The following is a 144,179-nucleotide window of genomic DNA, read 5'->3' on the forward strand; positions in this document are numbered from 1 at the left end:
CAGGAAAAAGAAAAATACTATTATCAGACTTGGTGGATCTGATCAAATTATAAGATAGCTCTATAAGTTCCATTAACGGAAGAACAAGTTTACGTATTGCCAGATGAGGCTCCTGAATTTCCTAGACTTATTAGCCGCAGACCCAGGCTTCTCAATGTTATTGTTCAAATTCTTTTGTGGCTTTCAAACTTTTTTAAAGCAATAGACTGTTTAATTAAGCAAAAGCTCATTTTAAACACCTGCCTCAATTACCACCTTAGCTGTAGATAAAAGTAGAATCTTAGGATTACAGGCGTGTGCCACTGTGCCCTGCTTAAGTTTACTTTTTAAGTCATAATAAATAGGAACACGCATGTCAAGCAGGATTTGTGAATGATGGTTGGTGATGTCAACGTCAGCACCCTTTTCTTTGGTACCAGGGATTGACCCCCGGGGTGCTTAACCACTAAGCCACATCCATAGTCCTTTTATATACTTTATTTAGAGACAGGGTCTCACCAAGTTGCTCAGGGCCTCACTAAATTGCTGAGGCTGGCTTTGAACTTGTGATGCTCCTGCTTCAGCTTCCTGAACCTCTAGGATCACAGGCATATGCCACTGCGCCTGTCTAGGACCCTTTTCTATATCTTGGATTGTGCTTGGATTGTGGTCTTCAGAAATTTTAGATCACACATACAAGCTCTTTCAAATATTTTGATGTTATCATTTTGTTTTTGCAGTGCTGAGGATTGCCCCCAAGGTCTGGTGCATGCTAGCCAAGTACTCTACCCCTAAGCTATATCTCCAGGCCCCAAGTGTTTTGTTTTGTTTTTTTTTTAAATCAGAGCCCTTTGGAAAGTGAGTGTGCTCGTCAATTAAACTGACCCAGAAGCTTGAGAGGATTCTAACAAATGTGCACTTCTAAGTTAAATTACTAATGAAATCAAAGCTGATTTCATTCCTTATGAAATTTTTACTCCATGACAGGCACGTAGAGCAGACATACCTGTGTTTTGCCTGACATTTCACAACAAAGCAATTTATGTCGTAATGGTGTTTTTACTTGACAATTCTATGTGTCCAGACATGCAAAAACCTAAAATAATACTGAGAGAAGGAAAAAAAAATCTGAGTCAGAACAGAGTCAATAACCAATGAAGTAATATAAGAAGTCTAAGTATACTGATCCAGATGGCAGAAAAGTTGTGGTGGTCAGGATCTTTGAAGTGGTCCCTAAAATATCTATGGCTTTGTATAATCCCCTCCCTTTTGAGTGTGGGAAGAACTTTTAAATTACTTTTAGCTAATAGAATATGGCAAAGGTGATGAGCTGTCACTTTGATAATTATGATGTATGAGATGGTAAAGGTACAGATGTAATTAAGGTCCCTGATTAGTTGGCTTTAAATTAATCAAAAGGCAGATTATTATTGGTGAGCCAACCTTAACCAAATAAACCCTTTAAAAAAGGATCTCAAGAAATCCGAGAGCTGGGGATATAGCTCAGTTGGTAGAGTGCTTGCCTCACATGCACAAGGCCTTGGGTTCAATCCCCAGCACCACCAAAAAAAATGGGGCTGGAGTCCTGGTTCAGGGGTGGAGTGCTCTCCTACCATGTGTGAGGCACTGGGTTCAATCCTCAGCACCACATAAAAACAAAATAAAGATATTGTGTCCATCTATAACTAAAAAATAATAAGTAAAAAGAAATCCGAGACTCTTTGTATACATGTATGAATATGTAACAACAAATCCCACCATTATGGATAACCATAACACATCAATAAAAATATAGAAGAAAAGAAATCTGAGACTCTCTTGCCCTTCTTGAAGACACACACCACAAAGAGTTGTACAGATGCAAGCAATGAACACTGCAAACAATTATGTGAGCTTGGGAGAGGGCACTGGGCCTCTGTTAACACCTGGTATATACCCCAAAACAGAGGATCCAGAGCTCAGACCATTAGTGAAGGACCCAACTAAACCATGCTCACTTTCTTGACCAACCAAAATTGTGTGATAATAAATGTATGTTGCTTTCAGCTGCTAACTTTGTGACAGTTTGTTATTCCGCAACAAAAAACTAAACAGATGTTTTATTCCCAGGCAAATGAACACTGTGAGTAGTTCAGTGCTATCAGTCAGTGTTAAAATTTCTTTAAGCTCATAATTATAGCCAAAAGCCATCTCTGAAATTTGGGTCAACTAGAGGAAAGAACAATATTATGAACTATTCAACATTATCCACTAAGAACCCGAGCTTGTAAACCATTTGCTGAAACTCTCTGCAGATATTAGTTGAAGTGGCAATATAAAATGATTAAAAAGTTGATTTATACTATATTAGCATGTATTTTTATCATTTTAACTTTTAAAACTATAAGCTTAAATACTAATAAATTTCAAAGGTAATAAATATAACTTTACAGTGTGTGTTGGGGGAGGGAAGAGGGTCAGGCAGACATCACCTTGATAAGTTGATCAAAATTAACATCCCCAGTAGTGGAAAAAAAATTGAAATCCTTTGTCAATGAAAAAGATGGAATGAGAGGAACACATTACCACCTCTGCTTTGTTCCTGCCAAAGATGTAAAACTGAATATAATCATGAAGAAACATCAGACAATTTCAAATCAAAGGACATTCTGCAAAATAACTCACCTGTAATCTCTTGAACACTTCTAGGTTATCCAAGGCAAGGGAAAACTTAAAAACTGTTCCATAATTGAAGGAAACTGAAAAGACATAGCCAGATCCTTTTGCGGTAAAAGACAATGCTGGGACGGTTGGCAGAACTTGAGTGGGGGCTGAGGCTTGTAGCAATACATTAATGTTACTTTTTGGATTCTTATGGCTATGTTGAGCTGTTGAGGAGAAGAATGTCCTTGTTTGGAAGAATTACACACTGAAGATAGAATATCATACTGGGAATTTTTAGTTTAAAATGATGAGGGAAAAGATGCTATTGCAATCTTTCTGGAAGTTTGAGGTTGTTTTAAAATAAGAAGTAAACAGGGCAAGCACGGGGTGCATACCTATGATCCCAGGAATTCTGGAGACCAAGGCAGGAGTATTGCAAGTTTGAGGCCATCCTCAGCAATTTAGCAACTTAGACCCTGTCTCAAAATAAAAACAAAAAGGTCTTGGAATGTGGGTCAGTAAGTGCCTCTGGGTTCAATCCCCAGTAAGAATAAAAAAAAGAAAAAAGAAATCAAATAAAAACTAATATTTGGACTTTTAAAAAAATTTGTATTTGGGTAAACCCAGAAGTAATTCCCATGAAGCACTGTTATAAAAATATATTTTTCTTTTTCTCATAATATATGGCAGTGCTAGGAAAATTATTTACATGGCAACTGCACAATTTTTCTATTTATTTTAAAAACTAAAATTTATCATTTTTTAATTTGTGGTTTCACTAATCATTTTTTCTTTTGTAATTAATTGTGATTTGCACAGACTTTGAAAAGTACATAGAAGATATTGACTAGAATAAGTACAAATGTCTCTTTATTTTATTTTTTTTACAAATGTCTCTTTTTATACATTCATCTGTTCATTAATTCTACATTTCTCCCTAAAAATTAGTTTGAATTTTTCCTCATGCATCATTGAGTGCTATTGATTATTCAGGAAAAACTAATTACTGTATTCTACAAGTCATAATGGCTAACAGCAAATCCATCTTAGATGTACAAATGTTATTTAATATTTATTAGATATACAAATATCATTTATTTTCATTGTTACTAGATTCCAAAAAGTATTTTCTTCATACATATATCAATAACTCTAGACAAATTACATATTTGTAAATATTTATGTCTTTTGAAGAAAAGATATTTCCCATTAAACTTTTGGACATGAATCTTTTCATTACTTGCTATTCTCATGAAACTTCTACATTAGAATAATTAGCCCCTGATTAACAGATGAAGGGAAAGGACTAAGGGCATAGCTGTCACTCAAGGAGCAGGCTTTGTTCTCTCTCCTGGGACAGCAGCTGTAATCTTGGACACTTTGATCACTGACCCTACAGAAACTCTGATCTTTGTCAGTGCAAGTCACCTTTTTGTACTAGCACTTCTCCTTGCATAGTAGACTCTTGCAAGATTACCGGCTATCAGGGCTATCATTCAGGGTTTAAGTTTTTTTTTTTCCCCTGTAAGTTAAGAGTGACAGCTAAAAACAATTTCTCATAGTCCAGCTAAGAAAAAAAAATATATATATATATGAAGAGCCATTTCAGATTGTATTCTAGGAACCTTAGGAAAACAGCAAGCTAAATGCTGAAAATATCGATTTAAGGAACAACTGCCTAATAGACAAAACTGACCCAAACACACACACAATGTCCACACAGGGAATAATTAGTTAATATATGTCAACATTAAAATTACATATTAACAAAGGAAAAGCGCTATTTAACTTCAATGTGTAATCAAAAGAGTTCAGGTTTTAAAACCAGGTTTTAAAATCAGGTGGACATGGGGTACAATGGTGCAGACCTATAATCCCAGAAAATTGGAGGCTGAGGCAGGATGATTCCAAGTTCAAAGCCGGCTTCAGCGACTTAGTGAGGGTCTAACCAACTAAGTGAGACCCTGTCTCAAAATAAAGAGGGCTGAGGATGTGGCTCTGTGGGTACCCACCCCTTAGCCCCAGGTTCAAAAACCAGTACAAAAGAAACAAAACAAAACCACAAATAAATGAGATGAACCTAGGCTCAACTCCAGCTTTGTGTACCAATTGTGTAAATTGATGGGTAATTCAACCTCTCAATGCCTTACTATCCTTGTCTGTAAACTGACAATAATAATATTTATTTTGCAGGGCGTTATGACAATTAAATAGAATGCAGGGAAAGTGTCCAACACAAGAGATGGAATGTAGTAGTAACTTAGGGACAAAATAGTAACTATCCTTAACATCATGAGACTTTTGAGTGACAGTACCAAAAGGAAAGCCACATTATATTTTTTAAAAATTGAGATATTTTATTAAAATAATAAATGTACATGATTTAAAAAGTTAAATAATACTAAAAACTTTAAAGAAATTTTGTAACAGTTGGCCCATCTCTATTTCTCTGCCTTACTTCCTGGAGGCAATAAATTTCTGCTTCTTTAGCAACTTCCTCTAGTATAGATTCATCTTCCCAATTTTGGGTTAGATCACTCAATTATTAGTATATATTACAGAATATCACAATATTGTGACCATGATTATAGTTTCTTTTTTTTTTGCCCCCTGATGATTTCTTTAAAAAACTTTTTTTTATTTATTGTTCTATACAATTATCACTGATTTTTCCCAATACCCTCAAAGAGCTTTTAAGTATAATTTTCTGCATAACCATCAGACTGGATACTTAATCATTTTTTTCCCTAGAGATGTGCCTCTTATGTAGAATATTGCTCCTGGGCCTGTTGTTCAGGTAAGAGCTCCTTTTAGGTAGATCTGAAAAGATTAAATCGCATATATTCTAAAATGATATATCATTAGTGAAGAAAATTTCCACTTTCTCAAGATGATCCTAAGAGGTTCCCCCTTTGAAAGCATATTCAGAAATTATTCTCTTATTTCAAATGCTTTATGGTAAAGCAGAGTTGGGCAAAAACTAGGCTCAAATAAAATTATATTTCTTTTAAATCACATTACTGACTTTCCTTATGTTCCCCTAGACATTGAAATAGACATTGATAGCCACTTCTCTACTGAAATGTTATGGCAGTATCTTGTCCCTCTCTTTTTTGGGACCATTTAGACATTTTTTCTAGTTTAGTATTAACTTCTCTGTTTTCCAACCCCCCTCCTCTCTCTCTCTCTCTCTCTCTCTCTCTCTCTCACTCACACACACACACACACACACAGCCCTTTAACAGATGGTTTTGAAGCATGACATGTAAAGGGATAATCTTCAACACTCATAGTTTTGGTACTTTTAGAGGGGAATGTCTCTTTTCTTTTGTTTTCACACATTGAATTCTTTTTCCTTCTTCGTATTCCCAGTTAACTACTCCAACTCTGAAGCGTGCTCAATTTGGGAAAGAAAGAATCTTTGTAGCTCAGGCCCTTCTCTTCTTTTCCTGTCTGGAATTTTCCTGCTTGCCCAGCCATTTGTTTATGATTATTCTGACTACGTTTCAAAAAGTAAAGGTTGCCCTCCCCATCACCCTGGAGATGAATGGGGAGATCATAGACCGTCTAGTCCTAACCAGGTAGGTTAATCCATTAAATATTGCAATTCAATGACAAGCCCATTTAGCGCTCGCTGTGTGATAGCCCCTAACCTAGTCTTTCTCAATGATGGAGTTATTTGAATGTCATTTTTCTTATTCCTTTCTTTACTTAGATTCACTGCTCAGGAGGGAGAGAAGGGTACTAAACTTTGGACTCCCTCAAGACTTCAACAGTAGCCAATGAATGTGATTCTCTTCTTTATCTGGGACATCGATATAAGGTGCCTACAGAAGGATGATCTCACCAGTGCTGCCTAAGCCATGTTGTCACCAGAAGGCAGGAGTCAATTCCTGTGGCTGGATCTGGCGAGAAGGTGGCATTGCCAAGAGTGATTCTGTGGAATGAGAAGACCAGGCCCCTAAAGATACAGTTTGGAGGAGCATCATCATTTGAGGAAACACGCCAAAAAGAAAGTATAACAAAGACAACTGAAAAATAATTACGAGAGAGATGGGGGGGGGAATATGAATCAGAAGAGAATGAAAACATTTTGAGATGTAAGGACCACAATGTTCATTTCTCAAAATTCTCATTTCATACAAAGGAAGGATTTGACTACAAGAGTATAAATTAGGACACCGTGCCTTAAATTTGAGAAAGATACATTCTCCTTTTACAAGAAAAATAATTATCCAAGACCCCTCTCTCCCAGTGTTGAGTAAAATTATTATTCTGATGTTTCTTAAGTATGTGAAAGCATAAAACTAGTTTTGACCTCCTAATGTTGATGGCTGTTACATAATTATAAATACTAAACAAATTCAGAAGGTAAGTACAAGTGAAATTATCAAATATTAGTCACATTAAATAACTTTCTGTTATGGATGTTTTCTCCTCAAGAAACCAAATTATTGATCCCAAAATGAATATGGTCGAAATTGCCAGTAGTCAATTGGGTTTTAACCTAAAGGTTCCACTGTTTTCTATGGGTGACTAAGTTTTCCTGCCACTCTTCTCTACTTGAATACTTGTAAAACTTTTGTTCAATGTGCCCTAAATATATTTGAACTTTACACTGCATAACTTTATTATTAAATATTATATTGGCATCTGTTCTTTTACCATTTATTAGTCAATATCATTGAAAATAGCATGGCTTGTTACTAACTAGGTCAAGCTTGGGCACTGTAATAATGTGGCATGATTCAGATAGCAGGTGGTTATGCAGACAGTTCATTATGTTAGGACTTGTGAACCAAATAGCATTATTATTGTAATGAAAATTTCAGGTTAAAATTTTTGGTAGTGAATTGGCAAACTGAGTCCATATATCTCAACTGCAGAAACAATTTCCAAGGCTATCCTTCCTCATATTTGTTATTCAGAGAATAGAACAGCTGCTGTGAAATGATCAAGTACAAAGATAATTTATTGGACCATACTCTTTGGAACTGGAATTTTCAAGTCAAGCATAGGTGGTCTCTTGGAATGCTTTTCCTTCCATCAGGGTGTGAAAGGGAGACTCTCCTGGTTTGCAACCACCAAAGAAAAGCCTCCCCAACCACTCTACTTTGCTCTCTTTTAATTTCTCTTTGACTCCCTCTCAGGTCTTTTAAACAAGGGTCTCAAGCTAGAAAGCTGCCTGAATTCTAGCAAAATTTATACAGTTCAATGGGGTAAGGAATTGTATCTCAGCTAAGAATGCTTTCTGCTGCAAGTGTCCAAAAGACCAACGGTGATTTAATCCAAAATGGTCTGGTTTCCCATATAAGAAGTTTGGAGATGCATAGTTTTAAGATTCTGTTTAGCTGCTCAGTAATGTTAGGTTCTTCATCTGGTGGCTCTGCTCTTCTTAGAATGTTGGCCTTTTATCTTTGCTTCATAGTTGCAAGATGATTATCACAGTGTTAAAAAATCAGGTCCACTTCCATCAAGGACAAAGGAAAGAGAGTAGTGCCAATCATGTCTTTTTTAAATTAAAAGTAAATGCCTTCTTGGATCCATTCCCCCCTCTCCTCTGTCCTCACCTAAGCGCTTGCGCTCTCTCTCTTGCTCTCTCTCTCTATAGATAGATAGATAGATAGATAGATATACTTAACTTATATACTTAACTGTAATGTGGCACAAATACTTGGGCTGTTGGTGCAGGAGTGGAGGGGCTGGGATGTTAGGAAAGGTTTCTTGGATTAAGTAATGTTTAAGGTGAGATAGAAGAGATAAGTAAGAATTAGCCAAACTGAGGGCACTGGGATAAGGGTGGGGGTGAAAACAGACAAGCTTTTTTTTGGTTGTTGTTTTTCATTGTAGGTAGCAGAAAGTGTGAGGGTGAAGAAACCAAAGAAAGAAAGTAGGGCAGTTTCAAGCAGCCTAGTAGATAAAGTTCTGGACATGGGGTTAGGAGTTGTGCTCTGGACTTAGTTCTGCCCCTTGTGAGACACTGAGATGATGGGAACTTCACTTAGAGGCACAAGGACTCTGCTGAGATGTGTTTCCTGATTTATTGTGTTACTAAGCCTCCCAGTTTGTGCACAACAGCCATAGTCAGCCCATATTCTCCTGTATCATGTGTCCTAGCATTTTGGTGTTTTGCAGTCAGGATTATGGTTTAAAACCACTGTTTAGCATATGAAGAGGTACCTCAGGGCTCTGAAACCTAAAGACCTTTTTTTCCCCTTCTGGTAGAACTGTATTCTTTATTTTAAGGGGTCAAATTAAGTAAACATCTCTGTGTCTTTTTAACCTAAACATTTATTTATGACTAAACTAATACTACAACTAGCAGGAATTTGAAAAGCAACACTTCTTAAAAGATTCCCATTGGTTCAGAATTTATCTCTTCTTGTATTTGCTTGCTTTTCGGATAATTAACTCTTCTCTTTGGTTGGAGCTATTTAGTACAAGATTCCTCTGTAGTTATTCCAAGTAGAAGGTTATAATTTTTTTTAAAATTTATACTGCATATACTTGAAAGTGTCATTTGGCCCATTGACAGGCTGTGCCAGCATAATTTTGTTTTAGTTGGGAATTAGGTGAACAGTAGTTGGGCCAACAGTGAATCATAAAACCTGCTAATTAGAGCTGGAAAATGTTTTTTTTTTTTGGTGGTGTCCTCACTCCTATGTCATGTCTTGATAAATTCTGATCTGATTATTTGGACTCAGTAACAGGGATAGTGTTGCCCTTGTTATCACTTGATGCAAATATACTCATTGGAAAAAGTAAGAATTCCCACTGTTTAAATTCGTCTCCTGGTGGGTGTTTTATCACACTCAAAGATTCAAAGATAGCTTATGTATTTGTCAATAAAATGTGCACATCTCAAAAGCAGCCATTGCTTTCTAACAGTTCTTCCTAGTTTTATTTTCTGAATCTTTTCTATAGACCACAATAAAAACCCAAACTAACACCTATTTTTCTTGAAAAAACTTTTATTTAATAGTTTAAGCTTAGCTCTATGTGGTAAGCAATAAAGGGAAAAATATTTGAAAGAATGGATCATCTTTCAGGGGTGACAGTTGGTGTTTCAGCACCTGCCTTTACACCTGGGAGGCAGCGATCAGGTTAAATCTCCATTGTTTTGTTTAATGGGCAAGATTTCATACATAAGCGGGTCTTGCTTTTGTCTTTCACTTCATCTATACAATAAGCCAGCAAGACCTTTTCCATTGGAAGTGAGATAAGTTGAAAATTTGATCACAATTTTATAATGTTGGTATGCTTTGAGAAGTGATGAAAAATGCATTCACCTAGACTTAGGAAAGATTTATTATTTGTCCATTGTTTTAAGAAAAACAAAGGGGCCTGTCTCTTAGGCATTTAGAATCTGTTCTCAATGCTTTTAGGTAATCACTCTAGTTCCTAACTGGGATATCCTCTTCTTTTACGGGTGAACAAATTGTACCCCCCACCACCTTTTTGTACTTAGCTCTGTGATATTGCAGCAGAAAAATTCAAGTGTGACTTAACAGCTTTGAAATGCCTAAAATGAAATTTTTCATAATAGAAGTAACATTAAACTTTACTGGATTTATTAAATGGAATCTAGTTGTAGAAGTCAAAGTAATGACCTTAAATTTATGTGACTTATTCCTCCATATATGCTCTTATGTTGACTATATATTTGATACATAGCCTTGTCAGGTGCAACATAGATTGGTAAAATTCTCCGAAAGTGTCTTTTCCCATCTGTTGTCTCAATTATTGTTTCCACAAAGATTTTGCTCATGTTTAGTCTACAATATTCACTAGGTATGAAATCAGGGTGCTCTGCTTACAGTTTCATCCAAACTCATTTCATTTTTCTCCAACTTTTATCCCTTCACTGAGCCTTAAATGTTGCCATTCCTTAAGATTCAGTTTTTTATCTTCTATTATTATTATTACAATCTTTTCTTTCTTCCTTTTTTTTTTTTTTTTAAAGAATTTGACTCTTCTGATTAACAGAAGAGTTCACTCTCTTTCATTTTTTTTAAACTTTATCTTATGTATTTGTATGTGGTGCTGAGGAGGATCTAACCTAGGGCGAGTGCTCTACTGCTGAGCCACAACCCCAGCCCCAGGCAAGCTTTTTTACTTGCTTATTACTTGCAGGGTCTCCTTCAATTGTCACTTTCACAAATAACTCCTAAATGCACACATTTCCAGTTCTAACCTCTGTCCTGATAACTTGCCTTTAGCATCTAATTCTTTGTTGGCCACGTTTTGAGACAGATTGCCTGTAGGAAGCTCTTACTATACTTCTATTAAATGTACTTTTTTGCTGTATGCAGGTGTTGCTGGGACTCAAACCTTTGTCTTTGTGCACATCACTGAGCTATATCCCCAACCCAATTTCTTTCTAATCAAGGACACGAAAGAATGTCTTGCTCAAAGACAGGTTTGTGTGTAAGAGATGTTTGCGCATTGAGGCAAATCAGATTTCCATTTTCCATTACATGAGCCGATTATTTCTATACATTAAACTTGGTCTTCAACTTTTAGTGCCTAGCTTTAAAGAAACCCTTATCTGATTGTGCTTTACGCTTTTCAATCTTCCAAATATTTCATAACATCTTGAATTTCAATAGGATATTTCTACAGACATTAAATTTATAAAATTGTAAAAATTATGTAAATTTTAAATGTTTCCTTGATCTATTCGCCATTACCCTCTAATAACTGCTCCGGAATGATGAGTTAGCAAACCGTGATGAGTTCCACACAAGTTCCTAAAGGCTGGTGCTAAAGTTGGACTTTCAACACAAGGGAGTATTTGCCAAGTCAAACCCCATTGATTTTTGTGTTAAGACAAAAAAATTTAAATTAAGATCCCAGAATATTTGGTAAATTCTAGCTGGATTTGGAGATTCTGGTTATTCTAAGAAATTAGAATTAAACCGCTCAGGACTGAAGGGAATAGTCCAAATTATCTTTTTCCTTCCCGTAAACTCATAAAATCCTAGGCGAACTGGTCGATGGCCCTGAAGCCAGCTCCGGAGGACACTTCCTCATTCCTTTACCCTGAGCTCCCTGGGAAGCCGTGGCTTTCGGGGCGAAAGGGGTACCTAACTATCCCGCTAAGCGAACAGCGGGGCTAGTAAATATAAACCGTGGTCTGGTTTGCTTTTTAATCGGGAAGCAGACACGGGTAATATCAAACCACGGGGAAGTTAACCACTTTGGAAACACCGTAGCCGCAGTCGGCTAGACACCGTCCTGGCGACTCGGGCGACCCGCCTTCCGGGCCCAGCGCGCCTCGTGGGGACTGGGGGCCGGAAGGGCGCGGCCGGGGGCAAAGAGGGCGGGGACCGGGGGCGTGTCCCCGGGGAGGCGGAGACAACATGGCTGCCCCGAGCGCTTGGAGGACCTAAGAGGCGGCGGCCAGGGCCACGCCCCGGGCGGGAGGGCCGCTCTGTGCGCGCCCGCTCTATGATGCTTGCGCGCGTCCCCCGCGCGCCGCGCTGCGGGCGGGGCGGGTCTCCGGGATTCCAAGGGCTCGGTTACGGAAGAAGCGCAGCGCCGGCTGGGGAGGGGGCTGGATGCGCGCGCACCCGGGGGGAGGCCGCTGCTGCCCGGAGCAGGAGGAGGGGGAGAGCGCGGCGGGCGGCAGCGGCGCTGGCGGCGACTCCGCCATAGAGCAGGGGGGCCAGGGCAGCGCGCTCGCCCCGTCCCCGGTGAGCGGCGTGCGCAGGGAAGGCGCTCGGGGCGGCGGCCGTGGCCGGGGGCGGTGGAAGCAGGTGGGCCGGGGCGGCGGCGTCTGTGGCCGTGGCCGGGGCCGGGGCCGTGGCCGTGGACGGGGCCGGGGCCGGGGCCGGGGCCGCGGCCGTCCCCCGAGTGGCGGCAGCGGCCTTGGCGGCGACGGCGGCGGCAGCGGCGGCTGCGGCGTCGGCAGCGGTGGCGGCGGCGCCCCCCGGCGGGAGCCGGTCCCTTTCCCGTCGGGGAGCGCGGGGCCGGGGCCCAGGGGACCCCGGGCTACGGAGAGCGGGAAGAGGATGGACTGCCCGGCCCTCCCCCCCGGATGGAAGAAGGAGGAAGTGATCCGAAAATCTGGGCTCAGTGCCGGCAAGAGCGATGTCTACTACTTCAGGTACCTCCCTGGGGGCGGGGAGGGGTCCACGGGGTCAGGCCGAGGTCAAGGGTCAAGAGCTGGCCAGGTCCGGGGATGCAAGATGGGAGCAGGGGCCCCAAGGGTATATGGCAAGGACAGGCAGGCCTGGTAGTGGAAGGTGTCTGGAACCCTTGGGTGAGATTGACCCTAGCATAGCGAGAGGTGGAGTCTGAAAGGTAAGGGTGTCTTAGGTCCAGGCGTCAAGGAAGATAGTTTTGAAGAAAGGGTTACTCTAGCAGGGATAGTTAGTACACTGAAGGGTTAAAAAGAAGGTGTAATTCATCGAAACTATAAAACACAGTCACCGTTGGCTCTTGTCCCAGCCTGTCCTAGATTCATCATCACAAGAGTTGTTTAATCATGCACATGTAGAAGAATTAGCTGTCTACAGGAACAAGGTTTCAGTACTTGGTGGCATCCAGGAAAGTTTCATATGAAGTAGCCACTTAGAATGTCTGAAGTTTTTTGGAGCTCTTTGGTGTTGCAGAACGTGTTCTCTTTTGACATCGGAAACACTGTATTAAGTTGTTAGAAGCCTAGACCAGCATTTGCCCCCCAGGGAACATTTGGCAATGTCTGGAGACATTTACGCTTCTCACACCTGGGGAGGGATTGCTACTGGCATCTAGCGGATAGAGGCCAGAGATGCTATCCTATAATACATACGCCAGCCCCCGCAATAAAGAATTATCTGCCCCCAAATGTTACCAGGGTAAGGTTGAGAATTCTGGTTTAAATACTTAAGAGTTTTCCACCTTAATGTAGTCTTGCAATCCTGTGGTCATGATGTTCATGTCCTTAGTTTGTCTAATAGTAAACTCAGGAAACTGTGGTTATTGATACTATTGGAATTATAAACAAATTTGTGGAATTGTATTATAAATAAGTTTAAGGAATTTTCTTATAAGCCTTTCCATTTAGAGAAGAGTATAAACATGTTGTATCCAGTGGTTTGGAGGGCCGCGTTTATGGACTGAAGCATATTTCGGGAGCGTGTTTGAGTGTTGGAGCCAGTTAGCCATCTGAATAATGTTATGAAGGATTTCTCTTCTGTCATTCTACTGGGAAAATGTGTATATACCTATAATATAATGTTTATGAATTGCGAGTTCTCAAATAGATTTAAAATAGTTACACAAACGTCTGTACATAAGTACATACAAGAATGAGTTCTGTTGAGTTAGTGTTGATACTTTTTTTTTTTTTTTTTTTTTTTGGTGATTGCCGGGATCAAACCCAGGGCCTCTGGCATCTGTAGACAAGTGAACTGTCTGTTCAGTCCCTGAACATTTTCTTGATGGCTGTCAAATGTATGGATGAGTAGTTTCCATAAATTCATCTCACCCTTTTAAGTTAAAAAACTATAAAAAAGGTGATGCTGCACTACAATTTATATTTTAACTTGAGACCACACATCTTGAAATCTGAAATGATATAATGAAAAACTTACTTTTAAAAACATACAAGTGATTATTTTGAATTTCCCTATGATTAAATATTTGATTTAATGCTATAAAAGTTTTTGTAGTTAAAAAAAGTTTCTTTTTCCAAGTTCATTTGTTTCATGTAGTGCTATTCACAATTGTTCAATTTTATGTGTTCTTTCATTTATAGCACATTCTGTTTTCTGAGTAGGCAGTCTGTATAACCTTCTGTGAACTGTGGGCTGATGTAGGCAATTACATTTGACAAGAATATTCTGTGTCTGGGATTGAACTCCTTGAGGGTCTAGTTGCAGTTGAGCATCTTAAACTTTCAATTTCACATCCTGTGGCAGTTCTCTTGGGATATAGTTTGTTTGGTTTTGGGGGTGATGTATTTGTTCAAACTAACTTTTGGTTATTGCAAAGTGTTTCTCTCCTCTCTTCCCTCTCAGTGCCCTCTCTGGGGGCACCGTGACACATGCCTGTAGTTACAAATACTTGGGTGGCTGAGGCAGAAAATCTGTTGAGCCAAGGAGTTCAAGGCCATCCTGGGCAACATAGCCAGACCCTGTCTCTAAAATAACACAGCTAGAACTTTGGGCTAGGGGGATAGCTCCATGGTAGAGTGCTGCCTAGCATGGTCAAGGCCCTGGGCTTGATCCCCAGCGCTGCAAGAAAATAGAAAGGTTGTTGTGCACATTTCAAATGTGGTTAAAACATTTTCTTGAGCGTGTTGTCAATTTTTTTTGGGCGGGGGACAATGGGGATTGAACCCAGTATTTTGAACATGCTAGGCAAAGGCTCTACCACTAAGTTACACTGCCAGCCCTTTTTATTTTTCAGACAGCATCTTGCTAAGTTGACCAGGCTGGCCTTGAACTTATGATCTTCCTGCCTCAGTCTCCAGAGTAGCTGAGGATTACAGACATGTGTCATCGTGCTCGGCTGTTAAAATTTTTATACAAATGTGGTAAATATTTTATGGCAGAAAAATCTGATAGAATTGATTTAAAACAAACTTTCTAAGCAAATTCATCTTAAGGCAAATCAAAGACCATTTTAGTGATAATTACTGTACAGTCCTTTTTATGAGATGCTGCAGAATAATTTGCTTTTTACTTGTTTATGCAAAATGGAAAGGACACATTGAACAGAGTTCTGTTACTTGTGTTTTGTTCAGGTTTAGAAAGAGAGTTGTCTATAGTTTATTGACTGCCTACAAAGTCTTAGTCTCAGAATTGTTAATACCCTATCTTGATTTCCTTCTGAGAGGTTACTTTCTGAAACAGTAGAATAATATGTAGCATGGTGTGACAGCAATATAGTAATTACTTTTACTTGTGACTTTACTTTTACTTGTGACTTCAGCTTTCTGTGATGAATGATGGTGGTCACCTATTTATTTTAAAAGAGGACAAATTATTTTTCAACCCACAGTGTTGTGTTTTACACACTAGTGTCCCCATGTGCACCCCCCCTTGAAAAAAACCAATAGATCACAAAGCCTCTGTCATATTAAATAGATGGGTTTAAAAGTGAACTCTGTTGTTAATGAACACCTGCCCCCAGTTTTTCACACAGATTCTAATAATGCTATCCCCTGAATTAGCTTGCCCCTGGGGAAATTAATTTAAACTAATCTGTGCCTATTAACATACGGTGTGGCTGACACTTGTTAGTTGGACTGAATTTAAGCCCATGGAGAAAGCTTCATATTTTGGTAGAATATTTTTGGTTGCTTCTTGAAATTGCCAAGTTCTAATAGGAGGGCATGGCTCTGGTTCCAGTTAAGCAATATCATTATGCCTTTTATTAGGATTCTTGATAGTGTTATGGCAGTTCATATATCATCCAAAGCTTTTTAAAAGGATGTGGCTTGATAAAAAAATTATCAAGCCCATTGCTATAGTTTCTGAAAAAGTTCATTGCCATCATTTGAACCCATTATTTGAAGAGTAATTTTCTAACTGGTCTCCTAGATCGTATCATTTCTAGTTTTGGGTTCCCTATATAAGACTTGACCATTGGTAGTTTTGAAGTATTTTCCTCCTCATAGGATCCTTAAATAACTCTCGCTTGCCTTTTTTAAAGTCACATCTAAACTTGTGTTTTAGAGTCTAGGTTGTAACTGGGGGTCATGATAAACTGTTGCAGTTGCTGTCACAACATATCATCTGTTTGGATATTGAAAGCATAGTAGTAAACATTTTTGATTCTTAAAAAAGTTATGATGCGTTTGTATAGAACACTTCTCTGGGGGAAAAAAGGTCCAGTGGAACCAGAGAATTAAAGTAAATGCAGCGAGCATAGGCATAAGAAGAAAAATTAAAAAAGATTTCGCATTCTTGATCTGGAAAGAGGACTCAGATTCAATTGAGGTCTATAAAATCATGAGTGATCTTAATAAAAATAGGAGCATAGGGAAGGCAGCAGAGCCTAGGAATTGAGGGACATGGAGGTGGTATTCCAACTCCTCAGTAATGAGGGGTGCCACCTTAAACAGTTGTAAGATGGGTATGTTTGTTACCTGTACCTCATATAAATTTGTAGATCTCTTGAAGCTTTAGACATATTTAAGGACTAATTAAGAAAAAACAATTCTTAATAGCTAACCCCAGTTGCATGGATTGTACATATAAATAGGTTTAAAATTTGTAGAGGTATATTCCACTTGTTATTAAAGACTGGAATCATGCTTTGAAGGTCTGAGTTCTGAAACATCAAGGATGTCAAAGTCTAACCAAACTTCCATCATTTCTTTTGTGTTTAAAAACAAAAACAAAAACCCAAACAGTCTTCTGGGTAATATTTGTAGAAAACTGGTTGAATGGACCAGGGGAGTGAATGTGACCGTTGTTACAGTTCTTAAATATCTTTATTATTAAAGTCATGTTAGATTTCAGTAAAAAGACTTTCCCCATGTTACGTATTGAACATCTCTAATCCAAAAATCTGAATTTGAAATGCTTCAAAATCTGAAAATTGCAGACAAAGCAATATAAGTAGAACTTTCCATGCCTGGCTGCATATGATAGATCACAGTCAAAATGCACTAAAATTATTGCATAAAATCACCTTCAGGCTCTATGTATAAGGTGTTATGAAACAAATTAATTTTATGTTTAACCTTGGGTCCCATCCCGTAAGTTTGTCATCATTGTATGTGTAAATACTCTAAAACCTGAAAAAAAATCTGAAATTAGAAATACTTCTGGTCTCTGGCATTTTGGATAAGAGATGCTTAGCCTGTATATTCTTTTGTTTATTTATTTTTAGTTACTGGGGATTGAACCCAGGGGCACTGTACCATTGAGCTATATCCTCAGCCTTTTTTATTTTTGCTGGGGTAGGGCACTAAGTTGGTTGGGTTTCTCAAAACTGCTGAGGCTGGTTTCCAACTTGGTGATCCTCCTGCCTCAGCCTTCTGAGTCGCTGTGATGACAGGTGTGTGCCACCATGCCTGGCTAGCCAGTTTATTTTTCCTGGTTATTCCTTTATAGTTAAACCTGGCACTTACTGGATTGCTTTCATATTCATTACTGTGGAACCTGTGGTTTTCTCACATAGCTGTCTTCCTTCCCCCTAAACACGATACTGAACACAGAGATGCTAAATAAATGTTTATCTATTGATATTGCACCTCAAATTTTGTAAAAACAAGCCTTAAATGACTTCTTAGTTTTTGCTTTATTTATATTGCCTATGGTGTTGGGATGAAATTTGTAAGGTATTTTATTATGTCTTAAGATTTTTGAGTTTTTAATTTTCATCATTAATGTGAGGGTACAGTAGAAGGAATTTTTTTCTGGGATTTTGGATATTTGGGATATTGTAAAAATGGCGAATGGGATATTCATAGTACACAGATACAAAAAAAACAGTATGTGTATAGTATATTAGCATAGGGTCTTGTGTGCCTTAACTATGTATTGTGTGTCACACTTTCTGAATTTTGTCAGCTATTAGTACTTTTATTAGAATTATTTTACATGAATTATATTGGATTTTTATATTTCTAGGAGGCATGGGTACAATTACTTCCCTTTTACAGATGGGAAGTTTGCACAGGGCAGTGAAGTAATAAGCTGGAGGTTATACTGCAGGTAAATGCAGAGGTAGAATCCTGAAGTAGGTGTTTTAACTTCAGAACTCAGAACTCTTAACTACTTTTTTGTGCTGCCTAGAATAAAGTTCTCTACTCATATTCTCAAACATTGCAACACCTCATGTATAATCTATTTTATTGAGCTTGGTGTGCAACTAGAGTAATGTAATTTTTTACTATTATACTCACATTCTGAAGATGGCAAATGATAAATTTGATAGTGAAGCCATTGTACCAAAGGATAACCTTCCAGCTTTATGTAATACTGGAAGAAAACAATGAAAACTAGTAGTATATTAACATAATTAAAGAAATATTCTGGGTAATATAAATGATCAGTTTGTTCAGAAATATTTTGTCTCTGATTTATGTTAGGAGTAACGCTATTATTTCTCAGATATTCAGATAGGCAGCACATGCCCTAAGGAGCAAGCTGTAGGTTTTCATTTTAAAAGCTTTCATTTAAATTAGAAAAAAACAAATTGTTGCTTGTAGACTGAATTTAGCTTCATCTCATGATAGTTTTATATGGGTTGCTGAAGAAGTTAATTTACTGCTTTCACAGTTGAGATAAAGTTGAAATGTACCATAAAGATCTTTTTTTTTGGTACTGGGGATTGAATTCGGGGGCACTCAACCACTAAGCCACATCCTCAGCCCTATTTTTTATATTTAGAGACACGGTCTCACTGAGTTGTTAAGCACCTCACCATTGCTGAGGCTGGCTTTGAACTCATGATCCTCCTGTCTCAGCACCTGCACCCTCAGCTGCTGGGATTACAGGTGTGCACCACCACATTTGGTCCCTAAAGATCTTTTAAAGGGTGCTTAATAACTGAGCCATATCACCAGCCCCTTTTATTTTTTATTTTGAGACACTGTCTTACTAAGTTGCCTAGGGCCTCGACAAGTTGCCAGGGCTGACTTTGAACTTGTGATCCTCTGGCCTCAAGCTTTTAAGCCACTGGTATTACAGGTGTGCACCACCATACCTGGCCTAAAGACTAATTTTTAGACAAGTTCTGTAGTCGGAGAGAGGAAAGGAATCAAAATATTAGTTATGAGCTTGTTTAATTATACAAAATTTGGCATGCTTTTGTTTTATTCCTCTTGATATTGTATGTATGATTGAAGCTTGGGTCCAGAAATGAAAGATACCGGTGTGGTGTGAATACTTCTCCATTAGCTATACCAGCACATCTTTTTGTGATATGCTAGAGGAATTTTTGTTGAGGTGCAACATTGCCATCTGTCCTACATCTGATTTTTAGAATCTGACATGCAAAAATCTCACCTGCCACAATACCCGCAATACCTGTATTAGAGGAAATACATAGCTCAAAGGGAACTGATGTATATGCATTCTAAAAATAATCTCCAACTGAAATTGATAGATGATTTTTAAAAATTACTTTTAAAATTTTATTTGTAAGATATAGTCATTTTTAAAATAATTTAATTATTGGAACAAAAGCGGTTGTTTGCACAGTGAAACTGATTTCAAAAATTTTTTTAGTGGGGATAATAATTCATAATTTTAAAAATTATCTTTGGGATCTTCTAAAGACCTAATAAGCTGTCAACTCTTATTTCATGGACTTGTTGTTTGGCCTGAAATTAATACCCTTTGTAGCTTTTCCTTATTGTTCTTTTATTGCCCTGAGCCATTTCCACTGAGAATTGAGTAGGAAATTTGTAAAGGGAATTTTTATTTAATTTTATCAGAACTTCTCAAAATTAAATTTCCAATGAAGGAAAATAAGTATGGAATAGAATAAAATTTAAGTAATATCTGGGATCTCATCATTTGGCTGTCTTCATTTTCATTATAATATAAATTCAAACTCATTAGTTTGGGAAAGTGATATAACTTAACTCTATGTGGATATAATATAAAATTTAAAAATAAGATATAAAATATAAAAATCCGATTTTAAAATTGAATGCTTATTAGCACTTGTCAGGTTTATTTATTTTGGCACTGGGGATTTAACACAGGGATACTTTACCACTGAGCTCCATCCCTAGTTCTTTTTGGTTTTTATTTTGAGACAGGGTCTCACTAAGTTGCGGAAGGCCTCCCTAAATTGCTAAGGCTGATCTTGTACTCATGATCCTCCAGTCTCAACTTCCCGAGGCTGGGATTACAGGTATGCACCTAACATTTGTTAGGAAGTATTATGAGTAATTTACAAAAGTGAGATGATGAACAAATCCCCTTTTAAAGATTTTTTTTTTTCTCATTGAATGCCGTTTTTTGGTGTTCTTTTTCCATTGTTCTTTTTATGCTGCAAGTATTCACAGAGCAAGGAAGAATATCCTTAAAATTCTTTTTAATAAGGCTTTGTTGGTTTTAAAAAACCTTTCTCAGAGGCTGTTGGAGGACCCCCCTGCAACATGTCATTTTGAGTGTAATTCTGTTAATGCTAACATTTGCTGTAATAACTAGTTAGCACATCTTTGTCATCTACCAGATTCAGAACCTCCCTGGTTAGGGAGTTGGTTGGATTCAGTTTTGAATCTTCAGTATATAGTATGGTCCCTGGTATGTGGAAGTTTGGTATTATCTTGCTGAATGAAGCAAATAGTTAATATGTTTCTCTATTAAATCTGGAAGACTGGTGGGTTAATGCTGGCTGTAGATGGGCTGTGCTGTGTCCCCTTGCTCTACCCAGCGTCTGCCTTGTGCCAAATCAGCTATACAGATATTGAGTAGCTGAAGTAAATGTTATTTTACTTTAAATTTGTGTGTTTGTAGTATTTATTTGTATTATTAGTATTTATTTATATTGTATATATGTAGATTTTTAGACACGAAGGGAGCTATAGAATTTTTTATTTCCTTTTTAATATTAGAAACCATTCTTTTATTCTTTGCTTGAAAAGAATAAAATTCAAAAATTGCTTTTGAATTATTTTGGAGGATAATATTGCTTTTGCTGTAATTGTGAAGATGCTGGTTATATATAGTATGTTAAAAGCGGAGTGAGCTACAATAAAATGATATAAAAATGAAGTAGAAGTGGATACACAAAATACATGTTGCAATTTTTTATTATTAGATTCCATAGTCATATATTTACTTGTCAAGTTAACTGCAGTCTCTAAATGCTTCCCATGTACTTGTGAACTGATTTGAGGAATAGTAGCCCTGATTTAGAATAAAGAATAGGGACTTTGGATTCAGAAGAGTGGGACTTGAATTGTGCTTTACTGTTTTAATGTGAACACGTTTTTAATTTTCTATAAACCTCTGATTCCTTAAAATATAAATTAAGGGTAAGAATTCTGCATCATGGAGTTTTGAGATTAAGTGAATACATGTAGGGCATTTAGTATGAATAGATAGATGGTAGATAGTCAGGTCCATAAAATTTTAGTTCCTTTTTCCTCACTTAATTTAACCAATCAAGTAGAAGCATGTGCTTAGTAATTATGTGAAGACTTAACAGTACTTTATTATATTTTGAAGTGTGATTGTGATTAGAGCAAATTTTAGACTATAAACATTTTTCAGGGCTTTACAAAATAATACACTTTTTGTTATGAGCAATTTGTGCTCCATGTAGAAAATGTAGAATAGTATGGAGAAGAAAATGACAATCATTATAGTCCCCCAAAGAACTACTGTTAATATTTTAACAGTGTTTTTCAGTCTGTTTTTAGATACATTTGTCTGTGCATATATGTATATATTTTGTGTGTGTGTGTGGGGGGGTGCGTAGACACATGCTTTTTATTAAGGGAAAATTCATACATGTAAAAGTAGATAGGAAAGTATAATGAATTCCCCATACTTATTCAGTTTTAACAGTTATCGACTCCTGGCAAATCTTGTCTTATCTCAACTCACCCCCAACTATATTTTCACATAATTCTTAAACATTTAATTTCTTCTGACATTTCTATGGCAGTGTCTCATCCCTAATTTAAAATAAACAGTATTTTTCTTTTTTATTTTGAGAAAACAAGAGCCTTAAAGCAGTGGTATAAAATTAGTTAGTATCTGCATTTTTCATTTTCAGATTTTAGTCAACCTGGTCTTTTATTTTTTCCTATTAAACCAGATGTAGAGGTGTCATAATTAGCTACAGTAATATACTCTTTGTAATTTTTGTCACATTAAGTGCTACTTTATGGAATGAAATGATATTGGTACAGAATTTGGTTTATTTCTTTTATATCTTATAAAATTGTGACTTCCTTGAACATTAATGTTGAAGAAAAAGAGGAATGCTGTCCCATCTTATCAGCAGCCAAATAAAGAAATTTTTCCTAATTAATAATGTATAGTTCTCCACCTCCATCCCCACAGCCAAGGAAATTGTTTAATGATCAGATATACTTGGGCAAAATCTTGATATTTTTAAAAACCACTTTCCTGTTTTCAGGGAAAAGAGCTTGCATGATTTTTAGTTTACATTAAAATATTTTATTGTAGAATTTGTCAAACGTATATTTAAAAGTAGAACTGTACAAAACCATTGTCAACACATGGTCAATCTTACTGCATCCCGGTCACACACAATAAATCCACTACTCTAACCCACCCTTCACTATTTGAAGCAAATCTAACATCATACAATGTAATTCATAAAAAAGTACTTCAATAGCTATCTGTGAAGGTAAGGTTTAAACTTGTGGAAGTTTTATAACCATATGGAACTCTATTGCAGAACTAGAAGAGAAACCAACATTTACTTGCTGTAGGAAGAACTGACATTGCTTATTTCTGTGGAGAGTTTTTAGTAGAGATAGAATATTAGATGGAGATCTTGGATATTGGAGGCAAAATCATACCTTGTGGACCATGTAAAAGACCATTTCAAACCATTCAGCCTATACAGGATAGAGTGAATAAAAAATCAGTATGGCTGAAGCAAATGTTACTAGGTAGGAGAAGTGGAAAGTAGGGTTGAATGGTAAAAAGGATGCCAGATGGAAAAGGATCTCAGATGAATTGCTAAGATATTTGGCTTCCTTTTGCTAATGAGGTAAAGTTTGTTGAACATATTTAATTATTTGCAGTATTGGCGTTTGAACCCAGGGTTACTCTACCACTGAACTACATCCCCAGCTCTTTTAAAAAAATTTCTTACTTTGAGACAGGGGCTCCGTAAGTTGCTAAGGCTGGTTTTGAACTTAGGATCCCTCTGCCTCAGTTTCCCAAAATGCTGTGGTTGTAGGTGTGCAAGCTGTGCCTATTTTTAGAAATTTAATTTTTAAGCAATATATAAAAATTATACATATTTATGGGATTATTTTATTTTAAAATTAAATTTATTTTAACTGATAACATGAAAACTACAATACAGATTATACCTACATTTTTAAAATCAAATTTACATTGAAGGCTTTTAAAGAGGAACTGTGATCAAAGTGGTATTTTATGAAGAGCAGTATGGATAGCTAAGAATGGGAAGAGTCTAGCAAATATCAAATCAGTCTGTCATGGTTATTTAGATCTGAGATGATAAAGACATGTACCGGTCAGTGGCAATGGAAATAAAGGATGGGCCCAGGATGATTATTTAATAACTGATCTGACATGGGAGGTAGAAATGACATAAGGTAAATCATACAATATAAGAATAGATAGAAATATGTCAGAAACATAATAAAAAGGGGGCTTAGGATGGTCTATTTTAAAATGTACATTTAAAGGTCACGAGGAAAAGAGTTGTGAAGAGGGGAATGATGATATTTTAGGTTTTTTTTGTTGTGTGTGTTTTGATTTTGATTTCTGTTCTTTTATTGATTTGATGGTTTTTCTGATTATAGGTTTTATACTTTAGTACAAAAAGATTATTCTAATTTCATATTTTTCATGTCTACTAAAATTTGATTTCTGGAGCCAATTATTAGTTAAAAGTTAGGGAAATCTTTTATTTGAACAGTTAACTTGTAAGCTAACAAGTACAGTTTAACACATAAAAAGGTTAAAAAAATTAGAAAGTTGATGTTTCTTTAGTCTCAAATCTCCGTTGCTGTAGAATTTTTAGTATTGGAACTTTTATATTAAAGGGATAGTTGAAGACTGTCATTTCACACACACAAAGTAGGTCTTCTGAAGATATACTTTTTATGTCATACAACTGGCAACTTAGTTGTCTAGCTCAGGCAGTGATAAAGACAGGTAAGTCCACAGTGTGATAAAAAGTATGAATACCACTAAATTAAGCTGACTAGTTTAAGTATTCTGGTGTTTTGGTTGCATTTTTTTTTTAGATCTGAAAGTTTGACATCAGATAAAATTTCTTTTTGAGAATTTGTATTTATAAAGATACCCTAAGATGGAGTTGGGTTTAAGAATTGCTTTAAACTTAATTGAAATGAAGCAAGGTTCAGTGTTCTTATATGAACTGGAAAAATACAACTCAATTTTGATTTTCTATTAGTCCTTATCTTTAGGGTATTTTAATAATGGGTAGCAGAAATTAAAGGTGTGATCACAAAGGTGTTAGTTCAGGAATGGCATATCAAAAGGGCAGTTGACAGGGAATTTTTCTATGTGGTTGAAAGTGAAACAGTATTTTATTACTGGGATTAGAAGTAATCACTTTGGGCAGAGAAAGCTGAAAATGACTAATATCCTTCACCAAACTACTAGACTTAAAAAAATAATTTCCTCACATTATGAATTGATACTTTAAGAATAAGTAACAGTCACTTTTGTAAGTCCTGGTGTTTCTGAGATTGGGATCTAGAACAGTCATCTTAGAGGGCAGTTGGGTGGTAACTTAATCGTTCTGGGTCAGACCAGAGCTTATGTCCTCAGTTTTTGACTTCCAGGGTCAGTCTGCAGTTGTGCAGATGGTCTGTATCTCATGGGTAGATTTATTTTTGAACTATACCCTGAGACTTGCGTTCTATTGCTTGTCTTCATCTCCTTCAGAGCAAGGTCTCTGGTCTTAACATTTCTTGGGGAAGCTAGGCTGACTCTTCTTAAATAACTGAACAAAAGTTAGAGTAGTCATAGAAGAGAGGATGGCTAGTTCTGTTTTTTCTCCTCCTCTTTTTTTTTTTTTTTGGTACTGGGGATGATTGAGCCACAGGGGTGTTTCACTGCTGAACTACATTCCCAGTCCTTTTTATTTTTTTTGAGAGAGGTCTTGCTGAATTGGTGAGGCTGGCCTCAAACTTGGGATCCTTCTTCCTCAGCCTTCAGAGTTGCTGGGGTTATAGGCATGTGCCACCATGCCTGGCTTGTTCTGTATTTTTTTTTTTTTTTTTTTCCTGAAGACAGCATTTAATGCATGACAGATTACTATAGCTGTCCAAATACAAATGCTTCATAGAATTCTATTTTTTAGTCATAGGAGGTAGTAACAGAATGAGTAGGAATGTACTAGTTGTCAGTTGATAGTCCAATGCTTTTGGATATGCTAGTAGTTAAAACTTGACTTGAACCTTTTTTTTTTTCATTAATAATTTATTTGTGTAGTATGTCAGGCATTTTTTAAAAATAATGCCTTGATATTTTAAAAAATAATAAATATTGGAATGATTTTAAGCCAGGTTAAACTATTAATTTTGGTCTTTAATTTATGGAATCACATTTCATTAATACAGCCTTTGCTTGTCTTTTTGACTTTGAAGATCCAACCCAGGGCCATGCATGGTGCTAAGCTACAACTGAGCTGCAGCCCCAACCCAATATAGCTTGTGGAGTTCTTAGGTACCTATTTACATTTTCTTGGCTTGAGGGAGAGGTGTCGAAAATGGATATGTCTCACATGAATTTTGTTCCATAGAGCAGTGTAGTGGTGAGGCTTTAGTAGGGTTTCAGATGCAATAGGTACTTGACATTTCAGCTGTTACGTAAAAAAATTACTTATTACAACTACATGCCAAAATCAGTAGTGCTTATCTTTTTGGCAAAAGTTGCTGCCTGAATGTTTCCTTCTGGAAAATTTGTCAGTCAAATCAGGGTCTGCTCCTGAGCTCACCTTTTTATTGTACTACAGAGATCTTTTGAGGGAAACCTGATTGAGACTTGTCATTTTATTTTGTGGAGAGATTTTTTTGTTTTCATTTTTGAAGCACATTGAATAGTTTATCAGAATCCTCTTTACTAGTAACTTGAACATCTGATGATAAAGGCTACATGAGTATTCTAGCTTAATTAAAATAATAATTATATAAGTGACCTAAGAGCAGAGAAATTTTCACCAATTTTTCAAATTCGTTTGGATCTTTTATTACTATTCTATTTCTTTTGAAGTATAACATAATAACCATAAAAATATTTTCCAGTTTAATTTTCAAAATTTCATGCAAAATAATGTTTAAATAAGCATGGTGTTTATCATTTCATTGTGTCTGCAAATGAAAACCACATCCTTTCTTATTCAGTTGATGGTTTCTTGCTCTCAGAAAGTTACCTTGTTCAGTACTATCTTGTGTATGATGTTTGAGGGTTTTAAAAAGTGGCATCAGGGTCTGGGGTCATGGCTCAGGGGTAGAGCACTTGCCTAGCATGTGTGAAATGAGGCACAGGGTTCATTTCTCAGCACCACATATAAATAAATAAAAATCCATTGACAGCTAAGAAAATATTTTAAAAAATGTGGCATCATAATTTCTGGTTGTTGGACTCATTTAGGAAATGTATAGAAATTGTAATGAAATAGACTTGTGAGCTGGGTGTGGTGGTTTACACCTGTAATCCCAGTGGCTCAGGAGGCTGAGGCAGGAGGATTTTGAGTTAAAGCCAACCTCTGTAATTTAGTGAGGCCCAAATCAACTCATTGAGATCCTGTCTCTAAATAAAATGTAAAAAGGGATGTAGTTCAGTGGTTGAGCACCCCTGGGTTCAATCCCCAGTACCAATAAACAAACAAACAAATAAGTATTGCAGAGGATAGTAGAATTATTTTAAACTTGAATTGGAGAGTAATAGAAGGCTTATGAGGAGAGGTGACATGTTGGCATGATTGGAACAGCAAAGGTATATGACATATTTTGGTGACTTTGTTAGAATCACAGCACCAAGGCTTGTAGGAAAAGAATCTGGGAAGTAAATTAAAAACTTTTAAAAGTCTTATTAAGGATGTGAAACTATTTTGTCAGCACTGAGGAGACTCTGAACATTTAGAACTTGAATTTGGTACTGGTTATGTGGCTGATGGAGGGGAACAGTGAAGGATTGTGATGTGGCTGTCTAGATTGGAGGATTAGGTACTAGGTGGACATTGATGCTGCTGATAGATGGGAATGCAGAAGATGAGGTTTTGGGGTAGAAGTATGTGGTGGGCAGAGATGATTCAAGTTTTAGACAATATTGAAAGCTATTTGCTATTTTGTGTTACTGAACATTTTGGAAATTAATGTTAGAAATTTGCTATATATGATCCTGTATTCTGCCCCTTGGTGTATTTTGGTTGTTACTTCCTTTGTTTTATTCCATTATGTTCTGGTTTTTATTTCCATCTGCTTTTATTATTTTTATTTTGCAGTTCTGGGGATTGAACCTAGAGCCTTACACGTTAGGCAAGAGCTCTACTGCTGAGCTACACTCCCAGCCCTTGTTATCTTTTATCTGTTAACTGAATTCTATAGATCTTGAATTTGGTATCAGGAATACTTAGTCATGGGATTGTGGAAAAACAATGTTGATAAGATCTTCATTTGTCTTAAAGTTTGTGATGACAGAATACTGTAGAATGTGACAAGTGGTGTATACTGGTTTAAACTTGACCCAAAGAGTTGTTTTATTGTTTCAGGGGAATATTTTATTGTTGATTTCTCAGAGTTTTTTTGTTTTTGTCTTTCTGTTGACTTTATTTTATAGTGATTAGTTGGTACAAGGTTAGTTTTTAAATATGATATGCTGACTTCTTTTAGAGTTTTTCTGAAATTCTCACAATTTTTTTCTGGTGAGTTATCACAATGACTATACAATTGGTTCAGGAAATCTATTAGATAAGACTTTGAGGGCATTCTTTCTATAAAAACTTTCTTCCAGATTAATTTCTTACAAGAAAAACTTCAGGAATGATTAGTTTTGTTTTCCTCATAATTCTGACACTTCTATAGTTTTCCAGTTTTGGCAATATTTCTTACTCCCAAGATAGGAGTTTGGCTAGCAAAACTAATGTCAGCATTGCATAAACAGGTTCACAGATGTTGGCCTGAGATTTTTTTTGTCATTTTAATAATTATACTAGGAACATTTAAAATGTCAAAATTCAAGGGTTTCCTATTATAAATGTTATATGCTCAGATCAGACAATATGGAGTCTTTGAGGTTGTGAGTAGTGTTTAAAAAGGGTTATTGATTTCAGAATTTGATCAGAATTTTTTTCTGATTGCTCTTGGCACACACATATATATGTATACTGGTTTATACTTGTGTGTGTATAATGTGTGTGTGTGTGTGTGTGTGTGTGTGTGTGTGTGTATATATATAAATAAAATACTTTTGGAAAAAACCCCAGCATTTTCAGAAGTTGAAAAGTAAGTTTGTAATTTTGAAGACAATTTGCATTGTGCATGCTGTTCTATGTATGCAGCTTGTTTGGGTTCTCTGGCAGTTACTGGGTGAGTGACTAGTGGGATAATCTGTAGCAACATCTGTTGTATGCCCCAGTGGTGCATCTAAGAGAGTGTTATATTAGATGACACATTGTCTCCTTTCTAATGAAGTTAGAAAGTTTCTTAAAAAAAATTTTTTTTTAATGTAGCAACATTGGGGGCAGAAAGGAAAGTATGAAGGAAAGACTTATATAGATATCTATTACTACTGCTTTTGTACAATTAATTTTATCTTTCTTCTAGTCCAAGTGGGAAGAAGTTCAGAAGCAAACCTCAGTTGGCAAGGTACCTGGGAAATACGGTTGACCTCAGTAGTTTCGACTTCAGAACTGGAAAGATGATGCCTAGTAAATTACAGAAGAACAAACAGAGACTGCGGAATGATCCTCTTAATCAAAATAAGGTTGGTTAATTTATTATTGTACCTATATGCTATTTCAAATGCTCTCCAAAGAGTATTTTATGTTGTATTAACGACTGAAATATTGGCCATCTGAACCTCTGTCCCCTCCTCTCCCAGCAAAACTCTTTGACTTATAAATTGATTTTTTTTCCTGTTATTCGGCAGTACCTACACAGAGAGAACCTAAGTACATCATGCAAAGTAGAAAACATTTCAGTATTTCTCAAGGCCAGTATATATTACACCTTTTGATCCATTTGGATTCTATTTACAGAAGATTTCTTTGTTAGTATTAATTGTCCACTTTTTTTTAAAAAAAAAAACTGGGTGCAGTGGCCCACACCTATAATCCCAGCAACTCAGGAGGCTTAGATAAGAGGATTGAAAGTTCCAGGCAACTTAGTGAGACCTTGTTTCAAAAATAAACAGAAAAAGGTGAAGATGTAGCCTAATGGTAGAGTTCTCCTGGGCTTAATCCTTAGTACTACAAAAACAAACAAAACAAAACAAAAAACCACAAAAATGCCCAGCAAAATTCTTATTGCCTAAAAAGAGGAAAAATTTTAATGTGTGGAAATATCCTTACCACATACTTCATAATTGTAATTTTCAGGTTCAAAGTTTGAGGAAGGGCAATTTTATATTGACTTTTGATGTTGAAGATGTTGACTCTTGGGCATAATCTCATCCTAGTACTGTGATTGCAGTTTTTTTCCATTAGCTCTGAATTTTATTGAGCTGTTGGTTGATGGTTTATTGTACAGCAATGTAAACAGTGAAATTATATTCAAAAACCCAATATCTTTCTTTTCCTTCAAGAGCAACTATAAACATAAAACCCACAAGTGGCCCATTGACTTGTGTAGTACTTATGAGATTGTTTTTCTTGTTTTTATTTTTTCTGGTGCTGGGATTGAACCCAGGGTGTTGTTACACATGCTGGGGAAGCACTCTGCCACTGAGGATACCCCTAACCTTTTCTGAAATTGTTTAACCAGATTACTTCCATCAGTAAGCCAGGAGTTGAAGTTAAAGTCACCATTGTGGATGCCTAAGTGGACGATTTTAATACGTTGATTATCAGTTGTTAAATTGTTTTTCTATAACCACCATTGTGTCACACCACTGGTTTGAAAGAAATGGAGGGAGAAGTCAGGTTTTTCTTTCTTTGCATGTGACTGCTATAATTTTGCAGTCTTCGGAGTCCTGAATGGATTTTAGGAATCCAGAAGCAGTGTAATAGAGTAGAAAGGACTTAGGATTCTGAAGGCATGTTTTGGTGGACTGGCTCTATTCCTTATTAGTAGATACAGGCATAGGCAACTTTCTTAACTTTTGAGTGCTTTAGGCTTCTCATTTGTAAAATCAAGGTAAGAAAAATTTTCCTTTAGCATAATTGTGAGAAACACATGGACATTTGTGTAAAAACATTTAGCCAAGTATTTAACCTAAGTTAATTCTTTTCCTTTCCCCATTGACCCTTCTCTAAGCTGCCATCTACCTGAGCATTAAGCTACCTTGGCAAACAGTGTTACTTGGTGTCCAATGTAGTAAACTTTCTGACCTAAGCTGTCTTCTTCCCTGTGTTTTTAACTTTTTCTGAAGGGCATGGGGTCTCTGCTTCATACTTATTTTTATTAATAATTTAGCTTAATAGTTTGTTTTATGATAGTTGATTTCTAAAAATTGATATGGAGCGCAGAATACATTGTCTCACATGATGTCTTATATTGATTTCCATATGGCATTGGCATTTTTGTTTAGAGGGGCAGAATGGGAAGGGGAGATTAAACTGTTTCTGCATTGCTTAACTATGGGGTTAATTTGAGTTAATAGTTATGAAGATATTAAGAAGGATGAAAGATAGTGGTAGGAATATATGGAGCTCAAGTTAGCAAAAGTTGGGACCATGTATATGTGAAGGTGATACGCCTATAAGCTGTGATTTATTTTGCTTCTTAAATGTATAAAAGAAAATTAAGATTCATATTTCTGAAACTGCCTTTTGGAAATTCTAATCACAGTGCAGATTCTACCTATGGAAGGGGCTCAAATATTTACAAAATGAACAGAAAGCCTTCAAATTATCCTATTGTTTCCACAATCACAGTTTAGCTACACTTAGTATAATGTGAAGATTTACTTCCTTGACAGTTATAGTTTATTAAAAACCCAAAACTAATTCGTCTCTTTAGTTTGTGTGCACCTTTCTGCTCTAGCTGCGCTGGACCACTCATCATCCTGCACCATGGCATGCACTTTCAAGATTCTGCTTGCTCATATGCTGTTTCCTCTGCTTGGAATGTGCTTCCCCCTTCCCTTCCATCTGGGAACTCCTCCTCATCCAAGGCCCAGCTCCATTGTCTCCATCTCTGGGAAGCCTGCCCTGCATCCTCCAGGCAGAATAATTCCTTCTTCCATAATGCTTTCCTGATGCTTTGCCATTGTATTTATGACTTTGTCTGCTTCAATTAGGCTGTGAGCTCCATGAGGGCAGGGACCATATCTTTTTGTTTTTGTATATTTAGTCCAAAGCCTAGCACACGGTAGGTACTTAATAAATGTTGTTTGATGTTTATTTAATATCCACCTCATTCTAGAAATTTATAGTAGTAATAAAAGTGTATTAAATAAATTAATGTACCAGACATTATTTTGGCTTTCATTTTCATTGTTTTCTGAAACTTCCTATGTGAATTTTTTGAGGCATAGTCTTATTTTTGTGTGTGAATTTATTTTAGTTACGTAGTCATAAAGTGGAGTTTTTCATTTTTTTTTAAAGTAAGCTCTCTTTTTGTTACTCCAACACCAACATTAAACATCTCTAATAAGACAGAAAATATGTATAGCAAAATAAACTGAATTATGTCTTTTAAATTATGATAGTACAATATAAAGAAAGTTGTGAGATTTAAAATTATTAACAGAACTCTGAGGTAGTTATTTCCTATACAGTTATAAGCCTAGCCCAAGCACATCATTAATTGTGTTGTTTTTCAGGGTTTTTTTTTTTTTAAATTTTTTAAAGAATTAGAGATACAGTCAACAAATAAACTTTGAAACAGGCTAACTTACAGTTTAAGTTGACTAATTATAAGCCAGGATCTTAATGTGTCTTCCATTATCAAAGGTGAGTTTACTGGTGATTAGTAATATTTTCAAGCGTGATTGGAAAGATAACTTTTGAAGATCTTGCAGAGTGTGTTTTAATTATTTTAGCATGGGTGAGTGGGATGAAATGGGCATTGTTTTTTGGTTAATAGATATTACTGTTTTTCAGTATCCATTTCTACTTGTCTGAAACTCAATCTTAACTTTACCCTGAAAATCAATTCCGTTCTTGATTATGTTATGTCTTATTGATCTTGTTGCCAAGGCTATAATTATTTCTAGGTAACTCCTGTCTCACCAACTGACAAAGTGGGTTGAACTCTCAAGTAAGTTCCTGATGATATTACATTGGGTTAATAAAAAAACTACAGAAGGATTTCAAGGTCATCAACTCAGAGATGGTATTCAAAGTCACTAGCAGCTTTTTGAGAGCATATTCCAAGAAGAAGTTAGAGTATTATATCCAGTGGAATTTTCTGTGATGATGGAAATCTTATAGCCATAGCCACACATGACCTGTTGAGTAACACTGTTAGTGTGACTGAAAAACTGTATTTTTAGTGTTCTCTTTAAATTTAAATAGCCACATGTGCCTAATGGCAACAGTATTATAGAGCACACTTCTAGGGCTTTGCCTCTCAGTGTGAATAAAGCAATATACTCTTCTCTCCAAAAGCTAAATAATGTGTAGGCATTTATGCAGGTTTTGATTTTTCAAAGAGGAAATGTTTCAAGTTTTCAGAAATAAGATTTTTGATATTTTAGAAAGAAAATGGAGATAAGAAGCAAGGTGATAGTTTCTAAGAAAATTTAATTTGAAACACTGTAGGATTGTATAAAGAAGAGTACAGTGGTTCTGGATCAAGACATGTTTAGGGAACTTAAAGTAGTTTGGTTTTATTGTTAAAAATTCTTATTTTAATGTTTCAGATGTGTAAATATAGACCAAATTCCTTGTGTTTCCAGCTCTTGACAACATGAAAATTTTATAAATTAAAATGACAAAACTAATAATAATGAAGTTCTCTAACATTAGTGTGACCTATGATGTATTTTACAAATTGCTTATGATATGAATATGGTAGAGAACAATTTTGATTTTGGCTTGACAGTCCTACTAACAGCTTGCAATAACAAGCTTGGAAGACAGTTCTTTCATCACATGTATTTAGAAAAACAAAACAACATATTCTTTTGAATGGAATCAATTTTTTAAATCTCTCATTCATTTTTCATGAATTATCTTGGTGTGAGGTGGATTATATATGACTGTACCTTAAGTTCTCAACCATTTAAAAGATGCTTATTTTAATTATTTTCACAAACTAATAAAAGTAAAATTTTTTAGGGAGCTCAGATATATCTTGGGACAAACCTGTGCAGTTTGAAAAAAAAAAATACCAACTTAGTTGTTGGTGATAAAATCAGATTTGGATGATGGATATAGATTGGAATGAACTGTGGATACTGGATTTGAGAAGGGATGAAACTGGAAGTGGATTACTTGGACTGTTATAGTTCAGAAAAGTAATGATGGCTTGAATTAATGTTGTAGCAGGAGGAGTGGAAGTGGGAGACTCAAGGTACCTGATGACTAAGATTATAGAGAGAGGGAATTTTGCTGATATCTGCTAAAATTCTTACTTTGTTCATTGCCATGGTTTGAATGTGGTTTGCCTCATAGAGGTTCATGTGCTAGTTGCTTGGTCCCCACAATAAACGGTTTTGGAGTGGTGGAATCTTAAAAAAAGATGAGGCCTCCTGGAAGGCAATAAGATGATGGAGCTCTGTTCTCATGAAGGGATTAATCTGGTCTTGTGGAATGCATTGGGTCTTATCCCAATTCACAAGAGAACGGGTTGTTGTTACTTATTTTTGGTAACAGGGATTGAACCCAGGGGTGCTTAAGCACTGAGCCATATCCCCAGCCCCCCCACCTTTTTAAAAAAATTTTGAGACAGGGTCTCGCTTAGTTGCTCAGGGCCTTGCTAAATTGCTGAGGCTGCCTTTTTGAACTTGGCGATCCTTCCTGACTCAGCCTCCTGAGTAATCCCAGTAGGGATTACAGTTGTGCACCACCACCCTTGGCGAGAATGGGTTGGTATTAAAAGAATGAGCCTGGCCCATGCCTGGTGTCTGGCTTCCCTGTTTGCACAGTCCTTTTGCTTTTGGACTGCTGCTTTGTCATATTGTGACACAGGCAGAGTGCCTTCACCTGGCACCATGCTATTTGGACTCTCCAGCCAGTAGAATAAACTTCATTTAATAAGTTAGTCAGCTTTCAGTATTTTCACTATTTTGAAACTGATCAAGTTAGTCACTTGTTGGGCAGGGTTGGATAAGGGTAAAGGAAGAAGAACAAGTTTGGGGATAGAGGAGGAAGATTAAATTAAAATAATTTTGTATTTGTGTTTCCAAAGGGGTCTTGGGGGATCCCCAGGGATTTAGAATTCTTATCCTTTTGGTTTGTCATTGGTTTTCCAGTGTAGGTACAAAGAGAAGAAAGGTATTCACAAGATGAAATAATCTTGTGGGGAATGAGAAGTACCTTCCAGAATCAAGAGAATGTGGTATAACAAAATCCTAGAAAAGAGTTTTGGTAAATGCCATGGAGTGATCAAGGAGGATAATACTTTGTTTCAAAATTAGAAAGGAGGGGCTAGAATTGTGGTTCAGTGGTAGAGCACCCACCTAGCATGAGTGAGGCACTGGGTTTGATCCTTAGCACCACACAAAAGTAAATAAATAAAATAAATGTATTGTGTCCGTCTACAATTAAAGAAATGTTTAAAAAAAAATTAGAAGGGAACTGGTGACCTTTGTGTAACCCTCCTTCAATAGACTGAGGGATCAGAAATCATATTTTCGGTGCCAGAAAGTTACTGGGAGATGAGAAATTAGAAACGATATGTTCCTGATTTTATAAAAGTTTTAAAATTTTGATTTGTTTTTATTTAGTGAAGTAATGTACATAAATAGTGAAAAGGATTTTCAGTGGAAAATGTCTTTCTCTCTCTCCTATCTCTTAGTAACCTGTCCTGCTGCCTTAAGGAAACTATTGTTAATGAGTTTTTGGTTTCTTTGTTTTTAGAGCTTTGCAGCTGCAAATGTTATGTGCCTTTTTTTTAAAAACAAAACGAAACAAAAAACCCTTTTCCATAAAAATGGTTAGATTACTCTCTTAGGAAGCTTGAGCAACAGGTAGAACAGATAGGACAATATTCAGAAGAGAATGTACAATAAGTAACATGTTTATAATAAGGAACATATTCTTTTTCTTTTAAAGCTTGAAAGATCAGATTTTAAGGACCCAATAGAGAAGTGTGTGGTAGAAGTTCTAACCTGAGAGTCTGTGCTTCAGGAAGACCTCTAAGAATCTTTGAATTGCTGAGTGCCGTGGCACACACCTGTAATTCCAGTGGCTTGGGAGACTGAGGCAGGAGGATCTAAAGTTCAAAGCCAGCCTCAGAAAAAGGGAGGCACTAAGCAACTTACTGAGACCCTCTCTCTAAATAAAATACAAAATAGGGCTGGGTTCAATCCCCATCACAAAACAAACAAACAAAAAAACCCCAAAAACCTTTGAATTGTGTGCAGTATTTTTTTTTGTTTGCATTTTTCTAGGGGAGTTTATCTTCATCAGAATCTTAAAGGAATGAAGTTGAAAAACGTTAATAACCACTGACTTTAAAGTAGAAGGAGCAAGGCCTTGACAGATGATGTGAGTGAATAGGCAAGGGACCAAGTCACTTGCTGTAAATCAAATTAGGCCTTTGACTATGTATTTTTTTGGTGATTACTTTTTTTTTGGTAGAGGTGTTGAACTTAGGGCCTTGCGTACTCTAGGCAAGCCCTCTACCACTGAGTTATAGCCTTTTTAGTTATTGGACTGACGTATCTATCTGGGGGATACCATGACCAATTAGCCACCACTAAAAAGCCTTATGCTAGGAACATTCTGATTGGTAGGGCATATTGTGGTAAGAACTGCCTGTTGGCTTCTACCAAATAATAAACATCATTCCTTCTACCAACATTTCTGGCCAATGGAGAAAGTAGTTGAAATCTCTTCCAAAGATATTTTCCAAAGATACGTGGGCTATATTTGTCAGTTTATTAAGGCCTTGCTGAATGGAGTGCCTTCTAGTCTCTCCCGGGAAGTGAATACATCATGGTGAAAAATTTAACATTGATAGACCTTGAAATTCTTCCAAGGGGACTGGGGTTGTGGCTCAGTGGTAGTGCACTCGTCCGGCATGTGTGAGGTACTGGGTTCGATCCTCAGCACCACATAAAAATAAATAAATAAATAAACAAAATAAAGGAATTGTGTCCATCTACAACTAAAAAACGTATATTTTTTTTTTTTAAAAGAAGTTCTTCCAAGGGATTACTGGCATTTGATAAGCGTGGGCCACTATTGAGTATAGGTTTCTGTTAATTTGATATGAAATGGACACAATAGAAGTGAAGAGGAAGTTGCTCTTGTCTAGTGAGGAATAATAATGGTCTAGACACACGTGGTGCCCATGGAGATAGAACTGGACAGATTCTAGATCTCTTTTGCAAAGAGAATTAATAGGGTTTGCTAATGAATTATGTGTGGAACATTACAAAAAGATTCAAAGGTGAGCTCTTGATTTTCACATTGGATGGATTAGGGTTTCATTTCTGAGATCATTGTAGGAAAAGACTATATGGGTTGATAAAAATCATTTTGAATGTGCAAAGTTGAGGTGCCTAGTAAATATCCAAGGGGAGGTGTCATGTATGCAGTTGGGTATACTGTATTAGAACTGAGAGTCTGAGCTGGAAAGTCATTAGGGCATAGATAGTATTCTGAGCAATGGGTTAGAGAAAAGCACTCACCTATAGAAAAGGAACCAGGACCAAGCCCTGAAGAAAATCTAAGGATTTGGTTAAATAAATCAGCAAAGTGGATTGAGGGATTGAGAAGAGGAGAGACTTCCGAGAGGAGAGTGTTAAAAAAAAAAAAAAAAAAAAAGTTATTGCTGTTGAAAGTTTAAGTAGAGGAAGACTGAAATTTCCATTGAGTTTGAGAACATGAAATTTGCTAATTACCTCAAGAACAGTTTTGGTGGGAACAAAGGGCAGATTGGATTGGGTGGTAAAGTAAATCGGAGATAAAATTGGTTAATGTAGACAATTATTTTAATAAATTTTCTTCAGTAGTGGGAAAATTACTAGATGGTAGACAAAAGAGATGCTGCTTTGGTTAATCTCTGGGTAAATGGATAGAATCAGTGAAAAAACCATGGAAGTCAAGAAAGCCAAACATATTTGCAGTGTAATGATCGTGATGGGAACATGCAACCTGTGCTAGGTAGGGAAAAACGTGAAAGGGGTAAACAGCAGTGAGAAAATAGGATGGCCAATGGACAACAGTTGTAGATGGGGGTCAAAAAATGAAAAAAGTACCAAGTGAGCTGCAAGGGAAGGTAGTGGAAATCAGAGAATTGGTGCTTCATTAGAGGAGATGGTGCAGTTATTAGCATTGACAAGCCTGTGTCTATATTAGGTAAGCAAGATAGAGAAGGTCAAAAGACTCATGATGTTGGGTAAGTTGTCTACATGAGTATTTAGGTTCCTGAGGACAAATATTGGGATTGAATGGATGACTGGAAAAAAAAAAAAAGGTCTTAACAAATGACGGAGAAAACAGGAGGGGCAGAGGGTAGCTAAATGCTACGGGCTTTAAAAAAGCTGGTGTTCTTGAAGGAGCAAAAATGGGAAATGATTTGAAAGTAGTAATGGAGAGAAAGGAGGGAAACCTTTTCCACTTCCTGCCCCTTAGATGTGTGGTCGGAATGGATCAAGAGAGAAAGGGAGTGCAGAGAGTACGATCAGTGGTGGGACACTTGCCTATACAGTAGGCCCTGGGTTGGAGCTATATCACATGGAAGCAGGGAGGGGAAATTTGAGAGCCATGGAAGTCTGAGGTAGATGTACAGAAAATATGGATGAGTGGTGGGTGATGATGTATGTGATCTGAGAAATGAGGAAGTGAGGCCATTTCATTATTACTTGGGCAGGCAGAAATGTAAGGTGTGATGGGATTAGTTTTGGTTATTCTGAGAGTGGCGTTCGCGAATCTTCTTCGTGTACTTAGGACCTGTCTGGAACACTGAGCTCTGTGAACACTGGCTTTGTGGCTTTGCTCTTGCCCTCATTCTTAGCTTTTTATATGGTGATCTGTAATAAAACTACACAGTGACGCATGGGCTCCTTTAACTTTTTGCTAAATCTCTAAAGGAGAGTAGGTCACCATTTTGGGCAAGTTTGATTCTCTTTAAAGTTTATTAGTATCCAAGGTTGGTTGGCTCTTATTTATCTCCAAGTTGATATTATCTTTACCAGTTAAACTTTCTGTTCACCTCTAAAGGGTAATCTGTTTTGTCTTTATGACTTAACTCGTCATCCTGTTGGTTGACCTTACACTTTGTACTTTTCACCAAGGTGTTAACCATCATACTAGTTCCCTTTGTGTAGAACCAGTGTGCTAGATTATTTTCTTAGCTATACAGCAGTCAGTTACTATGATTTGTTACCTACAATGAAAGTTTTTGGATTCAGAATTGAGGAACATATTTTTTATGAACCTTGGCTCTCCAGGGAGCAATGCAGTGTGCCTCATGCAATGTACAGTGCTTGTTTTGATGTCTTAATCTCTTGTCAATGTGCTGAGCTTTAGATTCTTTGTATTCTTTATTTCCTATTATTTCATAATATAATAGCACTATGGTTGACAGTGACTGCCAAAAAAACACCATCTGGAGACTGGATTATTTTCCCACGGGACACTTGTGTAGGGCTGGTTGCGTGATTCAGAAGAATATGCTGGTCATGTTTATCTATAAGCATAACTTTGAATGTTAAATAGTAATAGATGGAGCAAATCTTGATATTATTTCTTTTACATTATTAAATTTGAGTCAGATAATACAGATTACTCCATTCTTGGCTTAATAAGTCTTTACTGAAAGGCTACATTTAATTATATCTACTACTTACTTAACATCTGTAAGTTTAAGACAAAATGAGACTAATGGGAAGGGCTGGATGGCAGAGCACCTAACATGTAATAACACTTTTTAAAAATATTTTCTTTTTTAAAAAATCAATTTATTTATTCTAATTAGGTATACATGACTTTTTGTGCCTCAAACATATCCAAGTGTAATAAATCCTTTTGAGAGGGCCTGGGCTTGACTGTCAAATAAATATATACAGCTAGTGTTAAATTAGGTGTGAATGAGACAATTCCATACAATAGCAACCTTAGTTTGGGTAGGGCTGTTATATCTGGTTGAAATTCTTTGGCATCTTTTGAAATAAATCCTTTGATGGCTTTATAATTAAATCTCTTTAAGAATTTTTTTTCAAGCAGAACTCTTCAAGAAATGTTTTTGACAGTGGATTTCAGCCTTCCACTCTTGTGTTAGCTGTAAATATAGGCCTTTTAAAATGAGCTCAAAGTGTAGTCTACCCATTATTAATTTTTTTAAGTATGATGCTATTGATCTTCTTAAATGTTGTTCCTCACTTAGTATATTAGACCAAGTGGATTTTCCATACAAAATAATAGATGCCTGATACACTTTGCTTTTTGCAAAAACTATGAAGGTTGCTGCCGGGTTTCTGTTCTCGTGACTAAAAGGCTCAGGGGTCACTCCAGTTAAACTGGGCTAACTGGGCTGCACGAAATAACCACACAAGAGACACAAATACCTTTTTCTTTGGGGTCTCTGTGACAGCTCCTCTGACCTTAAGGGTCCCCAGGAAGAGAGAGCGAGATGCCCTGACCCTTTTTATTGAGGAAAAGCTATTCAAATGAGGCAAGGGGTCAGGTTTCAGGGGGCTGAGTTTATCTTCATGATGTCCACTATCAGCAGGTTGACTGACACCTGGGTAGGCCACACCCAAGGGCACAGTAAGAGAAGGGGACACACACAAGGCACTTCCATGGAAGATTCTATCCTAAACAGAGCAAGGGGTTATATTACAAAGGAACAGGTGAGCATAGCTTCACCCATGGGGCTGTAGCGAGACACTGACCCTCGAACCCAAGAAGGGTGGGGAAAGCTCTGCCACATTTCTGTGACTGAGTGCCTCAGCCCCCAGCAGGGGAGTGTGAGCCAGTCACGTGCAAGGTTGGTCTCCCACCAGGTTGTATAACCCTGTGCATACAGGAAAAACTGCTGAATTGTCTATTTTAAAATGGTAAGTTTTATGGTATGTGAACATTGTTGACATTTGGTTTTATGGAATAGCATTCACTATTGGCTATTGTATGTATTCTGGAGCAAATCTGGAATTGCTTTTTGAGAATAGTCTTAATTTGATCTAAAAATACTACTCAGGCACATCTGTCTGTGTGTGAGCCAAGGGATGACTTTGCTTCTGGGAAAGCTCAACAGGTTAATTTTCTAAATTTCAAAGGTATGCTCAGTATCGAATTAATGTGAAAGAGATAAAGAATTTGTGTGCCAAGATAACTATAAACTTCTTTTGCTTATTGTTATCTTCTCCTTACCCCCAGAATTAAAAGTTATGAGGCAGGGATTTTATTGTTGGGTTTTGTTGTTGATTTTTCTTTTCATGACTGTGTATTCAGTGTCTGGCATATGGTAGGCACTCAATATTGGTTCAGTGACTAACTGGAAACTGCATTAGCAGCAGCAGCAACGACAACTACAACAGTACATATGCATTACTTCATTGAATCCTTATAAGAATCTTTGCAATAGTTGTTATCCTCCTATCAGATAAGGAAATTGAAGTTAGAGATACAGTCTTTACTTCTCAAACTGGGGCATGAATATCTCTATGTTGTGTATACAAAAGCACAGAATTAAATAATGCTTGAATGATATTTGGAACTATCAGTTTTATTTGAACACTTTGGATAGGTAGAACAACATTTTAACCTTAAGGCTAATTATTAAAGTGAAATGCAAAATTTGCATGAATTTTAAGGATAAAATGAGCCAGTCATGGAATATGTGCAATGTTGAACTTTCTCATGCAGCTTTTTTCAAAGCCAGTCTGAAAAAAGCAGTATTTAGAATATACAGCAAGTCTCTGGTGTTCAGAACATGTTATGTGAAAGTTTGACCCAGATCATTTTAAGGAATTCATTTCATATATCTTTAAGTTCTGTATATAGTATACTGTTTCCTTCAATTGTTCTGCAAACATACCTACTGTAAACAAAGGCACCTGTTATTCCCTGTATTCTTCATTATCAATCTTTCGTCTTACAGGCCCCCTCCTCTTATTGTCAGCAATATTATTATGGTACAAAACATTTGATTACCAATTAGTTTGAAATATTGGTTTGAGAAAATGAATAACAGTGATTTTTTTCCCCTTAAGTACAATTCATTGCTTTCAAAAAAATTTAGAGGACTTTATGTAGTTATCAACTGATTATTAACATCTTTTTGATGGTTCACTGTGTGATATTGTAACATACAACTCAAAAGGAGTTCAGAGATTTGAATGGCAGTAAAATTCATTCTGCTTATTTATGTGATCAAGGTTTTTTAGTGCTACATCTATACAAAATTAAGAATAGGAATAGAATTGACACCAATTTTTGTCCTATTCTTGAAGTTAAAAGTATTTATCTAGACTGTAAAGTTATTTAAAAAAAAAATTTTTTTTTTTTCTTGGCCAGGGACAGTGGGCCTTGTAGTTTCAGCTGTTCTGGATGCTGAGGCAGGAGGGTTACTTGAGACCAGGAGTTCATGATCAGCCTGGGCAACATAGACTTTGACTCAAGATAGAACAAAAATAATTAAGAAAGATTATATGTGTGTGTGTGTGTTTTCTAAATCCAAAAATTTGTATGTAATACATTATTCTTAGTGGTTTATATGCTGTAGAAGAAATTTTATCACTAAGAGTTTTATGGTTACAAAGTTTAAAAAATATTCATGTATACAAAAATTTTCAAGTTAAAATAGGAAGTAATTGTGAGAATGGAATTATTATTATGTTTGATACTGGGGATTGAACCAGGGGTGCTTTACCATTAAGCTATATCCATCACCCCTTTTAAAATTTTTTATTTTGAGACAGGATCTTGTTAAGTTGCTTAGGGCCTCACCAAGTTGTTGAGGCTGGTCTCGAATATGATCCTTCCCAGTCGCTGGGATTATAGGCACGTGCCATCGTGCCTGGCAGGAATGGAATCATTAATTCAAAGAGAAAAAAGTTTTTTGTTTTTTTTTGTGTGTGTATGTATAGATGGTAATATTGGGTATATTGACTTCTGTTACATACATCATAAAGTGATATAATAGTTTATTATTAAAGTGTTAGTATTTCAAATACTTCTGGTAAGTGTATCATTTGTAATTATTTACATTAAATAAAATATGAAATATTCTTGTTATCAACTTTAAAATATGAGTGAGGTGTGTATATTTTTAAAATTCTCTGTGTAAGAATACAAAAAATACTGGACAACCACTGGTTTATGAAACATAACCCTTATCCACCTCTTAAGTTATTCTGTAATTAAGTTAGATCACTGGAAGATTATACAATAATGAGATCCCACTGCTTTAGCCCTTTTTAGAATTATCTTCACTGAATTGTCCTTAAAGTCTTATGTTCTTTTATGAAAGATTACTAAAAAAAAAAAAAAAAAAGGAAAAAAGTTAACCCATTTGAAGTCTGTTTAATAGTTCTTGTAATGTTGAGTGTCTTTATTTCTTCTATATTTAGCACCAGGACATTTGTTTTCTTCATTAAGTGGTATATTTCCTCCTTTCTGACTGTGATAACTAAATGATTTAATGTTCCTTTTTGCCTCAGCCTGTGGAAAATTCAGATCTACATTTGATGCTCAGCTCTAGTATAACTTTCAACTTTGTCAAAAGGAATTTTTTTTCTCTGCATCCTTGATTGTGTTTTTAAAAATTAAATTTTTTAAATGAAAATTTTATTGCATATCTGTCCTTTGTGAGTATACAAAGAACCACCTCACATACTTCATGGAAAGAGAAGAAATTTCTTTCAAAATAAAAATTTATTTTCCCCTCAGCAATGAGGATAGAATAGGTCCTCAAAAAAATTAAATACTTGGGACTGGGACTGGGACTGGGACTGGGGCTGGGGCTGGGGCTCAGTGGGGGAGTGCCTGTTTCACACGTGTGAGGCACTGGGTTCAAGTCTTGGCACCACAAAAAAAGATATTATGTCCATATACAACTAAAAAAAATTTAAAAATAAGTCTAGTGTATATTATAAAATTCATTAAATTTTCATTCAAGGACCTGCCTACATACTGAGAATAGTTGACAAAGTTTGCAAACCTTTAGTTCTAATGTTACAATGTGCTTGTTTGCCAGTTTCATTTTGTAATATAAATAACTGCTTTACTTTTTTTGAATATTGAAAGAGATTTCAAATATATGGGCAGCTCTAATCTTGTCCCTTGTGACTGTTTGCTTTTTAACTCCTAAGTTAAAAGGAGTTTATGGCCTGTTGGTTATTGTTTAGAAGAATTCTGCAATGTGGCTGGGTGTCAATTAGTGGTGACTCTTCAAGTCCTTAGGGGAGAGGGATAATACAATTTACTGTTTTTGTAACAGCCTCTGGGAAAACCAGTTAGTCCAGCTTTATGGATGACTCAACTTGATACGTTTTTGGAATATAATATTAATTAGTAAAAACTTATTTCTGTCAAATCGGTAGGCCAGTTAAAGAGAAGCAGTAGTAAAAACCCAAATGAAATTAAGAGAGGAATGATGTAGCATGCTTGAATAAGGTCCCCTGTTCTGTGCTACCAGGGGATTAACTGCCTCATTGAACAATAGAGGTTAATTGTATGTCTTGAATCTTTTAGCTGGTTTCCCAATTTTTCTTTAGTGCTCCCAAAGCACAAGTTAATGCAAAAACATCAGCCTTACTCATCAATAATTTCATGTGGCCCATGCTTCCAGTCTGTGTTGAATCTAGAGTCATGGTTTAGAACAGTTTCGAAGGGTCCCTGCTGCCTCCAGTTATCCTTTGTAACAATCGTAATTTCAGGCTCCAATATGTTTGCTCCTACAAATAGCTGCCACTTTTTTTTTTTTTTTAGCACCAGCAGAATATATTGTTCTTTTATTAAAAAACAAAAAATTTAAAAACCAAACAAGGTATTTGTTTAATGAAACAATTATCTGATTATACCCAATTAGCAACAGAAACAGTTTTCCATAAGTATTTGTATGTTAAGCTTTTTTAAGATTGAATGTTGACAATTTTGTAGGTTGTATGACTTCGTTAAGGACTTCAGAACGTTTTAGATGCATGAATCAGAGATGTCCAAACTTTTTGTGGAATACAGAATTAGCAGGGACCTTTTTAAAAATTCACACTCGTGGGCGTCGTATTTTTTAAAGATGGTATCCCAAGGTAGTGGTTTTGTAGCCTGTCAGTCACATTTGCAGATGATTTATTTTTTAAAGTCATCAAGATAAAGCTGTATATCAGAGAAATAATATGTTAGAATCATTTGAGATGAATATAAACATACCTTTGGAGAAAACTGAGATAAAGGAATGACAGAAATGTTCAGTACGTACAGAGGAGGTAGGTGTATTGTGGGTAAAGGGGAAGAGGTGAGGGCACATTTATTAGTGGATCCAAATGTTGTAGTAATTACCATACTTACCTTCCTAGATGCTAATACTCATTAAGCAGTGGTCACAAACTCCATGCCTTTAGAACTTGGTAGGTAATGTAAGTTATTGAGAAATGTTGCAAAACGAGAACCTGACATCCCTGGTGGATAGCTGTTGTCAGTCAGGGCCTGTTGTTGCCAAACCAAGTCTAGCATTTCTCCTATATCTTTCCTGTGTGAGGAGCTGGGATTCCGGACTTTATGTGAAAACACCAGGTTTTTAGATGCTGGTTTAATGTACTGAAGGTACCAAAAAGTGAACAACAGATACCCATCTGTTAGCTTTGGTGTTCCTACCACAAATCAGCAGTCTTTGTTTTAGAGCATTGCCTCTTCAAGTGTGGTTCCTGCATCAGCAGCATCAGCATAATGGTGACCTTCCTAGACATGCGATTATTAGATCCCACCTCAGCTCTACTAAATCAGAATCTTTGGGGATGAGGCCCATCCACGTTGTTTTAACAAGCCCGATGGGTGGTTCTGATGTATGCTTGGGTTTGAGAATTATTGAGAAGATGAAGATATTTTGCAAATAAAGGCAAAAACTAAAGGCAAAAACTCATCAAATATCCTATAAATTTGTCAAGTATATTTCTGTTTAAAAAATACATAGGGTATATTTTTTAATATAAATGACTGTATTATGTGTGTACATATGTATGTGTGTGTATGTGTATGAAAAACAATTTTTTTTTTTTTGCCAGAATCAGCACAATCATTAAATTGGATTTTCTCCCCCATACTTTTTTTTCTTGTTTTTTTGTTGGGGTATTGCAAGAAAATTTAATAACAACTCTGTGCCACATTTTGACCTCATTAGAGTATATCTCACATTTTTATTTTCTGCTTGGTTAAAACTTGATAAGTGTGTTACATAGCTTTCTGAAGCTCAATTTAAAATCTCTTCTGTAAAAAGATTAAATGTGAACATATTAAAATTTAGGAATACTGGTTGAAAAACCCTTATGCAAAATTCTTGAGACCAGATGTGTTTTCGATTGGGTTCTTTTCAGATTTTGGAATATTTGCATACATGCATGAGATAGCTCACTTGGGATTGAGACCCAAGTCTACACACGAAATTTGTTTTTTTATGTATACTTACTGCACATAGCCTGACTGTAATTTTATAAGTATTTTTAGTGAACCCGAGTTCCAACTGTGACGTGTTGCACAGGTATGGAATTTTCCACTTGTGATGACATTGGTGCCCCCAAAATTTCAAATTAGGCATGCTTAACTTGTATATCCTTATTTTATCACATTTTTCTTAATTGAGATTTTTAAGAATTATTTCATTTTTATATAAAAAGGAAAGTTAATTTATGTTATTTCATGTAGTGTGGCTTTCTAATTGCTGATCAGGTTGTTTATGTTTTAATACCCACGTATATTTAGTACCAATATTTTTCTCTATTCTCAAAATGTAGAGATGATTGCTATGCCAGTGATTGTTGTCCTTAAACTTCTCCTTCCTTTTGTATAACCCAAACAGATTTGGCAATTTAAAATTCTTAATACTTTAAAGACCAAATTAATTATGAATTTTATATAGAGAATTTTCTTACATTTAAAAGTATATAAGATGTGGTGGTGCATGCCTATAATCCCAGCACCTGGGGAGATGAGGAATACTAAGTTACCTACTTGAGGCAGGAAGATCACAAGTTTGAGACTTCAGCAATTTAGTGAGGCCCTAAGTAACTTTGCAAGACCCTGTCTCAAAATAAAAAGGGCTGGGGATATAGCTCAGTGGTAAAGCACCCCTGGGTTCAATGCCCAGTACCAAACAAACAAACAACAAAACAACAACAAATCCCTGAAGTATACACAAGATTTTCATTTGTTATGAGAAAAATTCATATTTGTCTTAAAAGTACTTAAAATGTACTTTCAGAGTATTTAAAATGCTGAGTTAGACTGAGAATTTTGGAATAATCTGATTTAAAGTAATAAACATTGAATTAGAAAAAAATCATCGTGTTTATATATGATATTTATTAATGAAAACACACTTATATTCATTCACAGGGTAAACCAGACTTGAATACAACATTGCCGATTAGACAAACTGCATCAATTTTCAAACAACCAGTAACCAAAGTCACAAATCATCCTAATAATAAAGTGAAATCAGACCCACAACGAATGAACGAACAGCCACGCCAGGTAAGAACCTGATTTGTCCTCTAGTCTCATTTTCCAGAAAATTCTAGTATTTTTGCCAGACAGTTCAAGAAAATTCTGGTTGAAATGGAATGTATATGGAAACAAAATTATTTTATGCTCTAGGAATATTACATGAATGCTGGAGAATCACTATTATAAGATTTAGGTTAAGTATCTTGAGGAAAAAGTTTAGAAGTTCATTAAAAATGAATCTAATGACATGGACTATAGTTTTATGCTTTTTGTGTGGTAATATATCAGACTTGGTTCTGCTAATCTTAGTTTTTAAAGATTATCTTTCTAGGAGTAACATGGCACAGAAGGACGAAGCATGCAGTCTGTGTTAAAAAATATTTCTGTTACTTGGAAACTACTTTTTAGGGGGGGACTTCTGATTTCTTATTTCATGAAAACCATCCCACCCCTTTTGAAAAACAGATACACTTTGTAAACATGGTATATTGTCTTGTGAGTTTCATATTTGTATAAATTCAATTTATTTTTCTCTTTCTTATTGCTTCAAGCTGTATTCCACCAGAATCTTTTCTTAGAAAAATGGTATTATCTGAAAGGCCTCCCTGCTGCATAGTAATGCCATATAGTCAGAGAGGGAGACTTGACAAAATGCCAAACCTTCTACATAATGTTGCTTATTCACTCCCCTAATTGTGGTCAAAAGCTCAGCTATTTCTATGAAGTTCCAGTAACAGTGGGTGAGGGAGTGGAGGGAGAAGCATCTGTGTATTGTTTTCCTCTCCTTTCTCTGCCTTCTCCCACCTGAGGATGAGGAACACTGAGTTACCTACAACAATGGTCTTTTGCTCTCATACTCCCTTTTTAGATGTCTCACTCCACCCTTTCATTTGAATTTTGTTTTTCACTAGTCCTTCAAGTGTCTCATCTCCAGACTTCACAAAAGACTGGGTCAAAACTTTCAGACAGTTACTCTAGAAGAATCTACTTAAAGAAATTCGGTTCCCACATCCTCTGTAGTGTTTTTTCCTCTTCAGGTGAGCCAGGAAAACAGAAGATATTTGGAGCCACATTGGATCAGCATCTTGCTATAGATGTCTCAAGATTTGAAGTTCTAAACTTGCTTTACTGTTGGTCCCCAAGAGATTCAACAGGGGCCATGTAAGTGTATCACATCCAATATCAAAGATGCGTACCTGCATGTGCCTTTAGGTTCTTGTCATCACTTAGGTTTTCTTTGGACCATTCAGCTTTCTGTGTGAGGCTTTTCCCTTCTGTTTTACTACTGTACCCAGGATAGTCACCAAACACTGGTAGTTTCAGAATATTCATTGCAACATGGAAGGAATTCTGCCATTCTGAACTTTACCCACCTAGGTAAAGCCATTCCCTAGTTGTATTCTTTCTCAGGTACTGTCTGAAGTCTTAAACATCTTGTTCTTTCGCTTTTTGGTGATTTAAAAATCACTTACTCACAGAGATTTTTATTAACTGAAATTTTTGAAAGTGCATAATTGGGTAAAAGAGTAAGTTGCTTCAAAAATCCCAAAAGGTAAAGGTAGAATATATATAATCTTTGATAACAGTGTTCTACATTGGAAATTTGGGTTTTCATAGGTAGCATTTAATAGATTTTTATCCTCATCTTTTCTTTGCCTAAACATTCTCAATGTAGTCTATAATGAACAAATATTTTGTTTACAGACCAGTCAGTTAGCAACTTCTGGTCATTCTGACAGTAATTTGTTTTCTGAACCTAATTTCATTCACAGATTTAAAAAACTATAGCAGTTATATTTACTGAATATGTTGCTGTCTATAAAGATATTGGTAACTTAGAATTTTAAAGCTGAAGAGTCCAGAATAATTGCTCCTTATTCTTTCGTATGTTGAATAGTTTTGAGTTTTCCTTCTTTTATTATGGTTTATGAGATTACTATCTAATGAAAAGTATGTGTCACAAAAGCTAAATTCTTTCCCTTTCCTCTCTCAGCAAAAAAAGAATGTCATTTTAATGCAGGTCTTTTGAAGGTTAGTCTTCCTTTTAGCTTACATAGACAGGAAGGCAGATTACTTTTCCAAAAGCTTGGGATGTTTTTCACTTTATCTTCATGTTATTGGATGATATTTACAGAATGGTTTGATTATACTAAGACATTGGTTGTCTTTTGCCTTCATTATCTTCAACATAAAAATTGAGGTAATATGTGACTACTGTGTCTCCAATAGGATTCCAAAATATCTAGGAAAGCAGAGGAGAGACAATTAATGCTTTTAACATCATGATCTGTCATCTTGATTGTCATCTTGATATTCCAGTTTAGAGTCAGGTTTGTTAGTAAAGGAAAGATGTTGATTTCAATTATATTTTGAAATGTATAGCAGATGACAGCTACTCAATCATTATTGAGTAGATAGCAAAATATACATAGGCAAAAATGATTCTTCCAATTTTACTACCCATTAATTAATTAAACTTTAAGTTTCCTGTTTCATTTGAAGTTATTTTTATCATATAGTAAATGAATTAGACAATGAGGTTTCTATTCTTGAAGTTCCTGTAGATATTTTTATTCTATAACCACATCACATTCTGGGTGTGGTGTCACCCCCCCCTGTAATCTCACTGTTTTAGGAGGCTATAGCAGGAGGATTGCAAGTTTGAGGCCAGTCTAAGAAAGTTAGTGAGACAGCTGTCAATCAATCAATCAGTCAATAAAGGGCTTAGGATAGAGCTCAGTGGTAGAGTGGCCCTGAATTCAGTCCCTAGGACCACACTCACAGGTATGTTGAATTTTGAAGCCCAGAACGGGGATTAGGTTTCTGCATCTTAATCTACATTTTACTTTCAATAGGTTTCAAGTGATTAATTTAAATAATAAGCAATTATAAAAGTAATTCTGTCTTATAGGCACATACGTCCAGGTCATTATATGCAGTCTAATGTAAATTATACACATTATCAGTTTTTAATATATTGATTCCTTATAAATGTCTTAACTCTAAAAATGTAAATTAGTGTATGTAAAAAGAAAAGTACACTAAACAGAATTCTGTACAGAATTCAGTAGTGATTTCTGCTTATAATTAAAATTGTGAAGTATAAATGGTATTTTAACTCCTGCTTATCATAGAGTAAGTAGTCAATAATTTTTATATAAAGTTTTAGCATATTTGATATTATCTTTTCATTAGATTGAAAAGAAACCTGAAATGAAGTGAATTTTTCCAACTATCAGATTGTTATTCCCAACAGTAGGATCACTAAAATCTCTGTATTGATTCAGATACTTAAACATGTCCTAGGATTTTAGTGTGCTTGAATTGTGATTTTATTGTATCTTTCCTGGCTTATGTCTTTAAATATGTGAAAAACTCACATTTTGGATTTTATTTCTTTGATGCTGTCATCTTTAATGCCTTCCAGACTTTGTTTGCTTCTTTTTTTAACTCTTATCCTCAAAGAAATTTCATCTTTGAATTATAACTTCTTCCTTTTAATTATTAAATTATAAGGTGCTAATAGGCTTTTGATGTTATTGATAATCTATGAATATTAATTATATTTCTTAAAGAATATTCACTTTTTTTGTAGGAGTAAATATTTAAAGCCAGTGAAAAACGTTTATTTGAGTCTTCCACTTGATCTTAGATTTTTTTTCCATTTATTTTGTTTTCTAATCCTCCTTCCAGAGGATATAAAATATCTCTTTACCCCCTCCCAGAAGTCAGCCTTATCTTTTAGAAAGAATGGTTTAAAATATATTAGAAGAAACATTGCAGATGAAAGATAAATTTAAAAACCATGTGCAACTTTAAACACATTGTGTGTGAAAAGTTTGTGAAGTATTTCAGTATGTAGTTGTTATAACTGAGACAATTATTATTCATCAAGGCTTTCTAGCTAGCACCTTTACTTCTTTCTAACTTTTGACAGAGATATCCAGTATAGTCTTATCCTAATGTTTTATGATTGAGAAATAGATCAGCTCAAGTACAGAATCCCATGAAAGGTATTATAGTCCTTTTTCTTGACAGAAAAATTGGCTGCTTCGGGCATAGAAAATGCATGACATGTCCTATGCTTCTTAAAAGCATTACTGTGGGGAATGTTGGGAACCTGCCTTGTACACATTGACAAATAAATAGTGTAGGCAAGTGGGGTTGGGGATGTAACTCAGTTGGTAGAGTGCTTGCCTCATATGCACAAGGTCCTGAGTTAGATCCCCAGGACCACACACACATACACAAAAGGTATAGGCAAGTGCTGTGGTGTTGAAGAAGGGTGAGGTGACTGTGGCTAGGAGGTTTGGGATAAGACATGTGCTGGCTAGGAGGTTTGGATGAGATGTATGCTGGACTTGGAAGATTGAGAGGAGTTTGGAAAAGCACTTGAGAGGGAGAGAACATTCCAATTTGGGAGAGTAGATTTCAGAAATCTGTTACTAGGGAATGGGCAAAGAAGGAGGAACAAGCTGAATGGAAAAAAGTTTTTATGGGAAATTGCGGGAGTTGAGGGTGGTTCATGTTGAAGTTTCTTTAAATGCCAGTCTTTAGAAGTTTTTAAAATGTTATTTGCTTTCTTTATTTTATTTTTTGGTATTGCTTTCTTTATAAGAGAAATATTTGGAATAGTCAAAAGAAAAAATTACTCATTTTCATTTTTATAATAAAATCTTAATATTTTCTTTTACTGTTTAAATGTTTTCTTTAAATATTTTAATATATTTTTAGACAACAATTTTTTTCAATTTTTTATTCTAATTAGTTATACATGACAGTAGAATGCATTTTGACATATCATATATGGAGTATACCTTCTCATTCTTCTAGTTGTATGTGATGTAGAATTAAACTGGTTGCCTAGTTATATATGCACATCGGGTAATAATGTCCGATTCATTCTACTATCCTTCCTACTACCCTCATACCCCTCCCCTCCCTTTACTCTCCTCTGTCTAATCCAGAGTGCATCTGTTCTTCCCTAGCTGCCCCCCATCCCACCCCTAATTGTGAATTAGCATCTGCATACTAGAGAAGACATTTGGTCTTTGGTTCTTTGGGATTGGCTTATTTCGCTTAGCATGTTAGTCTCTAGCTGTGTCCATTTCTGGCAAATGCCATAATTTCATTCTTCTTTAAGGCTGAGTAATATTCTATTTTGTATATATGCCATATTTTCTTTATTCTTTTATCTGTTGAAGGGTACCTAGATGGTTCCATAGTTTAGCTATTGTGAATTGATCTGCTATAAACATTGATGTGGCTAAGTGACTGTATTATGCTTTGGTTATCACCTGTATGTTAGTGATCCCTAATCTGTGTCTTTATCCTGAGTTTGAGTTATTGCTATTAGTCCACCTGCCAAGATTGCTGTCAAATGTTTTCTCTGGTATGCAGATGCTAATTCACAATAAGGGGTGGGATGGGGGGCAGCTAGGGAAGAACAGACGTACTTTGGAAGTATCACCATACCTCTAATTCATCTTCCTAAACTCCTTCGGCATCTTATCAAACCTTTGTGCTTTATTCCAGTAAAAGTACTCTGTTCACTACTTTGTTCTGGCCCTACCCAGAAACCTGAGTGTGATCCTTGATTCTTTGCATCTTTTCATGCTAATTTCTGTGAGTCCTATTGATCCTTCCTCCTGAATGTTCCTTCGTTCCATCCCTATACCAGGTAACTAACATTTTATCCTCTTTTCTTCCTGTCTTCCTTCATTCTTCATATTGCAGCCAGTTGCTTTTCTGACACGATGCTCTAATAGTAATGTTCTGTTGAAAACCCTTGATGTTTCCTGTTAGATTTTAGGGTAAAGTCAGAACATTTTACATGACTAAGCTCTTCTTGATTTGGCTTTTGTTTACCTGTCTGACTTCACTTTCTTCTCTGGTTCAGCTTTTTGAATGTGTTATTCATCCCCACCTCTCGTCCTTACATAACAGGATTATATTTCATGCTGTTCTATTTTCCATCTTCAACTGGTTGTTTCCTACTCATTTCTGAGCCTGAATTTAAATGCCATTTCTGTTTAGAAAACTTTTGTTGTCAAGTCTGATTTGGAGACCTTCCTCAGTTTTTCTTCTTTTTCCTTTTCTGATTATAGTTGTATTATAGTTATTCATTTCTTTGTGCACAGTCTCTTCATTATATCAGTGTTCATATGTATTTCTTGAATTAATTGAATTGAATTAATGAATGAATTTATTTATTTACCCAATCATTGGTCACTGTGCCTTCCACTTGTGTCAGGCACTTTTCTAAGCAATGGGGATACTGTAGTGAACAAAACAAAGTCCCTGCTCTCATGGAACTTGACATTTATTGTAATAGAAAGAGAGAGAGACAAACAAACAAATGCATTTATAGTATATCATGTTGTGATATATGCAGAGGAAAATGGAAGAATGAGAGAGTGTATGATATTCAAAAGCAGAAGTGTGGGGAGAGCCTTCTAGACAAAAGTCTTATTTTGGCTATTGTATGTATGAGGCCTTACTTAGGGGCTAGAAGATCATTAAAAAAACCCCTCTTCTAGGAAGTTAAATTAAAGCATAAATTATAAGGCTTGTTTCATGGTGGTGAGATTGACAAAATACGTTAGTTGATTAACTGTTTCTCTATGAAGGATCTTAGATAGCTGACTGGGCCAGATGAAGAGTTGACTGCAAGAACAATCGATGTTATTGTTTTTGACAGGAACATGCAGATATGTCAGGGTCACTCAGTTTTTGTTTTGTTTTGGTACTGGGGATTGAACCCAGAGGCACTTTATCACTGACACATGTGTCCATTCTTTTTTATTTTTTTGAGAAGAGTCTCACTGATTTGGTTAGGGCCTTGCTAAGTTGCTGAGTCTTGCCTCAAACTTGTGATCCTCCTGCCTCAAGAATATTTTTAAAATATAATAAAATAAGAATTTCAGTATTAAAAAATTTATACTCTTAAACTAATTGTTGGATATCCAATTATAAGAGATGGAGTTCTCAAGTTCCCTGGAGTCCAAGGGGGGGGGGTGTTTTGAAATATAATCTAATGCTTTATGAAGGTAAGCATTGAAATGGAAGCATTATATGTGTATTTTTAAAAATTAAGGCATCCATAGTATATTCATTCATTGTCACCTCTAATCATCATGTATTTTTCTAATCCATTTAAAAAATGATGACTATCATGTGGAAGAATGCATGAATTTTTAAAAATTTGTATTTCTCTGAGCAAAAGTAATATAGTGAAAAAATTAAGTAGTATTGAAAAACTTTTATTTCTCACAGCAGTAGTATACTATTTTAATTTTTTATGTCTTTTTAGTCCTTCCTCAAATCATTTATTCTTAGTTATTATATGCCTGAGCAGTTACCTCTAATTCTAAATGATACATTTATTAGGCTATATCTGTTAATTTTTAAATTCTAGGCATTATTTCTTGACATCCTGCAATGATAGATTTGTATCTGGTTTTCTCTCTCTGCTGTCATGCTCCTCACATAGTTATATCTCAGTTTTAGATCTTGGTTAAATAATCAGGGCTTATATTCTAGTAACTGAGAATATTCGTGGGTAGGGAAAGTGAAGCCCTGTCATCACCACTCCTTTCACTCATGATTCTTTGTTGTTGTTTGTAATCTTAATTCTATGCTAGGTTTTCTATATAATTACAGTAAATCTTTCCTGGTGCTTTAAAATTTCTGCCACCTGCCATCAATGATATATTCTATATGCTGAAGTCCGTGAGATTCCTCCTTATACTTTTTCTGGGGTCATCTTAGCTCCAACTCCAGTCTGGATTCCTTCTCTGGTCTTGTTATACAGCTGTAGCTCTGGATTTTCGTTTGCTGAGCTTCTGTGTTGGAGTTTTCTGGATTTCTGTCTTCCTCCCTCTTGGTCTATTTCCTAAATCAGTATTATACCTTCCAGTACCTTACTAATAAAATGTGATAGGAGGCAAAGTTTTGAGAATGTGCACATTAAAATGATTTTATTTTACTTGGACAGTCAAGTTTGTCTAGAGATGGGAGTAAAGTGGAAAATCATTTTCCCTGGAGTTCTCAAGGCCTTGCTTCATTGTCCTGTACCTTCAGGGTTGCTGAAGGGAAATACATTGCCATGCCAAATCTTTTTTCTCCTATGGCCTGTTTTCCCTCTCTCAGATTGGTTAGTATATTTATGATTTAAAAAAATTCGGTGGTGTGTGTACTGTAGGTCTTCTTTCATTCCGTGTTTTAGTGGGTAATATGGATGACTCCTGTCCTTTGTTTGGGCAATATTCTTGTCTTCCATAATTCCCTTCTCCCTTGAACTCCTCAACTTTCCATTCTTTTTTTGTGTAATTGGGTAGTAATCATTTTAGAATTTTCTCTAATTTGCCTGTCTGCTTTTGTATTTTTCCATCTTGTTTTACTTTCTGGAATATTATCTTGATTTTTAATTTCTAGTTATTCATATTTTTTTATTTTAGTGATTTATATTTTAAATTTCAGATGACTTTTTCATGGTCTTTATGTGTAAAATTATGCTATGTTGTTCTTTCTTCATGAATGCAACATGAACTCTTTTTTAAAAAAAATATTTATTTTTTAGTTGTAGTTGGACACAATACCTTTATTTATTTATTTATTTTTACATGGTGCCAAGGATCGAACCCAGGGCCTTGCATATGCTAGGCGCACACTCTACCTCTGAGCCACACCCCAGCCTTCAACATGAACTCTTAACTCTTTTTTATATTAATTGTAGAGATGTTTTATTCGATGTTAGGTTTATTTCCTGCTCCCTCCATTGACTGTTTGTTTTGGTTTCTGTCTGTCTTGTTGGCTGTTAGGACATTGCTTCAGTAAAAAACCCATTGTTTTGGATTTACACCTGGAATTAGAATTGTTATGTTCAATTATGTTAGATACTACCAGTTTTTCAAGTGATTATGTGAATTTATACTTCTACCAGCAGTATACATTTGCTTCAGATTTTTGTCAGTCTTACTATTGTCTGTTGTCATCAATCTTTGTGTTAGCCTTTTGTCATTGTGACAAACACCTGAGAAAAACAACTTTCAGGAGGAAAGATTTATTTTGGCTCACAGTTTCAGTCCAAGGTCGGGTGGCTCCATTGCTTTGGGCCTGAGGTGAAGTAGAGCATCATGCCAAAAGGGCATAGCAGGAAAGCTGCTCAGCTCATGGCAGCCAGGAAACAGAGAGAGAGAAAACGGTCAAGCACATGAGAGAGCCTTCCAGGGCATGACCTACTAATGGTCTACTTCCTCCAACTTGGCCCCACCTCTTCATATTTTCAGTACTTCCCATAATGCCATCAATCCATTAGTAGATTAATCTATTGAAGGGTCAGAGCCTTCATGATCCAATCATTTCCCTAAAATCCCACCTCTGAACATTGCTTGCATTGAGGACAAGCCTTCAGCAGATGAGTCTTTGGGGAATGCTTCATGTCCAAACTCTCGCTCTTTAAAATTTTAAATATTCTAATATGTGTTTTGGGATATTTCTTTGTTGTTTTAGCTTGCAGTTTCTTGGTAACTAATGCTACTAATAACTAATTATACGTGTAATTGATCATCTAGAGATCCCTTTTTTTATGAAATCCTGTTCGAGTCTTTCATGCATTGTTCTATTAGATTATTTGTCTTTTTTCTCATTGATTGTGGGAGTTCTCTGTATAGTTTGGCTATGAGTCATAATGCTTGCTCCCAATTTGCAGATTATCTTTTTACTTAATGCTCTTTTTTTTTGTAAATATGACATCATAATTTGAAGTAAGTTGAGAGGTGGGACAGAGACTGGGAGGGTGTGGGCACTTCTGGGCGCAGCTGAGATTCTATTTTCTGATTTGGGTGGTAGTTACACAGGCATGTTTATTTGTGAAACTTCAGTGAGCTGTTTCTTTTTTTTTTTTTTTTTTAACACATTTTTGTATGCAGTGTTGTGATGAGGATTTGCAAAAAGTAAAGAACATACTTTATCAATCTCTTGTTTTTCTGTGACACATTTAAGAAATGTGTGATTATTCCAAGATTATCAATATATTCCCTTATGTTATCTTCTGACACTTGTTTTACATTTAGATCCACAGTCCAACTGGAATTGACCTTTGGTTTTGATGTAAGGTAGACTTATTTATTTTTTCTGTAAGGGTATCTAACAGACAGACCCAGAACTATTTATTGAATCCTTTGCTTTATATTGTTAACTTTGTCATAGATGGAGTGTTTATATATGTGAAAGTCAATTTTTAGACTCCATGTTCTTTTCTTTTAATCTATTTGTACATGTTAATCTCTTTCGCTTCTCTTCTGCTGTATTCTATTAGTTTGTTATTTTTTTTAATAATTTACCATCGTACTCTAGCTTTACAAAAAAGTGTAAATATATGGTACCATAAGTTTTGAAGCTTTGCTGTTCTGATTCAAGATTATCTTGATTATACTAGTCTGTCTGCATTTCACATAAATTTTAGACTCAGTTCATTCACTTTTCTACAAAACCTGCTAGGATTTAAATCTAGACTAATTGGGGAGAGATAATATTTTTTATAGCATAAAGTCTTGTACTTACCAATCTACAAATTTTGGTCTATTAAGATTTTATACTTTGCAGTGTAGTGATCTTAGACATTTTAATTGACTCCTAGATATTTGATGTTTTTGGTGTTACTATAAATGGTAAAGTTATACAATTTTTATTTTCTAATTATCTTCTGCTAATTAGAAATAATTTTTCTTTCCATATCTTATAGGTGAGTTATAGTTGTACACATTGATGGGATTAGTTGTTACATGTTTGTGCATGCACACAATATAACAAGAATATTTGGCCAATATCATTCCCCAGTATTTCCTCTTCCTCCTTCCTTCTGTCCCTTTGTTTTACTCTACTGATCTTCCTTCCTGATGTGCTCCCCCACTTTCTTTTCCTTTTTCCTCCCTAGTGTCTACATATTAGAGAAAACTTACAATCCTTGACCTTCTGAGTCTGTCTTGTTTTGCCATAATGTTCTCCTACAAATGAAATAAACTACATGAAACTATTAATCATTTTCTTTATGGCTGAATAAATTCCATTGTGTATATGTACCATGTTTTCTCTATCCGTTCGTTTGTTGTAGACACCTAGGCTAGTTCTATAGTTTAACTGTTATGAAATATGCTGCTGTAATAATCTGTGTGCATGTATCACTGTAGTATGATGACTTTAATGCTATAGGATAAATACCAAGGAGTGGTTGGTATAGCTGGGTCATATGGGGGTTTCATTCCTGCTCTTTTCATATTGCTTGTGTTTCTTCCTTTCTAGCTCTGTGGATCTGAGGTTTTACTGTTTTTACCCTATCGGCTTTTAGTGCCCCCATAGGGTTCTAATACCTCATCTTTGAGGGGAAGGACAATGTTAACAGATCCCAATATAAACAAAATACCACCTAAAACCACATAGTTATTATTAAGACTATTTGGACTATTTGCAGTTTGGTCACAGTGTACAGAAATGGTGAACTTAATTATTGTCTACAATATAATCAGTAGGTTTGTAAAAAGGTTTACAGTTTCGGTTGGTGGACAAAGAACCGGGGGTGAGGTGTAGGAAGATATGCTGAGGAGGTAGGAGGTGAGGAAAACCTCACAACTAGAAAGTGTGAAAGAGAAATGTAAAAAAGAGGGATAGTAGCAGGAGAATAGAGAGGTTGTAATTTGAGTAGACAAGTAAAAGGGAAGACTACTAGTAGAGTACATAGGACAAATACACATTTATTAAGAAAAATAAAAAATGTAGATCTCAGAGGAAGAAACAAGGATTGTTTGGTCGGAGATCACTATCTTTCCTGCTTCCCTTCTCATCCAATAGATGGGGTTGTCTGTTCTTAGTTGGTATCTCCACCCTCAGATGGTGGGGCTTACCAGGATGTGAGGGTTGGTCTTGGGTGCAGGGCATCTGGAAGTGGGGTATGGCACCCGCTGGTCCCATTGCGAGATTGCACCTCAAGGATAGGATCTCCTTTTGGGGTCTGGTCCTGTATGTGGGCACCGAGTCTTATTTCCTCGTCTTGCCTGTAGACCTCACAGTTCCTGCCCTCTAAGTTAATCTCTAAAGTGTATCTCCCTCACTCTCCCTTTCCATTTCCTAATCAGGGAAACCTTTCTCCCTGGGGGGTCATGTGTGTTGCACTCTGGTGGCTGTACACCTGTCGCGGAGGGCTATTTGGAATTGGGCAGTCACTCTGCTGAGTTAGCAGCTGCTGGGGATTGGGGTGAATTATTAAATATGGGTACCTGGCTCTCTGGTGTTCCAAGCTGGTAGTTGCCCTGACTTAAGATGGTGATTGAGGTGACCCAAGATGGAAGCAGTTGCTTTCACTGATGGGGGGTCGGGTTGAGTAGGGGGAGCCAAGCGATGGCGTTGTGTGATGTGTTCAAAGATGAGCTCTGTGGTCTGCAGTGTTTGGCTGTGATATCCCCAGGTGCAGGCAGGCTACCATGAGTAGGGGTCTCTGGCAGTAGCTGCCAAGTCCCAAGATGGAGGCAACCAGAGGAGCCCCATGTTAGTAGATGGGGGTCCACACAGGACTGGTGGTTGGAGTTTCTGTGTGGGTAGCAGTTGAGTGTCCTTCATGGGAGCAGCATCTGGAAATTTTGTGCCAGTGCTGATGCCGGTGGTCCCCTAAGGCACCTGCAAGACCTGCCTGGGCAAGTAGTCAGGAGTCCTTTCCTAACCCTGAGGTCCCGCCCCCTCGCCCCCCACTCAGCACGGAGGCCGTGATTCCTGCGTAGGATCGGTGTTGGAGGGGGTCCTCTACTGCTCTCAGTAAAGCAGTATTCCAACTAGTTGAGACCTGGGTCACAGAGTGACACAGAATGCTACCTCCCTTTGGCCTGCCGTCTTGAATCTGCCTCATTCCTACTGTTTTGAGGAACCTCTGCACGGATTTCCATAGTAGTTGTACTAATTTACAATCCCACCAACAGTGTAAAAGTGTTCCTTTTTATCCATATCCCCTCCAGCTTGTGTTACTGTCTGTATTTTGATGTCTGCCATTCTGACTGGAGTGAGATGAAATCTCAGTGTAGTTTCGATTTGCATGTTCCTAATTCTGTTGATTTTCAACCTTTTTTCATATATTTGTTGAAATATATGAACTTAATAACTAGGTTGTTTGGATTTTTGTAGTAAGTTTTTTGAATTCTTTGTATATTTTGGATATTAATCCTTTGTCAAAAGAATAACTCACAAAGATTTTCTCCCATTCTGTAGGTTCTCTCTTCACATTCTGTTTTCTTTGCTATGCAGAAACTTTGTATTTTGATGCCATCCCATTTGTTTACTTTGGCAATATTTCCTGCTTTAGGAGTTCTATTGAGAAAGTCTTTGCCTCTGTCTATAGATTGGAGTGTTGACCTTCATTTTCTTGTAAGGTTGCATAGGTTCTGATTTAATTCCTAGGTCTTTGATACATTTTGAGTTGATTTTTGTGCAGTGTGAGAGATAATGTTCTAATTTCATTTTTCTACATGTGGATAACCAGTTTCCCCAGCACCATTTGTTTAAAAGACTATCTTTTCTCCAATGTTTGTTTTTAGCACTCTTGTCCCTTGACAAGATGATGTGTCTGAGTGGGTTTGTCTCTGTGTCTTCTATTCTGTACCATTAGTCTGTGTATCTGTTTTTATGCCAATATTGTGCAGTTTTTGTTGCCATAGCTATATTACAGTTTGAAGCCAGATACTGTGATGCCTCTAGCATTGCTTTTTTGGCTTAGAATTCTTCCAAATGAATTTTAGGACTGTTTTTTTCTAGTTCTGTGAAAAATGTCATTGGTATTTTGACAGAGATTGCATTGAATCTATATATTGCTTTTGGTAGTATGGCCATTTTAACAATGTTCATTCTGCCTATCCACGAACCTCTGTCCTTTCATCTTGTGTCTTTTTCAATTTCTTTCTTAAACGTTCTGTAGTTTTCATTGTAGAAGTCTTTCATCTCCTGGGTTAAATTTATTCCTAGGTATTTTATTTTTCTGAGGTTATTGTGAATGAAACTTTTTAAAAATTTCTTTCTTGAAGATTCATTATTGGTATATAGAAAAGCTATGATTTTTGTATATTGATTTCATAACCTGCTACTTTGTTGAGTTTGTTTATTACCTAAATAGTGATAATTTGACTTATTCTTTTCCTATTTTTTTTTTTATCCCTTTTACTTCCTTCTTTGGCTTAATTGCTCTGACTGGAATTTCTAGCACTATGCTAAATAGGAATGCTGAGAGTGGACTTCCTTGTCTTGTTCTGGATTTTAAAGGAAATGCTTTCAGTTTTTCCCCATTCACTATGTTTTTTGAAGTTCCTGAAGATGAGTGGGTTTTGAAATAAATCAACAGCATACATTGCTGATTATATTACAGATCCTATATAAACAGAGAAGTCAGACCTGCACCCTACCCTCACAAAACTTTGAATCTAATAAAGAAAACATGCACTGAACAAATAGTTCCAAGTATGCTGGCAAGTTACAAGTAAATGAAAAGACAGATGACACATACTTACCTCCTGATGTAACTTATATGTTAAAAAAAAAAGTTATTGAAATATTTCGTATGGGAGTAGCACATGATAAATTTAGGGACTGTGAATTATATATACCATGGGCATCTTAGGATAATTGTACCTTTTCAGGCATTTGACTCTTATGCCACTACGTGTAAGTTACAGAGTGTTCATGGTGAAATTTAGACAAATAGCTATAGCAGGTGGTTACTGCTCCTTCATCTTCATCAACCCTGACTTTTGCCTTTTGCTTTGTTCCTCCATCTCTTTAGTTTAAATTGTTATCTTTTGTCTTAATAAGAGATCACGTTGTAATTTGCACAGCCACATGAATCAAGCTTTGCTTTGGTTTACATGATAATTTTCTTGTCATTATCTAGCCCTTTCTTTCTAGGACACAAACACAAAATAAAGGGTTGCTCATGTTTGACCTTGATGTTTGCAGTCCATGGTATTTGAGTTGGTTTTACTGACCATAACTAGACGGCTAAAATATTATTTGAGGTTGATCTGAAATAGAGCAGTTTATAAAGTGGACAGTGAATTCCCTCTGGGCAGAAACAACATTCATTTACATAACCCTAACCTAATGTCTTACATATTTAACTTTTTCAAGAGTCAGTGAATGTAAAATGTACATTTTCTGGATTTTGCTTTTGTCTACAAGAATGTGACAGTATCTTTTATTCTTTTTTTCTCCTATATAGCTGGGGATGAAACTCAAGTCCTTGTGTATGCTAAGACAAGTGTTCTACTATGGAGTTATATCTGTGGGCCCAAGATCCTTTATTGTTTGATTAGATCTAGTAATTACCTTATGAAAATGAAAAAGACATTCATTGAATTTATATAATACTAGTATTAGAAAATATTCCTAGCATCTTAATAAAATTTGTATTTTCAAACAACTTCCTCATATTTTATCAGTGTTTTGATAATTTTCAGTGATAGATGCAATATTTACTAGTATTTCTAGTTTACTAGTGGAAATATATCCATACAGATTAGATGACTTGCCTAAGACAACAAAGCTATTTAATGGTTGCGCCAGGACCAAAGTATTTTAACTGCCAAACTAGTGCTCTTTCTATCATACTGTACTTACTCTATTGAATCACAAACATATCCCACTAATATTTGAAAGCAAACTATGTTAGCATCTATGCTATGTGTAGTTGCTGTGCTAGCAACTGCGTTGGCATCTTTGTGTATCTTGACACAAACATAGAGACTATGCAGAGTAAAACTCCTAATGAGATTTTAAAAAAAAAATTAAATTTAAAAAATTTTGTTCTTTTTCTTATTCTAATTAGTATTCCAGTCTTGTGGTTATACATGATGTGGAGATTCACTATGGTGTATTCATACATGTGCATAGGAAAGTTATGTCACAATCATTCCACTGTCTTTCCTATTTCTGTCCCCACTCCTTAATGAGATTTTTAAAGCTACTTTTGTTTTACAAAGTTTTAACACTTTTTTCTTACATATATTATGCATTTTAGGTATTTTTTATTAGAAAAGTAAAAATGTTTATAGTCTTATTTCTCTGATAATTATTATGCTATGTTCAACTTTGTGGCTTAACAGTAGCAGAGACTAGTGAAATATAAAAAGAACCACCTGAGAGGCAGAATTTCATTAAGTTTCTTCATAGCAGGTGAATGCAGAAGTGAAGTAGGACAGAGGAGGCTTGACTCAGGAATTAGAGTTGATAATGAGAAGGTTACTGGGACCTTGAGCAAGGTTAATGTTAATTTAATAGTAGGGGCAGAACTGGGTTGGAAGGAAGAGAATGAATGGAAGGTGGGGAAGTAAGATAGAATTTTTACTAGTAATTAAAGGCTAGAGGTGGACTGAAAGAGAAGCAGTGCAATTAAGGACATGTTTTAGGTGGTCAGTGTTCAAGTGTTTTTAGCTCTTTAACGGGAGAATCCCAAGGAGAAGAAGGAGGAAGATGGAAATTGTGAGAAGAGAAGTTGGGTGAATTAATAAAAGCAATCCCAGGAGGAGGAAGGAGACATTAAGAGCATGGATATGGAGAAAATCTTAGCAAAACAGCAGAATACTTATTTCCCTGCAATAGGAAGACAGTTGAGGAGTGGGGAGGATATTTGTACAGGTTCAGGACCTTTAGGCATAGCATCTGGTGTTTTTAGTTAGCAATAGAGTCAGTTATAGGCTGTTGGCTTACCTAATATTCAGTTTATGTTATTTAAAATGAACAAAAAGAAATAGAAGTTTAGATATATATGAGTTTTAAATGAATTTTACTTAGCTTCATTGTGGAACTTCAGTGTGTTCTATGTGGTCAGTTTATTTTTGTTCTAATGGAGATTATGGTTTCAAAGGGAAAAATGCATCTTAAGGTGATTTATGAAGGCTGAATTATGTTTTACTTTTTCATATGGCTATTTGGCAAGTTGCTTTTTCTCTGGGATTTTTGTTTGGAAATAGCTAGGCCTCCTGATAGCTACATACTAAGAATTTATGGAAATTGGCATGTTCAAGATCAGCTGGTCAGTTCCACTTTGTTGGTATGCCTGCGTTTGAACACTGATAGCCATTCTACATAGGGCTATGCTTTTTTCAATAGTCAAAAACAGACTGGCACATGTGTATAATCTCCAAACCTATGGTAAATATAGACTCTTTCTAAATCTGTACATATAGACAAATATATACATGTACATAAAGACATTTTCTAACTTATGGGTTGTGATGTACAATTTTACATTTCAGATATTGGGAACTTTACATCTTCTAATAGGAACAATATGGTTCTAGCATCTTAGGCCAGCTCATTTAAAGTATGTCTGAATTTTACAAATAATTATTGTTTTATCAGGAAATGCATTGAATTTCAACTTAAGGTGAAAAAATGTTTCTCCCAATTCTGTGTATCTTAGTGACGAGTTGGCTGGGTTCCCCAGCAGTCCCTGTTTGTCTGGCAGTGAAAAAAGGCACTGAGTTCAGGCTACTGAGGGGGCTCTCAGAGACCAAAAAAGGAAGAGCTGGGACGGGGCTGTCTGCAGAGTAGGGAGCACAGCTGGTTGTAGTGCTGGCAAATGCCATTGGAGGACTCTCCTTCCTATTTCTGCTGTGAGGTCTGGCCTCTGACATTATGCATGTCTAACCCTCCTGTCTTCTTTGTTACTCTCCAGCCCAGCAGTTCCCAAGCAGACCTACTTTCACCTCTCCTGCTTCCTAACATCCAGGAATATTAGGCAGTGTGCAGACACTTTTTTGGTTGTTACAATTGGGATTGTGCTATTAGCATCTAATGTGAGCAAACCAAAGAGGCTGCTAAGCATACTTCCCGAATGTCAGTATGCCAAGACTAAGAAACCCTGCTTTAAACCATTGGGACTGGTTAGGGTTTTTTTTTTTTTTTTTTTTTCCTTCTTGATGCACAGCAGCAGCTCTGAAGTACAGTCTGTTTCCCTGATTCTCTCCTGTCATCTGCTCTTGAAACAAGCTCAGAGCCCTTTTGAGGTTTTTCTAAGGGCTTTACTATCATCACAACATGGAAATAGATAGACTAAAAATAACAAGAAAATTATAGCTTTGGGAAATCTTAATTAAAAGCTGTTCATGTTAGCCACTGAACTTGAAATAGAACAAATTCTGATCTTTTCTAGGCTTCAATTCATTATTCCCCAGGATGATTTTTCCATCCCCTGGGCTTCCCTCCTTCCTTATTAGTACTGTGGAGCTTAGGCAGTGATCCTTTTTCCCTGTATTACAACATTTCCCTAAGCGCTGCTGCACAGCATAGGGGCCTCCTTTCTCTGTTCTTTCCTCATTTCCATGTTGCCCTGTACCACTGACACCAGCCTCACAGGCATGTGAACTGTGCAGTTGCAGAGGGCCTGTACTTAGAAGTAAGGACCCTGTGCCTGGTTTAATCCTCTGCTGTTGTCCTTTTAAATTTCTTAATCCTTTTTAAAAAAGGGTTCTCACATATTTATTTTCTACTGGTCTTGCAAATTATGTAGCTGGTACTGCTACCAAAGTACTCCCAACCAACTTTGAGCCCAATTGTGAGGCAGTCTGCTTGGATGAGAGGGAGAAGAGGAAGAGTTATAAAATACTTAAGAGTAGCAAGAAACCCTAGCAGAAAATCTGGGAGAGAAGGACAGATTCATGTGCATGTGCTCAAATTCTTCATTTGCTGATACCGTTCAGAGTCAATTATTTATACATTGTTTGTTCTTACTAATTTTAACTAATTCAGTGTTATTGTATGATCCATGATGTGCTATCAGCCATAGGTGAAATAAAAGAGTACTCTGATTGGGCATGTACAAGGATTTATAAAACTTCCTCATTTAGTTTCCATAACTCTTTGAGATTGTTTTTATTTTCCCATTCCATTGGATAGGAAACTGGTATTGATATAGAGGTTAAGTTAGCTGTTCAAGTTTATAAACTAGTGACACAATAAAGATTTGAACATAGTTTGTTCTAAGTCTAAGGCCAGTCCCATTCACTCTGCTACTCATATATGTCTGTCTTTGGAGATGACTGTCAAGTTGAGGTCATTAGTAAACATGGAAGGTCAATATTTTTATCTCTAGTAAATTGTTTTTTAACACTGTGCAGATACATCAGTGCTTTTTGAATTGAATTGTAATGGTAGATGAAAATAATACTGATGTATTGATGTATATTCTTTTCAATGTGGCCATGACAAGTAGCTGTTAGTATAACCCTTAATCTATCACACTATTCTTATAGAGCAAAAATTCAGAAGTTCTCAGTTAAATATTTAGTAAGCCACTCCCTCTTTTTCCACTTTATGAAATACTTGCTTGCAATATTGTTAGTGTCACTTATCTGGAAGTGTTTTCTTAAAAGAGGGGGTCCAAATCTTTAGTTTCTATCTGCTGAATAAAAATTTGGAGTTTTGTGTGGTTGGCATTTGCGGTGGAGTCTAAGAAAGCTTTCAGAGAATACATACAACACCATTTAGAGACAGGGTCTCACTGAGTTGCTTCGTGCCTCGCCATTGTTGAGGCTGGCTTTGAACTCATGATCCTCCCATCTCAGCCTCCCAGGCTGCTGGGATTATAGGTGTGTGCCACTGTGCCCAGCCATATAACACGAATTTTTTGCTTTTTGTCATATGAACTATCCCAAATCAGTTTAGTATCTCCTTAAAAATCTACTTCTGTTTTAGCTGGGCTTCTTGATTCTGTGTGAGAAGAAGGCAGGCATCTGGCACAGATTGTCTACAATTGACAATTTACATGATATTTTTTACTTAGTGACAAAGCAAGGATTTGAACATAGGTTCCTTAAACAGATCCTTATTCTTAAAAGGATTAAGAATAACTTGATAGTTTTCTTAGCATTTATTGCTCTATTGTCAGCCTTTGATGTCATAAAAAGAGGGGTCTGAGGCCTGTACCATAAGATCTAACAGAGCCAAACATGTAAATGCTCTTTTGGTTTTTGCTGTTAAGCCAGGAGTGTTTAATCATTCTGACTTGATTTTAATTCCACCTATGCTACTGACTAGTTGTGATAAATTATTTAACTTTTCTAAACTTCATTACCTATAAACAGGAGTGATATTCCAGAAAGTTATAGGTAAGAGTAACTGAATTCTCACACAGTGCAGGCTCATGAAAAAGCCCTGATGGCCAAGTGGTAGCCGCCCTTCTTATTCTCCTCCTCCTCCCCCTCCCCTCCCCACAGAACTTTGGGTAAGCCCTTTCTTCACACCTAAACAATTAGGTAGACTTTTAAACTTTTTAACACATGTCCTCCTGCAGAGAAATAATAGGAAGGCAAATGTCATGCTCCAGTATTCCACAAGGAAGATGATAGAATAATATATATACATATATACATATATATATACACACACACACACATGTATAAATTATTTATATTATATTATATTATATTATATTATATTACATTCTCTCATAATTAGGATTAAAACTTGGAGATTTGGTGATCACTGATACCACTTCTCTGTGTGCACTATTTTTCATTCTCCCCAAACTAGGCCAGTCTTACTCAAACTGGGATCCTTGTATCTGCATCAGAATCTCCTAAAATACTTGTTAAAAGAAAAAAAGTGAAATGAAACTAATTAATCCCAGACACAGGGCAAGGCTTCAGACATGCAGTTAAGTAAGCCATCTTGGTTACTATTTTGTATGAAATAATTTAGAAACACTGGTCTTTGCTTACGTAATAGGAATAGTCTTTCATTTTCTGCATGCTTACAGAATATTACGTATTTTTCAAGAGCTACCTCTTTCCAGAGGCTTTAGTTTTCCAAATTTTTGCAAGTCAAGGTTAATTTGTCTTCCTGATTGCAGTTGTTGCAGTCTGCCTTGAAGAGTTTTGCTTGTTTTCCAGCCACTTGAAAGCTCCTGGAGGGCAGCAGTGTCCTAACAGCAGCCACCTCCAGTGTCCAGCAAAATACTTTGCATATAAAGGGCACACACAAAAATATTTATTGAATTTGATTTGATCTTTTAATTACTTTTTCCTTATAAACATCCTCTAATTTTGAAAAAAAAAAAAAAAAGTCTGTTCAGATTCAATTCATAGCATCAGCATAAGAGTAGGTGTTGGTGAGGAGTTTTCCTGTGATTCTTGGTTCTTTTTTATCATGTTCTTGAATATCCTTTTCAAAAAAAACAAGTAAACAAATCCGCCAAAACTGGAGTTAAATAAAAAGCAATTAAAAGGCAAAAATGCTACAATTATAGTTCTGTGTTAGCTGTACTTCCAGTAAACATATTTGCTCACTTATCTCACTAAAGAAGCAACTTTTGTGACACACCTCCTGCTTATCTTCAGGGAGGCTAAGTACATGTATTGTGCTCCCACTGATATCTTAGTGTACTTACCAAGTAAGGAGAGCTGTGAGAGAAAAAAGATACAGAGAGGAGCTCATGTTTTCTTCAAAGTTATATTGCACCCTTGCTGACCATTGAGGCACTTTGGTGGTATTAATCCCATCCTGTGCTTCTCCCTTAATCAACTGGGTTCTTGGATAGAGGGTTGCCCAAGCCATAAAGGTAATTAATTCAGGGCTGGGGGTGTAGCTCAGTGGTAGGATGCTTGTCTAGCATATGTGAGGTCCTGGATTCAATTTCCAACACTACATTAAAAAAATAATAATAAAATGTGATGCACATGTGGGTGCTATCCAATTTTCTGATAGGCTGGAGGGTAACAGTATGTTAGAGTAAGTTAAGGGATCTGGTTGTGGGGATTAGAGAGGCATGGAATAATGGAGGATGATTGCTTGTGTAGGGGCTTTCTCCAAATATTGAATCACTTTGAAGCGTTATAGTTAGTGATTATTTGGCGTCACATCTCACAGCAAGACTAAGCTGAGAAAACCATGGGATTAGGCAGGTAAAATCAGCTTTTCAGCAGATAGGTCTGGATTTGATGACAGCAGTGGTGTTTATAAAGTGTGCGGGAATAGACTAGGTAGCCTGGTAAACAGGACCTGTCCAGATTTGGAGATTTGTCTTTGAATATGATTGTCTTTGGACTTTGGATGGTTAGGAAGGAACTCCAGGTGAACACCTAGTAAATACCTGGAGTTCATAAATATATAGGCTGAGAAATTTTAAACTCAAGGCAGAGGATATCCTTTTCCTTCCCCTGCTCCCTCCAGAGCATTGAAGGCTATGAAGTGGCTAAAGATAATAAAAAAGGATTATAGAATGTGGGGAGAGGACCTGACTAGCTTTTAGAGTAGGTTCAGTGGAAACTGGATAGAAAGGGGGTTGGGGTGATAGAGTGAAGTAGGCCTGGTGTAAGGGAGGTGGTATTAGCCAGATGAAGTTTGTGTTTACTAAAAACCAAAGAGTAATTCCAGTACTCCAAAGAAGTACCTGTGCTGACCTTTGTTGCCAGACTCTCCTCCACCCCAAACCCTAGACCCTGGTACCCCATAGCTTTGTCTTTTTGTTATCAATTGAATCACATGGTATGGAAAAAACTAGCCTTTCCCACTCAGCATAATGCCTGCTGTGTGTACATTTAAAGTGTATTTTAAAATGCCCAAATTCCCTCACCCCCACCCCCACCCTGAAAACAACAAAGCAGGGAAGCATCTGAGAAGATGGATGATGGAGAAGAGGTGAGTTAGGAACGTACTGAGATGTAAACAGACATTTACTTCATGAGGGCTCTGTTCTCAGTGAAATGAGTGGGTGGATGGTGGGAAGATAGGGAGGAAATGACCTTGACCACTCACTATGTTCTCTCAAACTAGCCTCTTTCCCTTCTCTAACCTTTCCCACTACCCTCTGTCCTGGGTGGTAAACAATACATGCACACACACAAACACACACATATCCATTTTCATGGTATACACATTTAACGTATTTTTCTGCTTTTGAATTCTGGAGATGATAACTTTTACCATTGAAAGAACATGTACAGAACTTGTCCATGCATATCAGATTCTGATTTCAGCCATAGTTGAAGACTCTCAGATGACATGTGGTATAACCAGGGCTTGATGTAATCGAGGTCCATACACCCATGTGTCAATCCAAGGTTTATTTCCTTTCTAACTTTTTGTATTGTTTTCCTTCTTATGGATAGAAATTTAAAAGTTATCATTTTTAATTATCTACTAATATATGGAATTAGAATTTTTAGATAAAATATTAGCAATCAAATTTGTCCATAATTCTTATGCTTTTATTTTTCTGGTAGTTTTAACTTATTTTTGCAAATCAAAAAATTTATACACAGGCAGAGAGGGAGGGAGGGAGGAAGAGAGATAGAGAGAAAGAGAGAGAGAGAGAAACAGAAAGATGTCCCTTAGTGATTCTAAGATCCTCTTCTGATACCAAAATTCATAGATGCTCAAGTCTTCTTTATAAAATAGTACAATATTGCATATAATCTATGCACATCCTTCTTTATGTTTAAAATCACATCTAGGCTACTTATAAATACCAATGCTATATAAATTGTTCTTAAACTATTTTATTTAGGGAACAATGGCAAAAAAAAAAGTTGTACATATTTAGTACAGACACTTTTTTTTTTCTGAATATTTTGATCTCTAGTTGGTTGGATCAGTGTGTGCAGAAACCAGAGATACAAAGAGCTGATTTTATGTATGTAGGTGTATATGTACACACTCATACATATCTGTGGATTCTGCATACACTGATTAGAAATTTAACTGAGTTTTGTTTTCTTTGCTTTTTACTATAACTTTGATATTCAAAACAAACACAATATTTTTCTGCCACAAAGTAAATAGAAATCAAGCAGGGTTTCTTGGGACATTTATACTCACCAGTTATTAACCTCATCTAATTACTTGATATCCATGATTATGAATTATTATAATTGTTGATTTGTTCATATTGGCCACGTATTTTACTAATGATATGATTTGTAGGAAACATCAGGAGTTGTTACCAAGTGCCAAGAAGGTCTTCAGAAGAGAGAGGCATTCTGTTACATTTCTGTCATAAATAGAGTTGTACTACCTTATATTCTGCTGTGTCTGGAGGGCGGTCATCTGATACTTTACCTGTACGCAGAATTCAGAATATAGCCCCCAAAGCTCTGAGAGTGGGCACAATTTGTTTAATGTAAATACACTGAGCCTTATGCCTCTTTTAGGACAGGTGCTTCATATATATATATATGTATTGCCATATTTAATCAACACACTAATTGGATGTAGCAACCATTGCTCCCACATTTGCAGAGGAGGAAATTGAAGCTTCTGAAAATGTTATAGAATACATTTAAGGTCATATATTTTGTGGTTGAAACTTGGATTTCGACATCGCTTTGTGTCCTTCACATCTTCAGTCTGAGTCCAGTTGTTCCCATTTTCAGTCATTAACCCAAATATTTTTTCAGTACCAACTATGTGGAAAGCCCTGGTATCCAAGATTAAAGGTGGAGAGTTCTATTGACTTTTTTTCTTTGCTATAAATACGAAAATTATGAAGCAGACTAGAAAAGAAATAAGGCTCAAAGACGAGGCCAAAATCTGTCTTACTAACTATGCATCCACAGGACAAGCACAGTACATAGTAGGAACTCAATAAATACATGCTGAATAGATGAATGACATGGGTGAGAAATAATAGCTAACAGGGAAAATACTAAAATATAAAAAGGATATAAATAAAAGAGCATGACTGTCAGGGATCAATTAATCTTTGAATAAGCAGTGCATATCTCAGTCGCCCACTGATGCAGGAATAGCCTTTCAGTATGCTTCCCGCTGCTCAGACTGATGGCCTGGGGCCACTGAGGGACTGTAGTGACTCAGGCCCTGTGCAGCAGGGAGAAAGTGACTCCCAAATGTGATATCCATTGTAAAACCAAGGTGGTACCTAGACATTTTAGCCATAAAAAAGTGTCTTTTTTTCTGTTAAATATGCTAAAGGGCTAAATAAACATCAGGTCTTAGGAAAATTATCTATGTGCAATAGCTCTTCCCCTAATGGTATTGGATAAAGGGGCTAATACATAATATTATTTGTGTTTTTTTTTCCCTGATAAGTTTTAACATAAAAATTTCATGCCAAATGAGTTTTTAAAATTGAAATTATATTCTTTGGAAAATACCTTATAAAGAAATATACATAGTATACAGGGTATAATGATCTATTTAATTTAACAAATAAATAGGTTGCATGAAATAACAAAACATTTTTTGAGTAATATTGATCTGAAAGAGTTATGATGTGTTGAAATAATTCATGTTTAGAGTATTATTTAGCTTGTTGTAAGGAAAAAATGAGAAAATTATAGGAAACTATTGACATGATTTAAATTTCATTATCCAACAGCATCGATGCGCTACTTTCTTGTCTCAAGAATGTATCTATTAACAGTGATATTTTGCCTTACAGCTTTTCTGGGAGAAGAGGCTACAAGGACTTAGTGCATCCGATGTAACAGAACAAATTATAAAAACCATGGAACTACCTAAAGGTCTTCAAGGTATTATCTAAGTTTAGTTGAGCAGATATTTATTAAGTACCTACTGTGTGCCAGGCACTGTGTTAGATGCTTTGGATTCAGAATTGAACAATTTCGCCAGGCATGGTGACGCAGGCCTGTAATCCCAGCGGCTTGGGAGGCTGAGGCAGGAGGATCTCAAGTTTAAAGCCAGCCTCAGCAAAAGCGAGGTGCTAAGTAACTCAGTGAAACCCTGTCATTAAATAAAATACAAAACAGGGCCGAGGATGTGGCTCAGTGGTCAAGTACCCCTGAATTCAGTCCCTGGTACCAAAAAAAAAAAAAAAGAATTGAATGATACCAGGTCTTTGTTTTGAGGGATCATGTGTGTCTAGCTGGATGGCATACCCCTTGTGTGGTAGTAAACCCAGGGAGGACATACATAAGAGACTTGTACCTTGTAGGGATGCCTCTATGGAGTATATTACTTTAGATTTTTTTTCTGTATAAAAGCTTTGGCTCTAGGTTGGGTTTGTCATCTAATTTAATGCATGTGCTGTGTGTGTTTAGTGCTGAGTGCAAATGAACAATAGGATTTCCCAAACTTCCAGCTTCTAGCAGCATTGGGCCCAACATTTGTTCTTTCTCTCTTCCTCTTATCAATAGAAAAACTAAGCTCTTTTTCTGCCCCTCCCTCTACAAGCTGTTGCTGTAAGTAGCAGTGGGAGAATGTGCACTCTGGTTCAGTTTTGGCAGCTAGTGGAATGTGGGGTGGAGAACTCAGTTGCCAATCTACCCGTCATATCATATGGCAACTCTGTGTTCTAGAGAATCTTTATCCCTCCAGTATTAGAATTTCAGCATCTGAGTCTTGATTGTGGATTACTCAGAAATTCTCATAATTTATAGTTTGACTTTTGTCTCTTTGTGTTCTTGGGAATTATTGTTTTAACTAGTTGAACTATTTTAGAACTTTAAGCAATTCATTTTAATTTTGCTGTGTGCAGTCATTCATTCTATTAATCTGGATAGTTAGGCATTTGAAAAAGATGTTAAAGCTGCAAGTACAGCATGCTTGCTTTGACTTTTCCTTCAAAGTCCTGAAACAAGGAAGATAAATTTTGGGATATTACTAGAAATTAATTTTAAAAGCTAAAAGGAGGGACTATTCCAGGGTACATTAATTGGGATACTTGAGCATAATCTAATGCCTTTATAAAGGATTTAGATTATTCAAATAATTGACTTTACTTGAGGAAATGTAAGTTTAAAACCTGAGAAAATGTATTTTAAAAGTTTTATTGAAATGCTATACTTTTTTGTTACTATGTCTTTTATGTTAGTTGCTTGTGATATCATCTTTTGCTGTTTTGGTTCATGTTGACTTTAAACATATGACCCTACATGAACACAAAAATGTTGATTGTTTCAGGTCACATAAGGTTTGCTTGTCACATTGAAATTTTTAAGTATTGCTTCTTTCTGATTGCAGGAGTTGGTCCGGGTAGTAATGATGAGACCCTTTTATCTGCTGTTGCTAGTGCTTTGCACACAAGCTCCGCACCAATCACGGGACAAGTCTCTGCTGCTGTGGAAAAGAACCCCGCTGTTTGGCTTAACACATCTCAGCCCCTCTGCAAAGCTTTCATTGTCACAGATGAAGACATTAGGTAATTCAGTTTATCATAACCCATAAAAGCTTTCATTGTCACAGATGAAGACATTAGGTAATTCAGTTTATCATAACCCATAAAGCTTGATTTTTGCCTGTGGATAAATTTTATATTGCCCATTAGGTTCAGTGTCACACATAGTACAGGTTGAGCATCCCTAATCCAAAAATCTAAAATCTAAAGTACTTCAAAGTCTGAAACTTTCTGAGCTCCACTATGAGGCCACATTGAAAAATTCCATACCAGGAAACCTTATTTTATGCACAAGGTTATTAAAAAATATTGTATAAAATTACTTTCAGATTGTGTATTTAAGTTAATACATAAAACACAAATGAATTTTGTGTTCAGGCGTGGGTTCCACCCCCAAGATATCTCAATATGCATATTCAAATACTCTAAAGTCAAACAAAAGTCTGAAATACTTCTGGTCCCAAGCATTTCAGAAAAAGGATCCTCAAACTGCAAGTGAATTCACTCACTAGAAAATCCTTCATCTGTCCTTCCCTCCCTCCTTCCCTCCCTTCCTTTCTTCCTTCCTTCCCAGAGCTTTTCTGAAAGTAATGGAAGATGATGATAAAGTACTGTTATAATAAATACATGCTTGTAAAAGGTGGAAGGGGGACCATCATGACCATGTCCAAAGGACAGCTTCCAGGACAATTATTTTCTTTACACATCATCTTTACAGTTTTACAATTTGGGCTTCTGAATTTTAGTTCCCTGTTCTCTCAGTTTATTCATTCAGTAATACCTTTTATGATTGCTTCCTGCGTTGGTTTATTTGCAAACAAAAGATCTCTCTAAAGCAAATGATAGCCATATTGCCCTAAGTTTTCTTTTCAAAGTATGATTTAGTTATCTTGATTGTGTTTACCTCACTTATGCTCAATTTAGAGATTTATTTACTTATTTCACTTTGTTTCAGTAAATACTTAAGGTGCCTCCAAAGACAGACACCATAAACACACAAACACACAATAGAGCAAGAAGAGAAGCACATAAGAAAGCTGAGCAATGGGTAAAGAATAAGAGCCAGGAATAAGGGGACACAGTTGCCTCTGTTAACATCTTTTACTGTTTCTAAGACTGGACCACAAATTAGGTTTTTAGTAGCAAATAGTAAAAGGGGAAAGCATCTAACTTAGATTGATAGTATGAGCAAACCATTGTTCAGGAGAAACAAAACTATTTTGGGTAGTAAAACCTCAAAGAAATTCTTGTCTAGTATTTAGGAACTTCAGTATCATTAATTAAGGATACCTAATGATATCATTGATACCAATGATGCTATAGTATATTTGCTTCAGAAATATGACAATATGTATGCTTCACTGTTCCCATCTTCCGAATGTAAATCAAAATTTTACTGGAGTATTATTCCTAGACAAAACCAGCAGATGGCACTTTTGAATCACAAAATATAAAAATATGTTTTCTATTTGTATTTTGTTTTTTTCTAAATCTATAAAAAGTTGACATAAAAATATTTCTAAATGCATGAGTCTAGCTAGATTTATATTGGAAAGCTCTTGGGTTTTAAAGTAATTCCCTTTGCAAGGGTATAAAACAGCTCAGAGTTCTAGTCATATGACTTGATTGCTTGGAATTTATTCATTCATTCATATGCAGTGTTGAGAATCGAACCCAGTGTCTCACATGTTAGAGAAGTGCTCTACCACTGAGCCACAACCCCAGTGCATTTGCATAGAGTTTATTATCAACTTTATTTCTGAAGAAATTAAAATAGGGAGCTTGGGCTCTGGCTTAGTGGTAGCACACTTGCCTGGTATGTGTGAGGCACTAGGTTCGATTCTCAGCACCACATATAAATAAATAAATATCTATAAACATTAAAAAGAAAATAGCAAAATGTAAAATTGAGTTGAGGAATTAACATGCCTTTTGCACTGTTTACCATTGAGGAAGACAGCTACTCAAGGAAAAGCTCTTTTCCATCTTGGAATGAGGACCAAGTTAGTCATCAGGGATTCCACCAGATCATCATGGGTGTGGACTGAGGTTCTCTAAGTGGTATCATGAGAATGCCAACAGCTTCCATATCACATCATCTGGTAGTAGAAGAAACTGTCTCCAAGCCAGGTCTAGATGATTTTCTTTTCAGACAAATTTATCTATCAAATTACTCATTTGATTTAATTGTCATAACAATAATTAAGCAGAACTTATTAAGCAAACGTTTTTTGTTGAATTCCTATAGGTTCAAAATAAATGACAGTAAGTGGGATTGTTACTTTTCCTTGATTTGTGTGGCCAATATTCTGTTTATATTAAACCTCCAGCTAAAGATCTCAATATTAAGTATATATCTTTTCAGTTTATTTGATAATATTTTCATCCACCTGTGTACTTGCTTTCTAATATTTGATAACAAATTCTTATGAATTTTGCACCTTAAAGCAAGACCCATTTATTATTAGCTCATGATTCTGTGGTTCAGCAGCCTGGATTCTCTGCGTGGTTTCACAAAGCTAAAATCAAAGTGTTGGCTGGACTGCTTTACCTTCTGGAGCTTAAGATTCTCTTTAAACTCAATTATCACAGTGTTAATTCTCGGTGGCTGAAGGGCTGACTCTTGTTGCCTTTGTTGGCCAAGAGATGGGGCTGCTCTCAGCACCTAAAGGTGGGCCTGAAATTCCTTGCCATATAGCCCCCTTCATGTATCCTTAAACACATCTGTCAGAAAGACTCAGCCTCACTAAGGGCTCTTCTTATTAGGAGAACCACTGTATAAATCTTTGTTTTGATTAATTCAAGATCATTCGATTAGTAACCCCATTATACTTACAAGTTCTGTTCATTTTCAGGGAAAAAATTATGTAAGGAGGGTAAAAGGAGTGGAGTGAGGAGGGCTTGGGGAGCATCTTAGAACTCTGCCTGCCACCGTGGGCACTTTAGTTTCAACATTTATCATAAAGTTGAGAAGTACTGCTTAAAGTAAAAGTCTTCGTTAGCTGTTAAGATAGAGTTCTTCATCCAAAAGCACAGTTTGCTCCATTTTCCCTGTCTTCCTGATGGGATTACTCCAGGGTAGTGGTATATATTCTTGTAGTCTGTTACGAAAAGTGAGACACTTCCCATGAGACTGATGTGCCATTTAGCATAAACTTTGAGTCAGTGGGCAAGCAGGGAGACAGATTATTTAAGAAATAAACAGATGTGTTATGTTGATCCTGCCCCACTACATAAAAATCTGTCATCTCCAGTGTCTTCTTATATGACAGAAGCTATAGAGTTCAGGCTGACCCAGTAACCACCCTGTCTGCCCCTGAAAATTTATTTAAAGAGTAGAAGTCATTGCTGTTTTGGAGTTTAATAAAGATCTGAAGTTTTTGTGGCTATATAGTATATGTGCCTCATTACCTCCTACCTTGGACATGTCTCATTGAGCCTAGAGACACGTGCTCTGGAGGAGAGCATGTGTGAATGCAGCTGGCTGAGCCCCCAGGAAGTGATTACTCCATGACGAGGATGACGTCCTCAGTGACATGGTGCTTCTACCTTTCTGCTGTCCTAGATTTGGGCAGTGCTGCAAATTGTCTTCCTTCAGTTATTGTTTGGAAGATCACTTTTCCAGTAGAGCCCTGCGTTTTCCTTGTTGTGTCTTCCTTGTGTTCCATCTCCCACTCTGCATCCATCCTGACCATCTTTCCTCTGCTCTCAACACAACACTTGACCTGTTCTCTGTTGGTAGTTAACCCACCTCCCTCTGCTTTCACCTCTCTTCATTTTTTATTTTCACCAGGGCCTTTACCTGCCAGGCCTTACTATTCCCTTGTGTTTCTTCAACTTTGGCCTTTCTACTTAGTTCTCGATGTAAATTCCTCTTTTGCCCTCTCAGAATTTTTAAGACAAAGTGTCTATCAACAGCATTTTCTCCTGGGCTTTGTTCTCTGTCCGATGGTTCAGAGCCTTATTAACTCACTTTTGAGGACTCCTTGCAGTCACCAAGACATAGAAAAACCCATGGCATGTTCTTGCTGTGCTCAGCTTCTCTCGGTTGAAGTGGAGATTTTTGGTCTCTGTTCTTGGTATGCAGGCTTATGTGCCTGGCTTTTCCATGCTGTCCCATTGCCTGCAGACCTGGGAGCCCAGGAGAGCACTCTCTCCCAATGTAGCCATGGAATGCCAGGCCAAGTCCCAGCCCACCGACTCTCTGCTTCACGTCTTTCTTAGTGCTTCATTTAGGAAGGCACTTTTCTTTATTCTTCATGTTGCCTCCTCCTTCTATCCCTGCCTCCAAATTATTTCTAATTATTTTTCGTAGGAATATACCTATATCTTCACACATTTGAGATTCTTGGAGTTGAGGAAGAGGTCACTAAAGTAAAGTGACTCTTTTGAGAATTCTCTATGAGACAAAAGATAACTGTATGTGACCATCCCTCTTTTAGTCAAGGGTACCAGTGTATTTGGTTTGTGAGTTTATAAACAATCTTTGCAAAGTCAAAGGAGAGGAAAGTGTATTTTTCCTGGGGAATTTAGTGACTTTGAAGTAGGGATGGACTTTTGTAGCAGCTTCATATTTTCAGTCCATGCCAGATTTTTAGTGTCTTTTTCTGTTTTTGAAAAGGAAACAGGAAGAGCGAGTACAACAAGTACGGAAAAAATTGGAAGAAGCACTGATGGCAGACATCCTTTCCCGGGCTGCTGACACAGAAGAGATGGATGTTGAAATGGACAGTGGAGATGAAGCCTAAGAATATGATCAGGTAAACTGACACCAGACATAGACACACTTGGAACTCACATGTTTATTTTCTTGTCTGCAGCCTCCTCAGCACTGAGTGAAAAAGCTGCTGCTTTACGTAGGTTATGCATATGCTGCTGTCTGGCCCCCCCTTTGTATCTAATGACCATATAAGTTATTATACCTGTTTGTTCTCATTTATTAAATCAGGTGGGAAATCTCCAAGTTGTCATTTAAGAAAAGCAGAGAAAAAAGAAAAGGACTGTGTCAGGGAGGGAGGAGTGGTTATAGGAGAGGAAGGTAGCTGTCATCTTCACCCCATTAGCCTTCTGGGGTATGTTGATCCCTCTTTAGAATTATGTTAGCAATATAGACGAAATTCTTCACTTTTTCCAGGCTTTCTTTACTGTAGACTCAATGCTGAGAGAACAAGAAGGACATTGACAATATAGTACATAATTTACAATACAATTTTGATCTTACCCTTAAACCCACCATATGAAGTTCATAGTCTCTGTTTCCTGGGTATATATTTTCTTTAGATGATTATACTCAGATTTCTAAGGCTTCAGTGTAGCATTTTTTTAAAAAATATTTTTTAGCTGTAGTTGACACAATACCTTTCTTTTATTTATTTATTTATATGTGGTGTTCAGGATTGAACCCAGGGCCTCGCATGTGCTAGGTGAGCGTTCTACCACTGAGCCGTAACCCTAGCCTTTAGTGTAGCATCTTGTTTCCCAACTTCTATCCTGTATCTTGGCATCCCTTGTTCTAATTTCTGCCACCCATTAGCCAGTTATTTGTTTCCTTTGAAGCCCAAATTGAGGAGAGATGGGTTAGTTAACATGGTGTGAAAGGTCAGAAAAGCCTCTCTGGGGAAGTGACATTTACATTGGGCCTGAAGTGTGTAGGACTATGTCGGGAGATTTTCAGGGGTCCCGTTAGAAGGGACAGCAAAGGGAAGCTTGGTTTCTTTAAGGAACAAAGAAAAATCAACATGATCTGAACATGGTATGTCTGGAGAGGGAGGGCCAATGTGTAGGCAATGTACCTGATCACACAGAGCCCGTGGGTCATGTTAAGGACTTTGAGCTTTATCATTAACACCAGTGGGAGTCCACTGAAGCTGAATAGCATAATCAGATTTGCTTATTTATAAAATCCCTACAGCTGCTGCAGGAAAACATGGATTGTAGTAGGGACAACTTGAAGCAGGGAGACTGGCTGGGATGCTATTGTGGTAGTCCAGCAAGAGACGGTGGTGGCTTCTCCAGGGTGTTGGCAGTGAACAGGGAGGAGAGGAGGAAAGGGCAGTGAGCAGGGAGGAGAGGAGGAAAGGGCAGATCTGAGATATATTTGGAGATAGAATCAGCTTGAGCAAGTGATTGATCAGTAGTGAGCTTGAGAGAGTGGCAAGATGAATATTTCCCCCTCCCTCTGTCTGGAAGAGAGGGAGGGATTCCTGTGTGGTAGAGGAGCAGAGAGAGGCAGTGAGCATGAGTGTCACTGTTGACACCATCTTCCCTTTCCATGAGTGCCTTTCCTTAATTCAGGAATGACTCATGCCACAACGATACCTAAACCAAATAAGAGATATAGTGTCTTACATCTGCAAGTCCAGTGACTGCAGCACCAGCACCAACCCTATTTAATTTCCTGATGAGGACAGGAAGACACTGTATTTACACTTGGTATTTTGTTTTCCAAACTAGCAAGGATGTGTTATTTGGGCTCTCATGGGTGGGTGTACATAGTATATATAAAGTTTGCCAAAGAGAAGTCTGAGCATGTTTCTTTTGTCTGCGGCTCTGGGGTGCAGTGAGGGACTCTGCACTGTTGCACCTGCACCAGGTTCTGTGCCATTGTGTCAGAACAGACTCTGGGAAGGCCTTCTGCTTTTAGCTTTGGTTTTTCCTCAGCCTTTTCTCCCAACAACAGTTTGGGGTAAACAAAGGCCATGTAGTCTAGGCTTTATCAAACCTGTGCTTCCAAGATCAGATGAAAATAGGCACATTGAGTCAGGGTGGTATGGCTGTAGACTAAACCTGTGCTTTCTTTGCAGAGAACTTGGCAGGTTGAGATCAAGGCAGAGCTCAATCTGTGTAAGAAAGCATGTGTTTTAGGCACTTTCCACTTATAGAAGCTGGCACCTGCTCATTGCCTTGTACAAATGTGTAGTAGCAATAATAAACTAATTTTTAAATGATTAGAGGTTTGATAATTTCTTAAAAAGTGGCAAGTATTTTGGTATGTTAGGTAGGCAGAGATTTTCATGTTATGTTATATTCTAAACTTGAGAATGGTATTATTAGATCAGGCCATTAGACTTGTAGATTGTGAAAGATTTAGAGGTACTTCTTAGTTATCAAAATTACATTTACCTAACGTATCCATTTAGCCCCATGTACGCCTAAATGCTTGAGAAACTGGAGCATCAGCCACATGACTTAATTGGATGCCCATAATAACATGTGGAATAGGTAGAACTTAGTTTGGCACAGGATGGAACATGGCCAACTTCACATGGTTCATTGGTCATAAGAGGTGGACCCTGTGGTTAAAAGTAACCTGTGGTTCCCTTCAGGCCTGTCAACATCATGCCACAGCTCTTTATAATGCTCCTTGTTGGCAAGGTGGACCTGCATTTCTTTATTTATTTTCATATTTTGTAGTATCAGGGATTAAACCGGGATGCTATACCCCTGAGCTGAAACTAAAACCCCAGCCCTTTTTATTTCATTTTGAGACAGGATCTCCCTAAGTTGCCAAGACTGGCCTCAAACTTATAATATAATCCTCCTACCTTAGTTTCTTGGGTAGCTGGGATCATAGGGGTACACTACGATACCTGGCTTTAGTTATTTTTATTTAGCTTATTAGCTAAATGATAGGTTTAGATTTACTGTTACTTAAATTTTACAATCATAGAGAAGTGTCTAAATTATCAAACATTTTAGGAATGATTGCAAGAAGATAACTATAAAACAAAAGAGTTAAAATATCTAGCTATGAATGAGATATCATATCAAAGACATAAATAGTTCACTTTGCAGTTGCACAGGACCATCTCATGATAAAAGGATAAGCAATAAAAAGACTGCATATAGAGAGAGAAGAGGGGAGGGGAGGGGAGGGGAGCGGAGGGGGGATAGTAGAGGATAGGAAAGACAGCAGAATACAACAGACACTAGTATGGCAATATGTAAATCAATGGATGTGTAACTGATGTGATTCTGCAATCTGTATATGGGGTAAAAATGGGAGCTCATAACCCACTTGAATCAAATTGTGAAATATGATATATCAAGAACTATGTAATGTTTTGAACAGCCAACAATAAAAAAAAAAAAAGAGAAAAAAAAAAAAAAAAAAAAAAAAGACTGCATATCTATCATCTATAAATGCCCTAAAGTAAAATCAATCATTGTGAAGTAGAATAAATCATTGTAAGAAATTTTCTCAGAATATGCTTAGATTTGGCTGCTATCTATTATGAACTCTTTCAATTCCTTTTTTATGCTGATTTAGCTAATGGTAGATAGAGAATATTTGTATAAGTATGAAAAGGGGTACATATACTTTCTTTGAAAATGAAATGGGTATTAAAAAGTATCATCAAAATAAAACATCTGAAATAATGAAGGAATATGTTGAATACTTTGTATTTATAATGTACTGTAACTAAATGTTTAATTGAGACTTCTGATTCTAAGTGAAATTTAGGCTCTGATTACTTCAAGTTTCTTCTCACCTGATAAATCACTGAATTACTTAAGTTTGTTTGTTTTTCCTTACAGGTAACTTTCGACTGACTTTCCCCAAGAGCAAATTCCTAGAAATTGAATAAAACGTTTCCACTGGGTTTTGCCTGTAAGAAAAAAATGTACCCGAGCACATAGAGCTTTTTAATAGCACTAACCAATGCCTTTTTAGATGTATTTTTGATGTATATATCTATTATTCAAAAATGATGTTTATTTTGAGTCCTAGGACTTAAAATTAGTCTTTTGTAATATCAAGCAGGACCCTTAAGATGAAGCTGAGCTTTTGATGCCAGGTGCAATCTACTGGAAATGTAGCACTTACGTGAAATATTTGTTTCCCCACAGTTTTAATATAAACAGATCAGGAGTACCAAATAAATTTCCCAATTAAAGATTATTGTGACTTCACTGTATATAAACAGATTTTTATACTTTATTGAAAGAGGACAACTGTACATTCTTCCATCATCACTGTAAAGACAAATAAATGATTATATTCACAGACTGATTGGAAGTTTTTCTGTTAAAGAACACACATAATGAATAGCCCCTCATTAGCATTCCTGATGGACATGCAGCGTTGATCCCTGGGCCTGGGTTTGATGGAGGTGGTAGAAAGTAGCTTGTGCATGGGCAGTGAGCCTGCCCCCAGGAGGTGCTTCGACCAACAGCGTTGCACTGTTGGTAGCACGCGCAGTGTTTTTCTTGTCTTTCACTAGTACTTTTGATAGTTCCATAAAAGCCATGCTATTTCTTTCTTTTTGGCTTGCTTTAGGTATGCAGGTGCCCTGTAGGTGTTAGTTGAAGTCCGTGTTTGTTGTTTTTGCTAGAATATTTGGCTGTTTCTGACGCCCATTAGCTTACTGAGTGAACAGGTGCAGGTCAGAAGCTTTGCCATAGTGAGAAGTAGTTTCTAGGCAGAGTTGCGTTATAAAGCAGATTGTGATACTTTACCCGTCATTTATCTGGCCCCCAAAGTACTAACAATTTTTTTTGTTGATGCTTATAAGCCAAATCTTTATTACCACTTAAATTTCTTGATATCTGGTTACTAAAACTGGCATTATATTATTGAGTGAGTTTTAAAATCAGAACATATTTAAATTAATTTGATGCCAAGAAAGGAAGGGAGTGGTTATAAGCAAACTAAAGCAAATTTTGAGAAGTAGAGCAAAAATAATGTCATTGTGTATTAACAATTTATATACTTCTTAACTCTTGAGTTCATTTAAAAGTAGTCCTGATAGAGCACTTGCCTGGGTTTGGTCTCTTGCATCACAAAATAGGTAAATAAATAAATTCAATAAAAATTAAAATTAGACCCAAAATGATGTGTTCAAATATATGACCAGCAGCTCTGCATCTGTCACCTGCACATTTTATCACCAGTACCTCTAGTTCCCTTTCATTCTCAAGGGAGGGATAGAGGGGGTGATTTCTTGAAATTCCTGATTTATATTTGAGTTTGATGCCTAGGCCACCGATTTCCTTGGAACAGTGTTGCTAGTAGACATTCAGAGAGACTGAGGTTCTCTGGAAGGACTGTTGGCAGAGGATCCTTTCTCTGGGCGATCTGAGTGTCCCAAGTGGGTTGAGGGTGGGGAATTAATATGAATTTATTTTTAAGAGCCAGTAATACACTAGTTAGGATGGCTATCCAAAGGTTTTTCTCCTTCTCTTCCAACCCTGTGACTTCATTTGCTATCAGGCATTGTAGTGTTTTCACCTTGATGAGCATATATTCTTTTTGTAGTACTTCAATCAAGGTAAACGTGCTTTCTAAGCAGATTTGTGCAAATGAAAATATAATGTACAATACTACAAAACTTTGCTTTTCTTCTGCTCAGGTAGAGAATGAGATATGAAAGCCATTACATGGTGTTCTACTGGGGACCATCCCTGAAGCCTGGGATGTTCCCCATGTACCCACAGGGCATGTCCAAAGTTAAACTCATCATCTCATCCCCACAAACCTGCCACCAACTTGCATTCTCCAGCTTGGGTAAAAAGCAGACTATCTCAGTTGCCTAAGGCAGAAGTCCAGGAGTGATCTCAGATGTTGTTCTTTCCTTGTTTGAGATATCTGTTGATCCTGTTAGAACTGTGAGTTTCACCATACCTCTCACAGGTATGCCCCTCTCCATCCCAGGACCACTGCCTACCTGTGAGCCTTCCTCTCTTTCAGGAGCTTCCTCTATTGTACTTGTACCTTGTACTGCTCCTTTCTACCCCCTTCCCTCTCGACTTTTGTTTCCTCCATATAGTCATCAGAGTGATCCTCAGAACAATCAAATGTGATTCTATCCCCTTCTCTGCTCAAGATTCCTCAATTTGTGTGCAGTTTAGAGAAATTTTGAAGATCAGGCACTTTGAAATTAGGAACTTGTGTCGGAATCCTGGTTTTGCCATTTGTGTGATTTGGCAGGTTAGTTAATCTCTTTGAACCTGTTCTTCCTCGGGTGAACTAGGAATAATACCTACCTCAGAGAGTTGTGAGGACTCAGTGAGATACTGTGTATAAACTGTCTAGCACAGTGTGCGGCGCACAGTGGTTTCACACATTGGAGAATGCTATTGTTATTTGTCCCTGCAGGTATTAGAAGCTTGATAACCCTTACAACCCCGACACTCATACTACTTTATTTTCAGTACCTTGTTTATTTCCTCTTTAGGAAAGTTCTAAATCTGTATTTTATTTATTTGTTGACTTTTTGTCTATTTCTCTACTAGAATGTAAGCTCCGTGAGAGCAAGGATGTGTCTGTCCCGTTCAGAGCTCCTGGCACATAGTAAGCCCTCAATTTCTGCTCTTAGTGGAAGAATGGGCAAGAGGTTCTTCAAGGTCTGATAAATACCTGTCTAGCCCCATCCTGCTACTATCCCTGTTGTACTTTGGGCTCAAGAAGAACCATATCACTTGCACTTTGAAGTTCCCTTTGGGCCTCTCTTTCTTTGTACCTGTTGTTCCCTTTGCCTAAAACAACCTTTGCCTGCCCATCCCCGGCAAATTCCTGATCATTGGTCGAGTCTCAGCTCAATGGCTACCTCCTCTGTGATGTTGTCTCTAACTTCTCCAAGGCAGATTTTCTTTTTCCCTCTTCCAAGTTCCCACTGCACTTTGTAAATACCTCTGTGGAAGCACTTTATTGTATTGTATTGTAAATTTTTTGCATGTCTGTGTTTTCTATGATACTGTAAGCACCATGAAAGCAGAGATTTGATCTTTACATCCTAATGTCCCCAGGACCTTGCACAGTGCCTGGCACACGATAGCTTGTCAATAAGTGTTTGTTGAATGAATTTGTGATTGAACAAAGAGTGATGCAGTTGGAAAACTGTTGGAAGATATATGTATTATTAAGAAAGGGGAGTGCCCGGTGGCTTCCAGGGTATTTTTTTCTTTCTTTTTCCTCAAGAAAGGAGATTTAGAGAGCATTATGTAATCTCTTTGAATATAAAATTACTTGTGTAGATTTTAAAAATAATATGAGTTGAATAATATAGATCTTCATCAATGATTGCAAAAGATATCAAAAGCTTTGTGATCTCAAATGCTACGAAATCCAAAATAAATATTTGCACTATTAATATTTCCATAGTAAATGCTATGAGAAAATGTACAGCAATAAATTTTGAAGCTTTAAAAATGTTTGTGTAAGTCATCTTCAGTGACTTAATTCATGATTGACATCTTTGGCCTGTGTTTCCTAGAACCAAGAGACTTCAGACTGGAGTGCAGGGCCTTTCAGAGCATACTGATTGACACTACTTTCATAGATCCAGAGACAGTGGCTCAGTCGTTCTTCTGGCAAGCTTAAGGAACAGAAGGGACTGAAAGGGTCCTCCACAGAACCAGGGGAAGGCTTCCCTAGGGCCCTTGTCTCCAGCGTGGCTGTCCTAACTTTCTGCTCACATTCACTTCAGGGATGCATATGGCTAAGTTGCCTCTGAAGAGTCCAGGTGGGGCAGGTTACATCAGTTACATCAGGATTGGCTAGAAACCACTGTGGGATGGGGCTGGGGCTTGGAGCCACATGTGGGTGATCAATCTACGTGTCTCAAAGGGTCTGGAGTGCACTATAGTTCGTACATGGATTCCTCCACAAGATCATATGTATTTTTTGTAGTAAGAGTTACTTTTTTAATTATTGACCTTTATTTTTATGAGAGGAGTACAAAGGCTTTCATTTCCTCTTATGTGTATTTTATAATTTACAGGATATTTTTACCTCCATTAGTGTCATCTTTGAATTTTCCATGCAATATGTAGACATTCTTATTACCCTCATTTCAGAACACTTTTACCATTAGTGTCATCATGAATTTTAACCATGCAATAAGTACATATTATCCTCACAGGTTAAGGAACCAAATATTCAGACAAGTGAAACGCCTTACCCAAGGTACAGAGAGGGGAATCTGAATGCAGAGGTCTCCTGTTTGTGGAAAGTCACACTCTCCAACATTCCCCCATTCAGGCTTCCGCTGCTTTTCTGTACAGAGAAAGAGAACAACAGAGTTTGGTTGATCAAGTACATTATGGCTGTGGTCTAAAACCCTAGATAGGGCAGAGTGATTCTTCAAAGGACAACTGGCCTTTCATGTATGAGTAGTCAAAACTTTTTCCAGCCAACTCTTCTGTTTAGAAATCCTTTACAAGGATTGTTTTATGTAGGAGGTGGGAACATGTGTACTTTCTTAATCACAGAATGTTGGGAATTGTTTGAGGGGCCGTTTAAGCATACTGTTTCCATTGTAGTACTTTTAGCTTTGTGTCCCTGAACCTGGTAGCAAGATACAACTGGACCAGAGGCCCTGGGAAAAGAATATTCAAAATAAGGTACATATTTGTAGGGGATGCATACAGCCATGCACTGGAAGTAGGAAAATACTTAACCTAACATTTGTCTTCATCTCATCTGTGTTGGTTAGGTCGTGTTACCACGACCAGAGCTGGGGATATAGCTCAGGTTGTAGAGTGCTTGCCTCACATGCACAAGGTCCTGGGATCAATCCCCAGCACCACCAAAAAAAAGAAAAAAAAGCAAGCCCTTCCTGGTAGTGCACACCTTAGTGCCCTCCTCCTGTTACATCCCACTACCCACTTAAATTATTAATCTCTCAAATGGATTGACCTATTGATTCAGTTACAGCTCTCATAATCAATACATCAACTCTAAACATTTCCGCATTGTTGCAAACATGAGCTTTTGGGGGACACTTTTTATCCAAACCATAACATTAATTTTATTTTGCACATATTTAATTTATTTTGCACATACCCTACTAATATGTGCATAATTTTATTATGCACATATTAGTAGGGTACTCTACATATCTAATTTATAGAAAAATATCCAAAAGTTTAGGACCTATATTTTTGTTTTTGAAAGGGTTTATTACTAAAAGAGTTTTAAGACCATTGTTTCCATGTAGGACTCCTCATCTAGGGTCCTTATGCTCCTGAAATCAAGGAACCTTCCAACTTCTTGCCATCATATACGAAATATTCTGATCATGTGTCCTTCTCCAGGGTAGTATCCACAGCTTCTATAAAACTTTAAATGGAGAGTGTGTATCAAGGAAGAACGAGTCACTGAGGTGGCTTATGCTGCCACATACAAATCAAGATCATCTGTAGCTTAACTTTCCATTTTGATTTAATGAATCAATGATAACAAGGTATATGAGTGTTCCCCCATATGATAACACATTTCATAAATGGTATTAACCTCTTTATTAAAAATGTTTTTAGTTGTACATGGATGCAATATCTCTTTTTTAAAAAAATGTGTTTTAGTTGTAGTTGGATACAATACATTTATTTATTTTTATGTGGTGCTGAGGATCGAACCCAGTGCCTCACACGTGGGAGGCAAATGTTCTACCACTGAGCTATGGTCCCAGCCCAATAACCTTTTTCTTAAAAAAAAAAAAAACCCAGACCAAAGAAGAAAACAAAACAACCCTGATGAATTTTAGGAATTAGAATATGCTTTGGGGGGTGTTACCTTTATTTTTCTGACTGAATGGATATTCCTTGGACTAAAAATGAAAGTGGGAGTTGCACTTATGCGTTGGGGAGGCTGATGGGAAGCTCTCAATGTGACTTTGTGACACGGTATGGTCTATACAAAACCCTTAGACCTAACAACTTCTAGGTGTGTGAAAATAGTAACATGGAAACTTGAGAGGGAGGCTCCATAACAACATGGTAGAATGTGCTGTCTTTGATGGACATTCACACCTTTAAAAACTCCTCTTTCCTTTCTCTGTCTTCCTAAAACAGAGCCACTTACTATAATGTCACAAATGAAGGAACCACAACCTTGCAGCTATGACTGTCATTTTAAAAAACGATTGTGGCTTTTGGGGGAAAAAAAACCATTTTGATTTATCAGAAGCCCCAGCAAGAAGGGCTGAATTAGTCATCTAAGACTGAAAACACTTAAGTGGAGGGAAAATACATTGTTAACTAGTGAGTTAAAAACACACTCAACTCTCCTGAACTTTATCCAGGGAATTGTCACTGGGACATCTTTCTGTCACTGTGACAGAATACCTGAGATAATCAATTTATAAGGAGCAAAGATTTATTTTGGCTTAGTTTTGGAAGTTTCAGTCCATGAATGGTTGGCTCATTGCTTTTGGGCCTGTGGCAAGGCAGACCATGGAATGTGTGGCCCGGGAAGTTGCTCACCTTATGGTGTCAGGCAAGCCAAGAGACAGGGATGAGCTGGGGGTTCAATATCCCCTTCAAAAACATGCTTCTCCCCACAGTGACCTCACTTCCTCCCTGTAGGCCTCACCTAAAGGTTCCACTACCTCCTAATGGAGTCAAAGGTGAGCGTTTTGGGACACTTATCCAAAACAGGGGTCATAATGTCTGTTCTTCTGATAAAAAAAAAAAAGTTCCACAATATTGCCATATTCTTTAAGAATATATTTAAATATTTAAGAATATTACTATATTCTTAAAGATCAGTAGAGGAGCAAGAGTTAAAGAAGGAAGATAATTCAAACTTCTCTGATATAGTTTGTCACGGGAGATTTGAGAAAGAAGTAAATATAACAGTGAAGGACTTTATACTCTCATAAACATGCCTACCTAATGCCCTCTTGTTAATTAAATGTCCCAAGCTAAAAACTCATATCTTCAAATAAAATTTGAAACTTATGTTTCTCATTTTTTTTTTTCCTATGGTGATGGGGGTGGGGATGGACCCAGGGTCTTACACACATTGGGCAGGGACCCTACCTCTGAGTTACATCCTGGCCTTCCGTTTGTTTATTTAACCATCTGGCACATGGCAGACATAAAAGGTAGGTTAGCCCAACAGCCATGCACGATGCACTGCTGCCATCTTGATGCTCCCAGTTAATGCCTGATGTTTGGATCTTCAAAAGTCATGGTGTGACATCAAAGAGAAAACTTGAGGCTCAAAAGCCAGTGTTGCAATGCCAGTGGACGAGAAAGCCAGAAATAATCCAGTCTCAATGACTTTCTTAAATTCTTGAACTAATCCTAGGAATATTTCTCTGCTGCTAGCTTAATAAACAATATGTGCATGCGTGTCTCTTTTCTTTAAATTTAAGCTAATGCTAATGGGTGCATACTCAAAACTTTAGACTCAGCTTTGAACAATAATATTCAGTTATTCTCCGGAAGCTCTGTTAAGATTTTTTCCTCATTATCAAGACTTCTTGTGTTACTACTCATGTGAGGTCTTTGAAGACCCTGCCTGGATAACTAAGGTGATTTCTATCTGTTCTCACTGTTTCTAATTTTCTCAGGCTTCATTCCATTTTGTATAGTGCCACGAGATCGTCTTCATATATTCTACATTATCTGACCTTCCGGGTTACACTTATGGTGGGGATTTTCCCTTTTGTCCCCAGGCCTGAATTCCTCAAATGATGTTCTGGCCAATGGTTTACACACCCTTCCTGCCGGAAGCACTCTCCCTCAGGCTTCATTGGCTATTGGGTAACAGGCTCATTCCTAAGCCAGACACAGAGAAAGGGGATTGGAATAACCCGGATGGTGCAGATGAAACACAGGAGTGGCGTGTGCCACAGGGAGGATACCTGCTTCCATCTTAACGCTTTTGTGTTACACTTTCCCAACCTTTATGCTTCTGGTTTCCTTTCCTTTTCTTTCCTTCCTTCCTTTTCTTTTGTAAAAGTAGTTTATTTTTCTCATAATAAATCCAAATCCTATATTTTCTTTAAGGCCAAGAGCACCATTTTTTTTTTTCCTAAGGGCTCATAAAATGCATTCCTGCTTCCAGTCTGTCTCTTCTTGGTGGCATGAATCAGTCTGAAACGTTGTATATGGCTATATAACGATGGTTCTTCAAATGTTCTTCATCTCGACCAAGTGCTAAGTTCCTCTGGGACATGAACAATGACTTTTTTTTTTTTAAGAGAGAGAGAGAATCTTAATATTTATTTTTTAGTTTTCGGCAGACACAACATCTTTGTTTGTATGTGGTGCTGAGGATGGAACCCGGGCCGCACGCATGCCAGGCGAGCGCGCTACTGCTTGAGCCACATCCCCAGCCCCATGAATAATGACTTTTAAAATGAATGAATTTGGGGGTTAATTAATCCATTTAGTACTTGGCATTAGTCAAAGTTTGAGGGCACAGGCCTGCACAAGACCACCCTTACTTTGACCCCGATTTCAAGTTTAGTGAGTTCTCAAAACCATCCTTAGATTTGATAATTTAGTACAAGGACTCAAAGAATTCATTAAAAAATATTCATGGTTACAGAGGGAAAGATTATAGATTAGCATCCACTAAAGAAACACATGGGGGGAAAGTCTTGGAGAGTCTGGAAACACCCACTGTTCTCTCTGTTGAATGGGAATGCACTCCCCTCCTGGCGCCATGTGTGCCCCATGTAGGTATTGTGAACCAGGAAAGCTCTCCCGAGCTTCATGGTCCAGAGATTTGTTTGTTTTCTTACTGGAGCTTCACTGTGTAGGTATGATGGATTGATTGCCCGTGTGGTTGAACTCAGTCTCCTGTTTGAAATATCACATAACCCCAAACCCTCAACCTAAACCAGGGGGCTGGGCTTTATGGAGCAGACAGCCACTACCCTATTACTTTCAGATATGGTTGGCCCCTCTCTAAAATTCACTGTGACCAGACCTCACCCTAAAAAGAACTGTGTTATGAGATATGACCTAGAATACCCGGCAAGAGGCCAAGGGCAAAGGCCAGACCTTTTTTTTTGGGCCAAATTCTCTAATATGCACGTCATGATAAGTCTTTTGGTAGCTGATATAAACTTGGCTATTACTAGGGCCTTCAGAAAAATTCTGTTGATGATCAAATTAATATTTAGGTATTCTAGAATAATGAAACTAAAAGAGCAATTAGCATTTAATGTCATCCAACTGAAACTTTCTTCAACTCTACTCTTACTATGAAGGAGTACTTCCTTGCAATCATCACACAAAATAATCAAGAGAATCTATCTCTTGCTCTTTTACCACAAATTAAATAAGATAATTAAGACATAATTGCTCTCTTTTTTCTTAATCCGGAGCAGATAAATGGCTTAAGAATAAACTACAAGGACATAGACTGTGTAATTTTGCAAACACTTTACCTCCTGGTAAGAAAAACAATGATTTCCATTTAACCTTAGCAATAACACTTAATTATTGCAGCAATTACAAAACCATAGGTCTTCCCTATCTTTAATACTTTTTAGGCCTTTGAAATCCATCCATCTCCTATATTGCATTAGAACTTTCTTGGTTCTGATCTTATGTCTCATAAAGGGACAAACCAATTTAATGGGGCTGCAAGACAGGGGAATGAGTCTTTACACTTAAGGAGTCATCATGTCTTGGGAGTCCTGAGGTTTCAACGTCAACATTGAAGTGAAAAAATCCCTTTACCTCTCTCTGTCTCTGTTCAACATTATTCTAGAAAACTCTCTTGATCTACTATAATGTACACCATAAATAGTTTGGCATATATAACTCTACAAACTAATTCTAAAATTAGTCTAAATTAGTGACTCTCAATCTAGGGCAACATTCCCTCCCCTCTGGGGGAAACATGGCAATATTGAATCAATTGTCACTACTGGGGAGAGAAGTGGAGTTGCTACTGACATCAAGTAGGTAGAGGCCAGGGATGCTGCTAAGATCCAACAATGCATGTCAATATTGCCAAACTCCTGTTCTAAAGAAAGAGTTTTTTTTTCTTTTGTTTATTTAAGGCCACATGGAAATTTCTGAGGATTTTATTTTCTTTGTAAGTGTCAATCACTATAGGTGAATGGGGGAGGATGGGTAGAAAGCTCTAAAGTGCTCTTGCATGCCTGAAGGCCAACATGCCATTCTTTTTTTTTTTTAAATTGTGTATTTAAAAAATTATATACACTAAAATCCAGTGTTTTTGATGTACTGTTGTAAGTGTTGACAAATGAGTATGGTCACGTATCTACCATCATAAATATACAGAACAGTTAGCCCACTCTCCAAATTTCCTTTGTGATCAGCCTCTTCCTTATTGTCAACCACTGACATGTTCTCTGTCCCTTTTCTGTCACATTGAGTGAATAGAGCTATGTAGTATATAGCTTTATGTATTTTGCTTCTTGCATTTAGCATAATGTGTTTGAGAATCAGTTCATTCTTTCACTGCTATGACTGTTTATTCATTGTTATCCATTCATGTGTTAAAGGATGTTGCTGTGTTTTGTTTTACTATTGAAGCTCTGTAACCATAACACATCTTAAAAGATTTGTTTATTGTTAACAGGACCAAATAAAAGAGTAGCCTCATATTCTCTATAATGTGAGGCCCCCAAATTCAGTCCAATACACATGCAAAGCAATTTAACCATTCTCTATTTTGCTTTAGAGAACCTCATTCATTCACCTTTGTAGAGGCTCATGATCATGCTAGATCTCATCACGAAAATACAAAATACCCTGTAAGAGCAACACACACCTCAGCATAACACTGAGGGCCCGGCAGGAAATTGATGTGACATTCACAATGTTGTGCATTATGGGATTAAGTGAAAGTTACCCGATGAATGGACTGTTTGCAGAGATATAGACAGTTTTAAAACCAAATGCTGGTTGAACACTGAGGCCAGCAACACCAGGAAGGTGTTGCAATGCAGAGAGCAAGTGTGATTCAGTCTATAGAGTCATGGTCCTGGGGCACAGGGCAGGGCAGGGACAGAGGGGTAGGAGCACAGGGTACACTGAGTAATCTGCACCCCTCCATTTCTGTTAGGTTCCTTTTTTCTCCCTCTTGCCTTTACATCTGCATTGGTTTTCCCCAAGTCCTTGTCCCCAGTTCTCTCCACTTTGTTTCTACTGAATACTAACCCACTCTCTAGGGCCCTTTCTCCATGAATTGCTAACACTTTAACCAGTCAACTCTGATCATTTCTTACCTCTACTATTCATGATGCTAGTGGCTTAGATTCTGGCTGTTGATTGCAATCACTTGGGGTTGTTATTCTATGCAGTCTTGTTCCTATTATAACTCCTAGCACTTTGATTCATTTTCGTGACCAGATTGTAGTGACCAAACAACATATTTTTATTTACATAGTTCTTGGCATCGAGGAAACTAATTTTTTTTTAATGAATAGTAAGCAGATATTATCTGTTGTGGTTTAGATATTAGGTGTCTCTTAAAAGCTAATGTGTGAGACAATGCAAGAACATTCAGTAGTCAAATGATTGTGTTATGAGAGCTTTGACCCAATCAGTGAATTAATCCCTTGAGAGGGATTAACTGAAGGCAGGTAGGATGTGCTTGGAAGAAGTGGGTCATTGTGGGGCTGTTCTCTCCACTGCACTCTTGCACTATGATGTTCTGCCTCACCTCGAGTCCTGTGGAATGGAGCCAGCTTTCTATGGTTGAGACCTCTGAAACCATGAGCCCTCAAATAAACTCTTCCTCCTTAAAATTGTTCTTGTCAGGTCTTTTATTCACAGCAGTGAAAAAGCTGACTAGAAAATTACCAAAAAGCTCTTATTTCTAACTTTTAAGTGGCACTTTAAGTGTTGTTAGATGGAATAAGACAGTCACAAAAATACAAATACTGTATGATTCCACTTTCTTTTTTGGGTCTCTTGAGTAATCAATTTCATGTAGACAGACAGAAGAATGCAGGATTGCCAGCAGCTGAGGGGGAAGGGCTCACAGGGAGTTAGTGTTCAGTGAGTTTCAGTTTGGGATGATCACGGTAGTGATGGTTGCTGCTGTAGTGTGGATCTGCAATGACCCCTAAGGCCCACCTGTTAACGACTGAGCCTAGGTTGGCACTATTCAGGGACGCTGTGAGCTTTAAGAGCTGGGGGCTGGTGGGAGGGCTTAGGCCATTGGGGGTGTGTCCTTGAAGGGATAGTGGGACCCTGCCCCTTCATCTCTCTCTCTCTCTCTGCTTCTTGGCTCCCAAGTAGTGAGGCCCTTGCTTCACCACACTCCCTGCCATGATGTGCTTCTACCTCATAAACCCAACAGCAACAGGGCCAAGTGATCATGGCTGAAGTCTCAGAAATCGTGAGCCCAAATAAACCTTTACTCCTTACAAGTTGATTTATCTTTTTATCTCTGGTATCAGTTATGGTAACAGAAAGCTGATTAACAGTTGCACAACATTGTGAATGTACTCAATGCCACTGAAGTAAGTGTGTGTGTGTGGTGTGTGTGTGTTTGTGTGTGTGTACATGTAAAATTATTAATATAATGAATTTTGTATTATGTATATTTTACCATAATTTTTTAAAATTAAAAAAAAAAAGGTAGTTAGGGAAACATCATCTCTTTCCTCTGGCCTAATCCAACATAATACAGGAACGCGATTTGCTTAGTGATCACAATCTTTGTGGGGTTAAAGAGAGAACAACAGTATAATCTTAATGATACTCTTATGGAGCTAGAACTTAATTCTGATATTTGTTTTCACATTTTCTTATCATGTGTTTTTGAATGACTCTTTTGTCTTAGTGACTCTATCATTTGAGATCAGAATTTCTCAGGCTATTTTAGGATTAAGCAAATGTGGGTAGGAGGGCCTTCTGGTTGCACCAGCTGCTGTGTGTTAATGCATAGAGATGCATCTGACCTGGCCATTTTCTGAGTGAGCTGGGAAAACATGTCTTGCCTTTCTCATTTTTGGTCTGCAATGCTCCTGAAACTCTGTGGAACTGGAAAGTGGGGACTTTCCGCCTAGATCTTGCTCATGGCAGTCAAAGGTGGAACTTATAAGTCATAAGCCATCTTGCTCACATCATGCATTTCAGTTTTGATTTCTTTTCTTCCTTGATGGCCGAGTAGTTTCTTTGTCTTCTTAGATGGGTTTGAGGACAGTTTTTGGTTAATTATTGAAGGAAAAAAATGATTGGATTTAAAACAGCTCTCAGTTTGATCCCGAGGTGTGTTTTCAAAAGATACAACTCCTTTTAGAACTTTGTGTGATGGTACAAATGAGAAGGGAGAGGATGCCTATGCTCAGAGTCACCTTCGTGATCACAGGAAGGTACCACATTGGAAGAGGGAAGTGATTCCTGCAGGTTCAGGGCCTCCCACCTGGGAGGTGACACAGATCGAACACATGCGGGTCCACATTACTGTCTTCTGTTTCCTGCTCCCTTTCCTGTTTCTTTCCATGGAAAAGGCTCTTCAGTTCTCACTGAGCTGGAGAATTTCCAAAGGCCGACGTGTGATACGATGGCGGACAGATACATAATCTCAACTGAGACTCCTGATAACCAGACATGGGAGGTTCTTCTGTCCCCTTGGCAGATGAGGACACTGAGTTCTAGTGCACCCTCACCAGACCCACTCAGCTGGTGGGCAGCAGAGCAAGGCCTTGACCCCAGGCAGCATCATGCCAGGGTCCATGCAAGACCCATCTTCACCTTCTAGTCTCTCCACTTGGGTCAGGTTAGTACATTCAGAGAAATACTGCATGAGGGGACGAGTGTCGCCCTACAGAGGGACAAACTGTTAGTGAGAATGACCTTTGTGGCAATCTTCTTCTGAACCCCTCAGAACTGAGAGAAAGAATATACTCTCTAGCCAATAGCAAATGGAGGAGAAAGAATGAGAAAAGGGAGAAAAATGCAACTTGGGATAAAAAAAAATGTTTCTTTTTAATGGCAAAATGTAAGAAAAAAAGCTTGTGTCAATGTTGGAAAGAAAATAGGGACAGTAGTCCCATGGCACAAGAAGCTATTTAGATCATTTAGAAAACACTGCTTCTTCGGCACTTTGTGTCTTCGCTTAGATGGCCTGCTCTGTGCCCTGGCGCTTCACTTCTCCTAGCCTTTGGTTGGAGGGGCAGCCTCATTACCTTCATTTTTTACCAGCTGTCTGGGTAGCTCAGGTTCAGATGGGCCGAGCTGAGGTAATGACCCAGGCAGGCCAAATGGGAAACTTTTTTCTACTCTTGAGAATAAGTCATCAATTTCATATCTTCCCGGAATGCTACATTCTTCCTAAAAATAATATAAAAAAATGTATGCAAGCTAGTTTCCCCATTGTTTTTTATTCAAGAAAATTTAAGATGGGCATTGCCAGCTCATTCATCAACATCCGGGAAATGCTTAAAAATGAAATGTGCTCCACGAAGCAGCCATTAAAAAGTCATTGCCGAGTTTCTAACAGAACTCTTCTGGGGCTCCATTGGAATTCACCCCAGTCTTCCAGACTTGATGCTTTTTCAGACCTGGGATGTGATTATTGCCCAGGCAGGATCAAAGGGCAGCTCCTACGTGGTGGGGAGGCTCTTCCTCTCCTCTCTTCCCCTCCCTTGCTCTCCCCTTTCCTCCTCCTTTTCTCCTCTCCTGTCTTTTCTCTCGTCCATCACCATGATGGCAGCATCGCTTCCTTTCAGAACCTGTTCCAAGAGAGGTGTGGCAGTCAGTGTCGGCTCACAGAATCAGGTTATGATTTTCTTTGAACCCACATGTGGTGTTAACATTCATGTGCTGTGTGCCTGAGGGTGCAGCCTGCCTTTCCCCTCCACCACATGTGGTGATAGAAAAGAAAACGTTGTACAGGGAAATGCAATCTCTGCTTTCTGGTCAAACCTGACTAGTATTTTTAACAAAAGGGCAGCCACCAATGTGAGTACCTCCATCATGGTTCATGCTGTGAGGACTTGACTATGAAGTTGTTCACGTGACTGAATGTATCTAGTGCTGGAAAAGGCTTTGTATTTATGGCTGGCTTACTGGGACGTTCTCACAGGTATCTATCTCATTTTAATAAATTAGGAATCTTAAAGGATGTAGTGTTTTAAAACAAAGTTCCAGCCGAATGTGTATTAGCAGTTTCAGTAGAATGTTACTGTTTATCTTTCCCCCCAATATCTACACTTCAAAGTGCAAAGGAACAGCATCCATCCTCACTTTTGGTACCCTTCCAGGCCTTCGGCACAGTACTTTGTCACCCCCACCGTTTCTCTAGGAGCTATTTTGCTAGGGCTGCCATGGTGGCTTAGACAACAGTCATTTATTTCCTCATAGTTCTGGAGGCTCCAAGTTCAGGATCAAGGTGTCAGCGGGGTTGGTTTGTTCTGAGGACTCCTTCCACGGCCTCTTCTTGGGATTTCCCAGGTTTCCTGGTACCTATCTGTGTCCTAATCTCTTCTTCTAAGGCCAGTCATGTTAGATTAGAGCTGCCCAGTGATCTCATTTTCACTTAATTACCTTTTTAAAGAGCTTAATGCTGGGTTGGGGGTGGGTGGGTTGCTCAGTGGTAGAGCATTTGCCTAGCAGGTGCAAGGCCCTGGGTTTGATCCCTGCACTGAAAAAAGAAATGAAATATCTTATCTTCAAGTATAGCCCTATTTACTGGGGGTTAGGACTTCAACATATGAACTTTGGGGGAATCAAAATTTAACTCATCCTAAATACTTGGTGCCACATCTTAGATGTGGAGATTTGTTGGAATTTATAAAAAAGGTCCTTGTGACAGTGTATTTTTACTGCACACAGGATTTCAGTTTAATGCTGGCCCTCTTATCTAGAGGCCATGGATTACTTGGAGTCCACAAACATGCTGAGGTTGTGTCCAGACTTCCCGGGTTCTATCTAGGTAATGAGCTGTCTACTTTTCCTCTGGGCTCTGTTATGGTCTGGATATAAGGTGTCCCCCAGAACTGCCTGTGTGAGACAATGCAAGAATTCAGAGGTGAAATGACTAGGTTATGAGAGGGTGGTAACTGTAGGCAGGTCGGGTGTGATTGGAGGAGGTAAGTCACTGGGGGTGTGCCCTTGGGGTTTACATTTTGTCCCTGGTGAGCAGAGCATTCTCTGTTTCCTACTTGTCATGTCCTGAGAGCTTTCCTCCACCATGCCCTTCTGCCACCATGTTCTGCCTCACTCACACTCAGGGCAATGGGGTTGGCCAACCATGGACTGAGCCTCCGAAACTGGGAACCAAAATAAACGTTTCCTCCTCTACATTGTTCTTGTCATGTCTTTTAGTCACAGCAAGGAATAGCTACTAAAACAGGTTTGTAGAGCCAATATATATATATATATATATATATATATATATATATATATATATATATATATATTAGCCTCTACTGGTTGATTGCAATGGCTTGAATATAGTTTGTCTTCTCAGAAACACATATTGGAGTTTAATTCCCCCAAATTTTGTGTTTCTACCATCATACCTTTTAAAAATTACATCCTTCCATCTGTCTAGAAAGTCCAGACAATATTAATTGCTTCTAAATTGAATAACAACCAGTAATCATTTTAATAATATAAAGAAAAATCTTTAAAACTCCATCAGGCTTCCTACAATGTCATAGCCACTTTCTGTTGACCAGAAATCTTGAACGGGATAAAATAAATTCTTAATACAATTTTTACTCTGCCCTGGGCTCTCTGTATCTGCCGTTCTGCATCTGTGGATTCAACTACCAATGGATCGAAGATGTTGCGGAAAGATAAAGTGTCAGTACTAAACATGTTTGAAAGTTTTTTCTTGTCACTATTCCCTAAACGGCACAGTATAGCAACTGTTTACATAGCATTTACTTGTATTTGGTATTATTCATTTCTGGAGATGATTTTAAGTGTACTGGAGGATGTGCATAGATTATATGCAAATACTACGCCATTTTCTATCAGGGACTTGAACTTGGATTTTGGTATCTACAGGGTTCTGAAACCAATCCCCCTTGGATAGGAAAGGCTGATGTAGTATTGTCATTGGACTTCTTTACATAGGTCACTCTGTCATTTCCAGATCACAAGATTAAATCAAAGGAACAATTCCTCTTGCCTTGTGCTGGGTGGGGTGAGAACAGTGCTTATATAGTCATTGCTTGCTGTAGGGCTGTTCCTGGGCCCCCTTCTCTCCACTTAATTTTACCTTCCAACTCCAGGGAGAACAGGAAGTATTTTATTCCCTTGGGCAAAAATTTCTTAACTAACAAAACCCAGATGACAAGTAAACACAAGTAGCAAATATCTGTAATTTGGAAAGATTTGTATTCTCCTAGTTTTTTCAGAAATTACATATGTAGCCATGAAGCCTTACAATTTGCAACCAGTATTTGTCTTGATACTTTTTTGAAACTCTATGTGTGTGTGGGAAAAGATTTATTTTAAGGCATAAATAGTTCTATATGCTTTGGAACTATATCAGAATTCCTTAAGTAAATGAAAATGGGAGCTCCTCAGAGTGAAGTTGCCAACGGTGAGGTGGATCATTTGACAGGGGCTTACATATTTATGAATTTCTTTCGCTCAGCTTCTTGGCATACTTTCTGAGTGACAACTGCAGTTGGAAATTGGAATATTTTGTGAATAATTATGATGCTCTTTGAATTATTGGAGGAATGCATGACATCCTAATGGGCGAAAGATGGTGTACGGGTGAACTTCTCATCTATGGAAATTGTCAATCCAATTATTCCAGCTAACTCACCCGCTAAGTCAGATCACCACCCAATTGATGATTGGATCATTGGTAGTAAAGGTGGCCTGAAATTCCAGAAAAGTACTTGTTGGGTCAGTGTCTAAGGCACAACTGTAATTTTCATGAAACAGACAACTGGTTTAGTAGTCACAGGAATGAGGGATTGAATTACATTCCATGTTTTTATTTTTGGCGTCAAATCAAATATCAAATACAACTCCTTGTCCCTGACATTATTCACTTTTAAAATGCAGAATATTCCCCCATGTGCACACAGGTTTAAAAACGCTTCTTCCTGTGTCCACTGAGATAAGGAGATTTACCTGAGATTGTGTTTTTCAGGCTTACCAGCTGGCTTTGAGATGTTAATGATTACCACCGAAAGAAAGTAGATTTAGGGTTGCTCTCTTGTAGGAGGGATGGATGTTACTACCCAAAGGAAAATCCATGAGAATCTCAGCAAGCTCCTGCTGGTTCGGACAGAGGCCATCTGGGTACGAGGAGCCCAGACACCAGCTGCCTTCTCCACTGACTCCAGTGAACTCTTCATGGCCCTTGGCATCTCTTCCATGATTATCATCCAGTCCATCCAGTTCCAATCAGGGAACCCTGAGCCATGATGCTGGAGGAGACAAACAAGCCACTTCAAAGCCCAGAGCTAGAGTTCTGGAAGGGCTGGGCTTCTTTAGGTAGGTGATATTTAGGGAGTGACCAAGCTATTGTTTGTGAGCTCTTGTTTCTAAAGTCCTTTACTTCCCTCCCTTCATCCCTATATGTGACACTGTGGAGACCTTCTGACTATAAATATGGATCATTTAAATTTTAAAAGCGCATGTCTCAGACCCTCTTGGATCTCTTACTGCTCTGAACTGTCTTCCCTGAAGAGGCTGAAGTGCTTATGTAACCCTGGACATCCACCCTAAAACTGCCCCCAAGTCACACCAGCAGACTGGGAATCCCTGCTTCCCCAGTGTTGCCTGGGCCTGATTTCCTCTTCTCTCTTTAGATGGAGTCAGATCCAGGATGAACTGTGAGTTAAAAATCAAGCTTTTCGTTGCCAGAGTGTGCCATTAAGATTCTCGTGAGGTCTGGACTGGACACGTGGCGCCCACCCCCACCCCAGCCTGTAGTAGTAATTTAGCTTGCTTCTGCACACAGCATTGGGTTTCAACTTAATGTGACACAGGGCACTTTGGGGACTCTTTCTCCTCTGGGCAAGGAATTAAGTAAGGTGACAGGTGAAAAGGTAATTCGAGCCACCTGGGCTTCAGACAGGACCATGACTTCCCACTGCCTTCCCTGTATTAGGAGGGGCCTGGGTGTGTTGGCAGTGGGCCTAGGGTCTCAGCTGTTGCATGGGGGAGGAAATCAAAGATTCACATTCAAAATGCAGGCACTTGTTTCCAATCTGTCTGACTCCTATTGTAAAAAGCTTTGCAACTGCACTTGGGCCATGAGGAATTCAGGACCAAATTCGCTTCTATTAAGGTGGTTTTAATTGATAGCACTTGGCCGTGGAATTGCGTTTCCCTCTCCGTACCCCTTTTGATGGTAAGAAACTGAAGGGACACTGTGCTGTGTTTTATTTATTTTCGCCTGCATCAAGTGCATAGCTAGTTGTGAATGAAAGGGAGTACCACTAGGGGTCAGTGCAGTGCAAAAAATGGCCAAATGCTCAGGGCGGGAGCGGGATTGTTAAGGTTTCAATCACAGCTTTGTCCCTGTCTCATTCTAATGAGGGAACCGTCCTATTACTTCATGCTGAGCCTGGCTTCAGAAGCAATCTCCTTGATGGCCATTTTCCTTTAATATAAGTTTAAACATTTGCAATCAAAGGCAGCTCTAATTTGAAATGTAGCCCTGGTAGTGCTGTTCTTAAATATGCTTTTTACCTTTTCTGTATGAACCTAAGAGGTTGCCTGCCCCCTCCCACTGTCCTTTCAGAATGTCCTCCTAGGGTGGGCAAAGGCCTGCTGTCATTTCACCTCTCTGGCTGCACCCCCCCCTCCATTTCCTTCAGAGCCCTTGTTTTGGGGGCTGTATGTATCTTTTTGTGTGCATCAGGCCCTTTCAGCCTTTGTCTTTCAAATATGAAAGTTCCTAACTTCTTTCATTGTGCTATCAAAGGGGAGTGGAGTCTCAGGCCTGGTGTGGAGGTGAGTGAAGGAGAGGGATGAAAGCACAGGACCAGGTAAATGGCAGGCCGGGGTGGGGAGTGAAGTGGAGATTCCTGGCTGACACTGCAGTGTGTGGGAGAAGGGACACCAGGAATTTCTGGAGGCTCCTGTCCCGGAAGTCATTTCAGCTCCTCCTTCTTGCCCTTCTCTCCTTCAGTCCTGCCCTCCTCCATCCCTGATAGGGCTCCAAACCTCTTCATCTGTTATCCAAGACTCTAGCCGGCTCCTTTTCTACCTTTCCAAGTGGGTTTATTCTCCATTTTACCCCCCACTCCCACCCCAGCTGCCATGTTCCAAACACAGTTAATTAATTGCAATTTCCAGGGCTATTTTTTTTAAAGATTTTATTTGTATACCTTTCTTTCCTATTTCTCTATTGGGTCACTCTGTTCAATATCATTTCCGGGAAACCTTCCCCAACTCATCCTAGCAGACTGATCAAAAATAAGGTATTGTCCTCAGTGTTCCCTTAGCACATGATCCATTCTCAAAAGTGTGAGTCATGTACACACTGATTATTTGGGTGCCCTTTTGACCACTAGATTCCAGGTTCCTAGGGGGAAAGATGGAGTGGCCAGCGCACGGCAGGCATTCAGTAATTATTTTGTGGATGAAGAAGGCAGTGGATGTGTTGAAAGAGGAAATGAGCATCATTGGTGACAAACTATTTGTCATGTTTTTGTATCAGGCCCATCCCTAGTCAGGATGCCTGGAATCTAGAAGTGTAGTTCTATGTTCTATAGGGCACAATGGAGCCTTCCTCCCACCCACCAGCTGGAGTGAGGAGTAGATAAAGGTGGTGTCTATGGAAGTCCAGATGATGTATCAGTAGAACTCAAAATTATCCCTCCCAGTGAATTCTAGGACACTCATGCAACCAAATGCATGAGCCTAATGACTTCCTGGAGGATGAGCTTTTACCTACTGTCTCCAATATCTTTTATTTCTGCAGAGCCTACCCAGTAAACCTGAAAGGCATACCCAGATAAGTCTTCTTCCTAGCATGAAAGTAATCTCCAGTCAGGGTAGAATCATATTCTTCTGCTAGTTTGGCAGAGATATTCCTCCAGTTGCAGGCGAATTTCTCTCCAGGAACCAGAATAGCCAGCCTGAAGTGCTAATCCCATCTTTCCACTGGAGGGCAGATATGTCGTATCTGTTGAAATACACCCAGAGTATGTTCTACATAAAGACCACATTAGTAAAAATGTAACCTCAAAATTATGTTCCCGTGTTTTTCTCTGCATATCGTTAATATTTAAAAGCATCTAAATTTTATTAGTATACATAATATTAATATCCTAAGCGAATATATATATATATATGTTCTTGTCATAGATATACTTTCTCATAAGGTGATTTATGGATCAGACAGGGTCTTGAGCAATAGAAATTCTTTTGTTTATCCTGGCTTTCCTTTGAAGAAAAAAAAACTTTATCATACAAAAGGAGATTTTTAAGAGAAACAAATGTAGGAGTAATGTGCCATAAAGTTTGCTCTCATATGTTACTTTTGCCTGATATATTTTTGAAACAACAATTCCAAACCACTGATTTTTTTTCCCCCACTTCAAGATTTTTTTTCCCAGCTTGGAGAAGAGCTAGCTGCAATTTCTAAGCGGAAATATTTTGATTTTGAGTACTTTTTTGCTGACTGATTTCTGTTGATTGAAAGCTAAATCATGGTGAATGTTATGGCTGATTTGTGGCTTTAAGGAGTTCTCTAAATCATGTGGAAGTGGAAGCTCTATAATGGTGAGGTACAATCTATTATGGGTTACTCAGATATTTGGAAAACCAAGGTATAGAAATTATCCAGAGGCTCAGGTAAAGGAAAGTTCTTCATGTGCCTTAATTTGGGTGATGGCATTTAAAATACGGGTGCAATGGCATATCTGCACAATTTTTCAGTAAATGTGTGTTTTTAAAAACACAGAACTAGAGTCTCATAGTTAGTTTCAAAGTTGACACAGCGCTTAGAGCTCAAAGGTATTCTGGGGCTTATGTGCTTCCTTTGTCTCAGTTCAAAGGGAAAACTTTACATATCCAGCACCACACTATTATTCCAGAGACTTCTCAAGAAGGGAAGAGAGCTAGAGTAAAAGGCATTGTATTAATTTTGCTGTGTAGAGTGAGCATCAGGTAGCTCAGTGGAATGGTATTGCATGAGATCAAAGCTAAAACCTTTGACCGTTCCCTGTATGTCCTGCTTTTTCACTGATGTTATGAAATGTGAAGATGAAATATGAAGACTGTGCCAGAAATGGTATGGGAGCTGACTCCCCATGCCAACAGCCTTCTGCAAAATCAGGGTAGGGATGGGAGTGTCTAGGAGAAAAGAGGAAGAACAAGAAATAGTGTCTGTGAAGCCCCTTTTCCTGTCTTTCCCCCTCAGTGATAAGATTTGGAGACCTCAAAGACGTTTTGCTTGGACATTCAAATTGCTGAGAAACCACACAGTACAACACCTGCTTCTAACCATCTATTTCAGTACCTTACCTTAGATCCTGGCTGCTTCAAGTATGGCCCAGGGACCAGTGGCTTTGGCACCATCACCGAAAGGTTGAACAACTTGCTTCACCCCAGACACTCTGAATCAAAACCTGTATTTTAACAAAATCCAGTTGATTCCTGTGCATTGAAGTTTAAGATGTGTTGGCTTAGATTATGTGTGTGTGTGTGTGTGTGTGTGTGTGTATGTGTATATGTGTGTGTATATATATGTACATATATAATACATATATTTTAAACTAGGGAACAGAGTTCATTCCTTCCTAATCTGGCTACTTTCTGAGCTTCTAGACTACCTGATATAAGTTATCCAAAATTGGAAATACTGATCTCATGAACCCAGTGATGAAACTACCTATGAAGATAAAGTACACCAGCATCCCACCCTTTTCTCATTACTACTTATTTTTTAAATATCCAATATAAGGTGCAGTTTGTCTTTCATTAAGCAAATGTGATAAAACTCCAACTTACAAGTCAAAAAGTGAGAATGTGATTATTCACATTATAAAAGAGCCAGCTTACAGAAAAAAAATCCTTAATTATTTTTTAAAATTGCCTTGGGGTACACTTGAAAATAGAATTTTGATGCAAATGTTGATTCACAGTTCAATTTTTAAGGTGGCATATAAAGCATAGAATACATAAATTCAGACATGATGACACAGATAGTAGTTTTAGGTACATTATTAATAGAGTTCAGAAAGAGCTCTTGACCCCCCTCCTCATTTCTTTTTCCCATTTCATCCTCATCTTTCTAAGTCTAAAATCTGGAATCGCTTCTTTTTGTTCATCTACCAACCTATTTAACTCCATTGCTTCACACGTCTATGGAGCCAACGACTTCACGGAGCCATGTAAGGATGAATTCAAGAAAAAGGACCCTTCAGCCTTATGAATGGTCACGATAGTATTACACTTGACTTGAGCCTGAAAATCCTCACTGGTAAGAAAACCATGTCAGAGAAGGTGGATATGTTCTCATAGAACGGTGGGCCACAGGACAGAAATATTTCTCAGCTCCCAAACATTATCTGTCACTGATGAACTACACTGGGGACAGCTGCTTCCAGTGGTATCTCCTCTGCAGTCCCACGGCCTTTGCTCCTATTTCTCTTCTGATACTTTAATTTCTGTTATGCAAATGTGTTTGTGATGACCTCTGCAGGGACTTTGCTTTTCTCATTTCCATGTGCCCAGGGCTGAGTAACTCATGGCATGTCACCCAAGCTTGCTGATAATTTAAAACTCTGCTGCCCAATTACTGATCCTTTCAGAAGGGGGCAGGAATCTGACATCTGAGCAAAGCAGCTACAGAAGCTGGTGAAACCCCAATCTGTTACTTCTGTTCACAGATGCCGTGGTAACACGGTTCCTCCAAAATACCAGATAGAAAAATTAGTATTTGGCTGAGGAAATGTGGCTGTATCTGAATATTAATAACCATGAAGCACTGGACGCACTAAAGAAGGAAGAGGACGAGAGGAGGAGGAAAACAAAAGGAAAGAGGAGGAGGAGCGAGAGGAAGAAGACGAAGAATTAGGAGGAAGAGAAGGCTGCTCCATTGCAATGCTTTGACTGTCTCATTTATCAGTCTCATTTATCTCCAAGGCTGACTCTGATGGTGAATTAAGTTACTTCTTAGGTCAGCACAAAGAACTCAGCTCTGCTGGAAACATTGCTTGTCCACACAGAATGATAAAAATTTTAAAAGTAGGTGCCCTACTGCTGGGTACACTGTCACACATGTGTAACCCCAGTGACTTGGGAGGCTGAGGCAGGAGGATTGCAAATTTGAGCTAGCCTCAGCAACTTAGGGAGACTCTACCTCAAAATAAAAGATAAAGGGCTAGGGATGTAGCTCAGTGGTAGCTCAGTAGTAGAGTGCCCTCGGGGTTTGACTCTAGGTACGCGTGCGTGCACACACACAAACACACACATACACAAACACACACACACACGTTTTTTTCTAGGCTTTGCTTAAGAAGAATCACGTTTGTCATCTAAAACCCTAATATGGAGTCATCACAGACGAAAACTTGCCCAGGTAGCACAATGGGAGGTGGTGACATGTTAGAGTGATGTGATGCTCTTCCTGTAGATGGGGCCTTCCCCTCCAGGCACTGATACCCTGACAGTTTGGTCCACCATCTTACGTCTCCCTTCCATGCTATTTGGAGGAAGCCTTTCATTCAGAATTTCACGAAGACCTACTAGTTGGCCTGATCGAACTTATACTTTGGAACAAAAGCCATACAAGTTTTTGAATATGATAATCAAAGGTGATATTAGGGGCCTAGGAGAAACTGCTCTTCTTCCTCACTAAGAAAATGTTGAATGAAAGTATAGAGAAGGGCCTTCTCTTGTCTAGTCTAGGTATTCCTTATCTACTATAAAAAGTACCGTTATCCTCTAAAGAATTTCTTATACTGCTTTATTCTCCCGTACAGTGGTGCCTGGAGATTTCACTTGTTTTTATTATGGCCCCAGTTGGTAAAAAATACTAAGTTTTTGTGTTTATGAAGAGACAAAATATCCTTTTACCTACAGTCTATCTCCACCGTCTTCTTTTGTTTGTTTGTTTGTTTGTTTTGCTTTCATCCATCTTCATTTTTTTACTTTGGGAAAATACAGTTGACTATCTATGTTCCTGGTGGACAACTATTCTTTGTTTGAATAATTATAGTTCTACAAAACATCCCTCGTCTACAGAGCTAAAGACAAACAAAACTTATTTCTAGATTCTCTGGAAAAGCAGCAAATTGGTGCCTGGTAAAAACATTTACTCAAAAAAAAAAAAAAAGGAAAAAGAAAGAAATGTGAAGAATAATGACATCCAAGATTTGTTAAACACCTGATATACCCTAGGCATGCTGAAAAGCACGTTACATATGTTGCTTTGTTTCATTTACAAAATGAAAACTGTGAAGAGGTAGAGTCTTCCCTCAGTATCTGTGCAGTTGGTTTCAGGAACCCTGCAAATACCAAAATCTACAGATGCTCAATTCCCGTTTACAAAGGGAGCTAGAATTTGCATAAACCTATGTGCATCCTCCCAGGTAGTTTAAACAGTCTCTAGGCTACTTTTGCTGCCTAATACAATGTAAATGCTGCATAAATAGTTCTGCTGCATTGTTCGGGGAATACGGACAAGGAGAAAAAAGGCTGTGCAAGTCCAAGTGTAATGTAATTGTTTCCCTCAATATTTTCATTTGGTGTTTGGTTGAATCCATGCATGTGGAACCTGCCGGTACAGAGAGACAACTCTATCTCCTCCTTTCTGTTATTATAGAGTAAGAGGGAATTAAGGTACTCTCAGCAATATTGTCTTAACAAGATAGAAGAGGAAGTTGATATTTGGGTTAATGTGCTGCTTCTTAATATGGCTTCAACTCAAAGCCTTTCTTCCTCTAAAGAAAATTCCCCCAATCCCCCAAATCCTGGGGATTTTGGTTGGAGGGCAGATGTTGGGGTGATGTCCTGTGAGGATTGGAGCCCTTGGACTGCAGAACTGGTCAGCAGTTGTCATTGGATGGGGTCCCTGGGGCCTCCATGTCTGGAGGCAGAGTTCTTGCTTTGACCTCTTCTGTGGTGATGACCCTGCCAGTCCTCCAGTCTGTCCCATCCTGGAAAATGTCACCATCCATCCTGCCCCTCAACCGCAAGCCAGGGATCATCTGCAAGTCTCTTCTTTTTCCTTCCTTGTCAGCCAAGGTTGGTTTTCTACCCATAATATAGAATCTGGGCTCTTCTGTTCTTGGTCTGCTTGGGCTTCTCTAACAAAAAATAGCACAACCTGCCTGGCTCACAATGGCAAACATGTATGTATTTCTCACTGCTCTGGAGGCTGGGAGTTCACGATAAAGATGCCAGCAGATTCAGTGTCTGGTAAGGGTCTGCTTTCTAGTTCATAGGGGGTGCTTTCTTGCTTCCTCACACGGTGTCCACCATATTCTTAAGGAAGCCTGTTACCTCCAGCAGGCTCTGAAGACTCTTGTTTATTTATTTATTTAAATATTTTTGATACCAGGAATTGAACCCAGGGGTGCTTACCCACTGAGCACATCCCCAGCCCGATTTTGTATTTTATTCAGAGATAGGGTCTCACTGAGTTGCTTAGCACCTTGCTTTTGCTGAGGCTGGATTTGAACTCAAGATCATCCTGCCTCAGCCTCCCAAGCCCTGAGATTATAGGCATGTGCCACCATGCCTGGCTATTTTTAAAAATATTTTTTAGTTGTCAATGGATCTTTTATTTATTTATATGCAGTGCTGAAGATGGAACCTAGAGCCTCACACATGCTAGGCAAGCATTCTACCACTGAGCCACAACTCCAGCCCCTGTCTGGCTTGTTTTTTATTTTCATTAACCCAAGAATAGGTTACTGGCTGTTTGTTCCTGTAGTTCTTCCTTCCTCTCTTCCACTGTTCTGAAGACTTTGGCCATCTGCTCCACCATTTTTTCCCCCATGAAATATTGCTCACTTCCATTACTGTTAACATAAAAAGTAACTTTCTGATTAGAGTTAAGGCTAAAAAAGAATCCCCTGTCAGAGAGCACATAGCACCCCGGTGCTTCCATTTGCAATATTATTCAATACCTCCCTCTCCCACTTGCAGCTGGTAAGTAGTGCCATCTCTTAAAAAAATCCATACTTTGTATATCCCATTGGGTTTCAAAAATAGAGTTGGGGGCAAAAAGCAAATTTTTAAAGGGCAGAATACAGAAGAAGATAAAATATCATGCAGTCAATTTTTGAAGATAATTGCGTTGGTGTACACAATAGCTCAGGAGCCCCAGATTTCTCATGGGTGGGACAAGGCGGAAAGTTGAGGCTTCCTCATTGGTGATTCTTGGAACTACATGGAAAGCAGTCCTCCTCTTCCTCCATGAGAAATACCTGATGCTTGGATATGTAAAATTTGCCAGGTGTTGCAGTTTGGATATACAGTGTTCACTGAAAGCTCATGTGTGAGACAATGCAAGAACGTTTGGAGGTGAAATGATTAGGTTATGAGAGCTCTGACCTCACCAGTGGATTAATCCACTGATATGGATTAACTGAGTGTACCTACGGGCAGGTAGGGTGTGAATGGAGGAGGTGAGTCACTAGGGGCATGACTTTGTGTTTTTTCCCTGGTGAGTGGAGTTCTCTCTCTGCTCCCAGATTGCCATCTCCTGAGCTGCTTTCTCCACCCACCCTCTGCCATGATGTTCTGCCTCTCCTCAGGCACAGGTTATGAAGTCAGCTGTCTTTGGACAGAGACCTCTGAAACCATGAGCCAAAATCAACTTCTCCAACTGTTCTCATGAGGTCTTTTGGTCCTAGCAGGGATAAAGCTAACTGAAACAATGGGAATATCCACTTTACTCAAGTTTTAAAATTTTAAGAATTTACAGCTACATCTAATTGAGCATTTAGGAAGTGAACTTGACTGAGTCCCTGGAATGTCAGTTCTTTGTGCTTGGCTGATGACGCATGGAGAGTTGGTGAGAGAGAGCGTGCTTCAGCCTAAGCCTGGAAGTGAAAGGAGGGGGGCTTTGAGACAGGTGACTGGGTCCTTGGCATTTTTTTTTCTCACTCTGAGGCTTTACAAGCTGCCTGATCCTTTGGACATCTGTATAATGTGGTACATCTAGGGACCTTTTTATGTGGCTGTTGGAAATGTGACCAAAATAATTATGAAATGTAGCTCAAGCAGCTGACATGTAATAAAATAGCTGATCTCTAATCTTTTATGGGCTGTTTTAATGCTCTAAGCACTCTCTTGAAGGAGAGAGGAAGAAAAGCTATTGATTTTTGCTCCATTTGGGGTAAGTTAGGCTTTAGTTGTATTGACAGATGCTTGTCCCCAGGGAACTTGTTTGGAGGAATAAATACATCTCTTCTCTGGGTCAGACAGACCCTATCTCCAGAGGGTTCTAACTAAGAGTGGACATGGAAGGATTTCTCAGGTTCATGTTTGATACTACAAAAGATTACCAGCAGCTAGCTGAGAATGTTGTTATTTCTTTTGCATCGAAGGATTTAGAGTCATTGGGATTATCCAATAACTCAGGGTCATCAATTCCAATTATCCAAAGATTAGAACCTCTTGCCATAGGCTAGCGTAGCAGGAAGAAACTGTCTAATGATGCATCCAGGGTCTTCCACTTCCACCAGCCAATCTAAAGTTATTGCATTAGCCTCTAATTGTTGGTCTTAATGTTCAGATTGTTTCCAGGAAACTGATGGGAGGACATGATGTACTTCTTGTAAATACTTGTAAGAGAAAAATCAAACTGTAGCATATTAGAGGGAGTATAAAGACAGGTTTGGTACATGAAAAAGCAAAGAGGGACACTTTAGTACCTTCAATGTTTCCGCTGGATGTTAATTTCCCTTTCTTTTGTGGGTATTTCTAGGAATTTTTTAAACTTTAATGGTAAGTTGTAGATGTTTCATTTAATAACAATAATATATATATATTCATTAATGATTTTAATATATGATTAATATTCTATTATATCTCTCCTTTCTTGTATTAGATAAACACTGTCCTTGTGCTCTGCGCACATTTTCCTACTAGAATAAGTTTTTAGAAAATTGTCTGATGATAGGATTAGGTTGAGCTCGTTAATTTCTTTAATAGATAATCAGTGAGCAAAGTATAAGGAAAAAGGGTTTAAGAGGGGTGGGTGGGAATAAGATTATATAATAAGTTATATGCTACTTATCCTAGGAAAATGTAATTTTATTGTCACATCTAGTTCAAGGGTCTTGTCTTCTCCTAAATACATTTCAGGCTCAGTTGAGATTAGGGACATATTTCCAATCACGTTATTTCGCAAATGGGACCAACTAAGTGAGAGTTAGTAGCTGTGTACTGTATACGTACACGTAATATAGCTTTATACCAATGTGTTAAGGAAAGGGCTTGACTTTTTTCCATGTGACATCTGTATGTATATATGTATATATTGCATGTTTGTGTATGTTTAAATAAATGCAAGATATGTAGAAGAAGAAAATGTAGGGATTGGGTAAATTTATAGCTGAGCGGTAGAGAACTTGCCTAGGATGCATGAGGTCTTAGGTTTGATTCTCAGTATGAGAGAAAGAGAGGGAGAGGGAGAGGGAGAAGGAGAGAGAGAGAGAGAGAGAGAGAGAGAGAGAGGGAGAGAGAGAGACAAAAATCTAGGTTACTTTTAATTGTAACATCTAGAGATGACCATTTTTAACATTTTGAGATTTGGCCTTCTTATAAACACAGGCCTATACTAAATGTATTATTTTGTTGCCTAACTCTTGTACCTTAATAACAAATTCTCAATCTTTTTTCATGGCAGTAAAAAAATATATATATATTAATCAATAATTTTAATTGCTGATTATTATCCCATTCTATATCTGTTTTAACCAAACTTTAATTGATGGGCATTTATTTTACTTCCATTTTTCTGCTTTCCTTTAAAATACTTAGATGGGAAATTTTGTATATACAACTTGGTATCCTTATGCATTTTTAAGGATGATTTCCTTTGTGTGGAATTATTGAGTCAAAGTGTATGCACATTCCAATATTGATTCATGCTGATGGACTTTTCCAGAAGGAGCCAACTTATGTGACAATCACAAGTGTATTGGAATTCTTTTTCCTTACACTTAGCCCATCTCTATCTTTAGAATTTATTTCATCTATTGGAGATATAAAAAAGGGTTTCCCTTTATTTGGACTTTTATTTTTTATTATTAGTTAATTTTAAACACCTTTCCAAGATTTTAAATGGTTTTGTAATTTTAGCTCTTACATTTAGTATGTTTAGTAAGACCCATGTTTATAAAAAGGCCAAATCTCAAAATGTTAAAAATGGTCATCTCTAGAGGTTACAATTAAAAGTGATCTAGTTATTCTCTCTCTTTCTCTCTCTCTCATTTTGAGTTAATTTTCATATCTTGTAGGAGGGGTCCAACTGTGCTCTTTGGGATGTGAACATCTAGTCTCAACACTCTTTGTTGAAAAGTTTGTTCTTTCCCTATTGAGTTGTCCTAGCGACCTTGTTGAAAATCAACTGACCATAAACACATGGGTTTGCTTCTGGACACTCAGTCCTACTCCGTTGGTTAGATACTTAGTACCTCTATTTTAGGCCAGCAACACACTTCTTAATTACTGTCGCATTGAAGTAAGTTTTGAAATTGGGACATATGTGTTATCCAACTTTGTTCTTTTTCAATATTGCTTTGGCTATTCTTTTCATGATTTGATTGACTGTTCTTAGTTTTCTTTTGAATTGCCTGTTTATACCAGCTGCTAATTACTTATTTCTTTCCTTTGTGAAAAAGAAGAAAGATTTCTTAATTTCTCCTGATTTGGGGGAATGGGGATCACTATAAAATGAACTTGTGATCCAGCACAGTGCTTTGGGCATTATTTGTCTTTTATTTATGTCTGTGTGAAAAAAAAAATTTTTAGAACAGGCAAGATTGTGAACAGAAAAAAATGAACCTTCACCTGGTACCAAGAGTAAGGCCACTTAAGACAGATGGCGTGAGTTAAAAAGAAGCAGGCACTATAACTAAAAATACCAAGACTGGGATTACAGCTCAGTGGTAGAGCCATTGCCTAGCACATGTGAGGTCCTGGGTTAATCTCCAGCACCGACGACAGACAAATAAAACAAAATAACACACCCCCATACTGTCTCAGGCAATCGAAGGGGGAATGTAATCCAGGGTGTGCCATGGCTCATTGGTATTTGGGAAAGAATTTTCACACTTATTTTAACTAAAGGCAAATTTATTAAATGTTATAAGTAAAATACAACTTATTATGGTAGGAAAAGTAATGAATTCTGAACCAGTACTTCAGCCTTAGAATCTTAAAGTCATAATGCATAATGTATAACTATCAAGTTTCTTTTCTGCAAAATGATTCTGATTACAGGATTCTACAGTAATGTATAGGAAACACATACAAACAAGTAATTTGGAAATACCAAGAGCAAAGTTAAGGTGATGCTTTCAAGCCAAGCATAGCTCTTTGAAGTGGACAAGTAAGGTAGTCTAAGTTCCAAGATCACTTGGGGGCATAATAATCTCCAAAATTCCACCTCTTGAAATATCTTATCTGACCAACAGGACATCATTCTATTTGTTCTCATCCCCTTTTGAGGGGCACGTAGAGGGGACTTATAGCAGCCTCTCTTTGTATTATCAGATGCTTATCTCTCGTTTTCCTTTCATATTAAAATCTACCTCTAGGGAAAAATAATCTTTTATAGGCAAACAGTTTTAAACTGATTTCATTTCATTAAAAGCATCTGTTTTGTACATATGGATTGTAATGTTTATATTGTACAGTGATACATACAGGTACATTAACATAAAATACTAATATTTAGAAGGATATGCTGAAAAACACTTTCCTCCTAGTGGCAAATAATCAAGAAATTGGGGGGCCAGAGGTCTGATTTTGTTCCAGACCATCTATACTGAGCCTTTTCATGGATTTCTTGTGTTTTTGTGCCCATCTTGATACTGACTTAATGTCCTGGTAATTTGAATCCTGTTACATGGTCATCTGATTTCAGTTCTTCTTGGTTAGATTGGTCCATGTCAGTTGAAAAACGTGGCATGGTGCTGTTTCGGCCTTGAGAAGTTGACTTGGGCATCTTACTCAATGGCTAGGCACCTTCAGGTCCCTGCTTAGGACCTTCAGTACTTAGGAACAAAGCAATGTATTTCTCCTACTCTCTCCTGCTCTCCTCTTTACCTTAACCTTTCCCTGGCCTCTGCTCATGTTTTTGGCCACTCATTAACCTTCTCAAAGCTCTAGAACTTATTTCTGACTTGATACCCATCAAAGTGTACTTAGGCCCCCTTCCCTTAGTGCACTTAAGATCCTGTACTGTCACCAAGCAACACAGAAGGGAAGGATATTGGGTCTGGAGTCAAGAAGGTGTGTTCTAGTATCATCTCTTTATTATATCTGGTCTTCCTGGTCTTTCTTCTAGTCTTCAAAAACATTTCCACATTTCTTGAATTTGCTAAAAAAAATACAGTTTCCCATATAAAAATACTCTTACAAAACAGCGTCTACACCTGAATGGTTGTTGGAAGACTCTGAGTTGACAGTAGGAAAAAAGAAACTTTGCTTTTACAAATGAACACTTGGCAAACCATCGACAACTAGTCATCTTTTCAACATCACTGGTCAAGGCATTGACTGCCTTTTAAAATTAATTATTTATGTGGTATGGTGTGATAATTTGATACATGCATATAGTGTTTAATGATCAAATCAGGGTAGTCAACAAACTCCCCCTTTCCCAACCCTTTCCAGCCTTAATAATCATAATTATCTATTCTGATAAACTTTAAGAATTTTAAAAATTCTCATTTTAGTTTAATTATAATGAGAACATACGAGAGAAAAATGTGCTATTTGTCTTTCTCAGTTTGACTTATTTAATGTAGTTTCCTTCAGTTCCAAACTTTTTTTTCTATAAATGATAGGACATGTCATTTTTATGGCTAAATAATATTCCACTGTGAGTATATGCCACATTTTCTTTATCCAGTCCACTATGGATGGCCATCTAGGTTGATTTCATATCTTAGTTATTGTGCATAGGGTAGCAACAAACATGGGCATACAGGAGTATCTTTGAAATGCTGATATGACCTTTGGATATGTTCTCAGAAATGGGATAGCTAGACCATATGGTAGGTCTGTTTTTAGTTTCTTTGAGTTCTACACAATAAGTATACTAATTTACATATCAACCAACAGTGTATGGGAGTTTCCTTTTCTCCACATCCTCATTAACATTTATTATTTCTCATATTTTTTAAAATATATCTTATTAGTTGTTGGTGGACCTTTATTTATTTTTATGTGGTGCTGAGAATTGAACCCAGTACTTTACACATGCTAGGCAAGCGCTCTACCACTGAGCCACAACCCCAACCCACTATTTCTCATCTTTTTATTATAACTACTCTAACTGGGTTGAGATAATATCACACTATTTGACTTAAAATACACAACAAAGCTATAGTTAAAAAAGCATGTTATCAGCATAAGAACAGACACACTGACCAATATGACAGAGTAGAGCACCCCAAAATAACTCTATGCATTTAGAGTCAAATGATTCTTGACAATGCTGAAAGAAGAATATATTTGAGAAGGATAGCTTCTTCAATAAATGGTGCTAAGAAAATGGATATTCTGAATGAGGAGTTCAGCCTTGGAATCTTAAAGTCATAATGCATAATGTATAACTATCAAGTTTCTTTTCTGTAAAATGATTCTGATTACAGGATTCTACAGCAATGTATAGGAAACACATACAATAATTTGGAAATTATCAAGAGTAAAATTAAGGTGATGCTTAGTTGAAACTTGACTCCTATCTACCACTTTAAAAAAAAAAACTCAGAATGGATCAACAACATAAATATAACACCCGAAACTATGAAAATAGTAGAAAGAAACAGGGATAACACCTCAAGACCTTGGTATATCAGTGATTATTTGGATGAGAACTCAAAGCAGTGAAATAAGCCAATCTCCAAAAAACCAAATGCCGAATGTTCTTTCTGTTAGGCAGATACTGACTCACAATGGTAGAGGGAGTGGAGGTTCACTGGATTGGATGGGGGGTAGTGGGGAAAAAGGAGGGGGGATGGGAATGGGAAAAACAGTAGAATGAATTGAATATAACTTTCTTATGCTCATATATAAATACATGACCAATGTAATGTCACATCATGTTTAACCACAAAAATGGGAAGTTATACTCCATGTACAGATGATATGTTAAAATACATTCTACTATCATGTATAACTAAAAAGAACAAAGAAAAAAATCAACAGAAGAGAGAATGGATAAATAAACTGTGGCGCATCCAGAAAAAAAAAAAAAGAACTCAAAGCATAGGAAACAAAAGCAAAAATAGACCAGTGGGTTTATATCAATCTAAGAAACTTCTTCACAGCAAAGGAAACAATTAACAGAGTGGAGATGCAACCTAAAGAATGGGAAAGGTGTTTGCAAACTATTCACACGAGAAAGGATTAATATTCAGAATGTATAAGGAACTCAAAAACTCATCAACAGAGACAAAACTCAACCAAATAACTCAAATATAAAGTGAGAAAGGATATGAACAGACACTTCTCAAAAGAATAAATTAAAGTAGATATACACCAAGAACTGGAAGAGCTGTATCATATTTTAGTTTCTTACTGTTCTTCATAGTGGCTGTACTAATGTATGTTCCCAGCAGCGATGTGTGAGAGCCCCCCTTTCTCCGCATCCTCACCAGCATTTGTTATTTTTTTGTCTTTTTGATAATAGCCATTCCAATAGATTTATGAAAAAAATACTCAACTTCATTAAGAATTGCAAGTCAAAAACCACAATGAGATGTTCTTGCTTTTTAATGTTAATTGGGGTTATTCTGACATGTCAATTTCAAGTTCAGAATGCAGATTTTTTGAGATCACATCTTTTACTCCAGTAATGAAATGCGTATAAATTTATCAAAGATATTGAAGCTCTCTAAAATGCTAACCAGTGCTGGGGTGGTGTGTAGGACCTGAACTGAGGCAACATGGTGGTCTGGTGCAGAAATAAAAATTGATGTGCCAAGAAGCAGATTTCAAAGGCAGGTTCTCTTTAAAACATCTTTTATCGTATCCCCTGATAATCGTCCTATGACATCATGGCAGCCACAGCATTGAAATGGGTGATATCAAAGAGAACTGTCTTGAAGCATTTATTTCCAGTCCAAAACTAGAGCTTTATCTGGTGTTTGTCATAAATCTAGATGTTCTTCTTTTCCAAATAACTATAATTGCAAAGCAGAGCTCGCTTTGACAGCTGATGTTAAGACGATAGTATGCTATAGCCCTTCTATGGAAATCTCATAAGAACACACAGAAACTGTCTCTCAACCAGATCTTGTGCACATGATCAAGTGTTGAAAACAGATTAGAAGAAAAAGGTGAAAACCTTCAGAAAGGACCCAAAATAGAAAAATTTAGGAAAATATTTTTTTCCCGAAGGGATCATTGATATCTTCATGGACAGCATCACAGATGTCATAAGAAACTCAGTCCTGCAAATGACAGATGATATTGAGATTCTTGGGAGAATCAAAGAGAAATGTTATCCTATGTCTCATTTGCCTTTTGAGAAAATGCAATTTGGTGTATTCACTAATTTGCTATACAGTACAATAATAACAAAACAACAACAACAACAAAATGTTAACTGGGGTTATTCCAATAGTGGGGTGAAGGGCAATTTCTTATTTTCTATGTCATATCTTTGAATTTTTCTATGAATAAGACTTTAAAATTAGAAATGCCCACATATTAAAATGAATGTTTTGAGGGGCTGGGGCCGTAGCTCAGTGACAGAGCGCTTGCCTAGCATGTGTGAGGCACTGGGTTCAATCCTTGGCACTGCATAAAAATAAACAAATAAAATAAAGGCATGCTGTTCATCTACAACCACAAAAAAATAAAAAGTAAAAAAATTAAAGAATATTTTGAAAAGCACTGCATTTAAAAATCAATGGTAGCAAGCCACCACTGAATGACACTACAAGCTGTTAAGTGTGGGTTGTAGACCATTTTATAACCTCTCCTACCTTCTTCACCTTGGGCAAGAACCCTCTCTCTGCCCCACTTCTCTCCTGTCTGTCCTGGCATTTCAACAGCACACATTTTCTGAGCCCTCGTATGAGCCAGGCACCCTTTTGAATGGTGGAAATAGAATCGTGAACAAAACAGACAAAACTCTTTGTCCGCTTGGAACTCACCTTCATCTGTTGTATCTACTTGCTGTGAAAATTAAATGGGTTAAAATGTAGAGTGGTTAGAACAATGACGGGCACAGGGGAAGTACTCCTAAATATGAAACAGTGGAGATGATGACGATGATGCATGTTACTCTGGTTTTTAATGGAAAAATGGAAATCTAGCCGCAAATACTGGAATTGAAAGCGAATATTTGAAACCCAAGTGTTGGTTTTGGAGCTTTTGTTGCAGTTGTGTTAGGGCCTTATAAGTGATTTACGCAAAGTCATTCTGACATATTAAACAACCCGTTGCTCTGTGGGCCCACAGAGCAGGGACAGTTGGGCCCTGAGGTGCTCAGTTCTTTTTCCTCTGGTCATGAGTGGACTGGACACTTCAGTGGAAAGTCATCATGTCACTTAAGACAGCACCACAGGATCTGAATTAAGTCTGTTTCGTCCACACTCTCCCTTGCACACATTTTGAACTGCATCTGTTTTATTTTATTATTAAACATGCATGAGCAATGTATCTTTGAGGACATAGGATAGCTCATAAACTTGCCTTGGGGTGAAAAACAAAGCAAAAGTAAAATTTCTTGTCTTTGAAACACTCATCAGCACTTATTCTCCCCTGTTCCAGTTATTGTTTTAGAGAATTAATCTTCAGAAATATGAGCATAATTATTTTTTTTTGCAGGCTCCAGAGTTCATTTTAAATAGCTTGACATTCCTTGCACAATTATTTGTAAAAGATTTAAAGAAGAAGAAGAAACAAAAAGAAAACCTTCGGGGCTGGGATTGTGGCTCAGTGGCAGAGCACTTGCCTAGCTAGTATGTGTGAGGCACTGGGTTTGATCCTCAGCACCACATATAAATAAATAAAAAAATAAAAAGTACATCAACAACTAAAAAATATTAAAAAAAAAAAAAAAGAAAAGAAAGCCCTTACCCATTTCTCCCCTCTTCTCTGGCAACTTTTGCCCATGTGCAGTCTAATTGAAAGTGCTACATTTTTTCCCCCCTCTGCTTCAAATCCCTTGAGAGAATTCTGTCCAATTTAAAGGCTATTAGAAACCGTTAGGATCACGTTGTTATTATTTACAGCGGCTCTCATTGGTTGGGGGTAAGGTCACTGGTGTAGAATGATTTGTTTTTCTTTTTAAGAAAAAGAAATCTAAGCTCTGCCAACAAGAAAATTAGATCATAAAGGAGAAAATAGGACTGTTATCATTTATTTTGTAAGCAGTACCTATTTAAGAGACACATTCTTTAATAAGACTTCACAGTGCTCCCAGCTATGTTCCCTTCTGTTATATTTAGTGAGGAAATTTCCAAGGCAAAAAATTAAACACCTTCAGGTTTTGCCCCTGGTTCCATGTCTGTGTGGCCCAGATCTCAGCAAAGGTCAATATTACTATTTTGTTTAGAGTCTCCTTTAAGACAATGGATGCAAAGTTATTGAAAGACCTCTTTAAACAAGTCTTATAGGCAGGAATGTGCTATTTTAAAAGGTGGAAATGAGATGTAAGATTGGTTTTGAATAGGTGGTGTAATGCCAGTGACTAAGGAGTCAGGGGAGTTAGATTCTAATTATCGATTTGTTACTAATCCACTGTGTATCTTTTGGAACGTTGCTTTACTTCTCTGAGTTTTAGTATACCCATCTATACAATGAGGGCGTTAGGTTGCACCACTAGCTTTTAGCCATATGGATACAATTCACAGTAAGACATGCATTTTGTGTTATAGCCCAGTATACATACATATGAGTAGAAACAAACAAACAAAAAGCATAAATAAAAGTTTCAGAGAGAGTTTTTCTTTCTGTATCTGATGCTCTTATATTTGCTAATCCAGTCCATACCATTCTGACTATTTAGAGGCAAATGGAGACCACTGAATTCCCTCATAGGTTGCAGTCTACAGTTACTTAAACCCTGGACTAGATAGTTTTTAAGGTCTTTGTTGGGTGGGAAAACCTTTATGTAGATTAATGGGAGATCTTGGAATTGCTATTAGAAAATAGCACTTCTCGGGGGAAGAATTAACTCTTTTCTTTTTTGAGCTTTGTCAGGATACTTGAAGTAACCAACTGGATTTTGCCTGAGGGGAGGGCTATTTTCTGTGGTTGGGCGTGGGCCCTGGGAACTGGGCCATCCCTGGAATCCAGTGTCCCAGTGACTGCTTAGTTGGCCACAAGGTTGGCTTTAGGTAAAGACATGAAATAGAGGACATTTGTTTGTACATCTACCTCCTCGTTTGCAAATCTCCCAACCCCCAGGTTCCTGCTCCAATCTAGAAAGGTCAAAAACAGTGTGTGGGTGACTGCAGACCCTCGTGGGCTCCTGTGAATGTGTGGTCTCCCTGTCCCAAAAGCACAAAACCTGCAGGCTGCTGCCCACGAGGAGCTCAGGAGGACCAATGTCCACATTAATCCATATCTCTGTTTCCCAGGGTTCCAGAGTTAATTGTAATGAGATTGAGACAGAGGGGGAAAGAGGGTTGGGTTCGGTTACTACAAATGGACAGGGACTCATCACCACGGTACCTGGTAGGTGACGTTTGTCACACTGATCACTATGCTTTTACAGTGGCTCCGGGAAGGCAGATGCTTTCTCCCTCAGCAGTGTTCTCTGCACTGATGCTCGTTGGAATGAATGTTTTTGAATGTGAAGTGTTTGACAGTAATGATGACCATTTAAGAGTGCCGGTCGGAGGGCAGTGGTCTGTGGAAATGACTTAGGAACTCAGAGGACAGGATGTCAGACCCCAATAAACAGTGGGGAGAGGCGTCTGATCTTCAAGAGATATAAACCTCCTTTTTCTGTATCTTTTCACCCAGGACCCTGCTTCCTTGGTGAGTGGCTGCAAAATCCAGTCATTTAAAAGAAGACACAGGGGCTGGGGATGTAGCTTGGAGGTGAAGCCCTTGTCTAACATGCACAAGGCCCAGGGTCCCAGCTCCAGCACTGGAAAGAGAAAGAAAGAGGCATCAAGATTCTTTTTTTCAAACCTTGAACAGGAATATTTAGGGACAAGGCCTAGAGGCTGCTAATTTGTCTAGGTAAAAGATTGGCCTTACTTGGGAATTCCATAAACAATGGGATTTTAATACTCAGGGAGAATGGCACAATTGTAGTCAGGACTGACAACAATAGGAGTATTTTTCTTTTTTTTTAAAAAATCAACATTTTAACTTCTCTACTCAGGTTCTTATGTATATCTTATGTATATAGTCACAAACTATATAATGATATTTTGATCAATGGTGGATCACATATAAGACAGTGGTCCCATAAGATTATATTGTTTAGTGATGCCATAACTGTCTTAGTTTGTGTACATACTCTGTGGTATTTGCCCACTGATGAAATTTCCTAACAATGCATTTCTCAGATATATCTCTGTTAAGAGATTCATATATATATATATATATATATATATATATATATATCATATTTAATCCATCTGTGAATACATATTATTCTTATTTTATAAGTGAGCAAGCTGAGGCTCATGTAACATGACTTGTCCATTCAAATGAACTTAGGAAGTAGAAGAGGTAGGGTAGTATCATCTTTGATTAAAATTCGCACTGATCTTGTTGTTTAAGTATGAATTTTTCAATTATTTCTTTTTTCCCCTTCTACATTTTTGATAAGTTTTTTTGAAATATAACGTATATAAAGAAAAGTGTGTATATGATGGATTTTCACAAAGTGAACCCAACCATGATACCAGCACCCAGAATATCTCCAGTACTTTAGTGTCCCCCACCTATGTCCCTTCCTAGGTATTGGGTCTCCCAGATTCTGCCACCAAGGAAAACTGTTGTTCTGACACCTTGAATTACATTGACTGTTTTTGAGCATATATGACTGAAATTATCAAGTGTGTACTAATTTGTTCTTTTTTTTTTTTTTTTTTTACAAAGGAACTATTAAGAGTTTATCAGCATTTCTTGAGTGGAATGTCCATATCACTTCAGACAATTCTAATTGATATCCTCTGATGAGCTGTTTTGTTCTTCCCTGATGACTCAAGAAGACTGGCTTTGAGGTGAAGATGAATACACTTCTGTCACAGGGAAGTGATGCTTGATTTGGAGCTCTGTTTGAACAGGTCAATTAATCAGATCGTAGTAGTAAAATATTACCACTTTCAGGAATCATTGCAGGTGGTATTAAATTATAGAGTCTCCTCTTGATGTTTATGAATAACTCATAATAAATAAATAGACTTAGCATTTTTAGAGAGTGACTAATAGAGTTTGACTTATTCCTGTGGGCTGATTTAATGTCTTCAATCAGCTGCCAGGAATAGGTGCTGGCAATGCACTGCCAGCAAACAGTGAAGAAGAGGCATTTTTGTTAAGGTGGTGGTGGGGAATGGGACTGTGCTCCTAAGGGATAAAACCCTCAGACCTCATAGACAAACTGTGTGGAACTTGTCAACTTGGATGAGTCGTCCTCTTCCAACTGGCTTTAGCAGCTAGATAATTGTATTTTCTTACGTATCTAGAGAGCTACCTTTGTAATCTAAGAGGAAGTCACAATGGACTGTATCTCAGGGCCTCAGTTTCCTAAGCTGTGAAATGGGGATGATGCCCGCCTCACAGTATTGTTGTGAGGATTAAATAAAAAAAATAATACTTGTAAAGCATTTGTAATAGGATCTGGTACATAGTAAGCACTCAGTCAGTATTAGCCATGAGAGAGAGAGTAGAGGTAGTACAATGGACTGAATGTGCTTCTCCATTTTGACATGTATTCAACATAATATGGATATATGTTGAAATAAAAACCTTCAATGTAATCATATTAGGAGGTGAGGTTTTGTAAGGTAACTAGGTAATAAGGGTGGACACCTTGTGAATTAGATTAGTGCCCTCATAAAAGGGACCGTAGGAACTCTCTATCTGTTGTTTTTTTTTTGGTACTGGGGATTGAACTCAGTGGCACTCAACCACTGAGCCACATCCCAATTGTATTTTATTTAGAGACAGGATCTCACAGAGTTGCTTAGTGCCTTGCCATTGCTGAGGCTGGCTTTGAACTTGTGATCCTCCTGTTTCAGCCTCCCAAGCCACTGGGAGTACAGGTGTGGGCCACCATGCCCAGCCCTCCTTTTTTGCTATGTGTACATTGAGAAAATGGCAGTCTGCAACCTTAGAAGGACCTCACCAGAGCCTGACAATGCCGACACCATGATCTTGGACTTCTACTCTCTAGAACTATGAGAAATAAGTTTGTATTGTTTATAAGCCACCCAGTCTGGGGTGCTTTGTTACAGCACCTCAAACTGATTGAGACATTGAGTATATGGCTCCTTGTGTGGTGTTTTTTGAGAGTTCCATAAAAAATTTTTGAAAATCCCTTGTAATTCATCAAGGATTTACTCTTGGTTTTGTTAAATGGTGGGGCTACAGCATAGAGGGCAAAGACATCAAGCCAACCTGCTGTCCCTCCCCTCGCCCTTCACTCTCTTCTAGGATTTCCATTTCTTTCTAGGTCTTCTCATTGTTCTTTTGCCTTATGGAGGCTAATGATGCTCACTGTTCAGTCCAAACTGGTTTAAGCTCCATAACTGGTTTCCAATCACCTATGAGGTAAACTCAGTTGAATATTCTCCAGATGCCTCCATATAGACTGTTCAAACATGACCTCACCATTTTCTCTGCTTCGTCTGAATTAATTCATTGATCAAGTTATTCACTTACTCATGTATCCATTATAAATATGTTAAGTACCAGTGACAAGTTGGGCACTGGGAATATGGTGACGAACACCAGGAATTGGTCCTGTCCTCGTGGAGCTTGAGGTCCACAGGAGGGTTTGCGTTGGACAGGGAAAGAACCATTATGTGGTCATGACGTCAGCACTGTGATAGGGCAGTGTACCGTGCTCATGGGACAACTAATTGATCTGGACTTGAGTGATCAGGGGGTCTTCCTGGAGGAAGTCATGTCAAACAAGAGACTGAATGAAGTTAGCCAGGAAAAAAGAAGTAGAGGAGGTAGACACCAGTTCCTAGGTTAAAAGTAGAAATGCATTGGAATTTTTTTCTCTTTCTTTTTTTCCTCCAAATCCTTTTAAAAAGGCCTCTTGATGTGTGTGTGTGTGTGTGTTTATGAAGAATAACAACAATGATATTTATTGAAGACATAATATGTCACATAATTTTGAAGCATTTGATATATATTGGCTCATTTAATCTGCACCACAACCCGATGAGATAAATCTGTTAGCTGTCCTTATTTTATAGGAGAAAAAACTGGGGCACAAAAAAGTGCCCAACTTTATCCAAAAAGTAAATGACAGAACGAGGACCCACACCTGGGATGTGGGAGAGAAAATTCCCCTTCTCAGTCACTCTGCTGCACGTACCTGTTCTAGTCGGTCCTTTCCTGCTCCCCTGCTATCTTGTCATTCAGCTTGCCTCACTCTGCCCTGCCTCCCGGTGACAGCATCTGCCTCCCTTCTTGGAACTCTTCTACACTGCTCCAGTGTAATATTTTCTACAACAGGACTCTGATCCTGTGGCACTGCCCTGTCTCAGTTTGCCTGTGTCTTTGTCTTGCAGGCAGAGTTGAGTTCAGAGTTCTTGCCATCTCTGACCCTCTCTGTTTCTCTGTGGCTCTGAGCCCCTGGCTTCCATCTAAGAAGCTTCTCTCATCATCTTCCAGTAAAGTTCCACAATTTCTCCAAATTTACCACGGGCGTCTTGCATCTCTGGTTCTGCCAAGGGCTGCTTCTTCCTTTATTTGTGAATGCTCTTTCCTCTTTTTCTTGGGCAGTCTCTTATGTGTGCTTCAATATTGGCTTCTTCCCTAGCCCCACCCTTCCAAGTCAGAGTGAGGGACCTTTGGTCCATGGTCTCCTGCACACTCTACCTCGCCCCTGCACCATCCTCACCTCCAGTTACTTCCTACACTCCAGTGAGATTTCTGTTTCTTGACCTTCTGTGCCACTAGACTGTGACCTATGTGTGGGCAAGGACTTCTTATTTATTTTTACACTCCAGCTTGTTGCCTGGCCTGGAGTAGTGCTCAGTAAATGACCGGTGAAGGCAAACATAAAAGGATGTCTCAAAGAGAGAGGGCCCTGGGGCAATGGGACTGAGAATTGATAAAGCTTGACTGATGGAAGGAGAGGGTGCAGGAGCAGGTGATCCAGAGGTACTTTCTAGCTGTTGGAGGGAGTTATTGGCATCTCTGGGTTGTTATCAGCTATGATTTTTATGACTCTTTTATTAACTATCTTCTATGGCCTCATCCAAGGTGGTGAACAATAAGAAAAAAAAAAAAAAACTTAGCAAGTTGTCTTCCTTTCCTTTCCTTTCTTCTTCTCCTTCTTTTTATGAAACAACCCTTTTGAAATCACAAAATTAGCAACATGTGCTTTATTGAAAGTAAAAACTTAGACAAACAAAAGTTTGAAAATCATTATTGTATTTGTTTCTTAGGTTTCAGTGACGAAGTAGCTCAAACTGGGCGACTTAAACCAGCAGAGGTTTATTCTTGGGAACCAGAACGCCACAGTCAGGGTGTGAGGGTGGCCTCCCTCCTGGGGAGATCCCTCCTCGCCTCCTTTCTCTTCCGGTCTTCTCAAGGGCATTGTGAGTCCTGAGCGTCCCTAGGATGGCAGCTGCTTCTCTCTAGCCGTCATCTCTGTCATGACATCCTCCCTGTGTGTCTGAGTCTTCTTGAAGCCATCCCCCCTTCTCCTCTTCTTATGAGGACAGTGGACATGCTAGAGTAGGGTCTGCTGAGTGGACATGCTAGATGAGGGTCTGCGGCACGCCATGTGACTTCATCTTAATGAATTAGGTCTGCAACAACCTTCACTACCATGCTAGGTGCTAGGATTTTGATATACCCTTTTGGGGGACACAATTAAAATAATAAAAACCCCCAAAACATGTTCTTATCATTCAGAGATAGCCACTGAGCTATTAAAAAGGGGAATCTTACATTGTCTATTTTTCAACCTTTTATTAGTGCAGATAATGTATTTTTAAATCCAGATGCAATAATACTGTATGCTGTTTTGTAAGGCTACTTTGTTTTTTCTTTTTACTTAATGATCTAAGGTGATTAACTTCTGATTTCTTTTGTTTCATTATACAACTCTTGTTTTCTGGCTTATGTACTATAATTTTGAGCCATTATGTCTGAAATGTGATCCTGTAATGTTTTTTTTGAATTGCTAAGCATATTTTCTGATTATTAAGGAAACTTGCTGAGTTCCCTGTGGGGTTAGAAAAGGAAAAAGAGATTTAAAGACCCGATTTCATTATGCACAATCCATGTAAGCATGTCTTATGAACATTTCTGCTCTAATTGATATTCAGAAATTGAGGGCCAGGCCGAGCTCCCACTATCTACCCCAGTGGAAGAGGGCTGAGGTCAAGTGTGACCCTCTCCAATTTGAATCTCTCCGATTAGAATCAGCGAGCTGTGTGCCTAATGAAAGGTTCTGTCTAAAGGCTCATTTGTCCAGGGGAACTTTTTCTTAACCTTTCTTTCCTCTACCTAATGCAAAAGTCTGCAGAGGCTGCAAAGAAGGAAGCTTTGCTGCTTAAGCATAATCTAGATAATCGGGCCAGTGAACTAAAATAAAATGAGACCTAATAGAAAAGAGGATATGATCTATTCTTTGTTTTCCATCTCTCTCTCTTTTTTTTTTTTTGCTCCCACTTATAAGGGAGAAGTTGAAGTGACCCGTGTGCTTTTCAGAAATAGAAACATGTTTTCTGCCTTTAAAAAAAGAAATACATAATGTTTATGATGGCAGGGATGAATGAATAGGACCTGTCCGGCTGAGCTAATGGAAAATTGATCCTCCAATGATCAGGTGGATAATCCCCCTGAGACAGGGGTTCAGCTCAGGGTGTTTCACAGAGAGAAGGTGGCAATCATCAGAGTGGGAGGATTTGTGAAATATTGGGAATAAACATTTTGCCTACAAATAATTTTTTTCCTACTGACCCATCAACATGCCTGAAATTATGGCATTATGCAATTGTTGAAGAGATGTCATTGAAGAGCAGGTTTAAAATGCTGAGGTTCTCTATGTTGGAAATGCATAAAACCACTGCCTTCAGTCTGAGGAGCCTGGGGTCATCAGTCAGCTAATGCAGAATAGGACACCAGAGCATGACGTTTTGTCCGGGGATGGAGACCAAGAGTATGAGGGCATTTAATTGTGAAATTCTACAAATGAGGGGCTATCCTAAGGGAAGCAGGAGTTGAGGGGTTTAGAATGGAGGTGAAATGAAAGATGTGGCTGCAGGAAAGCAGATATAATGCTGTTGGAGACAAAGCAAAACATTGTCATTTAGAGCCAGAATACATGGGGGTTTAAATCTGAGCTCTGCCATGTACAGAGTAAGAGATTTTGGTTAAATCATAGTCTCAGTTTCTTCATCTGTAAAGTGGAGTAATAGTAGAACCTACCTCAAAGGATTGATGAAAGGATTAAATAATGAATGTAACATGCTTCACAGAACTTGAGTCAGAGTAAAAACCCAAGAGATTTTAGCTGTTACTCTTACTTATGTTCACGTATCAGAGGACATGGTTTCCAGCACTACTCTAATAACTTTTAGCAGCATTATAACTTAATTTTCACAATTCTCTATGGCATTTTCTTCTAGAGATGAGGAAACTGTAAATTCTCTCTCCTCTTATAAATTTTAAATAGTTTGGCCAATTTTAGGCATCTAGTAAATCCTAGAATTCGAATTTGAATCAAAATCCCTCCATGGCTGGGGCATGGTGTATTCACTGTGCCAGTGGTTAGTGCCTCCAGAGAGTGGCCAGCACTAACCTGTAAGAGCAGACTGAGTTCTATACATGCAAAATCCAAGATGTGGATGCAAGTGATTTAACGAGGAAGAACCTTCAGATAAAGAGTGAGAGAGGAATGAGGAGGGCCTGAGGCAAGATATGATCTCAGGAAAATGGCATGGTTCATGGAGGAGAGAATATTAAGAAAATAAACCAAATGATGCACTACAGCTGTCTTTTCTTGAAACAAATGGGCTGGCCTTATGCACTCACTGATGGGTCATTTTGGACTGACTCTCCCTCTTCCCTGATTTGCCTCAAGGGTGAGATGGCTCCTCTTCCATGGCTAATTATCCAGAGAAGAGGGCAACTTTTAATATTCCTAGTGCCTGGGTTGGGTAGATCAGCCCAGGAAAGACAATCTGGATGGAGTACTAGCTTGATCCATTTGGGCTATTATAATAAAATACTATAAACTGGGGGGCTTAGCAACAACAGAAATTTATTTCACACAGTTTGGAGGCTGGTTAGCCCAAGATCAAGTTCCTAGCAGATTCTGTATTTGTTGAAGGCTTCTTTTCTGCCCTCCCTCTTTTTGCTGTGCTCTCAGAAAAGTCCAGGGAGACTTGTCTGGCATCTTTTATAAAAATACTAATCCCATTCATGGGGGTCCACCCTCATGACCTAGTCATTTCCAAAGACCCCCCCCCCAATCACCTTGGGAATTAGAATGTAAACTTATGAATTGTGAGGAGACACACGTATTCAGACCCTAGTAGGTACCAACCACAAACCCTACATCAGGAAAATAAGGTCAGGGTGTGTTACCTAAGGCAACCTGTGGAAATATCATCATTATGGAATCAGATTCCTAATTATTCACTGGATCCAAGAATCAAGACAAGACAAGGTATAATGAAACAATAATATAAGAGTATTGTTAGGCTGGGGATGTGGCTCAAGCGGTAGTGCGCTCGCCTGGCATGGGTGGGGCCCTGGGTTTGATCCTCAGCACCACATAAAAATAAAATAAAGATGATGTGTCCACCAAAAACTAAAAAATAAATATTAAAAAATTCTCTCTCTCTCTAAAAGAAAAAAAAAAGAGTATTGCTAAAAGCAAATCAAAACAAAACAATACAAATACCCCGAAAAAATCTGCTGAGGTGAGATGAGACGTGAAGGCTTAGATTAAGGATGACCTTTCTTTCCTGATCCACAGCCTTCAGGAGACATGCCTATGGGAAAGGAGGACAAGGTGATCCTGTTATGTAGCCTCAGCATATGCTTCGGGGCAGGATGAAGTTGGGGAACAGTGTCTCCTCTAGCAGCTGGTAGGTGAAACCTGAGCACAGGTGAGCCAGCCTGAAATGGGGCCAGGGACTTGGAGGTGGGCGTGTATAACCCAAAGTTCAAGTTCTAGTTGTGCAATTCATTCATGGCCAGCACCTCTTCATCCCTGTGAAACACGGGATTCTCAGCTGTGAAATGGAGATGCTCCCTCCAGCTCTAAAACTCGATTCTATGTTGTTGGCAACTCACACCAGACACCACTAAAGTGTAGCTTTCACACAAATTAGATGTGACACTCCCTGCATGCTTCACCAGTGATAAATGATGGGTTTACTGCTTATTCTTTGTGTTTCACTTTGAAAAATCAATGAAAAGCTTTGAAAAATTGGTTTTAAATAACACATGTGTTTGTGGAGATGGATAGTCATGGTGTGGAAGCATTCTGAGTTGGGAAGTGAGAGAGCCCAGGAGGCTGGCTGGTCCCTTGTCTTGGGGGCAGGCCCAGCCATCAGCCCTCCAGACAGCACAGATCCCATCGCCCATCAGTGTATGGGCAGGGCCACTTGATGGGGCTGTTGCTGCATTCAGAGCAAAAAGTGACTCCAGTGGTGGCCATTAGTCTCAGTGATCTAGCAACCACAGTTTCAGAAGCAATAATACGGCATGCATATGGACATTTAGTAGCAGTACTAATTTTTAGGATCTGCGATGTTGTCGTGATGATTTTGAAAGTTTACTTTGAAGGGAACAATAATATCTCCTTGGTTCTTTGTGTTCGCAGTCTCCTTTCTGTCTGCTTGTCTCTCTACCTGACTCCAATCTGTGTAGAATCACCTATGATAATTGGAAAATAGCACCTGGGTACCATCGGCTAATGATGTGCTAATACTCTCCAGGTGTCTCTTGAACCTGACCCAAGGAAACTTAGATTCAGAGAACAACCTTGAGCTGACATCCTCTGCTGTCCTTGGATGCAAACACCCTTAGAACTTATTGCAGTAAATGGCAAGACATGTACAGGTTGGAGAGCTTTTTTAACACCTAGTGTACCTGAACTTTTTTTTTTTTTAAATAATGACCATAGTACTAAGTGTATGTCTTTCTTTTCTGTTTCTTTTTTTTTTTTTCTGTATTGTATCTGTCATAGTTACATGTCTGGAATATTTGAAACTCACTGAGCCACATGGATTTCTTGGGCACCTTTGATGGGTTAGAGTCCTTCCCTGAGAGTGCTGCCGTGAGCCCTTGGGAGCCCGGCTATCAGCAGCTGCCATTGTGGAAAGCAGTTCTTTTCATTCCCAATTACTATTGTAAACAGTTTGGGGGGCCAGGGCCCAGTATTGGGTGAGCTGTTCATTCAATAAAAATATATTGAAGGTCTGTCTACTCTCAGTTGTTCAAATGGCCACTTCTTCAGTATCCATGATGTACATCATTATCATTTGTTCAGTGCCCACGTATGTATAATTGAGATTGGAATTTTAGAGAAGAAAAAGCCACATAATCTTATAAACTGGTTGTTTTATACTCTACAATCTCTAGCCTGCCTCTGGTGGAGTAAAGACAATGGCCCATTTGTCCCCACATTTTGTAGCTTCCTCCTGATGCAGCCCTGGTAATGCTTTGATACCCGCCTTAGATGAGAGGCTGATCTGCAGGTCACTTAAATCCTGTTCCAATAAAACCACCTCCTTCTATTACTTTTTGCTCTCAGATGACCTGCCCAAAAGACTTCAGCCTTTCAAACTACCATTGGCTCCAAATATAGTTGAGGCTAATTCTTTCAGTGCGGTTTCCCCCACCCAGAGCCTTGGGTGTGTGTAGGGTGCCTGCTTTCAGAGCAACCCTTTCTGCAGTTGGGATGTTGGTATTACTTAGCTCAAACAATAAACAAAGCATTAAACAAACAAACAAACAAACAAACAGCTGAGCTTAATTGTTTGCCAGCTTAATAACTAGGAAATAGAATTTATAGGAAAGAAAATAATTCAGGAATGGTTTATTTTATAAAGTGATTTCTTTTAATCACCTACATGAATGTATGTGCTTGATTCTCTGGTAAATTTTCTAGGCATTTATACAAAAGCAGTATGTTCTCACCAGTGAAAGGCTCCCACTGCGACTCAGAACAAAGTTTCTGCTGTCATTGTTTAATAAAGTCATAAGGAAATGATCAAGTGATTTGTTAATTACTAGAGGGAGACCAATGGCTCATTGTTACCTTCCATGAAAAACTGAAAACACTTTCAAAAGAAAATCTCAGCACGGGAAGCATTATTAGCTGTGTAAACAGAATATTACAAAATTTCACTACATCTGCTAAACAACATCCAGACGCCTGGTTGCACATATTGGGTGGAAGAGAGAGAAACTAAGAAACTTAATTTTATTTCAAAGTAGGAACAAAGCTAATCATGTTTCACACTGGACTAGGGCCTCACATTCTAAGGAGGTTAGGTCCGGGATGATCAGGCCAGTGCTGGTGAAAGTTCAGTACTCATTTCTGATGGTATTGAATATTACTTTTGGTTTTTTTAAAAAACTATAGCAGAACCCAAAATTGAACATGGAAGGTGGCTATTTTTCACATTGTGCACATCATTATTAGAATATCCAGTTGTACCTGAAAAACCTGGCAAGTGGGATTCAGAGCCTGATTCTTAGAGACTGTCAGACCTGAGAATGCTCTCATTTTCAGAAGAAAATATTGAGACCCAGATAAAAGTAATGGATGTATTGAAGAGTCTGATGGAGGAGGCTCTTCACAGTATATGGGTGAGTCCGTTGGAGGATTTAGTGAGATTTTATGAGACCCAGCTGTGGACTGCTCCTTGCTGTGTGCAGTCAGCTCTTGGAGCAATCAAAGCTGGTGGTCTGCCCCAGGCTCTTTCAATGCTTGATGACCACCTGTCTTGGGCGTGGTACTGATAAGACAGCTCTGGCTGACTACCACCATAGTGTCTATTTTGCCCATGTAGCATTCACCACTCTGGCTGGGCTAAACTTTTTGAGTGCTGGCTGCTCTTAGCAGAATGTCTCTATCCTGATATCCAAATGGCAAGGCATGTCAACCCTGCTGCTGCTAAGCAGATGTTCAACTGGGAAACCAATGCCGATAATTACTTTGTTGAAACTCCTAGGAGCCTCTTGGCTTTAGCCCTTCCTGCAAGGCTTGTGACTTATGGCTCTTAGGACTTTCCTCTTTTCCCACCTCTCTAGCCTATTGCTAGATAGACTGGAGGCGTATAACACAAACTGAGTGATACAGTCACAGACAGGAGCTGGAAAGAACAATATGGTGAAAAGAAAATCAAAATGTACTAGTGCCCAAAGTGAGTTACAATTTCTCAGCTGTGTGAAGTTCTCTTGATCAAATCTTGGGCTGAATCGTACCACTCCATCTGTTTTAGAGGCCAGATTTCCCTGTACCTCTCAATGATTTATTACTCTTGGTAATAAATGTACCGTAGTAATGAATGAAATGTAATGGACTGTGTTGGCAAATAGCACGGCTTGCAACTGACCACTTAAGCTTCTCTAAATTTGATGCAATGCTGTTCTGACCACACGAGAAGCTTTAATTTCATTTTTCAGGATGCATTGAATACCTTTTTGATTTTCTACATATAAAACCATACCAGGTGGCATATTTTCTCAGGTACCTTCTTTTTTTTTTAATCATTTGCTAAACATATAAAACTCAATATATTCCCCAGCTGCCAGGCCAAAAGAAAATTGGCATTTATGTTAGGTTTCCTATTGTTTTCATGAATCCATAGGAAGAATTTGGCAAACAGATGATGCATTAACACCCAACACAAATGTTCTCTGGCTTGATCTGTTTGTCCAATATTATTAAGGAATAGCTGTGAAACATCTTTGTAGAACAATGTAGAGCTTATGATTAGAGTTTATACCAAATTTTATTGTTTTTCAAATTGGATCTTAATTTGAAATTGACCTTTTAACTTTATCTTAAATAATTTTCTCTGAAGTCTTAACTGAAACAAAAAAGCTTGGGAGTTAGATATGCCAGTGTTTAAATTAGGCTCTGCCATTGATTGAGAGAGGCGATGTAATTAACCTCTTTCAGCCTCAGTTTTTTCATATAAAATACAGATAGTAATTACTACCTCATAGAACAGCTTTGAAAATGACTTGAGACGATGTGAAGTCCTGAGAATGGTGCCCTGCACATCACAGAAGCTCAAACCTCCTATTGCAGCCATCTCTGCTCTCTTGGCCATGTCTGGCCTCCGTTCATTCTTCAGCCTTCTTTGCCATGTGATTTCTGTTCCTAGCACCCCACAGCTGGAGCCCCCCTCCTCTACTTCAGTCACGTGACGGGCATTGGCAAATGGGATATTCACAGGGCCTTGAAGGAGCTTTCATTTCCTATCTCGATTCTCTGTTTCTCTCCTTCTCACCATGAGAACTGTTGGCGGGGGACTCACGGAGGGGCCAGGCTGGCCCACCACCCCAGCAGAAGGTGTTCTAGAGTGGCCAAATGTCAGCGGACTGAAAGACATGGGGGTTAGCCCAACTGGACCAGTCTACATCACGGACTCACACTCTTGTGAACTAGAGAAGTGACGATCGTCTTAAGATACTGCATCTTGGGGTTAAGCAACTGGTTGTGCCAAGGCATAATGAACTCAGCCATGAACAATTTATCAGTTTGAATTTGTGGGAGCGATCTTCTTATGGCTGTATGGCTTATCTTCTCAGCTTGATTTATGCCTCTTTGTTTTCTCCACAAGACAAAGCTTCTTTCTATAATACTTGGTGATCATAGATATCTCTCAAATGCCTTCCAACCAATGATAATGTGTTTGGAATGAACTATGAACCTTTTTTTTTTTTTTTAAACACATTTGGACTTAATTCTCAGCTCTGTGATACTGAATTGGTCTAGCTAACTTCTATGATCTTGTTTCCTTATCTAAGTTATATAAATAATAATAATTTCATTATTAAGTGAATTAAGGTATACAAAACACAGAGATGGCACTTAGAAAAGCAAAAGTGTTTCTGTGGATTTCAACAAATGGGTTTATTTGGAAGTCCTAGCAGGGCATTGCTATTCCCTCAACTTTGACCAAAGGATGATGTTCCAAACTAGAAAATCAGCCTCTTGGTGAGAACATACCTGAGGATGGATGCAGGAAGAGGACCTTTGCAGGTCAACTGACTCGACAGGGTGGGAAATCCACTTTCTCATTCTCAGCAGCCTTCTATAGTCTGCTGGCTGCCTTTGACTCCTCCATAGAATTTTCTTCTAAGTGGAAAATGAACCATGCATACACTCTTATTCTCTCTCCATTTAATCATCTTCCTTTCAAACACAGCTTTCCTGTTTTATTCAGCCTGAAACATGCCAGAGGATACTTGTGAGTGAACTTTTTTTTTTTTTTTTGTACTGTGGTGAAAAACACATAACTTAAAATCAACTGTCTTAGTAAATTTTAAGTGTAAAATATCATTAACTACATATACCTGTTGTATAACAGATCCCTAAAACTTTTTCCATCTTATAAAACTGAAAACTCTGTGCCCATGGGATACCTCCTTCCCCATGGGTTAACTTTTAAGGCATAGTTCCAAGCTGAGAAGGCATTTAATTTACAATGGCAAATCCAGGGGCTGCCTGGTTTTTTGGGTGGGACTTTGTTCCATGTCCCTTTAACTGATACCCTATTGGTGGCTAATCTATGCTGATTATGCCTTTATGTTCAGCAGGCTCTGTTTAGAAAAGTTGGAGTGCACACTGATCTCTATTAATCTCCACAATGAGCTGAAAAAGAGCCAGTAGCCAACCCTGTGATCTGCATAAGGACTTTCTAAGGGTGGAGATGCTCCTACTGAAGGTAATTTAATTTCCTGTCCCGATATGGTGTTGTTTGATCTAGGAGGGGGACAGGATTGGCTGATATCACTTACCTGTTTCCACTTTACCTTTGTGTTCCCATTAGTGTTTTTTCTCTCTTGCATGATTGTGCGTTCTTTCTTTCACCTTTCTGGTTCCTCAATCCTGAATCTCTCCTCCGCTCTCCTTACTGTCAGCAAAAATAAAAATAGCTAACAGGTACTAAGGACTTATTCTTTTCCAGGCACTGTGCTTGGTGTGATCAATATGCCCACAATGTTGCTGCTGTTATTTCACTTTTTGGATAAGGAAACAAAGCACGAAGTAATGTACTTGCTAAGTTTTACAAAAACTTGTGCTTAATTTTGACTCATGCTTTGGGAAGCAGCTTGACTAAAACAAAATTTGAACATGGACCATTTCTCTTTCATAGGAGCTGTTCACCAGCAAGTGTCTTACCAAGCTACAGCTTTATGAGATGTTTTGTGAAAGAGTCAAATGACCAACTCAACGTCCTGGTTTCATGGGAAGAGTCACAGGTGCATCAGTATATGCAAGACAAGGAAAAGAACACTAGGAAAGAGACTTAAATTATTGTTTCCTAAACTAACATGTGCAGAGAAATATTTTTTTGACCCATACGATGGAGTGAATGTTTGCTGTGTATTTGCACATCCTAATAATAATGCAACTGATTAAAAAAATTTTTTTTAGTAATAGATAGAGATTTTTTAAAAAATTTTATGTGGTGCTCATGCATGTGAGGCAAGTGCTCTACCACTGAGCTACAACCCCAGCCCAATGCAACTGATTTTTAAGCAAACATAAAATGTGTATTGAAAAATATTTTTTTCCCAAGGAGGGGACAGATCTCATGAAAATCAAAGGGACATCAGCAAAGGAAAAAGGCCAAACGGTAGGGCTTGGGGGAGGGAAAGGGGATATGCTGGAGAGTGACATGTGGCAAAATCATATTGTTATATTGTGTGTATGTATGAATATGTAACAACAAATCCCATCAGTGTGTGCAACTATAATGTACCAATAAAAATGTGGGTGTGGGGGAAACCCCCAGATATCATTTTCCGTTGGAAGATGTCACCTTGAGAAGCTGTTCATTCATTTCAGTGATTCTAAATCTCAAGATGTTGGAATGTTTTTCTTGAACTTTTCTTTTGAGATTCCCTTTAGAGCCCGAACTAAAGAGAAAAACCAGTCTTACTGTTTTTTCATGATCATACCTTGTTTCTGGCCCAAAGTATCTGTGAACGTGGGGACCCATCACATTCACTAGACTTGGCACTGAATAACCTTGTATTTTAAAAACATCAAATCATCAAAGCATGAAGAGTTTCCAATGATGAATCTGCTATTCTTTTTTTTTTTTGGTTCCAGGGATTGAACCCAGGGGTGCTTAACTACCAAGCCACATCCCCAGCCCATTTTTATATTTTATTTAGAGACAGGTCTTGCTGAGTTACTTAGGGCCTTGCTAAGTTGCTGAGACTGGGTTTGAACTCTCGATCCTCCTGCCTCAGCCTCCCCAGTTGTTGGCATTACAGGTGTGCACCACCATGCCCCGCTGAAGCTGCTCTTGTTGAAGAGCTACAAGAAGGTGCAGTATATTTGAATCAAGGTGTTGGGCAGGATTGAGCTACCATTCCAAGAGGAGTCTTTGTCCTGAAGTTTCTGTCCTCTTGGTTGCCTCTGGCCAATGCCTTTCATCAATTTCCTGGTTCTTGACTTCATAGAGTCCTTAGCTCTGTCCCCTATTTGGTCTGTGCCTTGTGTGTGCCAAAATCTTCTCTGCCTAGACCATACTCCTAAGTGAACGCAAACCCTGAAAGACATTAATCCATTCATGAGGGTGATACCTCATGACCATACTTTAAAAAGCCCCAGCACCTCTTAATTGCACTGGCAATTAAATTTCAACATGAGTTTTGGCAGGATAAGCCACATCTAAACCATAGCGGGGGCGGGGGGTGGGGTGGGGAGGAAGAAAATGCATGTAACACTTAATTTCTTTATGGACAACTGGAAAAAATTTGCTGAGACTGAGGACACAGGAGGGGAATGTTTGGAGGATATACAGACTTTTCACCATGTATTAAGCACCATGAAAATATTAACTGCTATTAGCTTACGAATAACAACCACTACCACCAAGGAAAGAATGCTCTCACCTGACATGTGAGTCCAGTAAATTATAAGCATACATCTGCATATATTATTCCTGGGTATATGCTATGATGTAAAATTTATAGAAATGTGAGCTACAGACACAAGGGCACAGAAAGAGGGCAGGATCTAAAAGGAGGATCAAATAAACATTTAAGTGAATTGCATCTGTGACCCAGTATGTTAATATCTCTATTCGAGCAGCGGTTCCCCAGACACTGATTAATGTTGCTGTTTGGTGCATAAAGATATATGGTTGGGTAAGGCTGTAAAATTTTTTTTTCATGAAAGTTACTACATTACAAGTCATAATAAACCTGTATTTTGGCAAGCAGAATGAACAAATTTGTCTACACGATTAGGAGAAAACTCTAGCAAATCATCAAGATATACAGGAGTTGGCAGCTTGTGCATTTTTTAGTTGTTTTTCAGAAACATATTTATTTCTCCTCAAAGGGAAAGAAAAATCTAAATGATAACATTGCCAAAAATGAGAGAAGATTAGGTGTTTTCTCTGCCTACGGTGGAAATGACTTCTCCATCTGTATGCAACATGTTTCACGTTCATCTACAAAACTAAACTGTTAATAAGGGGGGAAAAGTGTAAAAGAAAAATTTCTTTCAAATTTGATTCACAGTTGGAAAGGGTAAGCATTTAAATGTTAATGACAATAACACCATTATGGTTCTGCCTGAAAATAACTCTAGGTATGAACAGCTCAGTCCATGATTAAAAGAAATTAAGTTTGCATCAGGATTCTGCTTAAAACTCACACCTTCCATGAAATGTCAAGGTCACACTCAAACCTTGTTCTGTCTCTTAATGTGCCTTTTAACACAATCTCTTTAAGAACAGGGCCGTCTATCTGGGAGTGAATTGGAGGTTGACAGTTCTATTCTTATCAATTTTGTAGGCTGATTTGTTCTTTTGTTTTGAAAGAATTTCGTACTTACAGAAAGGTTGCAAAGAACTGTGAGTGAGGAATAGTCTTCATTTGGATTCTCAACTGTGGTCATTTTTACCTTTGCTTTATCATTCTGGCTCTCTCTCTCTCTCTCTCTCTCTCTCTCTCTCTCTCTCTCTCTCTATATATATATATATATATATATATATATATATATATATATATATACATTTTATTACCATCTTGTTTCTTGAATCATTTGAGAATAAGTCACTACTGCCTGTCATTCCCAGCCACTCTGGGGAATATTTCCTCTGAAGGTTTTATTCCATGTCAGGACAGCACAGCCATCTGAGTGGGAAGTTACATTGGCATCTTCTCGCCATGGAAGCCAGAACCCACACAGCTTTTTCTAGTTGTCTTATTAAATGTCCAGGATCCGATCCAGATTTACACATTTTATTTGTCTATGGTGTCTTGTTAGTCTTCCTCAATTTAGAAAATCTTCTCAGTCTTACCTATCACAGTTTTGCCTCTTTTGAAGAGGAAGTAGATCCACTGTGATGTGAAATATTCCTCAGTTTGATATTTCCTCATACGAAGCGTGTTTGTAGGGAACACTTCAAATATGATATTATATCTTACACCATCTCAGTGGACACAGTGTTACCTTTCTGGTGATATTAACTTTGAACAGATGGTATCTTCCAGGGCTGGGGTTGTGGCTCAGTGGTAGAGTGCTTGCCTTGCATGTGTGAGGCACTGGGTTTGATCCTCAGCACCACATAAAAGAGTAAATAAATAAAGTTATTTTGTTCAACTACATTATTTTTTAAAAAAGGTGGTCTCTTCCAGGTTTCTCCACTGTGAAGCTCATTAATAAATATCTTGTATTTGTTAATAAGTGACTATGGGATAGAATTGTATCAGTACATACTCATAAGTTCAAAGTTGCTCATTGGATTATAATTAGTTAACATCATTGTTTATTTAGATACTCAAATTGTCCCAGCTTTGGCCAGCAGGAGCTCGGTTGAGCTGGTTTCTATGTGGTTTTGACATGTTCCATCATTCTTAGTGCATTTCCTTCGTTTTTTCCCTATAAAAGTTTGTTCCAGTCTTTTCCTCCTCCTCCTCCTCCTCCTCCTCCTCCTCCTCTTCCTCCTCCACCTTTTCCTCCTTCTTCTTTTTTTACAAATTTCCTTAGCCTCAGCTTTCAAATTCAAGCCAGCCATTTCTTTAAGGAGCCATTATTCCTTTTAGTGATGAATTATCTTTAAATAAAACAAAATATGGGAACTAGAAAAGCTAGTGTCATTACTTTTGCCCTCTTAGAGGACAGAGCTTGAGAATATAAGTGTTTATCTGCATACATGTGTGTGTATATGCGTTTGTGTACACAGTAAGTGCTTTATATTGCCTCTAGATCAGCAAAATCAGCACCCCCTGCGAACTTGTCAGAAATGCAAATTCTCAAACTTCATGCCAGACCTACTGAGTCAGAAACTCTGGGGGTAGAGCCCAACAATTTGTGTTTTATCAAGCTCTCCAAGTGATTCTGATCATGCACATTTAGGTTTTAAAACTGTTCATTCAGTTACGTGTATGTTTGTTTGTGTATATGTGTGTGTGTGTGTGTGTTTATAACTTAAACACATGTCAGAGTATATATAATGTATATATATATTATATGTATTTATATCCATATTTATTTCTATATCTTTCTATATGTATTGAAAACCATGAGTTTGCTTTAATACCTCCAATTTCATTTCAACACCAGAAGGTTTATTTCCACATTTGTAACTCCCTTCTTTGAGAGCGAAGCATTTTGTTTTCAGCAGCCAAAACATATTCATATATTTGATCAATTCAGCTGCATGTAAGCAAACTCTTGATCATGTGGAGATATCACCTTCCCAGGCAGCCTTTCTTACTTGGCCCCAAACCCTTCTGGCCACATTCAGCAAATATTAGAGAAAAGGGAAGAGGAAAAAGAAAGCTGTATTAACTTTACAAAAAAGATGAAATGCTATGAAAATTGTTTCTCATCAGCATACGGGATGCCATGATTAGTTGATTGACATTAATTGGCTGTTCATTCTTGATTATCAACTGATGAATAGCCGTAAGCTGTTCCATCTTTCACTGGGCCCTGTTACTTGCTCTGGGTTGAGGTTCTTTTTTTCAGACATTCATTCCTTTTTTTCATTACTTCTGTTATTTTTATTATCAGTTTATCATTGTTAAAATTGAGGTGTGCATATATTACTCAATTTAAACTCTAGCTTCTTTTCTGTACCCAGATCTGATGCATTAACAGTTAATTTTTGTAACATGTCATCTCTTGTCTGGGCTTAATTTTCCTGCACTAAGATAATTTTCTATAACTTAAGACTTTTTGAGAATATACATAAATTTAAGCTGAGTCTCATGTGCTTTTAAGACACTTAAGTATAGATGTCTAGTTAGCATATGGAGATACCATATGGGACTCACTGGAGGGTTTTTTTTGGTGGTGGAGAAATAAAATAATGAATTATCTGTGTGCATGCAGGTGGTAATGAAAGTCATGCACTTGTATGAGATCACCTACAGAGGAAATATATGAAGAAAAAAAGATGGCTTGGAAGCCATCTTGAGAAACTGATTTGGTTTGGCCAGGAAGACGAAACTCTGAGAATACAGAAAAGAAATGGCCAGAGTATTAGGAGAAAAGCTGAAAAAGTATGTGTGTGTGTGTGTGTGTGTGTGTGTGTGTGTGAGAGAGAGAGAGAGAGAGAGAGAGAGAGAATTTTATATCCTCAAAGGAACAGTGCTTAATCAAGGGACAACTTTAATGATACTTGGAGGGTTAGGAAATAGGAAAAGGTGGTCACATGGTGCATGTGAGATGTGTCTGTGGATCAATGGGATGGAAAGTCAGATTGGCTCAGGTTAAGGAGTGAGTGGGGGATGAAGAAAGAGAGATATCAAGTACTGACAATTATTTTGAGAGTTTGGTTTTGAAGCAGAGAACAAAGATCAGAGTTAGGATAGGAGAGTGATATTGATAGTTTTTTTTGTTTAATGGGAGAGAATTGAAAGTATTTAAAGCCAATGGAGGACGGGAGAGTCCAATTTATAAAGGGAGCAATTGTCTATAGAAAAGATAAAACAAACTATAGGTGGAGTTCCTGAGAAAGTGGTAGGGGATGGGATCCAATAGAGATAGGAATATAAGTAAGTTGGAGCAGAGATGGGGGCTGAAGAGAAGAATGGAAAAGTGAAGACAGTTGTGATCAGTTTGCAGCTCTGCTCTTGGGATGAGGAGCATATCCTGGGTGGACGGCTTCCAATTCCTCCACAGAGTAGGAGGTGAGAAACAAGAAGGGCCAGTTCAGAGATTTGAGTTGAGCAAAGAAATTTCAAACAGGACTATGAAGGGTAACATTATAAGATTGATGGGCAGAGTTGAGATTGCTTTTGAGTTTGATGATCATGAATTTATAGAGGAATCGATGCACCTGGCTGTGGAAGTTTTTTCCTCCAGCATTCAGGTGTTTGGGTCTAGGTGTGGGTAAAACGGGTCTTTGTGTTCACCTAGGGTTGGATTTTGCCTGAAAAATGCAACGAAAGACTGAAACAAAGTTCCTAGAGTCATCTCAAGGGTGTTATCAAAGTGATAAGCAATGTAATCTAAGCTTGGTAAGAAGAGAGGTTTTGAAAATGGGAGGAGTATGGATTGCGGGAGAGAAGATGGGTCCATCCTTCGGAGGTTGAAGTAGGAGCAGAGACATGGAGAAGAGGTGAGATCAGACAGTTGTCTGTGGGTGGGGCTGTTCTGGATATGAACTTGGGAATGAATGGCTGATAACAAATGATGGGGAGAACCCCGGGAATCAAGAGGTTGAGAGGTAAGTTAGCCATTTTATCAAAGTACCAAAGTCTCCCCAAATGAGGACCAATGACTACAATTCTCTATTTTGAGATGTACATACTTTATTTCACACCTGAATGTTTGTTAGGTATACATGCTGCTTTTCATTGCTGACGAGTTTATTAGTTAAAAACTTCATGAATCATCCTGTTCCCAAATGATTCATGAAGTTTTTACTATTGTCTTCTATAAATTAAGGAAGTTTTTACTATTGGCTTCTATAAATTATTTTTTTAAAATCAGAATTAAGAAGTAGTATAGAATCACTTGATGTAAGGTTTGAAATCCAGTTGTACCACTTACTACCTTTGCCTAGGGTTACTTGAACTTGTCCAGGATCACTGAGTTTATCTATAAAAAGAAGCTAATGGTACTTTCTTCCAGGGATATGGTAAGGATTAAATTAGTTAAATCGTAAAAAAGTTCTTGGTGCTGCGCTGGGCAAATAAGAAATACCTGATAAGTAGTAGTCACTTTATTTTTGTGTTAGAAACTTCGTTTTGCCCATTTAAGTATAGCACTACCGCTGTGGCTTGATGACTACATGATAGACACTTGCTTTGCATGGTAAGATTCTAGTGACACGGTGTCATAGCACAATCCTCTTCGGTAGAAAACACACACACACACACACACACAAACACGGTTTGCTCTATTGATTGTTTGGAATTCCTTTTTTCTCCTTGAATTTATGTTTTGGTTGTTATTTGCCTTGCCAAGGAGTTACAGTATTATTGTAATGCTCTGAAGAATTTTAATTAATACATGCACTTAAAAAAAAAAAAAACCTTTCCTTTATAAAATCACCTAGGAAATACAATGGCTGAGAATTCAACCTTACTTGTCAGGAAGTTCAGATTTACAGTCCCTGCTTCCTACCAGCCCAAGTTCTCCTAAATTTATGTTTTACTTTGGCAATCATTCACAATTACCTGCAGGAGATATATGGTATCTCTCTAGGTACAAAGCACAAATATTTCTAGAACTTCCTAC

General features: G+C 37.9%; 1 protein-coding gene across 1 annotated transcript; it reads left to right on the forward strand.

The window, feature by feature from the left end:
- The first annotated feature begins 12,089 nt into the window (after positions 1–12,089).
- On the forward strand, positions 12,090–83,306 carry Mbd2 (methyl-CpG binding domain protein 2). The gene is made up of 7 exons (XM_027949019.2): positions 12,090–12,730; positions 29,060–29,219; positions 47,062–47,199; positions 72,602–72,692; positions 74,143–74,320; positions 78,918–79,056; positions 82,835–83,306. The coding sequence occupies exons 1-6, from the start codon at positions 12,183–12,185 to the stop codon at positions 79,042–79,044; spliced, it is 1,242 nt and encodes a 413-aa protein (XP_027804820.1). The 5' UTR covers positions 12,090–12,182; the 3' UTR covers positions 79,045–79,056; positions 82,835–83,306.
- Positions 83,307–144,179: the final 60,873 nt, after the last annotated feature.

Source organism: Marmota flaviventris, chromosome 16 (genome assembly GCF_047511675.1).
Source record: "Marmota flaviventris isolate mMarFla1 chromosome 16, mMarFla1.hap1, whole genome shotgun sequence".
Classification (NCBI taxonomy): domain Eukaryota; kingdom Metazoa; phylum Chordata; class Mammalia; order Rodentia; family Sciuridae; genus Marmota; species Marmota flaviventris.

Bases quoted from the DNA above. Each gene is read 5' to 3' on its own strand.
- Mbd2 (XM_027949019.2), top strand. From the start codon at position 12,183: ATGCGCGCGCACCCGGGGGGAGGCCGCTGCTGCCCGGAGCAGGAGGAG. The intron at 72,693-74,142 runs GTATTATCTAAG...TTCTGATTGCAG, and splicing joins ACTACCTAAAGGTCTTCAAG to GAGTTGGTCCGGGTAGTAAT. The intron at 74,321-78,917 runs GTAATTCAGTTT...GTTTTTGAAAAG, and splicing joins GTCACAGATGAAGACATTAG to GAAACAGGAAGAGCGAGTAC.